Consider the following 142834-nt stretch of genomic DNA (forward strand, 5'->3'; position numbering starts at 1 on the left):
ACATACTGGGTTACCATCACAAGGGGCGCCGCCGCGAAGATCGTGTCGTTTGACCTCACCGACGACCGTGTCATCTCCGCCACCACACCCGTACCAGCCCGGCACGATCACTGCCGCCTGACGGAGGTGCACGAAAGGCTGGGCTACATCGTGTGGCCCGACGTGTGGGTCCTAGTGGAGGGGAAGCGATGGATCCACCAGTACAGCTTCGAGGAACGTATCCCACGGCAGCACTTTGTGTATGGCGAATACGTGTTGACATGCAATTCGTTGTCATCGTCGTTTTATGGGCACCGCCTAGTTGGATCCGACAATAACGACGTGGTACTTATCGGCCATGATAAGAAGACAATGGTCGCAAAGTGGGCATATGCGCCTCAAAGTTATTACTACGATAGCGGCAACTATGTGACATTCGCTTATGTCGAGACCATGGAGCATGGAGCCGCTCAGTGTTTACTCAAAAAATAAGTAAATTGATTTTTAGTAGTCCAAGAGGAGTTTTTTGTTTTGGTATTGTTGGATGCATCACAGCATCGCAGTAATCGCTCGGGTTACATTACAGTGCCGCAACCAAACATATCTCTGATCTTGCGCCTCAGTAGTTCGACCAAAATAGAAGATTTTTCTTTTATGAAAAGTAATCTTTTTCCCCAATAGCTGCTCGAAGATACAAAGAAATAATTTCATATTTAATGCCTTCTCAAAATCATGCTCCGTAAATAGATAGTGTCATCGGCATATTGCAAAATAGATAAACCCCTGTCCACTAGATGGGGCATTAAACCATTAACTTGGCCATCCTCTTTTGCCCTAGTAATGAGAATAGCTAGCATATCTGCCACGATATTAAAAAAGCAAAGGTGAAAGGGGCTCTCCCTGTCGAAGACCTTTTACTGTTTGAAAATTGTCTTCAATCGCATCATTAACACGAATTCCAACGCTGCCTTTACTAACAAATTCATGAACCCATTTACACCACTTAGGATAGAAACCTTTCATCCGTAAAGATTGTTGTAAAAATACCACGTAACACCCCGGTTTTCCGATAACCTTTTTTCCGATAAAAAACATATCTTTCGACTCTTAATACCCACATTTAATTGGTTCTCTGAATCAAAAATCCGACTCCATAGTTTTGTCGGCCTCGTCAAGATGGGCAGCTGCACCGAGCTGTGGAGGCCTCGGAGCCACTATCACCTTATCGCCTCCTGCAACGGGCTGCTCTGCATGTACGACAGAGGGGATATCATGGGCGGCGCCATCACCGTGGCCAACCCGTCCACCGGCGAGACCATGTCCCTCCCACCGATGCCGTGCGCCGCCAATTTCATCGGAAGGCATGGATGGGAGGACTGGCACGACGCATACAGCTTCGCATACCTCCCGACCACGGGGCAGTTCAAGGTCGTGCACGTCCCATGCAGCTATGAAAGGTTGTACGACTTCCATGCCGTCCTTGTGTTCACACTGGGGAACACCACTTGGCGGGAGGTGTCGGCTGGGCCTAGTGGTGCGATGTGCAAGCTCGAAGCCGGTGTCGTCAGCGTCCATGGCATGACATACTGGGTTACCATCACAAGGGGCGCCGCCGCGAAAATCGTGTCGTTCGACCTCACCGACGACCGTGTCATCTCCGCCACCAAACCCGTACCAGCCCAGCACGATCACTGCCGCCTGACGGAGGTGCACGAAAGGCTGGGCTATATCGTGTGGCCTGATGTGTGGGTTCTAGTGGAGGGAAAGCGATGGATCCACCGGTACAACTTCGAGGAAGGCATCCCACGGCAGCACTTTGTGTATGGCGAATACGTGTTGACATGCTATTCGTGTCATCGTCGTTTTATGGGCACCGCCTAGTTGGATCTGACAATAACGACGTGGTATTTATCGACCATGATAAGAAGACGTTGGTTGCAAAGTGGGCATATGCGCCTCAAAGTTATTACTATGATAGCGGCAACTATGTGACATTCGCTTATGTCGAGACCATGGAGCCGCTCAGTGTTTACTCAAAAAATAAGTAAATTAATTTTTAGTAGTCCAAGAGGAATTTTTTGTTTTGGTATTGTTGGATGCATCACAGCGTCGCAGTAATCGCTCGGGTTACATTACAGTGCCGCAACCAAACATATCTCTATACTTATCTTGCGCCTTAGTAGTTCTACCAAAATAGAAGATTTTTCTTTTATGAAAAGTAATCTTTTTCCCCAATAGCTGCTCGAAGATACAAAGAAATAATTTCATATTTAATGCCTTCTCAAAATCATGCTCCGTAAATAGATAGTGTCATCGGCATATTGCAAAATAGATAATCCCCTGTCCACTAGATGGGGCATTAAACCATTAACTTGGCCGTCCTCTTTTGCCGTAATGAGAATAGCTAGCATATCTGCCACGATGTTAAAAAAAGCAAAGGTGAAAGGGGCTCTCCCTGTCGAAGACCTTTTACTGTTTGAAAATTGTCTTCAATCGCATCATTAACACGAATTCCAACGCTGCCTTTACTAACAAATTCATGAACCCATTTACACCACTTAGGATAGAAACCTTTCATCCGTAAAGCTTGTTGTAAAAATACCAGTTCACATCGTAGGCTTTCTCAAAGTCTATTTTTAAGAGAACCCCATTAAAGTGGGCATTACCCTTCGGGTAACTGTTATTGCTCTATCCTGTGCGGCCCAATTGGAGGCCCATGAAGACGACCGGTGGCAAGGTGGGCCACTACGGCGGTGCCGAAAGGGATTCCTTGAACGACAAGACGAAGAGGAACCGAACATGGAAAGTTTAGATCTAGGGCTTTTGTAACCTAGTCGTACCTGGACAGATCTCTTGAGACCTGGCACCCTATATAAGGGCCAGGAGAGGGACTGCCGAGGGACAGAACGAATCTCAGCAACTTTAGCCATCGCAAGTCTAGAGCTAGGTCCATGTAGCACTTAGCCTCTCGACGAAACCATAGCCGAAACCTTCGGCACCCCATTGTAACCCGATATTTTCATAATCAAGACCAGACAGGCAGGACGTAAGGGTTTTACCTCATCGAGGGCCCCGAACCTGGGTAAATCGCTCTCTCTGCTTGTCTGTTAACCGATGTCTCGTGTCAGCCTACAGGATTCCATCAACCCTAAGCCCCAATCAGAGGGCATTGCCGAGGAGTACCCTCGACAATTGGCGCCGTCTGTGGGGACCCTGTTGGCACAAGATCCGTCATCGGCAGATCCAACTATGTCGTCGGCAGCTTCGTCGACGCCATCATCATCACCAGTTTTAGGAAGTCCGATCCGATTCGGCTCCTACGAGTTCACCCCGCACAGCAGCTCTTCCCGCTCGACTTTCTCAGATCTGCAAGGAAACATGGAGATGACGTTCGGGAGTGTCCACTACAACGTCAACACGGAAGGAATCTTACGCCTGATAGAACCGCTCGCCCCGAGATCAGCAAGGAATTCACTTCCATCGGCTACAGGGCCGATCATGTCATCATCAGTCGACCTTTCGGCAGGTTTGACGGACTCGACGAACTCTACCCCATCATCGACCCCTCGGTCGATGTCTTCAATGTCGGTTGGATCCGATAACCCCGCGCCATCAGAGATGACCTCGTACTACTGCCTAAACTTCGACACCAGGCACGGGTTGGGATCGAGTGACACACCATTCATCTAAAGTGCCCAGTATTCATCGGGAGAGGACAGTGTCGACAACGTCGTCAAGGAGGTAACCTGGAAAGCAGCGCACCACCAAGTTTATGCCGCCAATAACACAGGAAACACAAGGAATAGGGGAGATGGAGATCACACCCCTCGCTCCAGCAGGCAGCTAAGCTTCGAAAACAGTGCCAGTAACAACAACATCGATTACACCATCGCGGAGGAAGAATGGGCAGCAGCCAGAGCAGCCGTGCTTAATAACACATCGCTCCCTGCTGGAACTTCGGTTGGAACCCTCAATGCCTACCGCTCTATATTGGAGATAAATCGGGAGCGTCTATCAAAAGAGCAAGCCACCCTCGAGAAACGTCTATTCACTGCAGAAAAATCTAGCGAGCGACGAAGGGGCTCGCGAGGAAGCACCTCCCGAAGCAGTCAAGGCGTGGGGAAGCACCGATCGAGGTTATCCAGGCTTTCGGAAGATGATGCTAGGGAAATAACGCCGAACCTGTCCAAGTCCTTCATGACCATGGACACTGCGGGTATGCTACGGCCGAAAACCGTCGAGGGAGCAACTGCCAATCTCGCGGCGTACCTCATCAATCAACGACCCGAAGGTTCTATGCCTATTGGAATCGAGGAATTACGGCATTGCCAACAGAAGGAGAAGGAGTCGATGCGCGCATACATCGGAAGATTCACCAAACTCCTGAACGTTGCCGAAGACGTTTCCATCGACTGAGCAATCGATGCCTTCAGCGACGGCATCCGACGTGAAACCTACATAGAGGAATTTGGGCGCAAGAAGCCGAAAACTATAACCAAGTTAATGGAAATCGCCAACAGCTGGGCTGATGGGGAAGACAACATACGAAGACCACGACAATGTAGTGACGACGAAGACGACGATCAGCCAAAGCACGATTCGGGTGGACGAAGGGATCGCCGCAAGAAAAGAAAAGACCGCAGTTACGACGACAGTAACCTGGTAGCCGCGGGATATTCCGATCGGCAGGACGATCGGTACGACAACATGCGAGACGATCGACAGGATGGCAACCGGAACAACTCTGGGAACCGTGGCAACTACAAACCACGGCCGCAGAGGACCCCCGAGTTACCCTTTGCTGAACAGATAAACGCTCCCTGCTACCTGCACGCGTACATCGATTCTAAAGACAACAAGAAGAAGTCAAGTCACCTACTCAGAGATTGTCGACAGTTCATCGAAATGCAGAAGCTCATCCAGCAGCAGCAACAGCCAAAATCACCGCCACCTCCACCTCAGCACCAGTTCCAACAAGCTCAGCCTCATAACCCCAACGAGTCGTTTCCACCACCACGTGGGCAGATGAGCATGATCCATAGGACAGGTGTTTCAAGAAGGGAAATGAAGAAGCTCACCCAATAGATCAATCTGGCAGAGAGCATTATGACCAACATTCCCGAATATATCGAGTGGTCATCTCAGAGCATTATGTTCAGCAGAGCGGATCACCCGTTGACAATCCCAAAACCAGGGCATGCTGCCTTAGTAGTTGAGGCGCAAGTCGGAGGGTTCAAAATGAGCAAAGTTTTCATGGATGGTGGAAGCGGATTAAATCTGATATTCGTTGACACAATCAAAAGTATGGGGATCACTATGAGGATGCTAGAAGAGACAGACACCTGTTTCCATGGGATTCTCCCCACACTTCACCGGCGTACTCTCTTGGCAAAGTTTACCTGAACGTCGTCTTTGGCAAACTCGAAAACTTCAGGAAGGAAAAGATCGAGTTTGAAGTCGTAAACTGGGAATCGCAGTACCACGCTATACTCGGAAGGCCAGCTTATGCCAAGTTTATGGCTGTGCCGCATTACGCATACCTCAAGCTGAAAATTCCTGTGAACAACGGGACAAACATCACAGTCTATGGAAGTTTCTCACGCTCGGATAATTATGATCGCGAGTTTCAGAGGATCGCTGCAAAGTTTGGGGTAAAGAAGGAAGTTGTTGATCTTCCTTCAAAATCGTCGGCACACGATAATAAGGAAGATGAACGCGTCAGGAAGACGAAGAAGAAGCCAACCGATCTTGTTCTACAAGCTTCAACAGTGAAAACTTCGGGAGCGGATGGCACGGCAGTTATAGAAGAAAATAAAACCCTGGCAATCACCGACAGGACTCCCAGTGAAACTGGTGAAGCTTCCGAAACCGCTGACGCGATGGACAAGCTCGAAGATAAGAAAAACCCTCCTCTTGCTTAAAAGGACGGATAGCATCTAGTTTTATTTTTTCTCTTTTATTCGGCAGGGCTCCTTTTTCGCCCTTTAGTTTTTTGCTTACTTCATTAATGGAAACTTAAGTTTTGTTTCTTTGAAGCATTGCAATAATCCGGGACACCCGAACCACATCATCATAAACCTTGTTTGCATATTTCGGCGAACATTGGTGCGATGAAAAACACGCCAAGAGATTGCACTCTAAAAAAGCCTCTGAAATTACGAGTGCTACGGTGCAAGATCAACGGGGACCCTACTCTTTTCTTTGCTATAGATGCCTCAACGAGCGCCGCAAATAGCGAGGATCATGAAACACATTTATTAATGACCCACGTTCGGTACTTTATTTATAAAAGTACCAAAGAGCGATGGAGTCATTGGCAGAGCTAGTGCTACCGATATATTCGGGAGATGCTGTCAAGACATGCATCGGTGGAAAGCAAAGTTGCACATACAACGGGTTTAGCAAGACCCGCAATACGAGCTGATCACTCAAATAATTTGCTGACCAACAAACACACACACACGCTGAAACGAGTAATTAAGATTTGCTCCTGCAAAATCCACGAATGGCATTAACATGGTAAAAGTGTATATAGACGCACCAACCGACAAAAACAGTTTAAGCCTAATCATCCAAACACTCGGATGTAGTAAGTAATCAAGTCTTCTATTTACAATAGGGACACGACTTTGAATTATTCTTGCGGAGTTTCCTTTTCAGATGCCTTTGAGGTTTCTTCAAGCCTGTCGACAATAATGGCGGCAGGAAGGCCCACCTTCGGGTAAAGCGGCTCCAAATGGTCTGTTGCATTGGCAATCGCCAGCAGGTCCGCTGAAGGATAACGTGCAAGGACGAGTGCAAGTGTAGCTCTAGCTCCTGCAAGAAGCTGTGCTCGAACCAAACTTCGGATCTTCTTGGCGTTGCTGAATTCTGACATTAAAGTCAATAGCGTGGGAGGTACCGCGTTCAAAGGGAACATTGCCTTCCATATTACTCTCAGCCCCTTATAGCATTTGTCGAAGAAACGATGAACTTGCTGGACCCGATCTTGGAACTTCGCGACAGCAGAAGCCTTCGAGTGTTCTTTCCAGAAAACTTCATCTGATGATGATAGCTGGGTCAATGCGTTTACACGTTCGTGGATCCGCTTGTTCTCCTCAGCAGGGTTCAGAGCTATGACTAGGGAAAAATAAGCGAAGATAAGAAGATGCACTTCGTGGAAAAACAAGGAGCAAGAAGACAAAGGTGCTTACAGTTCAAACTTTCTGTAGCCTTGTGCAATTCAGTAAGAGCATATCGCTCCGTGTCAACCGCAAGCTCGCTCTTCCTTTTGATAATAGCAGCCAAGGCATAAGTATTGCGCATATCCTTCTCCATCTGCGCGATACGGTCCTTTAACGCTGGAGTCGATCACTCTCAGAGGAAGCACCCGAAGAATCATCGATAAATGCAGGCACAGGGAAAACCTGCAAAACATTGTTAAAGGGCATGATGGATTGTATGGATTCAGCACTGGAAGTTACTCCCATCGGGAGCGTGCAAGTAAAAATGTCATAACAAGAGTATACTGGCAACATTGCCAACATGGAATTCATTACAACCATACGAGTCTTATGGCGCGACATCGTCTTAATCAAGCTGAATTACAGGAATCATGGGGCCTAGGTCTGGTTTGACAAACAACCAACTGATGATTTCTTTGCTGAAACCAGCTCAAGGAGCTGACGAGTACACTTAAGAGCTGAGGTTTTAAAGGCACCCAAGTCGACAAATTGTCCATCTTGATCCTTCGGCAACTCTTTGGACATCTCTTCAATATCGGCTTTGAAGCCATGACCCATCATAAGTTGGAAGGCTAGGAGGGCGCCATAGGTACGCGAAGTACGTTTGAATACCTCGATGACTTCCTTGGTTTCGACGGCGAAAGCGTCGATCAGCTGCCCCAAAGTCTTGTCTTGATTGATCTTGGGGAAGATCATTGAGTGCATCCGTGCCATGCCCCCCTTGCCTTTCTGGAGGAGGTCTTGCGTGAGCTAGTGAGAAGCAAGAGTCATCGACAGAGTATTCGCTGGGAAATTGTTTGGAAGCTTGTCCAGAGCTTCGGTAGGGATATCAGCAGCCCATGTGAAGAACGAAATAAGAGGAGTTCATTACCAAAGGATTGAATTCGCAAAGCAATAATCAACAAGAGAGCAGAAAGGGAATTACTGAGCAAGGCTAAGGAAGATTGGCGAAGAATATCATCCTTCTCAATCGCCCGAGCTTCGGCGGCTAGCTTGGATGCCTCTTCGTCCCTCAGCCTCTTCTTCAACCCCTCGAGCTCCTCCTTTAGGGAGTCGACTTCCTGACGAGTTTCGGCAACTATTTTTATTGCGCCCTCCAACTTCGAGGAAGAAGACTTGACCTCCTTTTGCAGCTGGGCTTTGTCAGCTTCCAGGGAAGTGTATTGGGAGGTGAAAGTTTCTAAGGAAGATATGACAGCTCGCAAATCCTTAAGAAATAAGGAAAAATAGTTATCAGTTGAAGAGCTAGTAATTTAATCAGGGCCCCCATTCAGGAGATGTTGCATTAAAACGGAAAAGGACTTACAGGTTTCCCTGGAGAAGGAGCTGTCGCAGCGGCAGTCGAAGGAATATCCTTCCCCTAGAAAGGGAAGAAGCAGTCGATATCTGGGCTGTCGGGGCCGCGGCAGGGGCTGAAGCTTCGGAAGCTGCGGGATTCGGCAGAACAGTACAAGATTTGGCCCTCTTGGGCGGAGGCTCGAGGAAACCTTCGTCACTACGAAAGATTGGCGAAGTCAAACCATGATGCGGATGGAAAAGATAGGACGCAATTTTGAGAAAAAGAAGCAAGAACTTACAGATCGAAAAGATAATCTTCGTCGGCAAAGCCGCCGGATGGTCTCTTCAAAGGCAGCGCCTCGGGCTCCTCCGCAGCTGCATCAACAAAGACAGCGCGATCAGCGTCGTCGTCATGCATGGACCCTGCTGTGTCGCTAATGTCATCGGCTGAAGATTGAGGATTGATAAAGACAGCTTCAAGATTTATTGGGTCATCACGTTCATCTTTCGGGCCAACATTTTCTTCGATATGGGATCCCTCGAGGATTGAGGAATCCCTCCTCTCGGAAGAATCGTTTGGCAGACCTTGCAAATGCTCAGGAGCTATGGGGATCTGTCGAAGCAATCGAGTAAGGACAATGGCAGTCATATTGATCAAGAGAAACAGTACAATGAAACCATGAAGGAAATTTTTTACCTAGATTGGCTGATGATCAACATCAAAATGGCGGATGTGAAGATATCAGTGGGATTGAATCTTCTTGGCTGAAGAGAGTGAGGCACCGAACTTTATCAAGCAGTTCCTTTTCGGATAGTTCAGCGATATTTATCCTAGTCTCGTCCTTGGGACCCGAATACAACCACATCGGATGAGCCCTAACCATGATCGGCTGGACTCTACACTTTAAGAACACAGCGGCTACCTCCGTGCCTATCATGGTCTGATCATCGGCTTCTTTGATCCGAAGAAATCTGTCAAACAACTTATCGACTGTTGGTTTTTCATTGGGAGAAAGGATATTTTCCAAGATTTCTTAGGTTTGGCTTCGAGAACATCGGAGAAACGAGGGAGCTGGGATTCAATTATTGAAGTGTCCCTAATATAGAACCACTTCAGCCTCCACCCTTGCACAGACTCTCTCATCGGAAAATTGAAGTAATTAACTTCTTTGCGAGCGACAAATCCAACTCCGCCAATGACGAAGGAACCACCACTACTGCTGTACCTTTTCACGAAGAAAATTTTCTTCCACAATCCAAAGTGGGGCTCAATGCCGAAAAACGCTTTGCAGAGGGTGATAAAAATAGCAAGGTGGAGAATTGAATTAGGAGTCAGCTGCCACAATTGGATCTCGTACAATCGAAGTAGGTGATGAAGGAATTTGTGGGCAGGGAGTGAAAGACCTCGATATAAGTAAGATAAGAACATCACAGTAAAACCGGCGGGGGGATTGGGCCGTGAAATCACACCTGGCAGAATCACATTCCCCTCGTCAGAAGAGATTAATCCAAGGCTCTGAGCCCTCTTTTCGTCGCGCTTTGTGGTAGTAGACGCCGGCCAATCGTCGGGGATGGGTCCAGCCGTGGAGCTCGACGGCGCTGGCGGCGCCGGAGCTAGAGGAGGAACATCTGGAGCGCCTCTCCTCGACGATTTTGGAGAAGTCTTGGCGGCGGCACCACTGCTCGTAGCACTGGTGGCAAGAGTGGAGCTCTTCTTCTTCACCATTTTTAGATCTAAGGAGATCTAGAAACGGCCGCGACGGCGCAGTGGTTATGGATGAAGAAGATGAATGAAGAAGAAAGAGGATGCAACGATGGATTGTGGAAAGGGGGGAGTTTGCCCCGAAAGATTATAAAGTACGAAAAAACCTGAAGATTGAGCGGGCACGTGTCATTGTTTCCAATTTATTAAGAGGACCTCTTTTCATCATTGATCGCGGAAATCGAGGAAACACTTTGGTAAACGCACGCAAGTAGCGGTCACTTCTAAAAACAGAACCATGCAGAAGCAGGATGGGCCCATCAGGTCACGTCTTGTCAGTCAAACCGCAGCAGTGATGTTGTCATCAGTGATGTCATGAAAGGCGTCGACTCCGATTGAAGCGTCTGAGGAGAAACCAAAACCGTCGGGTGATCAACTTGAGTCTATGCACGGATTGCGTCGGGGGCTACTCCCATCGGGAACGCGCACCCGACAAATGTGAACTCGAAGATTCCCCTGCAAGGAAGGGCGTGAAGAAATATTTGAAGAAAAGGGACGGAATGACCAGACTCGGGGGGCTATTCTCATCAGGAGTGCTGGACGCGCACCCGATAAACTTTCTTGCACTCCAGGGTCATGCCCGAGGACGTGATTCTGTGTAGGGTAGCGTTGTTTTGCCTTCGGCAGTTAACCAGCAAAACTGGGCATGCTACTCAATATCCTTTACGCATTAAAAAGCACCCGAATTTGAAGACCCGATGTAAATGTATCGGATGACCTATGAAGAATTGCAGAAAGCTTCGGCAGAAGAAAAAGATCGAGTGGAACAACTTGAGTCTACGCACGGATTGCAAGCATCCGTACCTAGACTCGGGGGATACTCCCATCGGGAGCGCTGAGCGCGCACCCGATAGAAGAAGATGATGCTGTTACAAGATGGACAAGAACTATCAAGAGAGAAGACCATTTGATGGAGACATGCTTTAGTCTCTACCCGAAATATCTTCGGCTAGACACTCGGGAGCTACTGATGTGGGCATTACCCTTCGGGTAACTGTTATTGCCCTATCCTGTGCGGCCCAATTGGAGGCCCATGGAGACGTCCGGTGGCAAGGTGGGCCACTACGGCGGTGCCAAAGGGGATTCCTTGAACGACAAGACGAAGAGGAACCGAACAAGGAAAGTTTAGATCTAGGGCTTTTGTAACCTAGTCGTACCCGGACGGATCTCTTGAGACCTGGCACCCTATATAAGGGCCAGGAGAGGGGCTGCCGAGGGACAGAACGAATCTCAGCAACTTTAGCCATCGCAAGTCTAGAGCTAGGTCCACGTAGCACTTAGCCTCTCGACGAAACCACAGCCGAAACCTTCGGCACCCCATTGTAACTCGATATTTTCATAATCAAGACCAGACAGGCAGGACGTAAGGGTTTTTACCTCATCGAGGGCCCCGAACCTGGGTAAATCGCTCTCCCCGCTTGTCTGTTAACCGATGTCTCGTATCAGCCTACAGGATTCCATCAACCCTAAGTCCCAATCAGAGGGCATTGCCGAGGAGTACTCTCGACACCCATCTTGCTTTTTCTATGTAGCTCATGAATGATCTCATGAAGGATGACAACTCCTTCAAGAATGTGTCAGCCTGGTACAAATGCTATTTGAGTTGGCTGAATAACTTTATGTGCGAGACTAGTTGCACAATTTGTTCCCACTTTTGTGAATGTCTTAAAACTCACATTAAGAAAATGGGTCTACATTGTTGAATCTGGATATCATTCTCTTTTTTGGGGAGCAAAATGATGGTTCCAAAATTTAGATAAAATAAAGGAAGATCTCCACTATGGAACATATCAAACATGTTCATTAGGTCCTTCTTAATTACCGCCCAACATACTTGGTAGAACTGGAAACCTTCAAGACTTGGTGCTTCGTTCTTCTTTTCCATTTGCATAATAGTGTCATGACCTCATTCTCTATAAATGCGGTCGGCAAGATTGTATGTTCTTCTGCAGAAATCTGTCGTATATCATGTATGTGGATTTCTATGAGAGTGAAATCATTTCGAGCCGGTGCTCCAAATAATTTCTTATAGAAGTCAGTAATATAGTTTTTTGGATTCTCTTTCCCTATGATGGTTTCTTCATCTTGTTCAAGTTAGAAGATCGTTTTCCTCCTATGCTTTTCATTAGCAATGAGATGTGTTATTATCATCTTCTTGAACATGTTTTACATTCGCTTGTTGCGCCCATTTCACCTTTTCATCTCTACGGAGTTGCAAGACCTTCTCAGTTGCATCCCTCGTAGAATCTCTCTCTGAATCGCTAAGAAATATAGATGTATTCATATGCGTGATCTAGCCCAATTTGTTTTCGTTAACATTCATTTAGTAGTTCTGTAAAATCATATAAGCAAATGCAGCATTTGACACCAATAAGTCATAAATGATTGAAACGATCTCCTGACAAAAACAAATACTCTTTATACTTTATTCATGCAGAAAGTTAAGTTTCATAATAAACTACAAATACATTTCCAGGGTCCCCAACTCTTATCTTACACACAGTTCAGAAATAAACTCTTGTCTTACACAAGCATACAAGCGGAAGACTTTAAGATGTATCAGCGACAAAGTCTTCTATCACAGTCCGTACAGCAATAGGAATTCTCACCGAGTGCGCACTTTGGTCGGACCATGTCAAACTTCCAAATGTATACCCACCTTGCACTCTCTGCTTCACCGTAAACGTTATCTTAAATGCCACACTTTTGTTACCACCGGTAGTGAAACTGATAACCGATGGCTCCACGGAAACATCTACCCCTGCGGGAGCTTCAACATCTGCTTGGTAGGTTGCTTCAACTGGTCCCACATTCGTGATTGTGCGCCACACAGTGACCTGGTTCTTGAGGTTCGGCACGGCAACCGATGGGAGATTAAGAGCAGGTTGGTAGGACTCGCAGTCATCTAACGACGCCATGATGCAATTGAAGAGGTTGTTGTACTCCATTGCATCCATGTCGTAAACCAAGCCTGGGTCAACAGCCTTGTCCGGGTTCATGTGGCCACCGCCAAAGTCGAACGGATCAGCCAGTTTCCTCGGAACCCCATCTGCTTGGATCGGCATACCAAAACGATCGGTCACGGAGGCTGCAAATGTATTCCAAAATTATATTCTAAGTTAGTCATAGCTTACAATGACTTATTTGGCGGAAAACTTTTTCTACGTTCTTGGTGAGCATACCTGTGGTGACAATGGCAGACTTGATCATAGCAGGCGACCACTGAGGGTGAACCGACTTGAGCAGCGCAGTGACCGCTGAGACATGCGGGCATGCCATGGATGTTCCGGAGTCAAACGCGTAGGAGTCGCGCTGGGCTGCCAAGATGCTGACCCCGGGTGCAGTCACGTCGGGCTGTACAGACATATATATGCAGGTATTAGGGGTTACACAACGCCCCCAAGTAGACTGTTTGCGGATATTATGGTATGCTGTATATTTTCCCAATAAAGATACTGATATATACTTTGAGTATGCCGGGGAAGTGAGTGCTTGGCCCTCTCGACGAGAAAGAGGCGACCCTGGGTGACAACACCCCGTTTCCAACAACCGTTGCCGTAGGCGAGACCTTCATCCCCGGACTCCTGGCATGCCACGGGAAGAAATATATGAGAACTCAGGGAAAGAAAGGGAGAAAATTAAAACACTTTCTTTCTGTCCTGGCGCTCTTACCTTGCCACTTGGATATACGTTGAGATTCTCTGTGCAATCTCAAAATCCACCACTACGCAGGGCATAATGCCATCGCACCTAGCCAGGATTTCGAGGATGTTGATAGTGTACTGTGCGAAGATAAGACCATTCGCGCCAGCCTTGATGGCAAGGTTTATGGCCTCTGGAAGTGCTTCCCTGGGCGGCGTGTCTTTCGCATCCGCTGGTGCATAGCACAGGATAATTTTGCCGGTGATGTTGATCGACGCCACTGATTCTGCGTTGCAGCTACACAAAAGTTTTAAGTTGCATATAGTGTTGAGTCGTGATTAACTGCAAAAATAAACATGTGACCAGTGACTGCCTTATTTTGTTACCTCCCGCCATCTACAAGATCCTTAAAGTCGCTGCTGATCACAGATGCATTGTAGAGAAGAGATTGCCCCTTCATTTCCAAATCAAGCAGATAAGTGAAGGAGATAAGTGAAGGAGCGACTAATTAAAGGAACTGAGGAAAGCTTTAGGGACGAGCTATACATTCTTATCGTTAGTTTCAACGACCTCAGTCGAATAGGTTATATTTTTGTAAAGATTATATGATTGATTATCCCTATGCACTCATGATCAAAGTTGATTTTCCCTTTTCAACTATTGATCTCACATTAAAAAAATACTTGAAGATTGTTTGTACTTACCACGAGTTTTTCTTTGTTCCCGAGCGATATCAGGGTGGGGAAAGCCCGGTCAATCGTGCTAGCGGCAACTGTCGTGACCCATGGTACAGAGTTTGACAACGTCTGCGGCACAGGCCCATCGTTCCCAGCGGCGAACACAATAGAGATCCCTCTCTGCACAGCATGCAACGTAAAGTAGAACTCGTGACCGGCCCCTCCTATCGAGATTGATAGGATGTCCACGCCATCATGTATGGCATCGTCGATGGCCGCAAGGATCGCTGCGCCAGGGCAACTTGCACCCAACCAGCACACCTTGTAGATACCAAGCCGCGCATGCGGCGCCCCACCACGTGCCATGCCGGTGCCTAAGCCCCCATAGCTCACGCCTTGCACCTCCACGCCTGCGATCGTCGAGGCGACGTGTGTGCCATGTCCGCTTTGGTCCCTAGGTGATTTATAGTCGCTCTTGAGCACCTTGATGCCACGGCCATACCACCGCGCGCCGATGATCTTCCGGTTGCAACTTGTGGTGTTGAAATCCTGGCCGGTCTGGCATTTCCCTTTCCACCGTGCTGGCACGGGGCCATAACCGTTGTCGTCAAAGCTTCGTGATTCCGGCCATATGCCTGTTGTAACACGATCATATGATGTGCATGGGGTCAATTGTTGCCCAATCTTCAGGTTTTTTTTTTCATGTTATGGATTTAAGCTTAAGGTGGGATTGCAAACCTGAATCGATCACGCCGATGATTACATCTTCACCGTATTTTGCTTTTTGGAGGAGGCCTGGTTGCTGTGGTGGTTGATTATATTCAAGGCCAAGGAAGTCCCAGCTCCGAGTTGTGTGTAGTTTGTGAAAGGTATTAGGCTTCACACTGACAACATCAGGGAACTCTACATTCGGAGGTATAGGTTATATACGTGCATGTAATACATAAGTATGCCATCTGAAGATCGACACTACTTACTTGCTAGTGCCTCAGCTTGAGATTCAGTGAGCATTGCGGCGAACCCTGAAAACCCGTGCTTGTAGCTGTAAACTATCGACTTCAGGGCTTCATCCTTGCTGTTGCCAAATAAAACAAAAATGTTAGCAACCACTTGTGCTTCGTGGTAACAATATGTAACGTGAATTACTCGAGGCTAGTACCTCCCATGAAGAGAGGTTAGTAGGTCGTGGTGCGACGAGGTGACCACAGATGGATCATCATGTTTCTTGTCCCCCATATACACTATGTACAGCTGACATAGCGGTCGAGAAGAACTTAAAAGTATCAGAACAAGACGATTTAATGAAGAAACGATACAAAGTTAACCTATAAAAAAAGGGATCGAAAGTATATCTAACTTTGCTCGACCCATTAGCTGAAAGAGGCAGCAGCGTCACCAGTAGCACAGCACAGCAGAATCCTGTTCTCAAGCCCATGTCTGGTTTGGAGAAGAGGGCTGTGTTCTTGTGTTATGTCGTCTATGTGTACGGTATCTATATATAGTAGCCAGGAGCAACCATGTTGTGCAAGAGCAGTTGACACAATTGAGAAATAAAGACTAGATCAATGTCTTAGGGGAAGCAACACCATGCCTTTTCTTTCGAGGAAGAAGTAACTTGATTGGATCTGGTCGGCCTCAATTAAGAAACTAGTGCCAAAGCGGGTATAGAAATCTTTAGTATTCTGTTTTCTGATGTAATGTGATGGTCGACTTCCAGAGAAGGGTTCGATCTGTGCTCACCGGGCTTGGATGCCTTGCCATGACCTCCTTCATAATCATAGACTATCCTCGAAATAGGCTCTTCGCCCCGCTTTATAAATAAAGCCGCAACGGCCGAACCGATACAAGGTGGAGAGGAGAACCTCTTACAAAGCAGATCAAAGATAAAACAAAAGAAGAACACAGAAAACCTAAACTTGCCACTGGAGACAGATGCACGAAACCAAGTCGAGTCCGGACTCCACAACGACGCCCCCAAGAGGGTAACGACGCAACGCGCCGCCGCCGACGAGACCGCGAGGTCTAAGGTTTTCACCCGGAGCCAAACCACGGGGCGGATACCCACAACGACGCCCCCAAGAGGGTAACGACACCCGCAGGCATCGCCGCCGTTGGCGCCGAGGCGCTGAGTTTTCACCCGGAAGCATCCGCACACCGCACCCGAAACTAAGCCGCCCTAGTCCCCAAGCTAGGCTTCCGAAACATGATCTGGGAGTTGCCAAAGCCGAAGCGCCGCCAACACCAGGATCCCCCATCGTCTGCTCCTCGCCATCCCCATGACCGAAGGGAGAGACCACCACCACCGCCACGTTGCCCGCCGTAGAGCCACCCGCGCAGTCCACCTTCCGAGGCCGCCGCCCCGGCATCCCCACGAGCTCGAGCCCATGGCATGATCAGCACACCACAACACGAAACTGGCAGGGTATGACGACACCATAGCATGCAACCGTCAAAGCAAGTGGCATCCTAGGGGAGGGGATCCACCCACCGCCACCAGAGGAGCACGCCGTCCGGACGCAGTAGCATGGCCGAGGAGGCCTAGATTAGGCCCGGCCGCCTGCCAGGCCACGATCAAGCCCCTTAGCCAAGCCGCCGCGCTGCTGCGCCTAGGCTGCCGCCGCCATCCAGCTGCAGCTTCATGCCAGACCTACCCAAGCCACCACCGAGCCGCCATGTGCTAGCCAAATGCCATGGACGGCGCCGCCGCAACCTCACTCCTCGCAAGATAGCCCGGCCGAGACCGCGCACCACCGCAAAGGAGCACCCTCGCCACGACGCCCGGGGACATAGCCGCGCCGTTACTGACGCCACCACGCCGCCGGTCAAGCCGGTCAATTTGTCGGCATCCCCAAACTCACCACCGAACAGCAGCCAAAGCACCGCCTCCACCTTCTCGGACGTAGGAGGAACCTCGCGGTTCGCGCTGCCAAGGGCCGCCGGAACCAGGCCCACCTGGCCCAGATCCGGACCAGCAATGGAGCAGCATGGGGGGGCTCCGCCGGCGTTGGCCAAATCCAGACCCACCTGGTCCAGGACGAGGCCCGTCCGGCCCAGATCGGGGCCCGCCTGGCCCCAATCCGAGCGGCGCCGCCGCCAGCAACTTCCTCCGCCGCTGCCTTCCGTCGCTGTCCTCCGCCGCACGCCGCGTCCGCCCACACCTCCGCCACGAGCCGCCGTCGACCTGCCGGGCCGCCGCCGCTGGACCGAGCTCGGAGAGCCCCTAGGAGCACCGCCGCTGTCCGCTACTGCCCCGCGCAGAGCCGCACCGCGAGCGGGTAAGGGAGGTCCCGCCGCCGCCGGCACCGCGCGGGCTTTGCCCGGCGGCCCTCGCCGGCGGCGGCGGAGGAGGAGGGAGGAGAGGGAGTGGAGGCGAGGGGGGCTAGGGTTTCGCCCGGTCGTCGCCCACGGGGGACGACCCGAGCGAAGCGTTTTTTCGTAGTAGTAGAATCTCCATAATCATAGACTATCAAGTACCCTTCGGTAGGTAATATGTAACAAAGTTGACAAATGCCATCTGAATTTAAAAGATATGAGAGAGAGAAGTCTGCTGCAAAAGACTTGTCCAGGGAAGAGCGGCCCCTTTGAGTTGACTGCAGCCTCTGCACTATAATACTCCACTTGGGTAAATGGGCGACGCACGGTGGAAGGCTTCGGTTTCTGCACGGTCCAGCTCAACAATCCCAGACAACGACACAGCCATTGCACCGGAAGAGCTATCTCTAGTCACGTTTCTAAAACCTCCTCCAAAGGACTTTGGGGTGGCCGGAACTTAACCGCGTCCAGCCGCGTCCAAAGACCGTTCATGTCCGGTTTGGCCCAGTACGGCGTCTGGTGACTCGAGTCCGTTCGTGCTACACATGGGTTGTTGCGGTCACACAGGACCCAACCGAAGGCGCCGTGGCGAGTGTGGGCCAGCATTGTCATTGACTCAACGGCTGGTTCATATTCTCACAATTTTCATCTCCATTTCATTTCTCCCGCCCCAACTTCCACTTCTCCTGTCCAGTCCGGTGCCTCTCTTTCCCACCCAGACCTCGTTGTTGTCGCCGCCACACACTCGTCTCTCGCAGCGTTGGCGCCAAAAGATCCCAAGACGATGTTGAATAAGGTAGTTAGCAAGATTGCCAACAAGGCTTCTGTCAAGATGAGCGCAAAGGTGCCTTTCCACAAGCTACAGAAGGCGCCACCGCCGAGGGAGAAGCCGAAATTGTGGCCGCAAGAAGCTTGGGAAGCATATGTGGTATGTCGCAAGTACGAAACAGCGGCGCTGAAAGTTCGTCGTGTTGCCGCCGGCATGAAGGCCTCGACAGTCACCAATGCAGTGCACATGGCAGCGCTGACTACATGCGGCGATGGGGCTGAGGGTAGCCCATGGAGCGGCACAACGAGCAGCACCATGTAAGATCCTCTACGTCCATGCCGGGCTTCTTCAACGACAACGGAACCATGACACCAAGGTTCTCGCCGCATTACGTCGACGGCCTACCTAACATTCGCAGCTCGTACCGTAACATATTATTTATTTGTGTCGACAGCCTACCTAACATTCGCAGCTCGTACCGTAACATATTATTTATTTGTGTCTAACTCATTAGTCACATGCTTGCAAGCGATAAAGAACGGTGTGTTACCTAAGCAGGCCTTGAGTATATCTATTTATTACATGGATGGACAAATTCCAGTTTTGATACATATCACTCAATAAGTACTTTTTGAGATACCCAAAGACACATTTATGATCACCCAATTACGAATTGACGTTTGGTGTCCTCAAATTATTCTTACGGTACCAGGGAGTAGCATAATCTTATGGTCTAAGGATTGGTATATTTGAAAGCTACGACAATTTAAACATTGACATGATCTAATTGTTTCGCTTAGTTAGATCTTAGGTCTTGCTCATCATGTTATTCTCCTAATAACATAACCCTGTTGTTAATTGACAACACATGTCTATGGTTAGGAATATAATCAATCATAAAGAATGTGTAGTGTCCGGTGCCCCCACTCGAGCCGATATACACGTGAATGTGTTAGCGTGATGGACACCGTTTGTTGCCACCGGACAAAACAGATATTTAGGGCATGCCACTGGTAGGGGCTAGGGTTCTACCGGGTCTAGGGCGGAGGTTGTAAGGGTGGAAGTGAGGGCGGAGAGGCTGGAGGGCTCGGCGCCGGCGGCTGGGCGCCGTCGCGGAGGAAGGAGGCGGCGGCTAGGGTTGGGTGCGGCTGGGCGCAGGGGGTCTCCCGTCTCCCTTCAGGAGACGAGACAGTATGATACTGAATATTTGTCTGATTAATCACGAAGGGTACATGTGTTTATATAGGAGGACGACCTCCTCTAAACCCTAATTTACTTGGGCCAAGCCCCTAATTTACTTGGGCTAAGCCCACAACTAGCCACTAGTGGGCTTCTTGCGTGTATAGGTCAGACCGACCATAACATCTCTCCCCGCCTTCTCAAACAGCTCGTCCTCGAGCTGAACTTCTGGAAACTGCTGGCGGAGATCTTCAAGCTTCTCCCAAGTCGCCTCGTCCTCTGGCATGCCTGTCCAATGCACCAAGACGTGCCAAACACCACGTCGCTGCTGGGCCTTCATCACGCGAGCCACACTCGCCGGGGCAGGCTCGAGACGCCCGTCCGAAGTAGGTGGAAGAGCTGGTGGTGCAGACGGAGGGTCGCCATGGTAGGCCTTCAGGTGGCCGACGTTGAAGACGTCGTGGAGGCGCGAGCCTGCGGGCAGATCAAGACGGTAGGCGAGCGTGCTGATGCGCTCCAGCACACGGAAGGGACCGGCGTAACGAGGTCCCAACTTGCGCCTGGAGCGCGGGTCGAAGGACTGGGTCGTCCGGTGAAGAAGGCGTAGCCAGACCCAGTCGCCCACCGCAAACTCCGCCTCGCGATGGTGTGCATCATAGTACCTCCTGGCCAGCTGCTGAGCCTGAAGAAGTCGCTGGTGCGCCTCAGCCAGTATCTCGTCGCGGGTACGCAGCAGGTCATCCGCCGTCTCAGTACGTGCCGTGCCAGGCGCATAGGGAAGCATCGCCGGCGGTGGCCTCCCGTAGACCACCTCAAAGGGAGTGGCGTGCAGCGCGGAGTGGTAGGACGTGTTGTAGCAGTACTCGGCCCACGCCAGCCAGTCCACCCAAGCTCGTGGACGATCCCCGGTGATGCAGCGTAGGTACATGGCGATGATCTTGTTGACGACCTCGGACTGGCCGTCCGTCTGAGGATGAAACGCCGTGCTCATGCGGAGCTTCACGCCCGCCAACCCAAAGAGGTCCCTCCAGACGTGACCCGTGAACACAGGATCACGATCACTGACGATGGAGGACGGAAACCCGTGGAGGCGAACGATGCCGTCGAAGAAGGCGCGTGCCACAGACGCCGCCGTATAGGGATGACCGAGGGCGATGAAGTGCGCGTACTTGGAGAAGCGGTCGACCACCGTGAGGATGACGGACTTGCCGGCAACCTTCGGCAGCCCCTCGATGAAGTCCATGGAGATGTACGCCCACACCTGGGACGGCACGTCCAGCGGCTGCAGTAAGCCCGCCGGACGGAGCGTCTCCGTCTTGTTCCGCTGGCATGTGACACACGCCCGCACCCAGTCTCGCACCAGGACGCCATCCCCTGGAATGTAAAAATCAGTGCGGAGACGGTGCAGGGTCTTCGGGACGCCCTCGTGACCTGCAGAATGCGCCAAGGGCAAGGCCTGGTGGCGCGGGTCTCCATGATCCGGTACGAAGATGCGGCGCCCATGGAGGAGTAGTCCCTCGTCCAGGCGCCATGGCGCGGCCAGCTCGCCGTCGGCCAGGCGCTGGCGCAGCTGCTGCGCATCCGCGGCCTCGGCAGTAGCGCGGCGAACCTCGTCGATGAAGGCGAAAGATGGCCCGGAGTGGATGCAGAGGGCCGCACCGACCGTGGGCGCGTCCGCGGCATCGTCGATGTCGCGGCGGAACAGGGCGTCGGCAACTGTGTTGAGGCGGCCGGGGCGGTACTCGACGGTGAAGTCGAAGCCGAAGAGCTTGCTGATCCACTGATGCTGCGGCACTATGGAGAGGCGCTGATCCAGCAAGAACTTCAGGCTGTAGTGGTCCGCGCGTACACGGAACGTCCGGCCCCGAAGATACGCCCGCCAGTGGCGCACCGCCTGGACCAGCCCGATCAGCTCGCGCTCATATGCGGCGAGCTTGTGGTGGCGCGCGGCGAAGGGGCGGCTGAAGAAAGCGAGTGGCCCCTCGCCCTGGTGAAGGACGGCGCCGAAGCCGATGCCGGAGGCGTCATAGTCCACCACGAACGGCTCGTCGAAGTCCGGCATCTGAAGAACGGGGCCCGTCGTGAGTGCCCGCTGCAGGGCGGCGAAGGTCGTGGCCGCCTCCTCGTCCCAGGAGAAGGCGTCGCGGCGAAGCAGGCACGTGAGAGGCGCGGTTGAAAGTGCATGGAGCCCCCATGTGTGGTTTTGGTAATTAATGACAATCCCTATGGACTAATGTTTGCATTGAGTTATATTTGTAGGAGTTGTCCATAGGCAATTCTTGAACCATATGTTGGCTTCAAGGTTGCAATAAGAAGAAATTGATGAAGGATATCAAGTGTCAAGTATGTCTTGAAGATGAAGATGAAGTGAGCCCTCAAGCTACTTCAAGACATCAACATGATGAAGAATGAAGAAATGAAGTGCAAGTTCAAGATGAGCCATCTCGAAGAGATCCTTTGCTTGAGTCTTGCCATCCATATGGTGATCATGGATATGTGAAGATGCGCCGAAGAAGAAGCTCTCCCATGGTGGATTATGGGGGAGCAATCCACAAGACTTCGTCAAGCAAGCACAAGCAAGAAAGGCGTTCCATCTTGTTGAGGTCAAGATCGTCGTCATCGAGCTCAAGTGGAATGCGCAAGTATAAGGTTTGCTCTTGATAGGGTTTGTTTCTCACCGGTCTCATAGTGTAGTTGGAGACCGGTTTATAGTTTAGTTGCCGTACTATCAAGAGGGCTCTCGAGTGAGTAACTCGATCGTATCGTTCGGAGAGAGCTCAAACCTTTGCATCCTTGCATCATCTTTCTTGGTTGTTATTTGGACCTTATCCATGTGATGTTTTAGAGCTTGTGCTTATTCTCATGACAAGCTCTAGTTCATCGAAAACGGATTTCGCATAGATCACTTGTTGCGTTTTCGAGTTTGGTTCATCATCTTTCTTGGTTGTTATTTGGACCTTATCCATGTGATGTTTTAGAGCTTGTGCTTATTCTCATGACAAGCTCTAGTTCATCGAAAACGGATTTCGCATAGATCACTTGTTGCGTTTTCGAGTTTGGTTCATCATCTTTCTTGGTTTTATTTGGATCTTATCCATGTGATGTTTTAGAGCTTGTGCTTATTCTCATGACAAGCTCTAGTTCATTGAGAATGGTTTTTCCATGGGCAACTTGTTGCATTTTCAAGATTGGAGGTTTTACCGGTATGTCTTTTTGAGATAGGTCAAACCTTTCTTCATTTGTTTCTATCCTCCTTTGCTGGACTATGATGTTTCTATGCATATTGTTGTAGAGCTCGTTGTTGTGATTTCAACGAGCCCAAGATCATCGAAATCGGAGTCCGGATGCAAAAGTTATGCCCGTTTTAGTTTTGGTGTTTCTGCAGTTTTCTTAGGCCGGATATTTTGGAAATATCCGGGCCGGATTATCCGGGCCGGATATTTCGGAAATATCCGGCCCCCGAAATCGTCTAAGGACCGGAAGAAAAGCAGCTCTGGATAGGGGCCGGATTTTTGGCCGGATTTTGTCCAGGTTTTGTCCACGAGGCCGGATTATCCGGCCCCCGGATAATCCGGCCCCAACTTGGGCCGGAATATCCGGCCCTGTTTTTGCCCAAACGGCTCGATTTTCTTGGGGGGTATAAATACCCCCCTTCTTCCTCCTTGGGCTGGTGCTTCTCTCACTCTCTCTCCCCTCCATTGTTGAACTAGAGAAGCTTGCTCCATCTCTCAATCCCTCCATGATTCTTGCCCCCATTTGAGGGAAAAGAGAGGAGATCTAGATCTACATTTCTACCAATCAAATCCATCTCTTTGTGAGTGGAACTCTCTAGATCTTGATCTTGGTGTTCTTTGTGAATTCCTTTGTTCTTCCTCTCTTATTCCCCCAATAGCTTTTGTAGCTTTGTTGGAATTTGAGAGAGAAGGACTTGAGCATCTTTGTGGTGTTCTTGCCATTGCATTTGGTGCATCGGTTTGAGTTCTCCACGGTGATTCGTGGTGGTGAAAGCAAGAAGGTTGTTACTCTTGGGTTCTTGGAACCCTAGACGGACTCTAGGCCTTTGTGGCGGTTTGTTGGGAGCCTCCAATTAAGTTGTGGATGTGTGCCCCAATCTTTGTGTAAGGCCCGGTTTCCGCCTCGAAGGAAATCCCTTAGTGGAACCGTGACCTAGGCCTTTGTGGCGAGGGTCACCGGAGATTTAGGTGAGGCGCCTTCGTGGCGTTCGGTGTGTGGTGTGAGTACCGCATCTTGGGGTGAGGCCTTTGTGGCGTTGGTGTGCATCGAGCAACCACACCTCAAGGTGAGCCTCTTGTGGCGTTCGGGAGCACTAAGCAACCGCACCTCTCCACCGGAGATTAGCACTCGCAAGAGTGTGAACTCCGGGATAAATCATCGTCTCCCGCGTGCCTCGGTTATCTCTATACCCGAGCTCTTTACTTATGCACTTTACCTTGTGATAGCCATCGTGCTTGAAGTTATATATATCTTGCTATCACATACTTGCTTGTATTGCTTAGCATAAGTTGTTGGTGCACATAGGTGAACTCTTGCTTAGAATAAGTTGTTGGTGCACATAGGTGAACCATAGTATATAGGCTTTGGGCTTGACAAAGTAAACGCTAGTTTTATTCCGCATTTGTTAAGCCCATCTCGTAAAAGTTTTAAATCGCCTATTCACCCCCCCTCTAGGCGACATCCGTGTCCTTTCAATTGGTATCAGAGCAAGGTCTCTCATTCTTAGGCTTCACCGCCTTGAGAGTAAAGATGTCGGTTAGGGGATTAGATCACAATAACTTGTTTATATTTGATGGCACAAATTATGATCTATGGAAAATTTATGTGCTTAATATTTTGCGGGGTATTTCCCCGAACATGGAGCGATTTCTTGACATGGGTTTTTCTTCTCCTAAGGATCCCCAAAATTTATCTTATGAGGAGAAGAAAAACTCTTGTCTCGATGCTCTTGCTTCTCATGTGTTTTCCATTGTTGTGAGCAATGTAGTTACTTCTTCAATCATGCCTTTTGGGAGCGCTCATGAATTATGGACAAAGCTTCGAGATAAATATGATGTGTCCAATATCATTGAGGATGATTGTATTGCTTCCACTTCCGGCCGTGATGAGTTCTCATCTTCATCCACTTCACCAAAGTGTTTCAAGACACAAGGTAATGATATGGTGAGTGGTGATGGAAATTGCAATGTTGGTATTGAGCTTACTATTGATGATCCTTCATCTATATCTCATTGCAATGGTTCATCTTTGGACTTAAACACATCTAGCACTAGAAATGATTTACATGCTTGTGTTGATAGTCCTTGCATATCATGTGTAAGTTGCTTGAAAAAATCTAATGATGATATGCTTGCATTGTCTTGTGGCCATGATAAAAATGATTCTATTTCCTCTAGTTGTTGTGTGTCTAACAATGTAGAGGAAACCAAAGATTCTATTGGTCAAGACAAGATCTTGAAAGGAGCCTCAAGTAACTCCTCATCTTTATTTCACGGTCCTCATATATGCCTTATGGCCAAGGGTTCCACGGTACCTCCTACCATGGAACCTAATATGTCTCGTGGTGATAAGAATGAGGATGAATATGAAGAAGAGGATTGGGTTGTCTCTCTACGCGATAAAGGTGAGAGTGTATTCAAGGTTCTTTACAAAGATAAAATTGCTAGCTCTCACTTCTTTGAAATCTTGACTACCGCTATTGAGAGCCAAAAACTTATTTGGATGCATGAGAACACCATTGATAAAAAGGGTGCTCTTGAACGAGAGTATGCCGATGATGTAGCATCTTTAAAGAATGATCTTGAAGAAGAACAAGAGACCGTAGCCTCTCTTGAGGAGCAACTTCAAACCCTTGAGGTGTCTCAAAATGAAATATTTGCTAAACTCACTAAAGAAAGAGACCATGCTAAAGCTAAATTAAATTTGCTTAAAAATGAAAAGTTCAAAGTTGGTGTTGGCCATGATAAACTTGTTAAGGATCTAGATGATCTAGACAAGGCCCACAAGGCCTTGGAGAGCGAACACTCTATCCTCACCAAGTCATATGAGCAACTACAAGCTTCATATTTAAAAGAGCATGCTATGTTACCTTCTCTTCTTAATATGTCTTGTGATGATGCTTGTGCTACTAACTCTACTTCTTGTGAAGCATCTATCTTGAAGGAGAATGTTGAGCTAAGGGCTCAACTTGAATTGCTAACTAGCAATTATGGGAAATTGGAAGAAAATCATGGAAAGCTTTCTAGCTCCCATGAGGATCTTCTAGCCTCCCATGATAGGCTAAAGTTAGCTCATGAGACTATCATATCGAAGGCAACACCTTGTGAGCCTCATGTGGATACTAGCACTACTACCCAAAATGCTATATTGCCATGTGCTAGTCCTAGTAATTCATCCACTCATAGTATTGCTAAATCTTGTGATGAATTATCTTCCTTGCCTTGTTGCTCTAACAATGAAGGTTCTACTTCCTCTAGTACTTGTGTTGTTACTAACCATGTAGAGGAAATCAAAGAGCTCAAGGCCCAAGTCACTTCTTTGAAGACCGACTTGGTAAAGAGTCATGAAGGGAAATGCAAACTTGACACGATGTTAAGTGTGCAACAATCCCCCAATGACATGAGTGGACTTGGATTCAAATCCAACAACAAGAACAAGTCCAAGAACAACAACAACAAGAAGGGCCAAGTACAAGTCAAAGACCCGGCCAAGATTGTTTGCTTCAAGTGCAAAATTGAAGGGCACCATGTTAGATCTTGCCCTTTGAAGAAGAAGCAAAAAGGGAAGCGGCCTCAAGCTCAAACTCATATTCAACCTCAAGTTGAAGAAATTCCACTTCCCAAGAAGAATCAAGCCAATGCTCCCATTGTGGAGAAATCTAGTGAGAAGAAGGAGAGGAAAAGAACTTGCTACATATGCCGTGAGAAGGGCCACATCTCCTCTTTTTGCACTATTGGTACCTCATCCAACTCTATCTCCATTGATGATGTTTATTCTCTTCGTAAGGATGAGGGTGGCAATGTGTTTGCCAAATATGTTGGTGCTCAAAGTGGTGTCAAGAAAAGAACCATTTGGGTTGCCAAGCCTATTGTGACTAACCTCTTAGGACCCAACTTAGTTGGGGACCAACAATCCAAAACTTGATCAATAGGTGCTTGTTGGTGGGCATTGGAGACTTGGTTACATCATGAAGAATTAAGGGATCTTCATCACTTATCTTATCTCAAGCCAAGTCTTTTGGTTATCTTACTTCTATCATACACCCAATGTTCCTCCTTGCGGTAACATGTGCTCAACTCTTTTATATTGAAAGTTACTCGCCCCTTTGCATGTGTTAGTTTTGTTCCTAACATATGTTTGTATATGTTGTGCATCCTACTAGTTTTTCTTGAGAAATCAAGTCTATGTATGTTAGGTTGCACACCATGTATTTGTGTGTGTGTTGGAGCCTCTTTGCATCTTGTTGTATCCTATATGGCTCTTATGAGCGATTAATGGACAATCCCATTTTGGGGGAGTGACATTCCTTTGGGAATTTCATGATCCTAACAATGTGTGTACATGAGGAATACCACTTAGAATTGATATTGCAAGATTATCTAGTCTCTATGTGGTATGTCATCTTCATGAGAAATTCAAATTCTAATGTCCATTAATATCTCTACTTGGATCTTATTTGCCTCTTGTGAAAATAAATTCCTTATCACATTATGGGGGAGTAATAAGCTTTGTGCATATTACAAGCCTAGAAAATGTGAACATTTGAGGTTGTGTCACATAGAATTGATACCGTAATTTATCTCTCTCCTATGTGGCATGTTTGCTCAAACAAGCTCCAATTTGCTTAAATGGCTTCATTGCTAATATCTTTGTGGATCTTATTTGTGTAAGTTTTTCTTGGCATGGTTTTTCACAACGTGTCCCTCAATACATTTTTGGAAAACCATGTGCTTCAAGTCATACTATTAATTGCTTTGCATGTTGGTATGAATACTATTAATTGCTTTGCATGTTGGTATGAATACTATTAATTGCTTTGCATGTTGGTATGAATACTATTAATTGCCTTGCATGTTGGTATGACTAAATGAAGCTATCAAGAAACTTTCTTTGCATGATGGTTAACTCTTATCTTTTACCATATGCTTTGTTCGTTGTAAATATGATCTTATGTATACTTACAAACTACCACCGGAAATATTTCCTAATACCTCTTGTCCTAGGACAATTGGTAATCAATTATGAGGTAGATATTTATTGATCATATCTACATTGGCTCTTGTGTTTAAATTGCCTTATTTATTGCCATGAATTTGTTGTGCTTTGACTCCCATGTGTCTTCCTTGCATCTTATGGATCTTGTGTTTAAATTGCCTTATTTATTGCCATGAATTTGTTGTGCTTTGACTCCCATGTGTTCTTTTTTCTATTCAAACTTTCTTAGTTTTTTTTTTGTAGATATAGGTAGTGTGATGATCCTAGTTGTGTGCATTTTGTATCCATATTCTAAATCCTAGATAATGCACTAATCTTGGGGGAGCTCTCCTATATTTGTTATATAAACTTCTCTTGATCTTTATCAAAAATTTGGTTTTGGGAGTCATAAATTTTCTTTTTGGTACTGTGTGCCATCATAAAAAGTGTCGAGGGTTTGGTTTATTTGTTGGAACCTTGCTCTCTTGGGAGTTGGTTATCTCATTCCTTTGTGCTTAGGTTTAATTAGCTTCTTATAATGAGATAAGTCTTTGGAGTCAATCTTGTGTTGATTTGATTCTTTGATATAATTTGGACAACCATTGTCTCTTGGTTTATTTGGTGTTTTGTCCAAATTGTATCTTCCTTTGGTTCTTGAAAGTATTGTGCATGCATATTTAATATATGTATATCTTATGGCATGTGTCACTTTCTTTGATCCAATATATAGGGTAAACTCCATCAAATCCTAATTTGGCTAAGATGTGCATGAAATTCAATTTCATATCTATATGCACATAGAATTGTGGAGTTTGTCCTATATGTTGTAGTGTGTCTAACTACTTCGGACCCAATTAGTTTGGGGACCATTTTGTACTTACCTTTGTGTTAGGTACAATGGATATGCATTGAATGCTTGTCTCACTCTTGGAAAGAAGTGGTGACTCAATGGTAACGTGAGGCAAGCTAGGATGATCAACGAACACATATCTACTACATCCACACCAATGCTATCTTGGTAACAAGTATCTTCTCATGCATACTTTTCTTGTATCCAACCTTATGGTTGCATCTTGGCATGAATCTCTTGATTTGCAAATGTTGTGCTTCTTGCAAAAGTCTTAATGAAACCTCTTTATTGTGAATGTGAGTAATTTGAGATGAGTGCATTTGTTGGGAAGTATTTTAAATCATGCTCATGATTCATCCATCCCAACTATGCCTATCTAGCAATTTTGTTGCATATCAATTCCTCAAGGCTCTCACATGTGCAATATAGATGAAAGTGCAAATTTAGTTACTTCTTTTGGTATCCCGTTTGTGATACTTGTTGCCTTTCTCAAATGCATCCCAACTATCTTCTATCCCTTGTTGATATTTGTGATGTATTTTAGTTGTTTGTGGTTGAAGTTCATGAATGTACAATAAGATAATATTGAGCCTTTGGCCATGCTATTAAGCAAAAATCTTATTGGTATATTGCATGACTTCGTCTTGGATATCATGCTATTTTTCTTGTGTATCTATTTGGTGTGTGCATGTTTCTTTGTGGATAAATATCTTTGTGATATTGTCCACTTAGAGAAACTTATACACATAAGAGATGATACATCTCCATTTGATATCTTATTTATTTGTTGCATGTTGATTGGTCATGCTAAGAAATATAATTCATTGAAGACTATGATGATGCTTTTTGCTCATCCATATAATAGTCTTATAATATGCTTTATCATGCCTTTCACATATCCTCTTGGTTGAGCCTTTTATTATGGTGCCTCTTACTTATTGCTCAACTATTTGTTTGTTGCAAGTGTTAAGCTTATTTCTCTATCTATGATCTATTCCAAATGTTTGTGTTTTAAATGGTAATGAGGGAGTGAGGATTCCATGTTATGCATATTGTATTCAAAGACAACATTTTAATTTATGCATGTACCTTGGGAGCTTCCTCATTTGATTTAGAGCACTATCTTGTGGTGATCATTAGAGTTTGATTCACTTGGTATATTTTGTTTTTGAATGATATTATGGGAGTGATGATTCCATGTTTGTGCACTTTATACTCCAATACAAATTGTATAGTTTTGTGCACAAACCTTGGGGAGCTTCCTCATATTATTTAGAGCAATCTTCTTGATCTTATCATAATATCTATCTTTCTTTTGATATCTTCTTTGTGGTTCATTTGGTTGCTTGCTTCATTTGTTGAAGCGTCTTGACTTTGTTATCTTTTTGCAATTGTTGATCCTATCTATGGTGTGATTCCTTCCGAATATTCGTAATTGGATATGTGCATTTGATTCCACTCAAATTATGAGAAATGCACACGCTATGGAGGAACTCTCACTATATTAGCCTTCTAAATTTTTCACCCATTTCGGCAATTGGTGTCAATGGGGGAGAAGTTTGGAGGGTTTAAGGGAATTTGGTTATGTCTTTGCTTTGTGCTTAAGCATGTGCCTTCATTGCATTGCATCTTGTTGCTTTGCATAGTTGAATCTTTAGAGGAAACTCCACTAGGCTTTGAATGCCAATATATGCAATGAAAGTCAAGATCATTCACACATGCATATATTATGGGGGAGTTTGCTCTATAGATCCAACTTATTTGTTACTTAAATTCCTTATATAAACCCTCTCAAAGAGATTGTCATCAATTACCAAAATGGGGGAGATTGAAAGTGCATGGAGCCCCCATGTGTGGTTTTGGTAATTAATGACAATCCCTATGGACTAATGTTTGCATTGAGTTATATTTGTAGGAGTTGTCCATAGGCAATTCTTGAACCATATGTTGGCTTCAAGGTTGCAATAAGAAGAAATTGATGAAGGATATCAAGTGTCAAGTATGTCTTGAAGATGAAGATGAAGTGAGCCCTCAAGCTACTTCAAGACATCAACATGATGAAGAATGAAGAAATGAAGTGCAAGTTCAAGATGAGCCATCTCGAAGAGATCCTTTGCTTGAGTCTTGCCATCCATATGGTGATCATGGATATGTGAAGATGCGCCGAAGAAGAAGCTCTCCCATGGTGGATTATGGGGGAGCAATCCACAAGACTTCGTCAAGCAAGCACAAGCAAGAAAGGCGTTCCATCTTGTTGAGGTCAAGATCGTCGTCATCGAGCTCAAGTGGAATGCGCAAGTATAAGGTTTGCTCTTGATAGGGTTTGTTTCTCACCGGTCTCATAGTGTAGTTGGAGACCGGTTTATAGTTTAGTTGCCGTACTATCAAGAGGGCTCTCGAGTGAGTAACTCGATCGTATCGTTCGGAGAGAGCTCAAACCTTTGCATCCTTGCATCATCTTTCTTGGTTGTTATTTGGACCTTATCCATGTGATGTTTTAGAGCTTGTGCTTATTCTCATGACAAGCTCTAGTTCATCGAAAACGGATTTCGCATAGATCACTTGTTGCGTTTTCGAGTTTGGTTCATCATCTTTCTTGGTTGTTATTTGGACCTTATCCATGTGATGTTTTAGAGCTTGTGCTTATTCTCATGACAAGCTCTAGTTCATCGAAACGGATTTCGCATAGATCACTTGTTGCGTTTCGAGTTTGGTTCATCATCTTTCTTGGTTTTATTTGGATCTTATCCATGTGATGTTTTAGAGCTTGTGCTTATTCTCATGACAAGCTCTAGTTCATTGAGAATGGTTTTTCCATGGGCAACTTGTTGCATTTTCAAGATTGGAGGTTTTACCGGTATGTCTTTTTGAGATAGGTCAAACCTTTCTTCATTTGTTTCTATCCTCCTTTGCTGGACTATGATGTTTCTATGCATATTGTTGTAGAGCTCGTTGTTGTGATTTCAACGAGCCCAAGATCATCGAAATCGGAGTCCGGATGCAAAAGTTATGCCCGTTTTAGTTTTGGTGTTTCTGCAGTTTTCTTAGGCCGGATATTTTGGAAATATCCGGGCCGGATTATCCGGGCCGGATATTTCGGAAATATCCGGCCCCCGAAATCGTCTAAGGACCGGAAGAAAAGCAGCTCTGGATAGGGGCCGGATTTTTGGCCGGATTTTGTCCAGGTTTTGTCCACGAGGCCGGATTATCCGGCCCCGGATAATCCGGCCCCAACTTGGGCCGGAATATCCGCCTGTTTTTGCCCAAACGGCTCGATTTTCTTGGGGGTATAAATACCCCCTTCTTCCTCCTTGGGCTGGTGCTTCTCTCACTCTCTCTCCTCCATTGTTGAACTAGAGAAGCTTGCTCCATCTCTCAATCCCTCCATGATTCTTGCCCCCATTTGAGGGAAAAGAGAGAGGAGATCTAGATCTACATTTCTACCAATCAAATCCATCTCTTTGTGAGTGGAACTCTCTAGATCTTGATCTTGGTGTTCTTTGTGAATTCCTTTGTTCTTCCTCTCTTATTCCCCCAATAGCTTTTGTAGCTTTGTTGGAATTTGAGAGAGAAGGACTTGAGCATCTTTGTGGTGTTCTTGCCATTGCATTTGGTGCATCGGTTTGAGTTCTCCACGGTGATTCGTGGTGGTGAAAGCAAGAAGGTTGTTACTCTTGGGTTCTTGGAACCCTAGACGGACTCTAGGCCTTTGTGGCGGTTTGTTGGGAGCCTCCAATTAAGTTGTGGATGTGTGCCCCAATCTTTGTGTAAGGCCCGGTTTCCGCCTCGAAGGAAATCCCTTAGTGGAACCGTGACCTAGGCCTTTGTGGCGAGGGTCACCGGAGATTTAGGTGAGGCGCCTTCGTGGCGTTCGGTGTGTGGTGTGAGTACCGCATCTTGGGGTGAGACCTTTGTGGCGTTGGTGTGCATCGAGCAACCACACCTCAAGGTGAGCCTCTTGTGGCGTTCGGGAGCACTAAGCAACCGCACCTCTCCACCGGAGATTAGCACTCGCAAGAGTGTGAACTCCGGGATAAATCATCGTCTCCCGCGTGCCTCGGTTATCTCTATACCCGAGCTCTTTACTTATGCACTTTACCTTGTGATAGCCATCGTGCTTGAAGTTATATATATCTTGCTATCACATACTTGCTTGTATTGCTTAGCATAAGTTGTTGGTGCACATAGGTGAACTCTTGCTTAGAATAAGTTGTTGGTGCACATAGGTGAACCATAGTATATAGGCTTTGGGCTTGACAAAGTAAACGCTAGTTTTATTCCGCATTTGTTAAGCCCATCTCGTAAAAGTTTTAAATCGCCTATTCACCCCCCCCCCTCTAGGCGACATCCGTGTCCTTTCAGCGGTGATGAGGCCGAAGTCTTGGATGTACCGCCGGTAGTATCCCGCGAGGCCCAAAAATCCGCGAAGAGCTCGCGGCGACTGGGGCGTCGGCCAGGCGGCGACCTTGTCCGCGTCCATCACGACACCGTCGGCGGAGATGACGTGGCCCAAGTACGCGACGGAGGTCGTGCCAAACGAGCACTTCGAGCGCTGAGATGAAGACGATGCGCTCGAAGCACGTTGAAGATGATGGCCACGTGCTGCAGGTGCTCCGCCCAGGATGCGCTGTAGATCAAAATATCATCAAAGAAAACAAGCACAAAGCGGCGTAAGTAGGGGCTGAGCACTTCGTTCATCAGGGCCTGGAAGGTCGCCAGCACGTCGGAGAGGCCGAACGACATCACCAAAAACTCGTAGTGGCCATGGTGAGTGCGGAACGCCATCTTGGCGATGTCGTCCGGGTGCATGCGCACCTGATGATAGCCCGAGCGCAAGTCGAGCTTGGTGAAGAAGCGCGCGCCATGCAACTCGTCCAGGAGCTCATCCACGACGGGGATGGGGAACTTGTCCTTGGACGTGACGGTGTTGAGGGCGCGGAAGTCGATGCAGAAGCGCCACGTGTCGTCGGCCTTGCGCACAAGGAGCACGGGGGCGCAGAACGGCGACATCGAAATCCGAATGATGCCCTGTGCTAGCATGATCAGCACCTGGCACTCGAGCTCGTCCTTCTGCAGCTGGGGGTACCGGTACAGCCGCACAGCGACGGGCGCCGTGTTCGGCAGCAGGTGTATGCGGTGGTCACAGGGCCGCGAGGGAGGGAGGCCCTGCGGATCGTCGAAGAGGTCGCCGTGCTGCTGCAGTAAGTCGGCCAGGAGTGGATGCGCCTCGTCAAGCGCGGCGGCCATCAGGTAGAGCTGCGGGGATGTGCCAGTGCTACCCAAGCCCGTCCAGTGAACACGGCGGCCGCCCTCGCGCCAGAAGATGAGGAACAGCACGTCGAGGTCCCACAGGATGGGGCCTAAGGTGCTCAGGAAGTCGAGGCCGAGGATGAAGTCGTAGCAGCCCAAGTCGATGCCGACGCAGTCGATGGAGAATGGCTCGTCGCCTACGAGCACGGGAACCTGTCGCACCACGCCCTGGCACGTAAGACGGTCCCCGTTGGCCACGGTGACGCTGTAGTAGCTGTACTTCTCCTATCCCGCCGGCTGGAGAGCGAGGCGGCGCATGGCGGTGTTGGACAGGAAGTTGTGCGTCGAGCCCGTGTCCACCAGCGCAGTGAGACGCTCCCCATTGATCGTCACCGGGAGCAGCATCATCTTTGCCGTCTTGATGCCCGCCATAGCGTGAAGAGAGACGACGAAGGCGGACGCGTCGACCGGCGCGTAGGTCGTGACACCGGCCTCAGTGACGGTGGCGGCCGCGAGCTCGGCGGTGAGGGCCTCCACGTCGGCGTCGTCGACGGTCTCCAGGTAGAAGAGGCGGGCGCACGTGTGGCCCGGCGCGTACTGCTCATCGCAGTTGAAGGACAGCCCCTTGCGGCGCCTCTCGAGCTGCTCCGCAGCCGTCAGCCGCTTGAAGGGGCGAGTCGGCGCAGGAGGGTCCGCGGGCGCAGCGGCCGGCGCGGGGCGTGGCGGGGCGGTGGGCGTCGGGGCGGTTCGGAGCGCGGGCCGAGCGCTGCCACGTTGCGCGTAGACCTGCTGCATGGCGATGGCGCGCTGCTCGTAGGCCCGTGCATAGTACATGGCCTTCTACAGGTCCTTAGACTCGCGCATCTCGACGTCGACGCGGATGTAGCCGGGGAGGCCACCGACGAAGAGATCGGCACGCTGCCGCGCCGAAACGCCCGGGGCATGGCACGCGAGCGCCTGAAAGCGGTCGGCGAAGTCCTGGACCGTGGTGGTGAAGGCGAGGCGTCCCAACTCGGCGACGCGGCTTCCGCGTAGGGTCGGCCCAAACCGCTGGAGGCACAGGTCGCGGAAGCGCTCCCAGGACGGCATCCCGCCCTCGTCCTGCTCGAGGGCGTAGTACCAAGTCTGCGCGGCGCCCCGTAGGTGATAGGAGGCGATCCACCTGCGGTCAGCGCTGAGCGTCCGCTGCCCCCGAAAGAACTGCTCACACTGGTTCAGCCAGTTCAGGGGGTCGGTGGCGCCATCGTAGGTGGCGAACTCCAGCTTGGTGAAGCGGGGCGGCTGCTGCGCCAGAGGCGTGACCCCGTAGGCGCCCTCCTGGCGGCCCGGGGTGAAGCACGTGCTCTCGGCGAAGGGGGCAGCAAGCCCGCCAGGACCGCCAAAGGTGTGGGCGGGCTGCTGAACCGTCGTCCGCGCCGCGGTCTGAGTGTAGACGGGCGACGCGTCGGTCCATGTGGGGATTGGAGAGGGCGATGGCGGCCACCACGCGGGGCGGCCCTTGTTGGCGACGGAGGCGGGCGGTGTCGGGGTGGCGGACAGGGCCGGAACGGCGGCGGGCGGGGGCGGCGAGTGGGGGCGGCGGGTGCTGGCCGGCTTTGATCTCCGCGAGCTCGAAGCGGATGGCGCGGAGACTGTTGGCGAGGTCCGCCAGTGTAGCGAGCAGGAGGTCGAGGCCCGTGGGGCGGCGGCGGCCCCCTGGTCTCTGTCGGCGGCGGCGGCGGCCTCCGGCGGCGCGTGGGCGCCTGTCATGGCGGCGGAGGTGGCGGGGGTGGTGTTGGTGGCGGTGGCGAACGTGGCGGTGATGGGGTCGACGGGGAGGCTGTTGGAGCCCATTAGACCTAGGCAATCTGATACCAAAGTGGTAGGGGCTAGGATTCTACCGGATCAAGGGCGGAGGTTGTAAGGGTGGAAGTGAGGGCGGAGAGGCTGGAGAGCTCGGCGCCGGCGGCTTGGCGCCGGCGGGGAGGAAGGAGGCGGCAGCTAGGGTTGGGTGCGACTGGGCGCAGGGGGTCTCCCGTCTCCCTTCAGGAAACGAGACAGTATGATACTGAATATTTGTCTGATTAATCACGAAGGGTACATGTGTTTATATAGGAGGACGGCCTCCTCTAAACCCTAATTTACTTGGGCTAAGCCCCTAATTTACGTGGGCTAAGCCCACAACTAGCCACTAGTGGGCTTCTTGCGTGTATAGGTCAGACCAAGTGGTAGGGGCTAGGGTCCTACTGGGTCTAGGGCGGAGGTTGTAAGGGTGGAAGTGAGGGCGGAGAGGCTGGAGGGCTCGGCGTCGGCGGCTGGGCGCCGTCGCGGAGGAAGGAGGCGGCGGCTAGGGTTGGGTGCGGCTGGGCGCAGGGGGTCCCCTGTCTCCCTTCAGGAGACGAGACAGTATGATACTGAATATTTGTCTGATTAATCACGAAGGGTACATGTGTTTATATAGGAGGACGGCCTCCTCTAAACCCTAATTTACTTGGGATAAGCCCCTAATTTACTTGGGCTAAGCCCACAACTAGCCACTAGTGGGCTTCTTGCGTGTATAGGTCAGACCGACCATAACATCTCTCCCCGCCTTCTCAAACAGCTCGTCCTCGAGCTGAACTTCTGGAAACTGCTGGCGGAGATCTTCAAGCTTCTCCCAAGTCGCCTCGTCCTCTGGCATGCATGTGCAATGCACGACGTGCCAAACACCACGTCGCTGCTGGGCCATCATCACGCGAGCCACACTCGCCGGGGCAGGCTCGAGACGCCCGTCCGAAGTAGGTGGAAGAGCTGGTGGTGCAGACGGAGGGTCGCCGCGGTAGGCCTTCAGGAGGCCGATGTTGAAGACGTCGTGGAGGCGCGAGCCTGCGAGCAGCTCAAGACGGTAGGCGAGCGTGCCGATGCGCTCCAGCACACGGAAGGGACCGGCGTAACGAGGTCCCAACTTGCGCCTGGAGCGCGGGTCCAAGGACTGGGTCGTCCGGTGAAGAAGGCGTAGCCAGACCAAGTCGTCCACCGCAAACTCCGCCTCGCGATGGTGTGCATCATAGTACCTCCTGGCCAGCTGCTGAGCCTGAAGAAGTCGCTGGCGCGCCTCAGCTAGTATCTCGTCGTGGGTACGCAGCAGGTCATCCGCCGTCTCAGTACGTGTTGTGCCAGGCGCATAGGGAAGCATCGCCGGCGGTGGCCTCCCGTAGACCACCTCAAAGGGAGTGGCGTGCAGCGCGGAGTGGTAGGACGTGTTGTAGCAGTACTCGGCCCACGCCAGCCAGTCCACCCAAGCTCGTGGACGATCCCCGGTGATACAGCGCAGGTACATGGCGATGATCTTGTTGACGACCTCGCACTGGCCATCCGTATGAGGATGAAACGCCGTGCTCATGCAGAGCTTCACGCCCGCCAACCCAAAGAGGTCCCTCCAGACGTGACCCGTGAACACAGGATCACGATCACTGACGATGGAGGACGGAAACCCATGGAGGCGAACGATGCCATCGAAGAAGGCGCGTGCCACTAACGCCGCCGTATAGGGATGGCCGAGGGCGATGAAGTGCGCGTACTTGGAGAAGCGGTCGACCACCGTGAGGATGACGGACTTGCCGCCAACCTTTGGCAGCCCCTCGATGAAGTCCATGGAGATGTCCGCCCACACCTGGGACGGCACGTCCAGCGGCTGTAGTAAGCCCGCCGGACGGAGCGTCTCCGTCTTGTTCCGCTGGCATGTGACACACGCCCGCACCCAGTCTCGCACCAGGACGCCATCCCCTGGAATGTAAAAATCAGTGCGGAGACGGTGCAGGGTCTTCTGGATGCCCTCGTGACCTGCAGAATGCGCCAAGGACAAGGCCTGGTGGCGCAGGTCTCCATGATCCGGCACGAAGATACGGCGCCCATGGAGGAGTAGTCCCTCGTCCAGGCGCCATGGCGCGGCCAGCTCGCCGTCGGCCAGGCGCTGGCGTAGCTGCTGCGCATCCGCGGCCTCGGCAGTAGCGCGGCGAACCTCGTTGATGAAGGCGAAAGATGGCCCGGAGTGGATGCAGAGGGCTGCACCGACTGTGGGCGCGTCCGCGGCATCGTCGATGTCGCGGCGGAACAGGGCATCGGCGACTGTGTTGAGGCGGCCGGGGCGGTACTCGACGGTGAAATCGACGCCGAAGAGCTTGCTGATCCACTGATGCTGCGGCACTATGGAGAGGCGCTGATCCAGCAAGAACTTCAGGCTGTAGTGGTCCGTGCGCACACGGAATGTCCGGCCCCAAAGATACACCCGCCAGTGGCGCACCGCCTGGACCAGCCCGATCAGCTCGCGCTCATATGCTGCGAGCTTGTGGTGGTGCGCGACGAAAGGGCGGCTGAAGAAAGCGAGTGGCCCCTCGCCCTGGTGAAGGACGGCGCCGAAACCGATGCCGGAGGCGTCGCAGTCCACCACGAACGGCTCGTCGAAATCCGGCATCTGAAGAACGGGGCCCGTCGTGAGTGCCCGCTGCAGGGCGGTGAAGGTCGTGGCCACCTCCTCGTCCCAGGAGAAGGCGTCGCGGCGAAGCAGGTGCTTGAAAGGTGCGGCGATGAGGCCGAAGTCCTGGATGTACCGCCGGTAGTATCCCGCGAGGCCCAAAAATCCGCAAAAAGCTAGCGGCGACTGGGGCGTCGGTCATGCGGCGACGGCGGCGACCTTGTCTGCGTCCATCGCGACACCGTCGGCGGAGATGACGTGGCCCAAGTACGCGACGGAGGTCGTGCCAAACGAGCACTTCGAGCGCTTGAGATGAAGACGATGCGCTCGAAGCTCGTTGAAGATGATGGCCACGTGCTGCAGGTGCTCCGCCCAGGATGCGTTGTAGATCAAAATATCATCAAAGAAAACAAGCACAAAGCGGCTTAAGTAGGGGCTGAGCACGTCGTTCATCAGGGCCTGGAAGGTCGCCGGCGCGTTGGAGAGGCCGAACGGCATCACCAAAAACTCGTAGTGGCCATGGTGAGTGCGGAACGCCGTCTTGGAGATGTCGTCCGTGTGCATGCGCACCTGATGATAGCCCGAGCGCAAGTCGAGCTTGGTGAAGAAGCGCGCGCCATGCAACTCGTCCAGGAGCTCATCCACGACGGGGATGGGGAACTTGTCCTTGGACTTGACGGTGTTGAGGGCGCGGAAGTCGATGCAGAAGCGCCACGTGCCGTCGGCCTTGCGCACAAGGAGTACGGGGGCGCAGAACGGCGACGTCGAAATCCGAATGATGCCCTGTGCTAGCATGATCGCCACCTGGCGCTCGAGCTCGTCCTTCTGCTGCTGGGGGTACCGGTACGGCTGCACAGCGACGGGCGCCGTGTTCGGCAGCAGGTGTATGCGGTGGTCACAAGGCCGCGAGGGAGGGAGGCCCTGCGGCTCGTCGAAGAGGTCGCCGTGCTGTTGCAATAAGTCGGCTAGGAGCGGATGCGCCTCGTCAAGCGCGGCGGCCATCAGGTGGAGCTACGGGGATGCGCCAGTGCTGCCCAAGCCCGTCCAGTGAACACGGCGGCCGCCCTCGCGCCAGAAGATGAGGGACAGCACGTCGAGGTCCCACAGGATGGGGCCTAAGGTGCTCAGGAAGTCGAGGCCGAGGATGAAGTCGTAGCAGCCCAAGTCGATGCCGACGCAGTCGATGGAGAACGGCTTGTCGCCTACGTGCACGGGAACCTGTCGCGCCAAGCCCTGGCACGTAAGACGGTCCCCGTTGGCGACGGTGACGCTGTACTTCTCCGATCCCGCCGGCTGGAGAGCGAGGCGGCGCATGGCGGTGTTAGACAGGAAGTTGTGCGTCGAGCCCGTATCCACCAGCGCAGTGAGACGCTCCCCATTGATCGTCACCGGGAGCAGCATCGTCTTTGCCGTCTTGATGCCCGCCATAGCGTGAAGAGAGACGACGAAAGCGGACGCGTCGACCGGCGCGTAGGTCGTGACACCGGCCTCAGTGACGGTAGCGGCCGCGAGCTCGGCGGTGAGGGCCTCCACATCGGCGTCGTCGACGGTCTCCAGGTAGAAGAGGCGGGCGCACGTGTGGCCCGGCGCGTACTTCTCGTCGACGGTCTCCAGGTAGAAGAGGTGGGCGCACGTGTGGCCCGGCGCGTACTTCTCGTCGCAGTTGAAGCACAGCTCCTGGCGGCGTCGCTCGAGCTGCTCCGCAGCCGTCAGCCGCTTGAAGGGGCGAGTAGGCGCAGGAGGGCCCGCGGGCGCAGCGGCCGGCGCGGGGCGCGGCGGGGTGGTGGGCGTCGGGGCGGTTCGGAGCACGGGACGAGCCACATCCTCCTCCTCACTGGTGATGCTCTAACACAGTTAATTTGAGTTGTTGAAGTGTAGCAGGATTTGTCATAGCCAAGTGAATTAGATCCTGAGAACCTGCAGACGACCCCGCCTCCTGGTATTGGGTCACCCTAGGCGATTCCGGTGGCTTCCCGCTTCTGCTTCCTCACACCATGAACTGAGAGACTCCTAGGTAAAATGAGCCGAGATCTACTTGGTTGCTTGAGATTTAACAACATGTGGACTTCGAGGAGCGGTGGCGGGGGATATATCAGCAGCGTGGTGGAGTGGACGCGGTGCATCAGCATCAGGCATGGAGTGGAGGAGCTCTGGTGTTAGTGAATAGTTCATGCTTCCGAACTGGATAAGTTGCGAATCTTCTCACCCCCATGACCTTTTACATCGGCCATCGGTTGAATTGAAGATACGCATGCAGCTCGACCAAGCAGGGATTGCGGGTCAAGGAGCACGCGACAATGGAAACCGTCGACACGAGCAGAGGATGGATGGAGTACAGCTAACCTGAAGCTGCTTGTCAATGACTTTGATTCTCAAAGCTACTTGGTCAATGCAGCCTTTAATTTGTTTTGGTTTTTACCTTGTGCGTCCTGTAAGGGATGATCAGCACCCGCTCCTGGATTGCACGTTGTGCTTTAGTTCTGAATCTTGCCTCCGTGACTTCTGAAGAATGGAAATCGAATACCGCCTGCAAAGGTGCATATATTAGAGGTGAGCTGTACATCATGCTATTTCTCATGTATATGTTTTGAAAGTCTGATGCAATATAATGCACGCACAACCTGGTGCCCAAAATCTGCTCTTCAAACTAGAAGGCAACTAAAAATCTGCTCTTCAAACTTGGAGGAGTGAAAAATCTATTTTCCAAAGCATATGAGGTAAGAATAAATAGGAACAACAGGAGGGCAGACACATTGTTTTCACAGAAAGGCTTGGTTTCCACCATATAGTTTTCGTTGGTGCTTTAAGGTGTGCAATTATCAAACTACAACGAAGAGAGAAATGCATACAAATACCACAATTACCAAACAACATGTATGTATTCAGTTGGGGGGAAAACAGGCATTGCTTTGCTCACTATTTGAGAGGCACTCGTTCACATCTTCTCTAGAAAACTCAGGGGAACTTTGCCCCTCCTGTTACATTTTTGTTTATCTGATGTAAGTTGTGTCTTACCTTAAATTGGAGGTCCCCTTCCTTCACGAGCATCTGCAGGAAGAGCATTGCTTTGACTTTATAAAAATAATGATGTAAGCAGGTACCTCCTTTTCCTTTTCTTCTGTAACAACATTCCGCTTTTGCCTGTGGAATAGTCCCTGCGTTTGGATTGTTAAGTTGTTTTCAAAAGAAATGCAGAAAAAGTGTGTGAATTATTGGTTCAACCTCTGTTCCAATTGAATGAAATTTCTTCACGTGTGTGTGTCTGATCTGCACCGACAACATTGAGATGGACATGGATGAACATTTCAGTAAATAACTCACATGTACACAAGGTGCTACTTTCAACCGAGTCTAGCTCCAGTACTGTCATGAACAGAGAGATTTTCAACTTGGAGCTCATCAGAACTTCTACCATCAGTTTCACAGAGGAGCAAGTATTCTTCCAGCAGCTGACTTGGAGAAAACTGAAGAAGACTACTACTTTGCAGCAGACTCCTTAATCTTGCATCTCCCGGTTCAGGCCTCCAATTTTATCGATTTGAAGCTCAAAGAAGCTGCGGAGGAGGGTGATGGTCTAGGTAATAAGTGTTGAAGCAAGTAACATGCTCTCTTCTTGCTTGTCAGATGAATTAGGTTGTGATTATGATGCACAATGGCGGGACTACATTATATCACAATGGTGTGTGATTTATGATGCTTTGGTTCCTTCTCCTGTCACCCGAGGTGGTGCTAGTGCCTCGCAGACTGAAAGGAAAGCGTGCACCGGTGAATTCTTAGCCATACCTTTCCCTACATTAGGAGAAACAGGAAAGTAGTTCAATCTTGAATGAAGTGAGTTCTCAATAGTAGCAAGAAAAATTATTGGAAATACTTCTCTCTCCAGTATGCAACAAGCTCCATAAGTGCTATGACATGAACTCGATATACAAATGAACATCCCTTTTTTCAGGACCCGACTGCTCTGACATATACCAGAAATACATGAAACTAGTAAATCCACACTTGCATGCATAAAAGATCAGTGATAATGGCATCTGCTAAAATGCATTGATATGAAGGAAACGGGCTGTTTTAGAAACATTATAAATCTCTAGTGGCTAGAATAAACTATTTTAGAAAAGATTACACATTAGTATTCATTATCTCTAAAAATGTGACTACTTCTGCTAGACTAACTGGTCCACCTTTCAAACCAAACAAAGATGAAAAAATATAGATATGAATGACGGGGCGGTTTTCTACAAGCAAGAGGACCAGATAGTAAGCAACTAATCAGCTGTGCTTTCTGAGGATTTATACACACATACAATGTATCAACTACTCAACTGTGGTCGACTCCACTATAAAATTGATACCTTGCACGGAGCGATTTTACTTGGTCCCTATATTTGCCTTCCCGTGAATATAGAGACATCATTAACAAACTAGTCAAAGTACCAAGTGAGATGCTCTTTCCATCAACTTTTGACGGATACTTCTAGACTTTAAGATCTCACATTATTCCAACAACATTCTAATGATATCATCTAACAGAACAGAACTCAGGGCACAACCACTCTTCTCCATTGATGAAAACATATGATCAGCTTCTTCCATTTGCTATCATTAATCCGCAAGTAGAAGCATTAGGTAACAATCTGTTGGCAGATATTGCAGCAAAGAAATCATTAGCTTCTTCTAATTCTCCCACCCTTGTACAGTGCATAATCATGATATTGAATATTGTAATACTGAGCTCGGAGAGGGAGAGCCCAGCTCGGTCTTCGCCTTTAAAAAAAAACTAGCACGAGCTATTTGATTGTACTCCAACAGTTTGCTGCATTCAGCAATCAGCAGCTTGCGATTTTTCCTTTTCTCTTTTGAGAAACCACCTCGCGCTATTCCTAATTGAAATATTATGGTTAAACTAATTGGACCAGTTGCAGCTTTTGGTACTATGAAACATACATTTCACTGGAAAAAGTTCCTGATGATATGCTTACCTTGCATAAGCTCTTAATCCAGGTGGAGATACAAAAATACACAATGCAACTAGTATCCTTGATTGCTGATCACCACATGGTTCTTTGTCTTTTTTGCTTAGCAACTGGTGTTACTCGACCACATTTTACATGTGACACGGCTATATCGCGGTGATATATTTATTTACTAAATAAATAATGCACGTGGAGATGGCTTAATTTGTCCATGTTTACTGCTGAGAACACTCATGTTCACCCTTTTCAATACGCTCAAGCTGAGAACACTCATGTTCACTTGCAGCTTTCACCACCTTCAACTCGGTTGTGAACAGTCTAAATAGGATTATTGTTTGTGAGCATTTCTGTCTGGTGGCAGCATAACAGCAAAGCATATCAAACTTCTGAGAAATCTCTAGTACTTTTGGTAATCTGCACTCATGTCATTTTGAAATGAGATTGGCACTAAAGAAATCTTCAGGCATAATAGTCAGTGCTCTTGTATAAAGTAACTTCTAGGCATTAATGGCCAATTTTTCGATTGTGATACAGTATAAACTATTAAGCTTGAGTATGTGGTAACAGTGAGTACCTGAGCTTTTCCCCTATCTTTTCTGTCTGGTACTTCTTGTCGTACTTGCCCTTGCCACATTACTTCGATGAGCCATAGTTCTCGAACAAGTTCTTTTTTTTCTGTCTCATCATCTGAAGTCCTCTAAACTGTTGTTTCGAGGAAAAGTTGATATCCTGATTTCAGGCATCAGGACATGTCACAAGTAAATTCAATATGCTGATTGCATATGTATATATCAAAAGTTCAGAGTTCATATCCTGATTTCAGGCATCAGGAATAAAAATATATTTTACATAAATTCAGTGTTGAATGCTGATCGCATATGGATATATCAAAAGTTCAGAGCTCAGTGCAGGTCTTGTAACAGGCTATGAAAACAAAGGGACATGAGCTTGATTTCAGTGATGCTGAGTTTCTGACACATGTCAGTAAACGATTGAATTATCATATGACATGAAGATTCAAGATTGGCATATCACAGCAAAGATGGAGCAACATTTGGATTAGGCATCAAGTGATCATCATGAATTGCTGATTTGATCTTACACCAGGGTATGAGAGAGAAAATAACCTGAACTTGTATGCAGTGATGTGGAGAACCTGCTGAACAAAGGTAGACATGATGACGTGACATGAATTCGGGTTTTACACCGATGCGCATTCTGAACTGGAGCTAAAGCAAACAGGCTTGAATGAGCCAAGAAAATGCATGGCACTGAAGGCAAGATTCATCATTCCATACTAAGCTTGCAAAACATTCATGTTTACAGCCGCTGAAAAACTGCATCATAGAATCCGTGGTTTTCTTCTAGCCTGCTACTGCTAGTGTGGTTCTTCAGGTATCACAAGCTACTCTCTCTTAACTGCATAGTAAGATTTAACAAGAGCAGACACAGAAAAAATCCCTCCCTCCCACGGCAGAGTTGCCGCCCGAGTCAGTCTTGGTCGTCGTCGTCATCGTCGGCGACGGCGGCGTAGGGGTCGGCGAGCTGGGCGAAGCGGGCGGCGGAGGCGGTGGTGACGAGGAGGTACTTGCGGACGCAGGCGCGGACGCAGGCCCCCTCGCCCTTGCCGAGCGTCTTGCGGTAGAAGGTGGAGACGCAGTCGGAGAAGCACCGCTGCGAGAGCCAGGTGTACATCCGGAGCCTGCGCGCGCCCCCGAGCAAACGGCACCATTATTAGAGGGGTGGGGAGGGAGGGAGCGGTGGGAATTAGGAGGGAGAGGTGCGTACGCGTCTCTGGCCTGCAGCTTCTCGACCATGGCGGCCATGCGGGCCTGCTCTTCCTCGGCGCTGATGCCGCTGCCGGAGAAGGCGGCGGCGCCGGCGCCGGCGGCGGCTGCTGTGGCGCCGGTGGTGTCCATGATTCAACTTTTTCTTGTGGGAGAAGTGGGGGAAGAATGGGGCGGCCGAGCCGACAAGAAGGAGAAAGAAAAAGGTGGGTTGGGTTGGCCCATGGGCTGTGCCTGCAGGTATAAGGATCTGGAAAACACTATTGGGCCAAATACAGGCGGCCTACTACCGCTGGGCCCAATTCCCGAACCTCTCCGGCAGTCGTCCTCTCCGGCTGTCCGAATAACGGCAAAACCTATACACAGACCAGGTCGATGGCTACCGGCCACCGCACACCTCCTGGTCGGGTATGGGTCCGGCCCATTTATGGCTGTTTAGCTCGTTTTTTTTCTTTTTATCTTTTCTGGTTTCTTTTTTCTGTTTTCTTTTCTTTTTTCCGTTTTCGGTTTTGCTTATATTTTTTTAGATTCAAAAATTTTGATTTTTAAAAATTGTTCAAATTAAGAAATGTTTAAATTTAAAAATATTTAAATTTGAAAACCGTTCAAATTTGAAAACCGTTCAAATTCGAAAAAATCGTTCAAATTTGAAAATTTGAAAATTGTTAAAATATGAACATCGTTCAAATCGAAAAATCGTTCAAATTCTAAATTTGTTCATATTCAAAAAACTTTCAATTTTGAAAATTATTCGAATTAAAAATTTGTTCAAATTTTGAATTTTGAAAAATATTCAAATCCAAAAAATGTTCAAATCTAAAAACTGTTTTGGTTTCAAAAAACTGTTCAAATTTTATCTCGGAAAAAGTTTTTAAAAGTGTTAGATTTTAAAAACGAAAATATAAACAGAAAAGAAAAAAACAGAAAAGAAGGAAGAAAAAGGAAAAAAAAGCTCACCTGATGCAATGGGCCGCGGCCCACTAAATTACTGGATCGTGGGGGGAGGGTGTGCGCGATGCCTTCCACTCACTGACCAGGTCGGTGGCGAGGAGCTCCCCGAATAACGGGGGGTGCTGTATGCCGACCTGGTCGGCACAGACCAGGCGCCGCACACCCCCCGGTGGATGGTTTGGGACGGCCCAACATTTTGTTTCGCTTTTTTTTTTTGTTTTTTCTTTTCTTTTCTGGCTTTTCTTTTTATGTTTTTTCAAAAATTTAATAATTTTTATGTATGAACAATTTAAAATTTGAACATTTTTAAAACTTGAAATTTTTAAAAATTTCATACTTGAACAATTTTCGGGTTTGAACAATTTTTTATTTAAATAATATTTTTAAAAACTATATTTTTATTCTGAATATTTTTCAAAAATATCTATTTTTAAATTCTATTTCAATTCTTTTAATTTTAAGATGAACATTTTAATTTGAACAAATTTTAAATTAAACATTTTTTTTTATATGAACAAATTTTAAAATAAACATTTTTTTAATTTTGAATATATTTAAAAATATTCCTATCTTTCGAAATCTGAAAAACAAAAGAAACGAAAAGAAACAAAAAAAAGAACAAAAGAAAGAAAACAAAAAACAAAAACAGGAAAACCAAACATAAAAAAGAGAAACAAAAAATAAAAGAAAAAACGAAAAAAGAGGAAGCCCGCACCTAACTACGGTGTGCGGCTTGCGGTACGCGCCGACCTGGTCGGTGTATAGGAATAACCGCATCTCCAGTCCAGTCTCCAAAGCAGCCCCAAATCGCACTAGATCGAGTGTTTATTAGATATTATTACTTATTGTAGTGTTGTGTTTGGGGCACGCGCTCAGTCACGTTTCTTATTTAGAGGCCTCAAATCAATAAAGATGCAAAAAATAAAAGTTATCATTCTAATTTAAATATATTTTACTGCTCAGTGCGAGACGCGCCGCATCTCCGTACGGAATGTGACAAGAAGACGTCGTTGCTCATTCGCCAAGTCGTCACCTCCTCTCCGCAGCTACTCGTGCTGGAGGGAGAGTTCGACGCCATGGCGAACCGTCGCATCGTTGTCCTCCTCGCGGGCACGGGCGTCGTCTTGCAGCTTCTTTTGCGACTCGAACGACTCGACGATCGCCCGCTACTACGCCGCCAGCTCCTCCGGGTCTGGCCCATCTTCGTCGGAGTCGTCGTCGTCCTTACCCTCCTCCTCCACTTGCGTCACCGCCGCCAACGCCTCCGCCTCCTAGGCCGCCGCTTCCGCTGCCACCGCCTTCTCCTGCCGCTGCTGCTCCAGCTCCTCCCGCGACTGCTGTTGATGGAGCTCTCGCCGCTGCAGACGCTCCTGCAGCTCCTCAATGCATCGTCGCTCGTGCAGCTCGTCCGCACGCCGCAGCTGCTCTGCTCTTCTTCGCTCGCCCATCTCCTTCGCCCGGTGGAGGCACGTCTCTTCCGCCGTGGCGGCATCGAACACCGTTATGGTGGCCGCTTGTGCCGCCTCCTCCCACGCTTCGTTGTCCGCAGCCCTGGGTCAACGTCGAACTCTGGTGGTGGTGATGGAGGTGGAGGTGGATATGGTGGTGGAGGCAACTATCCGCCGCCGGCGCGGCTCATCATTGCGTAAGTGGTGAGCATGCGACGAGGCATGTGTTGCGACGTAGAAAGGGATGCCGACGGCTGTTTTGACATCCATTGAGCGGAGGACGACTTTTATAGGCGCCGACAACACAGGAAGAGGCGAGAATAAAGCGCAGGAAGACGCCAGAAGCCGCAGGAAGAAAGAGCGGGAACGTGTGGTGGCGCGCGAACGGCGGCAACGCGTGGAGGAGGCGTAGCGTCGACAGGACGTCTCGCCTGCCCCTTCGTCGCCATTAAGGCAAAGGTGTGACGCCTCGTTCATGTCTCAATGATGCGTCCGCCACTCCCCGCCTCGATTCGCGCTCGCACGGCCGAAGCGTCTCCTATGAAGCAGTCAGATCAGGGTGCTGAACAGCATATTTCGCCATGGCGATGAAAAGGGCCTTTGGAGTGCGCGAATGAGGCTGATAAATTGTCTGGCGCGCCCCAAAACATCTGACGGCTGCTTTAGGGGACCCTCTAGTGCCACCTTTATAAATAACCGTCAAGCTTTCTTCTAATTACTAGCGAAACCGTTATAAATAACCTTGACACATTTCTTCTCCACGCCCTCACATTAGCGAAATTGCCACACAAGCCCTTACCGCTGCCGCCGCGATGAAGTCCGGTCCAGGAACAGACCGCAACCAAGAACCGGTCCATGGGCGCGGGCAACGCCAGGACTCCAAGAACGGCGCTGAGGCAGCCCAAGGCGGCGCCGAGGCCTCCTCGCCGTCGCGTCTCGCCGCAGCGCCCGTCGGCCGACCCCAGGAACGCGCCCGTGAGCAGGCCGGAGCCGGAAGCCGCGGCGCCCATGGATCGAGCTCCGCCGCGGTGGGGGTCGACCAGAAGGGCAAGGGCCCCGCCGCTACTCCTCTTCCGGAACCTCCCGCTCCAAGCTCCGCGGGAAGCAGCCCGTCCCTCCTCGACAGCGCCTGGCCGTTCGGGGCCGGGACGGTGAGCTCCGCGGCCGTCGACTGCAAGGAAGTGTTCGACCGGCTGGTTCGAGCGCAGGCGGCTGTCAACGAGGCCGGCAGGGGATCGGCCGAGGAGGGGGACAAGAAGAAGAAGAAGCCGGAGGAGGCGGAACAGGTGATGCCGCGCGCGTATCTCCTTTCTGCGACGCATTGTTGTTTCTTGGTTGGAGTTCTTGAAGTGCGTTCTTGAGCGCGCGTTTCTTGGTTTCTCCTGAGTAGGTGGAATCGTCGCACCACAAGAAGGCGCTCTGGAGCAAGCTTAAGAACTACTAGCAAAAGTGCCCGTGCGTTGCACCGGGTGAAACAAACAAACATTCCTACAAACATCTATATGACACTTCTCCTCTGTGTGGTCACGGAGCGTTGCGACATGAATAATAAGAAAAAAAACACATATACAAAAAATATGCTCAACTAAGAAACACTTAATTTTCCTTTAAGTGGCTGGCAGTTATGTAAAAATATCACAAACAATCTCTAAAATATAACTCACACAACCACAAAATAAAATGAATCGCATATGCAATGCCCTTTCTTTTTTCCTTATTTTAATCAAGAAGCTTCTTATTCGCACAAAAATAATAAGGCAAACATAAGATCTTTTTTGGACCCAATCTCTGGTTTTCCTTGGTGAAACTATACCCGGTCACAACCTCCACCAGGGGAACTATTCTCAACCACACTACGTTTTCTCTGACAGAAGCAACACATTACATCTAGCATTAACACACCCACTTCTGTATTTGTAACTGACCTGCTTCTTCAATGGGATCCTGCACCATAGGGAGACAAAGAATACAGGATTCCATCACCTACGGCGCTACCACAGAAAACACGCCCAGTCGAGATCGGATTGCATGGTCAGAACAAAATTGTGCTTTGTTGGGAGGGTGCAGATTCCAGCCATGGAAAGCTAGGTGATTTCATCAGGGGAGACTTCCAAGTCCCTCATTGGTGTAAAATCTCTAGAAGTTGCACAATTCAAAGTTTTCCAGGTTTGTACCATGATTATATGCATCCATCCAACAGAACTGGGAAGAATATCAGAATCAACAGTTCACAATAGGTCTACAGAATTATCTCATTAGGCATTCGGATCTCCTCGTGCACCACATCGAGCAGGAAAACAACTACGCATCGCTTGCGTCTTCTTGCTCCTCCCTCCACCACCCTCCTCTCCTGAATGGACTTGAGGAGTCAAGGTGCGCAGCCTGCCGGACAACAGCCTCGTACACCGCTTCCTCCGTAGTTGTCCTAGCCGGCTCACACCGTCCGAGGCTCGCCCTCGCGACGAATCTCGTCTTCATGTTCCCAACAAGCAGGCGATGTAGATGCTGCAATTTCCGTGGTGAAGAGGTCCGAAGAACTTGCCGATCGACTGTCGACTTGGCTTTCGTCGGCCGTGTTGTGGCGTCCAATCGAATCTCTAGCTTGCAGCGGAATGTCTTCAGATTTGGTCCTAAAATGTACTACTCTTTCGTTTCTTGGCCAGTTTGACCCCAATTCCCAAAAACGTGTTTTCTTGAAGATTAGGCAACGTAGAGTAGCGTATAATTTGAACAGATGGAACAGGATACTAATGATATAACGTGTGAGGACTCAAGATAGGTGATTAAATCGGGATTCAATGGCGTGGGCGTCTGGCAATGTTCGATCTACCGATTTAATGCTCAAGATAGCTGACTTGTTTTCAATGCATTATACTCCGCAGAATGCCTGCACGAAGACAGTACAATCTAATAAATAAGAAATAAGTCTGACCTTCAGTACCAAAAGAACAGAAGAACCAGCAACATGAAACATATGTTCTCCCTCGTCTTGATTCGATGCAAATTCCTTCCTTGGGGCGCACCACGTCACAGTTCTTGAAGCCCAGATCGGCTTGTGCTGCACCCATGTTCTGACGTTGGCCTCATGCTCCTCCACTGGCTTGTTTTTCGGCCAACGTCGCTGCTCCCAGCCCGCCGCCCGTGCCTCTCCGGATGCCCCCAGGCCAGGGCCCAGATCGTGGTCTGTGCAGCTGGTTGCTTCTGGCTAGTACTTCGCGTTCGTTGACGGCCAGGAGTAAACTGTATTGGCCACCAGGCGCCGGCGCTACCGGAGGGTCTGACCGACTTTGTCCTGCCACTGCCCGCGCCGACGCGGAGCGGTGCAACAGTTTGCAATAAAAGTGACACTGCTTTGTTTCATCGTGCTCCTCCTTGACCGCCGGAGGGCTGGCCCTTACACCTTGCACCTTGCGTTCCGCATCGTGCCATCCACCTAGGTGATCGCCACATGGCTGAAGATTCCCTTGACCGAACCTATGAATACTTGCGCTGGCACCGGCCTGGAATCATGCCTCCATGGCCTTGTCGTCTATCACCTGGACGTCGGCGAGCTCGAGCTAGACGCGGCCACGGCCGGGAACTACCAGCGGGAGACCATGGTCGGCTTTACAAAAGCCATCTTTTTCTCATGCCGCGAAGGCCTTGTCGAGTTGTCGTCTGTCATACGTACGCCAGAAAGCTTGAGCCGGACGCGGTCATGGTGAGTACCGACAGGAGACCATCGTGGCCTCTACCGCCGCCGCCTAATTAATCGATCCTCTCTGGTGATCCGATCTGAAGAGCTCTTAAGGGACGGCCTATCCAATATATAGATACGTGATGCAGAGTTACAGGCAAAGCCGCTACTGTGTTGAAGTTCGGATCGAACTCTTGCTTGAGCGGACGTATGTATGTGCGGTAGTTCGGGTCGGACTCTTCTTGAGTGACGTGTGTACGTGCGGTGCTTTGCACGGACATCGGTAGATGACGGACGAAGAAAACTCTTGCACGGACGGACGAAACCAACGGACCAAACCACGGAAACTCTTCTTCCTTTATTATTAGGTATAGATTTCACCCGCGAGGTATAGCCTCGTTCTGTTCTATCTTGCTTCCTCGCTTGTGATTTATTGGCTCGTCTGCATTTCTGTGCCAATCTTGTTGTTCTGGATGTGAATCGTTGAAAAAAAAATTGGGGATGATTTCGAGTAAACAGAAGCGGAATCTCTGGGCCAACGAGATTTGTATTATTCTTAAAGAACTTTTTCAGTTATACAATCAAGACGTCCTCGACAAATCTATCGTCAGTTGCTATTGTCTATAAGTTATTTATTTATGTAATTACATGTCTAGCTCAACTCGTTCATTGCATGTAATTGTCCTCACTATATTTTTTATACGCTATTTATGTAGAATGAAGATTCAATAATGCAAAAGACGGAGAATCTATGACATTGGGTTCATTAACCCATATAGTAATCATTGGCTTACGGTACGAAACCACGCAATGGACACAGAGGAAAATTAGCTAAGGTTTTTAGTCAAACAAAATAAATGTTCGGAAATACAATTTCCTTACAACTTCTCGTGAGTGTTACTGCCTTGCACACATTTTATTTTTCTTACTCGATGTTTAGTATTGAAATTGATGAGTTATGCGTGCCTGCATATATAAATGTGCGCAACTTTTACTGGATTCTGCTAAGCATTCAAGTTGATGCTGCAAGAGTTGATATCATGGACTCATTAGACAAAAATCCTGAGTTGTATAAGAACTTACATGATGTGCTGCAGAGGTAAGTTCAATCATTATCGCACTATATCGGCCTCTTTCGTTCATTTCCTTATTTCGTTGGCATTATCATAGGGTTTGGAAACAATTCATCAAGAAGGTTCGCGGTGAATCGGAAAAGGAGCTGTGTTTTATATAAAGCAGAAAGTAACTAATACTAGATCTGTGCATCTTTTTAATTCTAGTTTCAATACTATTATATTGATGTTTGATTAAATTCTATTCTCGTAAAGTGGTTGAAGCAGACGAAGGGGACTAATTTATGTGTATTTTATGTTTGCGAGTACATCCGCATGAGTACCAGTGAGCGGTGCAGGGAAGATTTTCCTTGAAGTACGTTAACAATATTCATACATTTCTTTTATTACCATCAATTTTGTTAAGTTTCATTCATACTACTTATATATTCATATTGATCTCCTTCTTTTAAAGGCTGATAATCAGCGGGCCAGCTCCTACCGAAAGACCACGTACAAGCAATTCAAGAGAAATTAGCGGGATTTTTGCTTCACGAGGTCATACATCAAGCCAGAGAATTCCGTTGCCACTAATGGCTCCATATAATCTAATGATCTCCATGTAATTAGATAAAAACTATGCCAAATTGTATATATATGTATACTTGATCATAAGAGGCATTATATTATATGTGCATCAAAGTGTACAATATATATGTACTAACGTAGAATATGTATAAATGATAAAATTAAAAAATGGAAAACATAAAATACAGGGCTAGAACCGTAAACCCTGGCGCGAACACCGTTTGGTGTTACCAATCGGAACTAAAGGACCCCCAATCCGAGCGTTCTAGCTTGGCCAGGCCACGGTGTTGCATTTAATTCTGGTTTATAACACAACCGAGACTAAAAAGGAAGCTTTAGTCTCGATTTGACAGTTCTGATTGGACAACCGGGACTAAAACCCTCAAAATGCCCATTTTCTACTAGTGAAAGAAGATGAGTTGGTCACGAAACTGTCTCCAAGTCCATCTTTGTGTTGGGTTCCGATGTATTTTTCGTAGCTCTCTTTGCAATTCATGATCCGACAGCTGTCTTTGTGGTTTCTTCTAGGCTGCACAGGTGGAAGTGCAAGCAAGCGAGCGGTGGTGGCCGCCGCCCACTGCGGCCACCAGTCTTCTTCCGTCACCTACCTGCTGACGTACACATTTGCTTACTTTTATCTGCGCCATCTTGAGTTACATATGTTACGGACGAGCTGAGTAGTTGTGGGTGCGCGCAAGCGAGGATCGAGATGGTGGCGCACGTTCTGGTGTTCCCGTGCCCGGTGCAGGGCGACATCAACTGCATGCTCTACTTCGCCGCTGGGCTCCTCGACGCCGGCCTGCATGTCACCTTCCTCCACAGCGACCACAACCTCCGCAGGCTAGGCCTTGCCACCGCCACTAGTACTTCCCCGCGGCTGCGGTTCCTCTCCGTGCCCGACGGCCTCCCCGACGACCACCCCCGCTCGGCCGGCGACCTCGTCGAGTTCTTCAACTCCCTGCGGACCAACACCAGCGTCGCCTACCGCGCTCTGCTGGCGTCCTTGTGCGCGGGCGCACCCAGCAGCATCCACAAAGGCTTCCCTCCCGTGACATGCGTCGTCGCCGACGGGATGCTGCCGTTCGCGATCGACGTCGCCGAGGAGCTCGGCGTCCCGGCGCTCGCCTTCCGCACGGCCAGCGCGTGCAGCTTCCTCGCCTACCTGTCCGTGCCCAAGCTCGTGGAGCTCGGCGAGGTTCCCGTCCCCGCAGGCGCCGACCTCGACGCGCCGGTCCGCGGCGTCCCGGGGACGGAAGGCTTCCTGCGCCGGCGAGACCTCCCGAGCTTCTGCCGCGGCGGCCACGACCCCTTGCTGCAGATATTCGGCGAGGTCACCGCGCACAGCTGCAAGGCTCGGGCGCTCATATTCAACACCGCCGCGTCGCTGGAGCGGTCGGCGGTCGCGCACGTCGCGCCGCGCATGCGAGACGTGTTCGCCATCGGGCCCCTCCACGCCATGTTCCAGGCGCCGGCGGCCGGCGGCGCCCTGTGGCGCGAGGACGGCGGGTGCACGGCGTGGCTGGACGGGCACGCGGACCGGTCCGTGGTGTACGTGAGCCTGGGCAGCCTCGCCGTCATCTCGCTGGAGCAGTTCACCGAGTTCCTGTCCGGGCTCGTCGGCGCCGGCCACCCCTTCCTATGGGTGCTCCGGCCGGACATGGTCGGGGCGAGCCACAGCGCCGTCCTCCAGGAAGCGGTCGAGGCGGCGGGGAGGAGCAAGGCCCGCGTCGTGGACTGGGCGCCGCAGCGGGACGTGCTCCGGCACCGCGCCGTGGGCTGCTTCCTCACGCACGCCGGGTGGAACTCCACGCTGGAGTGCGTCACCGAGGGTGTGCCGACGGTGTGCTGGCCTTTCTTCGCCGACCAGCAGACCAACAGCCGCTTCATAGACGCCGTGTGGGGGACGGGGCTGGATATGAAGGACGTGTGCGAGAGGGCGGTCGTGCAGAGGATGGTGAGGCAGGCCATGGAGTCCGCTGAGCTAAGGAGGTCGGCTCAGGCGCTAGCGCGGCAAGTGAGGCATGACATCGCAGAGGGGGGCTCGTCTGCCACGGAGTTCAACAGGCTCATCAGCTTCATCAATCAACTCAGCTTGCACACGCCACCAAGTCCGGATAAAGAGTAGCAGAGGCCGAGGGCTACAGAAATTTAAACAGGAGGCGCAAGCAGAATACAGTATCTTCTCACTTATACAAAAAAAGGAACGAAACAGGGGAAAATAAATGATCGCAAAATATCCCCAAAAATAAAGAATTCCATGCTAGTACTACCTCCGTTTCAAAAAGTTAGTTTATAGCTTTCTGAAAAGGTTTACATGTTGAAACGAAGGTAATACTTATATTATATTAGGAAACATGCATGTGCCTTGCAACGGGTGAGAAAGTGTTGCGCTATGAGTGACATAAAAAAAATTAGGTTTAGCGCACCCACTGCAAGCTCCACAGTTAGGTGCTCCACCACTGCCTCATGTGTCTACCTGAAATACTAAAAACTCCTTGCAATATTCCTCCAACAGTCTTGGCCCAACAAAGAAATTCCCACATCCGTGCTGCTTAACTCTATCCACCCCATGGGTGTTTGCTTCTTCTCGTCTTCCTTTGCGGTGCGGACACTATTTCCATTCGCCAAACACCGCAGTGGGGAACCATGTCAATAGACGAACTGAAAACGCGAAATCAAACTTTCGCGGGAAATTTTAGGTGATAAACTTGCGAAATGTAAGAGTTCGATGCTCCGGTTGAGCTTACATATATACAAACTTAATTTACAAATAAACTAGAAATTTAACTATGATGTGAGTGGAACCACATGTTGAAACCTATGATGAATTGATAGCACCAGGCGCGCAAGGGGAGCCGGCGGCTTGTGTCGGCAAGTCAGGCGGGATATCGCAGAGGGGGGCTCGTCTGCCACGGAGTTCAACCGGCTCATCAGCTTCATCAATCAACTCAGCTTGCACGCCACCAAGTCCGGATAAAGAGTAGCAGAGGCCGAGGGCTACAGAAATTTAAACAGGAGGCGCAAGCAGAATACAGTATCTTCTCACTTATACAAAAAAGGAACGAAACAGGGGAAAATAAATGATCGCAAAATATCCCCAAAAATAAAGAAGTTCATGTTAATTAGTACTGCCTCCGTTTCAAAAAGTTAGTTTATAGCTTTCTAAAAAAACTTTACATTTTGGACCGAAGATAATACTTACATTATACTAGAAAATATGCCCGTGCGTTGTAGTAGGAGAGAAAGTGTTGCGGTACGAGACATAAAAAAACCATCAGCTTTAGCAAACCCACTGCAAGCTCCACTGTTAGGTGCTCCGCCACTGCCTCATGTCTACCTGAAATACTGGCCCAACAAAGAAATTCCCACATCCGTGCTGCTTAACTCTATCCACCCGTTTCATGGGTGTTTGCTCCTTCTCGTCTTCCTTTGCGGTGCAGACACTATTTCCATCCGCCAAACACCGCAGTGGGGAACCATGTCGCCTTCATCTCCAATCTCTTGGCTCTCGGTGGCACCACTGACACCCAACGTAGAGGCTCTCGGTCGCTCCATCTAAGAGCATGTGCAGTCGTGTTTCTCAAAGTGTTCCTCAAATCACGCCGGATCGAGCGTTTTGGGACGCTTTTTCTTCGTGCCGTGTTTGGGGGACATCGCTACCCAGTTGCTCCCCCAAAAGAGGCCCTAATTTTTTTGTTAGAGTATTCAAAAACACAACCATTTTATTAAACCTAGCATACAAATAAATATGTTTGCTAAATTATTTTCAAATTAAAATACAACAAACAATAAGAAACTAAACAAATATAATAAAGTGGGGCTAGATCAAGGCGCCGCCGCATTTGCTGATATCTTTTGACCCTCCACAGATGCTCAATGAGATCATGTTGAAGTTGCTCGTGAACATTGCTATCACGGATCTCTGTGTGCATGACGAGAAAATCAGCAAAATCTGCAGGCACGTCATGATCAACCTCCAAGAGGGCCCTGTCTCTCATAGAGACCAACATGTGTCCCGATCCGATTCTTGCGGTCATCCTCGATGATCATGTTGTGCATGATCACACAAGTCTACATCACCTCCCACATTTGTTCTTGAGAACAGCTTAGAGAAGGGTACCGAACAATAGCAAATTAAGCTTGAAGCACACCAAATGCTCGCTCGACATCCTTCCTGCAAGCCTACTGTCGCGAAGCAAAGTGATAATTCTTTTGACCAGATGGAGACGTGATTGTTTTGACAAAAGTCGCCCATTTTGACCAGCTTGAAGTAGGGGTCGAATTCTCGAATGCTACCGGCGCCGAAAATTGTAGGCATGTGTTGCTTCATCTGCGAAGTAATCATTGTGCAGCATGGTATGCCCCTCCATCCTCTGCCGAGGCTTCGACTTCTTTCTTCCCGCCTTTGAACCTCCATGGCGCGGCCTCTTACTCTTCTCCGCATCGGCGTCAAACATGTTTTGGAGGAACGCGATGATCGACAAATGCTACCGAATGTCGTCGTCGAAGGCTTGCTCTTCCTTCATCATTTGGATGATCATCTCGTCATCACTATCTATGTCCGAAGCAAAACAAATGGTTGAAATTCATCCGTGTCGCACCTCCACGACAAGACGCCAAACACCTTCTGTGCGTGAAGAAGGAACAGATTTGGCAGCGCGTTTTGGAACGAGTTGGCGAAGCGGCGAGAAAGCCAGCCGCCGCGACGGCATCCGATTCGAGAGAGATTGACCGTCGAGATTGCCCGACTCGTGGGCTTAACTCCACCACTGGGCCCAATTTCAGATCCTGTCCGCGACTCTTCATGCCACCTTTATAAATAACCGTCAAACTTTCTTCTAATTACTAGCCGCAACCTTCACACATTTCTTCTCCACGCCCTCACATTCGCGGAATTGCCACAGAAGCCCTTCCGGCTGTCTGCGCCAAGTTTCTGCCGCCGCGATGAGTCCAGTTCAGGAAACCAAGAACCGGTGAATGGGCACGGGCAACGCGAGGACTCCAAGAACGGCGCCTCCGATGGGGCCCCGAGCGCTGTGGCAGCCCAAGGCGGCGCCGATGCCTCCTCGCCGTCGCGTCTCCCTGCAGCGCCCGTCGACCGACCCCAGGAACGTGTCCGCCAGCAGGCCGGAGGCGGAAGCCGCGGCACCAATGGATCGAGCTCCGCCACGGTGGGGGTCGACCAGAAGGGCGAGTTGCCCGCCGCCATTCCTCCTCCGGAACCTCCCGCTCCAAGCTCCGCGGGAAGCAGCTCCCCCGACAGCGCCTGGCCGTTCGGAGCCGGGACGGTAAGCTCTGCAGCCGTCGACTGCAAGGAAGTGTTCGACCGGCTGGTACGAGCGCAGGCGGCTATCAACGAGGCCGGCAGGGGATCGGCCAAGGAGGGGGAGAAGAAGAAGAAGAAGCCGGAGGTGGAACAGGTGATGGCCCGTATCTCCTTTCTGCGACGCATTGTTGTTTCTTGGAGTTCTTGAAGTGCGTTCTTGAGCGTTTCTTGGTTTCCCCCGACTAGGTGGAATCGTCGCACCACAAGAAGGCGCTTTGGAGCAAGCTTAGGAACTATTTCACCCGCAAGGTATAGCCTGAATCTGCTCTCTCGCTTGTGCTTTATTGGCTCGTCTGTGCATTTGTATGCCATTCTTAATTGTTCTGGATGTGAATCGTTGAAACCTTGGGGGATGATTTAGAGCAACAGAAACCGAATCTTTGGGCCAAGAGTGTACCGAGCATTCCTGTGGCAACCTATTTTTGTGAATCGAATGTGGAATCAGGATTATGGGTTTCCTTCTTGATATCTGTTTCTTCATGATTAATTTCGGGGCTAATGCCTACAATCAAGGCAAGAAATCTTGGTTACAGAATGATGATGTGGCATCCTAGAGTAGAGGGGGAATCTTGGACTAATGTTAGGAGTAGCTTGGTCTTTTGATTTTGCCAAGAGCACAGACTTCCTTGTTGCTTGTCGGTCTTCCCGCATTGTGGTATGGTATTTGAAACAAATGGCTATCTTGTTGTAATTGCTTGAAGTCTGTAAATTGTGGGGAAATCATGAGGTATGTCCCAATTACTGCAAATTGTGGGGAAATCATGGGGTCATGTCCCAATTACTGCAATATTTTGGTACTAGAGCTTGAATAATCAAATATGAGCTTTTCTTTCTAACCAAATGTTGTTACCAGAAAATTTAATCTAGACAGTTAGGCATAACTTCTGTAAACCATTGTGCATTTACATACAAAATCGCTGACCGCCTACTCTGCCGTTTTCTGGCGAAGTTCAACATTTGGTTGATTGGTACCTGGAACTGGCTCAGAGGCCTCAAATTATTCATGTAAAAAGTTGGCAAAATCAAAGAAATTTTAGACGCACAATTTTTGTAGTATAGCTATTACATTGTTGTTTATCAATTACATTCATTTCTTGTTCCCTTGTTTCTTATTTTGAAATGTTTGATCTTCAGTTTAATTCTGTAAAACACTAAGTCTGGCATGATATCTGGATTTTAACCCGTTTTCTTGTTGAATAGATTGTTGTTAGAGAAGAATGGGAAATGTACAAGGAACATGTGGGTCACCAGGTTTGGCTTCATTTTTCCTTTTATAATGTTCAAAACAAAAGTGCATGAAATATCAGGATCAAAATCCTAGATCACATAACTGTGATTCACAAAAGTGGGTCACCCTGTACAATCAACTGTTCGGATGGATGATGTTCTCTTTTATGGAATACTATATTATGTTAACTGTTGATTGTGATAGTTCGGATAGAACCTGAACTGTCTTTTAGTGTTCTCAAGTTCATCCAACATTGATATATACTTTATTGTTCTGTTATTGAACAACATCCAATCAGTATCAATGATAGAATTATACATGTTAGTGGTCTCATACATTTTCAAAGCAAACGGAAACCTGAAAATTGAAATAAAAACAAAATGTCCATCACATTTGAAATATGATGTTTCCATGTTCTGCTCAGTGTAATTTGAATTCCTATATTTGTGTGTTTGTTGCAGACAAATCCTATCGCTGAAGTCTTTGATTATTATCGTGTTCCCAAAGATATGGCTATTTGTCTGAATCTTGATGCCTATTTGAGATTCAGACCGGTGTATGGAGATGGGGAGTGTTTCTACAGGAGCTTCATATTTTCCTACCTTGTAATTTGCCTCCTCTCTTTTCCTTGGCACATGATGTATCTGTAGTAATTTAATTGTATTTCTTTTGTGCGAATGTCCAACAGGAACAAGTTCTTGATAGGCAGGACACACATGAGGAACTCCGCCTCCTTGATACCATTAAAAGAGTGTCTACGTAGCATAAAAATCTTGGATGGACCTCCTCTGGGTTTCGCAGGAGCTACAAAGTAAGTTCTCTTCTCCTTTTTTTCTTTCAAATAAACAGGCTTGTAAGGGATGATTCTCTACAGGTTACAGTAACTTCAGGCTGGATCTGGCATCTCACTATCTTTGTTTTGTCATTTGCAGGAGATGCACAACTGCTTAACAGTAGTGGCATGCCATCACAGTTTTACACACTGTTGGCATAAACTCAAATTCGAAGTTTACTGTAAAGTTAACAAGCCAATTCTAACAACAATGAACCTTAAGATAAATCTACTTCCAGAGGAACAATGAGACAATATAACGGGGAGGAATAGAATTGCATGCTTGTTTCATTTGAAAACAAACGATGCGCACATGCTGCTGCTTCTTATGGTGCAGCCACCTCACTGTTCTGTTACCAAACATTTTCTGCCACAACTACTATGCTACATTATGTGCTTAATGACTGAAACTTTCAGACGTGTTTTTCTGTGTTCTTTCATACCCTGGTACAATTCAATATTCTGTAACTTAATGTTGTAACCTATGATATGTAATGATTATCAGATGTAAACTATTGAGTCGCTGATTCTTTCAGGCATTTAAGAAGCTGATAATGAAAGTAATGGGATGGAAGCGACAAGGCAGGTGGAACAGCATAGCATCACCTAACAGGTTTTTGATTCACTTGGTTTTCTGCTATTCCATCAAAGTATCATGGCCAAATGCATTTCATCTTACTGACATAACATGTGTGCTCTTTTTAGCTACCGTAAAGAGAAACTTCTTGCGTTCTTCAGCACCTACAGTAAAACGGAAAACAGTGAGAAAAAAACACCCTTGAACTTATCATTCCTTCAGCTCATCATAATTCATGTTCCTGAAATTTTTTGTTGGTTAGTTTTTGTTTTCCTCAGATTAGTAGTAGCTATCCAGATCTGCTCAAACGGGGAAGAGTATGAACATTACATTCTAAAAAATGTCAGTATAAGCATCTCTTCTTGGATATACATACGGTCACTCATTTTACCTGACCCATTGGTGTACAAACAGTGGTGCTTTTTGTGCGTCACCCCAGCTCGTGAGTTTACGGACCATATTATGATGGCGGCCTTGGCCAGAGCGCTTGAGGTACCCCTCAGACTGGAGCGGCTCCATGGAGTAGGATCTGATGAAGATAATATCTACACTGGGCCTGGAGATGTGAGTGTGACGTTGCTGTACACGGGTAATCACTACGACATCATCTACCCACGCCCTGTGCTCGTAGAACATCCTGCTGATTAGAGTTCAAGTCAACAGATTCTGCTGAGTTGAAGTTGAGTTTGGCTGCTGCCTACGAACGAGAGCGTTGCTGGGTTTGGTGGTAGAGAGTTAGACATGGACTGATGTAGTAGGAGTAGGCATGGCATAAACTTGTGCATTCTTCTTCTGTTTGCCCAAACTGCTGGTGCCGATTGATTGATCACAGGATGCTCCTTTGTCTGAAGAGGAGGAGTGTGTTGTATTTTGTTTGGATTTTGCCTAGTATATATACAGTGCATCTTCCGTTATCACACTCGAACTTCTTAATTGTGTCCATTTTTAAGTGTCTATAATCATACACGTTAGTAATATTTCAGCAGCGATAAACACATTTGTTTATCATCTTCAGTGGCATGGAATCAAGGCATGAATTGGTCTATCCGCCTGTTGTGGAAGAGAAAAATATTGCCTCTTCGTGTCTTGCCGGTTGATGAATGGTCTTCCTTTGGTATCCTATTTTTCGTGGAATCAAGGCATGATTGGAAGTTTGTTTTGTTGTCGAAACCACCAGCTTGCACATCCACGAATCTGATAGATGCCACTGCAGACATGAAACCCGACCAAAAATACTTTATCATACGCGTGGCGTCGCTCGATCTTTGATTACTGATCGACGACTATATATCTCGATTGATGGTTGATTGAGAAATCTCAAGGTGCGTCGATCATACGTTCTGTGCACGTGCATTTATACTAGGGGTGTGCTAGCCATCGGTCGCCCGACGCAAGCCAAAAAGATCGGTTGCTTTCCGCGACGTCCGATCAGCATTCTACGTCAGGAAATCCCCTCACATGGTCTGGTTATTTTTGGTCACGGATCGATGACTTGGAAGCCGGTCCTTAAATCTCTAATTGTGTGCATGCCGTCGTAGTAAATGTAGGCACCTCGAAAGGGGATGGATAGGGGACTATTTGGTTTCCTTTGAAAATTAATTACTTTCCTAGAACTCCGTGATTAGATTCCTTTGTTACGAGTAGTACTGCTTATCCCTGTAAATCTGTTGCTTGGCTACATCCACGCATGGCATGTCAATCACGAAGATTGTTTTTACCGCTACATCTTATCAACTTGTTTATTAAATTATTTAGGCATCAAGAGCGGATGGATTGGGGACTATTGGGTTTCCTTTGAAAATTAGTTACTTTCCTAAAACTCAGTGATTATATTCCTTAATTTGTCACTATATGTATCCCTAAAAATTTGTTGCTCAGCTCCCCTCCATGCATGACGCGTCAATCATGAAGATTGTTTTTACTGCTACATCTCATCAACTTGTTTATTAAACTATTTAGGCATGACATTCCCCTAGGTCAATCCTGTCGTTTTGGAGATACTCCCGCAGTAAGCAGCCGCTGCAGCTTTGCTGTTACCCCTACCGATGGCGGTGAACCGGAGCTGGCTCATCCGGGCAAACTGCATGCGATGCTGGCCGGAACGGTGCCGCGAAAGGCATGCATGCTATGCTGCTTCTCGTTTTCTTTATTGCATCATCCGGCCGATGCCATACGTGAGCGCGCGTCCTGTTTTAGGTGGATACTTGGGAGCACTTGCCTATGGTCGTCGCCTGAAACGCTGAACAAGTTTGGCGTTGCTCCGCGGAGTTGCCATCCTGAAGACATTTGCGCTCTCACTGCTGCCGACGCGCTGGTGTACACGGCCGAGCAGCGGCGGCAGCATTAAGAGTCTTACCGGTGCTCGACAACGACATCGAGTCCTTCTCGGTGTTAATTCTCGCATGTGTGTGCCGCTGCCGTTCTTCGCGCGTCCTGCCATCTCCGCCTCCGGTTAAAAACTTCTTAACCCAAACATAAATTTCTGTGAGCCTATTCTTAACCGAAAAGTCATTAAAACAGGTTTTCTAAAAATATCTACCTTAGCTTCAACGACAAAACCCGTTAGGAGCCATTCTTGTTGGCAAACATCACGCTGGCACGATCAAATCAACTCGCCAAAAATCTACCTTAGCTTCATCACCTATCTGGTCAAGCTAGTGCTATTAGCCAACGACAAAACCAACCAACCCACGCACAAGCTACACTGCTACTCGAGTGAAATCAATCGATTATTAGCTAACTGCAAACATAATCTAGTACTGCGTTGCTAGCCATTTGGCAGCATGACCCTACTGTTACAAATTTTTGACAACAAGCTTCCTGTTTTTCTGGACATTTTTATAACATGGCAAAAAAGTATATGATGATAAATGTGGAATTAAGTGCGAACAACACAACTCTCCATCAGCACATGACAATTCCATCAGCGAGCACATGTTATAGAATGACAATTACAAAATCTTTCAAAACGGTAAAGGTGTAAAAAAAGACATAATCTTTCAATCAGCCTTGAAGGGTTTTAACCACAACCTTAATATCAAAGATTAATATTTGAGTTTACATACTCATACTAGTACATATTATATGTACCAAGTAGCTAGTATTATGGATATAGATACATGAGAGCATGCAGCACTAGCTAGCCAAGCATGCATACATAGGCTTGCAGATCTAGCATCAAGTGCAGCCTTGAGCGTCTTGGAGAGGAGAGGCCCCACCTTGATGGCAAGTTCAAACCAAAAGTATAACCAGCTAGCCAAGCATGCATACATACCATTTTCATGGATGTTCACAGCACAAATTAATTACCAAGAATATAACCTAACCAAAATACGGAAAATGGACGATACAACTTTATATCGACTACCACTAAACATTAAAAGCAACTTCAACAATAAATCACACATGTGGCCAGCAGCGGCACCGCAGGAGCCAAGACGCCTTTCCACATGCATAGCTGGTAACAACCATCTAGTCCAGCACCATATCCTAGAAAAAAAAACATGATCGTCAGCGGACAAGTTTTAGCAACAATAAATTCAGAGGATGGTTTCAACATAATCCACACACCAGACTGCAGCAACAGGACATCTACAGGCCACCACACAATCAAAAAGAGCATGTATTTAGTCAAGGCATGTGCTAGATCCGATAACTCTTCTCGAGTGCAAGAATAAGCAACCATGAACCAACTAACATAGACATCATAGATAGCTACTAATGCGTTTCTGAAAGGTTCAAAGCAAGGATGCAATATCATCTTCCACAACATTAATTGTTTTGGAGATCTACCTCAGATCAGCTGCAACAAGCTAATGGAACACACCAGAGCATTTTCAAAAAATCAATCAGACATTCACTCTAAAGAAAATACTGAAGCAAAGCCATAACAGAACACATTTTTTGCTACTTCTTCCCATAGGAAATGAAAATATTCCAGGACATCAATTTTTCACATTCTGCATCATGACATGTTTGTGCAACTACAAGAATCTACATATATCGATCTCTTCAATGCTGCGCATGTTTGTGCAGATACAACGGAATGGTGAATCAGAATAATTAAATGCTATAATGCTTACCACTCAGCCTTTCCAGGCTCCATAGGAACTACAACCACAAAACCAGTAAGTGCACCCTCTAGGTCTGTCTCGTCCATAACTGCAGAAGAATACTTGTTCAACATGACACTGGGCAGCGGCATATCCATCAATCACTACATTTGTCAAATTTATAGCTTTTGAGAAAACAGAAAAGTATCACTTAAATCGCAGAGCTAGATTCTCTTCTTATTAGTCCAGCTAATTAAGCCTAATCAGATAAGGTCCTTATGATTCATCATAAAAAATGAAAAACAAGCAGACAAGGGTAACAACATTGCACAACAAAACACAATCATGATATCTTTCCAATCATAGGTCTCATTGTTATTTTTTTTTAGAAAATGCAACACAATCATGATACAAGCCTCCAAGGAGGGCTATAGATAAGCGTTACAGGGGATCAGTGGACATCCCAGTCTGTGGGCAAGATGGCATGAAGGCCAAGTGCCCCAGCTCAGGCCCAAAGCATCGCGTCAACCCTGATCTGCTCATTCACTAATTGGTGTATCATTAGTAATAGCAAATTGCTCCACCTTCCTCCATCGCATTAGATACTGACCAAGCTCGCGAATGCCGATGGCGCCGTGGATGCCACACGCCCAGCGATGGGCGTGCAGCCCATCCGTGATCGACGTTGCCTTCTGACGCCTCTTAGGAACGCAGGCGTGTAGCTCTGGGGCGATCTGGCTGACGGAGCATCCATAAACGGGGATGACGAGGCTATGTGACTATAGGCATGAAACATGTCTGGTAAAATAAATAGCGTCCATAGATTGAAGAGGCTATGTGACTAACAACCAGTTTGATCGAATACACACTGTAGCTGCACCTAAGGAAATAGTTTTCTGAGATGAAACTACATTAATGATCATTTAAACTTTCTTAACTAGGATAAACGAATATAAGATATGGGATTCCATTTGGAATTCTGACACTCCCAGCAACATAGTATGCCAATATTCCAGGATGGGTTCTCAAGTGTGAGAAGAATACTGACCAAGCTGTTTCAGATCCCATAACCTCTGAATTTCCTCTGTATCAAAAAATTCATTGGCCAACTGCATATCAGAGAAAGCAATTGTTATTGGAAAAAAAATGAAGAGTTTGAGCAATGAAAATCATCTAAACCTTCCATAACCCGGTACACAGAAATTTAGGGGAAAACAGACATTAGAGATGATCAGATACTGATGAAAACCCACACATCCAAATATCCACTTGCAAATAAGGGTCATATATTGAACTGTTGGGTCAATAAGCATTGCCTTTTTATTTTCAGAAAAGAAGCAGCAGGTGCAAATGTTCCACTTGAAACAGATGCAGAGTATTTGAACTCAAAATGGAATCCAGCTGGCCAATAGCGAGAGTAGTAAGAAATTCTATTAAATTTTACCAGTTTGTAACACTTAAAATGTAACCAATGCTACTGCCATGCATTGTGTACAAATGCTCTTTAGTCTTTACTGATTATACGAATTCATAAAACAGCAATACTAATTCGTATGCAAAAGTCATTATGCAAATTGCTATCCATGGTAGGAAGTAAAAGGGACCCGGTATAGCTTAAATATAAGTCAGTCGAGATAAATTCATCATCCAAGTTCGAATGGATGTTACTATATGCCATAGCAGCTGCTGCACCACAACAAGAGATAATGCAGTGTAGTACATTAAAATGCTGACGCCTCCAAGCCAAAAATAGCGATGAAGTGAAATGCCTGAAGTGTTTTACTCCCAACAATACCCTCCGCTATCTGGACTGATCCTACTGTATCCTATACTAGTAGTATAATATATGTTCAATTAACAAGTACTATAGGCTAGTACTTGGAAGCCGCATGTTAGAACACTAATCAATAAACAAGCCAACCAAGGCTTATTTATTACTCCCATAAGACAATAATACATGTCGCTCTAAAACTTAACCCGGCGCATAACATTCCGCTGTCGAATTTTAAAACATAATGACAAATGAGTAGCTAAATAAGCAGTTGATACGCCACGACAACGCAAACATACTCGAATCTGAAGAAGAATAAAAATGGCCCATGCATAGTTAGCTAGTAGTACCTACTAACACATTCAGAGCAAACAAACTGTGAGACAATAGTACTACTTTTTTTTATTGTTTTAGCAACCGCAACAAACGAACCAGCCTATTGTGGGTGAACAACTGCTCTGAAATCGGATGAAATCGCAGTATATGAACTACATCAGGATCAAACAAACATAGTTTGCATAATATAAATCAGCCATCCTCCAATTAACCAATTGCAAAACAATCATATATTGGACTGCTGGGTCAATAAGATGAGCCTTTTTATGTTCAGAAAAGAAGCAACAGGTGTACTGTTCCACTTGGATGCTGAGCATTTAGACTCAAAACGGAAACCAATTGAAATGTTACTGAAAATTGATCCAATGCTACTGCCATGATGTAGAAATGATCTGCATGCTTTACTGAGCACTTAAATTCAGGAAACTAACATACTTAACTAGTATGCAAAAGTCACTATGCAAGTTGATATCCATGGCTGAAGCAAATGAAACGCATCATTGTGTAATTATAGAGGCACGGAGAGGAAGTGTGGTGTTCACTTGGTCAGAACAAAGAGCATTTTCCTTATTTTTATTTATCCTAAGAAAACAACATTCCAAATTTATGCCTGGGAAGGCGACTAAAGAAGACAAGACAGGATTTGGTAGTAAAAATCTTCGCAATGAATCAGATAAATCTTCACAAACCAGGGAAACAGAGATAAGACAGATTTTGGTAGCAAAAATCTTTACACTGAACCCGAGAAAATCTTGCAAAGAATCCTCCACAACACGAAAATAAGAGGGAGAAGCTGTTTGCAAAACATACACCCACCCTTGTACAAGCCAGAGCAAAACATGTACCCAGGGGAAGCATTTTCCTTCTTTTTTTTAGTCAAGAAAAACATAGGTTCAAAGATTATGCCTGGTGAGTCGAGGAAAGAAGACAAGACATAATTTTGGTAGTAAGAATCTTCATGCAGAACCAGAGAAAATCCTACAAAGAATCCAATGAGAAGAAGAGTAACTAAGAAACGTAGCAGAGGCTCGCCATTATAAAAAACAGAGCAAAACATGTACCCGAATAAGGGGGCTTAACCCTCTATGCAAGACAACATGAACGAAGGTACAATAATAAGACGATCACATCACAAATAAACATGAAGGGGTACAGGTGGCAACACAAAGGCCACTAGTTGTCTACACAGCTGCGGCAAATTAGAGAAAACATGTGTAGAATCTGAGCGGCGGTCGGACGAGGATGGAGGGGCGGCGGCGGTCCTCCCGGGGACGATCCAGCTGCGGGCTGCGGCCTCCCCGCCTTCCATCGGCGGCATGCCGGCGGTGGTGGCTGGTGGTGGCGGGCAGCGCCTTTCCCTCCGCCTCTCGCCGGTGAGGGGCGATGATCTTGGGCTTCTCCCGCGGTACGAGGACGCCCAGGGCAGCAGCCTTGGGTTCAACGGTGGAGGTGACCCTCTTCTTCGCCGGAGAGGATCGGCCTGCGGTTGGTGGTGGTGGATCTTTTGATCTATCACCGCGTTCCGGCGGCGAGATGGAGGTGCTTGTAAGCCGGCGATGGTGTCGCCGGTGGAGGGTTGGAGTGGCCAGCCCAGGATGGTCGCCGACGTGGGGGTCCGACCTGAATAAAGGCGGCGGTCCTAGGGCCTCTCTTGCGTGAAGAGGAGGACCTACCGGAGGCTTGGACTCGTGATCTGGCCGGAGTGTTGAGTTCCGGAAGGCTCCGCCGGCGAATGTAACAGTGCTTTTGCCTGGAGTTTGCTGGATCGGAGGTATTCGGTCGTGCGCACCCATGTTTTTATTCCGACCGATTGGTTCTGGAGGGAGCAGCGCGAAGCTCTTTTTCTGTGTTGACATCAAGTGACTATGGATCCATGATGAAAGTCGGAAGAAGAGAATTTCATGAAGCCCGGAGGGGAGGACTAGCTAAGGGAGGTTCAAGTCTCTGCGCTGTTGAGGGACTTGCTTGGTGTTCCGGGCTTCACGGCAGCGGTATGAAAGTGGGGGCGACAACACAGATGAAGTGCAGAGTCCTATCTTTCAGGGTGAAAACCCAAGGTCTGGCCTTAATTGGTTGTGCCTGGCAATGATCTTGGTGGAGGCATTGTTTTGAGAGCGGGGACCATCTTCAGGGTGAAAACCTAAGATCTTTGATCGGGCGACGACGGTGTTTGAACACTGTTCCCTTCTTGGAGGCGTCGTTTTTGGAGAGTCTGTAATTCAGGTGTTGTCTTGGCGGTGGATGTATTGCTGTTGTTAGGCCCGAGATACTGTAGCGGGACTTTTGTTTCTTAGTTTTCTTTTTTTGTTTTTTGGCTGTGTGCATCCGTAGTGCCATTAGGGTGGTGCGTTGTTGCAGAGGCTGGGTGTAATTGGTATCTTCTTGATATTAATATATTCCCTTTATCAAAAAAAAAATGTGTAGAATCTGAACATTGTGCAAACATGTACATACATCCAGACTGGCCACAAAACACCAAATTTTCCTAGAAAAAATTCTTACGGAAATCCTGCTTTCTCATAGTCTATTCCTTGCATTTGGAAAGAGCACACAATAGATCACCATCTGCACCAACCATGAATATGAAACCAGAAGGGTTTAAGAGAGTGGGATTACCTCATAGCCATAGTTGATGCCAAGCAGCAGGACGTGAAGACGACGGTGTTCTCTCTGGCGACACCAGCAGCGCCCATCATCCGTTGCCAAGAGAGATCACCAGCGGTCTACATCGGCGCGACAGACAAGTACTGGAAGGATGGCTCCAGGGGTGCATCCACTTCTGATGTCGATGCTGGGCCAGAAACCGCAGGCACGGGTAGCTGCAATAAGTTATTAAGGAAACCTTAGTGAAGCCGGAAATGACTAGTAAGTAGTTGATTCAAACAAGAATGATAGTTCCATCACCGCCTACGAATGATAAGCAGAGAACTATGAAAGAAAAAAAGATCCGAGTTGTATACATGATAAGCCGACAAGTTTCTAATTGAGTGAAAACAGATTTTCCCGCTTCCACACATGGCATGCTTCTCTCTACCGCCTAGCCATTCATCCATGAACGGGAAATAAAAGTAAAAAAAATCAATCAAGGACGTATGTGCGCGACCAGGACATGCTTCAAAAATCTTGAGGTCAACCTTCCTCGGGAACCTAAGCAACTTCACACCACTTATGTGCTAATAGTAACAATCTGGAACATATAAACTAAAAGGCAGTAGCCAAGGCTTTCTTAATTTCTTCAAGCGGAAGTAAAGCGACATGGCCTACCGAGTGTTTTTTATTTCTTGCAGAAGATATGTGGGCTAACAATCCGAGTAATGTCACACATACATCGGGACCAAACCCTAACCATAGAACACCGTGGCAGAGAGGGACTCATGTGTGGTTTTTCCCACTGATGTTACACATTCATTTAACGTGATAGATAGGAACATGATTTGGAATGATAATCTTTCGCCAGCTCTGACACTTGCTCCATCAACAACCAATTCCAAACGTGAAGCAAGCAATGGTAGAAGATTGTCACCTTACGAGACAGACAGGGGTAAGGTCAGTCCCACTCCATGTACTGGAAATTCAGGCTTGGACGACAAGACGACAATGTTGTATGCTGGCCCTGCAAACCTCTCGCAGCCAACACCCCTCCAGTAATCCATTTCGCTCCCCATTCTCCTCCTGCATGTAAGTTCTGATCAACAAACCAGTGGTTGGTTCCGAATCAAATTCTGAAGTTTGCAGTAAGAAAACGTTCAGTACTAGAACCATTTGATTACCTGCAGATGGTGAGGCTGGTGGCTGTGTATAGCTGGATGGCGGAGAGGTAGGATGTGGCCGAGGAGGCGGACAAGCACGGCGAGGCCGTAGGCAGTACTCTCAGCAAAGTTCTCCCACAGGTCAGACAACACCAAGTAGTCCACGGCGACTTTTCTCCTCTCCGTGTCCGGCCGGTCCACGCGTTCCTGGTAACCAAAAACAAAAATTGAAAATTTCATAGTAGAGCAGAGCCATTGAATTTTCAGGAAAGAACAGAGGACTCGCTGCCCATGGTCAAAACGTTGCGGTTGCACAAGTAACCCATAGGACCATGAAAAAAAAAGGACACAGATCCTACTAGTACTATAAGCAAAACAGAGTGCGTGCAATTTTCACTTTAAAAAGGTTATTGGTTCTTCGCGGAGATCGCAAGGCTTAAACTCCGATGATAAGTTCAAATTTTAGACTTTAGTGCTTCTTTTCTTCTTAATGTTGGAGATGGCTGGTTAAAGTATCTGAACCTGTTATTCTAAATAAGGCCTTGCCCTTGCTTAACTAGCATGCATAAACCAATGGGTAACATACACGTGGAGTATGATACCTAACTTGATGAAGATACAAGATTACCGATGCGAAACTGTAGTTGTGAGGGACATATATAAATTCAGTAGAATATTCGGCACGTCAAAATGTACCTATCATTTCCGGTGAGCAGCATTTGCGCACTTAGCTTCATTAATATGAGCAGTCTGCTATGGCATCATACCAGGTAAAGAAGTAGCTAGATTGAGTAATGAGAAATAGTCACGTCCTGCAGAAAAAAATAGATGATCAACCCCCACTGTCTGGTAATCATATCCCACTCGATCTCCACTAATCATGTCCCACTACTGTCCAAGCAAACAATTATGCAGAAACTAGGTGCAGAACAATACGAATGTGAGGAGGTAAATCTGAATACATCCATGGACAGAGATTATTTCTAACGCGCAAAGAGTATTTCACTCTAACGTGATCAAGATAGCAACGAGATTTAATTGGAGGATGCTCACTTGGGAGGCAGCAGCGGCAGGGAGAGGTGGATGGCATCGGGAGCAGCAGGTCCAGGGATGTTGCCGGCGTGGGGAGAAGGTCGCCGGCTGCAGCGTCTTGGTCAGGCCACCACCAGGCCGGCCTTCCTCCGTCGATCCCCCTGCCGTTCCTGCCGGCGTCCAGCGGCGCCGAGAGTTGTCCCCGTTGCTCGGACGGCCACCAGCAGGAGCCCCGCGAGCATGGACGGCAGCCACAACCAGGAGCCCATCGAGCATGGCCACCAGGATCCCCGCGAGCCATCCTCTTCCGTTGGGTATTTGTCCAGGAGGCGGGTCAGCGCTGCGGTAAGGATTTAGGGGAGCGGTGGAGGGTGGCCGGCGAGGGAGGGACTGTGCCGGCGGCGAGATCGATCAGGGAGAGGAGGCGTCGGGTGGGCGGCTGCGTATCCAACAGATGTTAGGTTGGGTTCAGCAGCAACGCAATTAGTGTGAGTCGGGTTGGGGGCTCCTCGGGAGCTGAGCTGAGATGAGACTCTGGCCGTTAGATTCAGCCCAGATGGACGGCTCGAATCGAGTTTAACGGCGGATCCACGGGAACGCAATTAGTGTGATCTAATTGGCTCGAGGGATTCGGGAACTCAAAAATATATACATATCCTTCATTTGTGTTGCCCGCGTCCTAACATTATCGTTATGTCTGAATTTGAGCTCCTCAACCCACACAAGCTAATCTAGGATGTCTACCTCAAAAAAAAAAGCTAATCTAGGATGTCTGCGACGAGATGAAGCAAGGAAGACCTAGGTAGGCTAAAACGAGATGAAGCAAGGAAAAGAAAATAGCTAAACGCTCGATCATAACTAACAGGTGATGAATTGCAATGTGGCCATGTATTCGATCACCCGCGTCATTTATATTATGCATGTTGTTGGAGACAGCCTTCAACCTTAAAATATTGTTCTCGATAAGGTCGACTGGACAAATTCCGTCCAGAGGGTTGTCGGTGGCAGAGGACCTATACGGCGCAGTTGAGACCACGTCACATGCATCGGTTTGATGTGAATTTAGCCCGCCGATAGGCTATGCGGAGTCGAACGGAAGCTGAGAAGACGCCCATAGCTAGAGAAACTTACCAGCCGAAATGCTAAACTCCAGCTAGGTGCATGCTTTGTTTAGAAACTCGCTACACCGAGGGCAGGAATACCACCGGATGAACTCTGGGGGGTTATACATACACCAAACACAATAGCACTGAGTAGTGTCTATAGCACAGCCCAAAGGCATTTAGTCGGAAAGAGTGCGTAGCATCATTGTGCATTGTCGGTGAAGCCGAAAGACAACGCATGACCGAGACTATGAGGTACCGAGGTGTCTTCACCATGGTCGAAAAGAGCAGGCGCCAGCCCAATGCACATAGCCAACTTTGCATGGGATTACATAAACAACACCTAGTAGTAATGTAGGGTTTCCAGCAGTTTTCAACTTATAAAGGGTTTTCTCGAAGCGGAGGCCATGCTGAACCAGGGGGTGTATACATACACAGAAGGCATTTAGTAGTGTCTATAACACCATCCAAAGGCATTTAGTAGGCGAGAGTACATATGCGACATCATTGCGCATTGTTGGTGAAGCTGAATGATAACACATGACCGGTTCTATCAGCCACCGAGGTGTCGTCACCATGGTCGAAAGCGGGAGCCAACGAATACACCTAGCGAACTTTGCATGGGACTACATAAAAAAAAACACCTAGTGGTATTGTAGGGTTTTCAACTTGTAAAGAGTATTCTCGGAGATGTCTAGCGAATGAGAATTTCGTGGAGGCGTGATTAGTCTGGGGAAGACACGGAATGTAGTAAAGGCCTTGACACCTCGAGTCAAGAGACAGTGGGTTGATGGTGGCGGAGGACCTATATTGGAGCAGAGACCACGACACATGCATCGGTGTGATGTCCATGTGACCCCCCAAATAGGCTATATATATGAGAAGTCGGACGCAAACCGAGACGACACGAAGGAGAAAGCCGGAGCCAAAATGAAATGCTCTAGCTAGGTGCATGCTTTTGTGTATTATTACTGTATCGGTGAAGCCTAAAGACAACACATGATCGGTACCATGCGGCACCAAGGTGTCGCAGCCATTGTGAAAAGCCGACGCCACCCCAAAAAAGACGCGTAGCTAGCCAATTGTGTATGGCACAACGTTAAAAGAAAACACCCAAGTGGTAATCTCGGATTTTCAGCAGTTTTCGTCATGATGCCATGTGGCCCAAGTTCCCCGCGTTGTACTACTAGCTAGCTAGGTCCAAACAAAACATGCGACGCCTCGTCAAGAAGCATGCATATGCACTCAAACGTGCGCGATGAAAAATTAGTAATCCGTATCGATGAATTGAGGTGGCAGGCAGGGCGACGATCGAGATGGCTGGGTGGATGAATTAGTAATGGTTTTTACGTTTGAATGCCAATATATATCTGACCAATGAATGAGTTAAGTAGTACTAGTAGTAGTAATGAGAGAAGAAAGTTGATGCATCACGTTGTTGGTTGACAGTGACACTTCCGATGCACACGTTCTGGTGTTCCCGTGCCCGGTGCAGGGCGACATCAACTGCATGCTCTACTTCGCCGCTGGGCTCCTCGACGCCGGCCTGCATGTCACCTTCCTCCACAGCGACCACAACCTCCGCAGGCTAGGCCTTGCCACTGTGTTATCACCAGAATTTGACCGAATTAGAGGTGGGCCGCGATCAAGATGGGCTTGAAGAATATACATGGAAGAATATACGTGAATCGGCCTTATATGCAAAGTTTGGGCTAGTTTGCCCGTGTATCTATAATATAGTAGGATACGTGTCGGTTAGTTAGAGTTTGGTTCGTGCACGGTGGGGATTATTCCCACGTTAGAAAGTCTACGGACTATAAATATGTATCTAGGGTTTACGAAATAAACAACAATCACGTTCACCACAAACCAATCTAGACGCATCGCCAACTCCCTTGTCTCGAGGGTTTTCTTCCGGGTAAGCATCATGCTGCCTAGATCGCATCTTGCGATCTAGGCAGTACAAGTTTATTCGCTGTTCATGCGTTGCTCGTACTGAAGCCTTTTTGATGGCGAGCAACGTAGTTATCTTAGACGTGTTAGGGTTAGCATTGTTCATCGTATCATATGCTGTCGTAGTGCAACCCTGAGACGTCTAGCCGCCCTTACACCGATCTTAGGTGTAGGGGCGGCACCCCGCTTGATCATTATTTAGTAGATCCGATCCGTTATGGTTGTTCCTTGTTCTTCAAGGATTAGTTTAATATCTGCATAGTTAGGCCTTACAAAGGGTTGAAGGATCCAGCGGCGCGTAGGGTGTAGTTTGCTAGCCCTAGACAGGATGTTCCGGGGATCAACCTCGTGTTGGTTTTTAGGCCTTGTTTAGGATTGGCTTACGAACACCGTGCGCGGCCGCGAGGCTCAATCACGAGTAGGATGTTCCGATTATGCGGTGAAAACCCTAAATCGTAGTAGATTGCTTTAGCTTTATTTTGATCAAGCAGGACCACCATATATTCGTACACCTTGTGCGAATCATGGGTGGATCGGCTCTTTGAGCCGATTCACAGGACAACCTGAGAGCCGATCGAGGCTCGTATTTAATATTTACGTGTATGCCATGCAGGAAACTAAGCGAGGCATCTCCATCACCTTCCTGACCAGGTATAGGTCAGGTGGCACGCCCTTGCATCAGCATCGGACGTGCGTGCCGAAGTCTTTGCGGGCCGTCGCTCGGAGGGACCAGGGCCAGCCGCAGTCCTGGGAGCCTCCCGGCTCTCCTGTGTTGCCCGTCGCTGCTCGCCAGTGGGTTTCTGACCGCAACATATTCTGGCACACCCGGTGGGACAGTCTTCGACATCAACCACATCACCATCTACATCTGAGATGGCGGACGGCACTCCAGTCACGTACGAGGATCTGACCGAGGAGCTCAAGAAGAAGTATGACGAGGTCAAAGCGATCCTCGAAGCCGACCTCATCGGCTCTTTTCACAGAACCCGCTCACATGGCATCAGGTGGAAAGGGTTCTCACCTGAAGGCGCGCTCGATGGAGTGGACCTGTCCGCCCCGTCAGAAGAACGCACCAGCTCCCTGCGTCAGGAGATTAACTACATGGTGGCTCACTCGCTGCACCGCTATTCTGAGAGCCTGGTGAACACTTTGGAGCGTGTCGCTCTTCGGGTGATCCAGGAAATCATGAGGCATCAGTACTCTCCGTCAGGACCAGCTCTCGGGACTTACCAAGGAGAGATGCCACTCCAGTCCCGTCCACCGCTGCCATTCGCGTTGGCAGCACCAGAAGTGCCGAATTCACCGGCATACATCGTCTACAAGATCGGTGGTGACCCTAACGACTACCAGTTCTTGCATGAGGCGCCTAAGGAGATCCCTCACGGTTACACTGGGCACTCACAAACCAGACTGCAACAGCAGGGACTTCTGGAAAAGCAGGAGGAACTTCAGCGATAGATCTTGAGAAGCAGACGTGGCTAGCTAAGTATGCCACTCCGACAAACCTCCAGAGCTCAGCTCCTGCAGTTGGCTCAGAGATGGAAAAGCAAGCATGGCTGGCTAAGTATGCCACTCCGGCGAATCTTCAGAGTTCGACTCCTGCAGCCAGCACCGCGGATCAGATCAGTACCATCCTGAGAGATCAGTTCGGCATGGTGCCGAAAAGGAGGACAATCGGCTATTCCAAGCCGTACCCCAACGAGTACGAGTTGATCCCGCTACCACCCAAATATCGGCTCCCTGATTTCTCCAAGTTTACTGGATCAGATGGTTCCAGCTCCATCGAGCACGTGAGCCGATATTTGGCACAGCTAGGCACGATCTCAGCAGCAGATGAACTGCGTGTGAGGTTCGGCGCCCCATCCCTCACAGGATCGGCTTTCGGGTGGTACACATCGCTGCCACCAGACTCAATCCGGACGTGGAAGCAGTTGGAAGAGCAGTTCCACATGCAGTATCACTCAGAGGCTTCCGAGGCCGGCATTGCCGATCTAGCACAAGTACGTCAGAAGCGTGGGGAAACTGTGGCGGAATACGTCCAGCGTTTCAGACTTGTTAGGAACCGATGTTATTCGGCTCGTGTGACTGAAAAAGAAGCAGTCGAGTTGGCAGTGGTGGGCCTTGCATCACCAATCAAGGATATGGCCTCCCAAGCAGACTACCCTTCACTGGCGCACATGGTTCAGAAACTGTCGTTATATGAACAGCGCCACCCAGACTTGTACCAGGACAAATTCAAGCGTGCGGTAGTCCTGGTTGAGGCAGATGAAGACGAAGGCTCTGCGGGAGATCAAGAGGTAGCAGTGGCTGAATGGACTCGGGGGGCAACCCCCGTGTCCTGCAAATGGGTTAAGCCACCAGGTCCGCCCAGAGGGTTTGATTTCGACGTAACTAAAACTGAGCAAATTTTTGACCTCTTACTTAAGGAGAAGCAGTTGAAGTTACCCGAAGGCCTCAAAGTCCCCACGGTACAGGAGCTGAACGGAAAGCCATACTGCAAATGGCATAACTCGTTCTCCCATACCACCAACGACTGCAGGGTATGGCGTCAGCAGATCCAAATGGCGATAGAACAAGGACGTCTAATTTTCAACCAGTACGCCATGAAAGTCGACACTCACCCCTTTCCCGCCGTTAACATGGTGGAGTGCACTTACCCTGGAGGGTGCCAGCCAAGTTTCTCGTTCAACATCAACATGGTAGGACTTGGACACCACTCTGGTAAGGACGGAGACGAGGGCAGCTGCTCTCGTAGCAAGGACACAGAGGAAGCCGTTCCACGCGATCGGCTCCGTCACGATGGCAAGCGCTACATCACAGAGGGAGAAGTAAGGAGTGTGAGATATCAGCGACCTCTCTCTGATCATCTCCTCAACAAGTACGTGAGTCAATATAGCCAACGCCGACGATCCAGCGACGATGATGATAGAGATCGTCTGGCTAGGGACGCCAGGAGACATCGTCGGCATGATCGCAATGAGGAGGAATACGAGCGCCGTGCCAAGGGAAAGTCAAGGGAGCAAGACGACGAGGATAGGCACTGGGACTGTCCCTTCTTCAGGCACTGCTGGGATTCAGGAATGAGCCGATTGCCTACAATCGGCAACTGCCCAGAATGTAAACAGAAGAGGGAGGATGCAGCTAACGTGTCCGTGTTCAAACGTCTTGGGCCTCTCCCGCCTCGGAACAAGCACGCTGAGTCCCCTCGGGTGGAAGATCTCGAGGATTTGGAAGACGATGATGAAGAAGAAGAAGACAGGTACCACCGGCCAAGGTGGTGCCCTGATGGACTCAGCCGTTCCCAAAAACGTAGGGTTCAGCGACTGCGTGGCTTGGAGGAAGCCGAAAGGTTATACCTGCACACGCTAAGGAAGGCGCGGCCCGACCTGGCCACGAAAATTCAACGAACCCTGGATGAAGAGGGTCGACCACAAAAAATGGAGTGGCGCCCCAAGCAAAGGAAAGCCGATGATGAAACATCGGCTGGCACAAACATGGTGTTCATCCTTCCGACGGAGTTTAGTGCTCCAGGATTAGACGAGGCACCCGTGGCACAACTTGACTGCGGCCCACGGCCAGTTATCTTTGAGAAGCCACGAGAAAGAAGCTACAGACATCTGAAGGCCCTGTACTTGCGAGGTTACATCGATGGGAGGCCTGTCAACAAGATGCTGGTGGACACTGGAGCGGCAGTCAACATTATGCCATACTCTATGCTACGTCGGTTGGGACGCTCTACCTCGGATCTGATCAAGACCAACGTGACATTGAGCGATTTCAACGGCCAAGCGTCTGACGCACAAGGTGTTCTGAACGTGGATCTGACCGTAGGAAGGAAAACCATCCCTACGACGTTCTTTATCGTCGACAGCAAGAGCACCTATGCTGTCCTGCTGGGAAGAGATTGGATCCACGCCAACTGTTGCATTCCCTCCACGATGCACCAATGCGTAATACAGTGGGATGGAGATGAGGTAGAGGTCGTCCAGGCCGATGACTCAGCCGAGATTTCAACGGCTGGCATGAACGCTTGGGAAACAGCAGGCCAAGAGCCACTCTCAGGCATCAATTTGGACGACTGCGAGCGCATCGACGTGACAAAGGATGGGGTTAGGCTGGTCTTATCCACCGGCCTGACCGTGTAGCAAGAACAAACCTATGGACAAACGTGGCGAGGGCGATCCTTGGGATCGGCCCCAAAGATCTATGGAGGAACATTACAAAACCTTCATTGAGCGATTCAATCGACATGGAGGCCGATTCCAGCAATCGGCCAAAATTATCCTCACCACGCATTCTGCCTGTGTTCAACGTCGATCTAATGGGCAGCGGTTTTACGTCGGCTGATGAGCTGAAAAAAATCAACATTGGTCCTACCGGAGCCGACGTGCAAATACAGTGCCTTGGCTAACTACAGAGCCGATATCTGCAGTCACCTGACAGATTCGGCTCGGGGGGCACCTAATCAGATGAACATGTGCAGTGAAATATTGGGGGGCCGATAGAAAATCGGCCAGTAAAAAAAAATATTCTCATGGTATACAGCCGATGCACGGACATCGACTTTAGAGCTAAGAAACAAAGCCGATGTACAGCCATCGACTCTAGTACAATTACACAGGATCTACCTGCTGCGTGTTCAAGACGTGGATTTTCACCAAGTCCAGTTCATCTGTGAGGCCCTCTACTTCCTCGAGGGGGCAAACAATGAGAGCTTCCTCAGCTGCAATGAGCCGATTGTGGTGCCCGAATCTTCTCTTCAAGGACTTCCAACCCTTTGCGCCAGTTCAGCAGTACTATCAGAAGTCAGTTTTGGCGTGCAAGGCGGCCTTTTGCTCATTAAGCCGTTAGTGTTTTGTCTACAACATCGGCTTGCAGCGGAAGAGAAGGCGATCGATGGGGGCAAGTTCGGCTGGTTCGGCATGATGGCTGTCTCAGAATTACCTGAGTTCAAAGCCCTTTGTCTGATCTATGCATCTTCACCAATATTCTCGCCTCGACTGAGGCTCGGGGGGCAGCTGGTCTGGTAGATGCTCTGTTTTAGAAGCCGATTGGGGTGTCATCGGCTGATCCTTCGTCGCAACCTTCTTCAAAAATGGTGAATTCTTGCAGAAAAGGATCACTGGACCTGGTGGGAGGAATTTAAGGGCTCTCTTGAAGACTCCACATTATCCACCAGATCTCAAAGTCATCAGTTGAAGGATTGAAGGATGGATTGTAAAGGACCGATGCGTTGCTATCGGCTCATTAAGCATTGGCTAAGAGGACAAATCGGCAAAATCAGTATGAGGGGAAATCGGCTAAATTAGCTCAAGGGAAATCGGCAAAATCAAATTGGGGGAAGTTCTTCATTGATAAGCAGGATTTCTTACATAAAGAACTGATTGCTCTCAAAAGGAAGTACTAGGGGATACATTCCCCATCTACCACTACTGATCCTATGCTAAGGGTCCTATCTATGGGCCGTCGCTGCCCTCGTCGTCGCCGTCGTCGCCGCTGTCGGCGCTGCTCCCGGCGGGCTCGTCGTCGCTGCTCCAGCGGCCGCCGGCCGGGCCTTCGTTGTCCTCGTCCTCCTCGTCAGCGTCGTCGTCGTCGCTGTCGAAGTCGCTGAGGTTCCCCGGCTAGGGGCAGAAGCGCTTGGCCGGCAGTTCGTCGGAGGAGGTGTCATCCTCCTCCTCCTCCTTCTCCTCCACCTCCTCCTCGGGGGAGGTGAAGTCGTCGCAGGAGAAGCGATCGTCATCGCTCTCCTCCTCCGTTTCCCCATCGGCGAGGAAGCGGAGGTCACTTTCCCCGTCGGTCGAGGACTTGTCGTCCTCAGACCAGACGGAGAAGTCGTGACTAGACTCCTCCCCGGCTTCGATGGCGCGGCGGATGTTGGCCGCGTGAGCCTCCTCCGGGTTCCACTCCGGCGTCGGCTCGCGGGAAGAGGAGGACTGGGTGGAAAGATCCGATGAAGCAGAGGAGGAAGAAGACATGGTGGCACAGGAGGGCTTTTGGAGTGCTAATGCGAAGGGGATGCGGAAGCGAACTGTTTGGAGCGGTTAAATAAAAGGGGATATAGTGGAAATTCAATGCCACAGCAGTTACCGAGGAAGTGGTGCCTAAAAAAAAAAACTGCCAGGTCACGCGGAGAAGTTGAGAAGGCAAGGCATCATGATGAAGGATACTACGACGGTTCTGCCATGACATGACCCGACGAAGAAAAGCAGAGTGATTTTGGAATTGTCAATTCCAAAACCAGGGGGGCATGTGTTATCACCAGAATTTGACCGAATTAGAGGTGGGCCACGATCAAGATGGGCTTGAAGAATATACATGGAAGAATATACGTGAATCGGCCTTATATGCAAAGTTTGGGCTAGTTTGCCCGTGTATCTATAATATAGTAGGATACGGGTCGGTTAGTTAGAGTTTGGCTCGTGCACGGTGGGGATTATTCCCACGTTAGAAAGTCTACGGACTATAAATATGTATCTAGGGTTTATGAAATAAACAACAATCACGTTCACCACAAACCAATCTAGGCGCATCGCCAACTCCCTTGTCTCGAGGGTTTTCTTCCGGGTAAGCATCATGCTGCCTAGATCGCATCTTGCGATCTAGGCAGTACAAGTTTATTCGCTGTTCATGCGTTGCTCGTACTGAAGCCTTTTTGATGGCGAGCAACGTAGTTATCTTAGACGTGTTAGGGTTAGCATTGTTCATCGTATCATATGCTGTCGTAGTGCAACCCTGAGACGTCTAGCCGCCCTTACACCGATCTTAGGTGTAGGGGCGGCACCCCGCTTGATCATTATTTAGTAGATCCGATCCGTTATGGTTGTTCCTTGTTCTTCAAGGATTAGTTTAATATCTGCATAGTTAGGCCTTACAAAGGGTTGAAGGATCCAGCGGCGCGTAGGGTGTAGTTTGCTAGCCCTAGACAGGATGTTCCGGGGATCAACCTCGTGTTGGTTTTTATGCCTTGTTTAGGATTGGCTTACGAACACCGTGCGCGGCCGCGAGGCTCAATCACGAGTAGGATGTTCCGATTATGCGGTGAAAACCCTAAATCGTAGTAGATTGCTTTAGCTTTATTTTGATCAAGCAGGACCACCATATATCCGTACACCTTGTGCGAATCATGGGTGGATCGGCTCTTTGAGCCGATTCACAGGACAACCTGAGAGCCGATCGAGGCTCGTATTTAATGTTTACGTGTATGCCATGCAGGAAACTAAGCGAGGCATCTCCATCACCTTCCTGACCAGGTATAGGTCAGGTGGCACGCCCTTGCATCAGCATCCGACGTGCGTGCCGAAGTCTTTGCGGGCCGTCGCTCGGAGGGACCAGGGCCAGCCGCAGTCCTGGGAGCCTCCCGGCTCTCCTGTGTTGCCCGTCGCTGCTCGCCAGTGGGTTTCTGACCGCAACACACTGACACTGCCACTGCCACTAGTAGTTCCCCGCGCATGCGGTTCCTCTCCGTGCCCGACGGCCTCCCCGACGACCACCCCCGCTCGGCCGGCGACCTCGCCGAGTTCTTCAACTCCCTGCGGACCAACACCAGCGTCGCCTACCGCGCTCTGCTGGCGTCCTTGTGCGCGGGCAGCATCCACAAAGGCTTCCCTCCCGTGACATGCGTCGTCGCCGACGGGATGCTGCCGTTCGCGATCGACGTCGCCGAGGAGCTCGGCGTCCCGGCGCTCGCCTTCCGCACGGCCAGCGCGTGCAGCTTCCTCGCCTACCTGTCCGTGCCCAAGCTCGTGGAGCTCGGCGAGGTTCCCGTCCCCGCAGGCGTCGACCTCGACGCGCCGGTCCGCGGCGTCCCGGGGACGGAAGGCTTCCTGCGCCGGCGAGACCTCCCGAGCTTCTGCCGCGGCGGCCACGACCCCTTGCTGCAGATATTCGGCGAGGTCACCGCGCACAGCTGCAAGGCTCGGGCGCTCGTATTCAACACCGCCGCGTCGCTGGAGCGGTCGGCGCTCGCGCACGTCGCGCCGCGCATGCGCGACGTGTTCGCCATCGGGCCCCTCCACGCCATGTTCCAGCGCCGGCGGCCGGCGGCGCCCTGTGGCGCGAGGACGGCGGCTGCACGGCGTGGCTCGACGAGCACGCGGACCGGTCCGTCGTGTACGTCAGCCTGGGGAGCCTGGCTGTCATCTCGCTGGAGCAGTTCACCGAGTTCCTGTCTGGGCTCGTCGGCGCCGGCCACCCCTTCCTGTGGGTGCTCCGGCCGGACATGGTCGGGGCGAGCCACAACGCCGTCCTCCAGGAAGCGATCGAGGCGGCGGGGAGGAGCAAGGCCCGTGTCGTGGACTGGGCGCCGCAGCGGGACGTGCTCCGGCACCGCGCTGTGGGCTGCTTCCTCACGCACGCCGGGTGGAACTCCACGCTGGAGTGCGTCACCGAGGGTGTGCCGACGGTGTGCTGGCCTTTCTTCGCCGACCAGCAGACCAACAGCCGCTTCATAGACGTCGTGTGGGGGACGGGGCTGGACATGAAGGACGTGTGCGAGAGGGCGGTCGTGCAGAGGATGGTGAGGCAGGCCATGGAGTCCGGTGAGCTAAGGAGGTCGGCTCAGGCGCTGGCGCAGCAAGTCAGGCGGGATATCGCAGAGGGGGGCTCGTCTGCCACGGAGTTCAACAGGCTCATCAGCTTCATCAATCAACTCAGCTTGCACGCCACCAAGTCCGGATAAAGAGTAGCAGAGGCCCAGGGCTAGAAATTTAAACAGGAGGCGCAGGCAGAATACAGTATCTTGTCACTTATACAAAAAAGGAACGAAACAGGGGAAAATAAATGATCGCAAAATATCCCCAAAAATAAAGAATTCCATGCTAGTACTACCTCCGTTTCAAAAAGTTAGTTTATAGCTTTCTGAAAAGGTTTACATGTTGAAACGAAGGTAATACTTATATTATATTAGGAAACATGCATGTGCCTTGCAACGGGAGAGAAAGTGTTGCGCTATGAGTGACATAAAAAAAATTAGGTTTAGCGCACCCACTGCAAGCTCCACAGTTAGGTGCTCCGCCACTGCCTCATATGTCTACCTGAAATACTAAAAACTCCTTGCAATATTCCTCCAACAGTCTTGGCCCAACAAAGAAATTCCCACATCCGTGCTGCTTAACTCTATCCACCCCATGGGTGTTTGCTTCTTCTCGTCTTCCTTTGCGGTGCGGACACTATTTCCATCCGCCAAACACCGCAGTGGGGAACCATGTCAATAGACGAACTGAAAACGCGAAATCAAACTTTCGCGGGAAATTTTAGGTGATAAACTTGCGAAATGTAAGAGTTCGATGCTCCGGTTGAGCTTACATATATACAAACTTAATTTACAAATAAACTAGAAATTTAACTATGATGTGAGTGGAACCACATGTTGAAACCTATGATGAATTGATAGCACCAGGCGCGCAAGGGGAGCCGGCGGCTTGTGTCGGCAAGTCAGGCGGGATATCGCAGAGGGGGGCTCGTCTGCCACGGAGTTCAACCGGCTCATCAGCTTCATCAATCAACTCAGCTTGCACGCCACCAAGTCCGGATAAAGAGTAGCAGAGGCCGAGGGCTACAGAAATTTAAACAGGAGGCGCAAGCAGAATACAGTATCTTCTCACTTATACAAAAAAGGAACGAAACAGGGGAAAATAAATGATCGCAAAATATCCCCAAAAATAAAGAAGTTCATGTTAATTAGTACTGCCTCTGTTTCAAAAAGTTAGTTTATAGCTTTCTAAAAAAAACTTTACATTTTGGACCGAAGATAATACTTACATTATACTAGAAAATATGCCCGTGCGTTGTAGTAGGAGAGAAAGTGTTGCGCTACGAGACATAAAAAAACCATCAGCTTTAGCAAACCCACTGCAAGCTCCACTGTTAGGTGCTCCGCCACTGCCTCATGTCTACCTGAAATACTGGCCCAACAAAGAAATTCCCACATCCGTGCTGCTTAACTCTATCCACCCGTTTCATGGGTGTTTGCTCCTTCTCGTCTTCCTTTGCGGTGCAGACACTATTTCCATCCGCCAAACACCGCAGTGGGGAACCATGTCGCCTTCATCTCCAATCTCTTGGCTCTCGGTGGCACCACTGACACCCAACGTAGAGGCTCTCGGTCGCTCCATCTAAGAGCATGTGCAGTCGTGTTTCTCAAAGTGTTCCTCAAATCACGCCGGATCGAGCGTTTTGGGACGCTTTTTCTTCGTGCCGTGTTTGGGGGACATCGCTACCCAGTTGCTCCCCCAAAAGAGGCCCTAATTTTTTTGTTAGATTATTAAAAAACACAACCATTTTATTAAACCTAGCATACAAATAAATATGTTTGCTAAATTATTTTCAAATTAAAATACAACAAACAATAAGAAACTAAACAAATATAATAAAGTGGGGCTAGATCAAGGCGCCGCCGCATTTGCTGATATCTTTTGACCCTCCACAGATGCTCAATGAGATCATGTTGAAGTTGCTCGTGAACATTGCTATCACGGATCTCTGTGTGCATGGCGAGAAAATCAGCAAAATCTGCAGGCACGTCATGATCAACCTCCAAGAGGGCCCTGTCACTCATAGAGACCAACATGTGTCCCGACCCGATTCTTGCGGTCATCCTCGATGATCATGTTGTGCATGATCACACAAGTCTACATCACCTCCCACATTTTTTCTTGAGAACAGCTTAGAGAAGGGTACCGAACAATAGCAAATTAAGCTTGAAGCACACCAAATGCTCGCTCGACATCCTTCCTGCAAGCCTACTGTCGCGAAGCAAAGTGATAATTCTTTTGACCAGATGGAGACGTGATTGTTTTGACAAAAGTCGCTCATTTTGACCAGCTTGAAGTAGGGGTCGAATTCTCGAACGCCGTGGAGGGTATTCATGAACAAACCCTTGATCATCCTATACCGGCGCCGAAAATTGTAGGCATGTGTTGCTTCATCTGCGAAGTAATCATTGTGCAGCATGGTATGCCCCTCCATCCTCTGCCGAGGCTTCGACTTCTTTCTTCCCGCCTTTGAACCTCCACGGCGCGGCCTCTTCCTCTTCTCCGCATCGGCGTCAAACATGTTTTGGAGGGACGCGATGATCGACAAATCCTCCCGATTGTCGTCGTCGAAGGCTTGCTCTTCCTTGATCATTTGGATGATCATCTCGTCATCACTATCCATGTCTGAAGTAAAATAAATGGTTGAAATTCATCCGTGTCGCACCTCCACGACAAGACGACAAGACGCCAAACACCTTCTGTGCGTGGAGAAGGAACAGATTTGCCAGCGCGTTTTGGAATGAGTTGGCGAAGCGGCGAGAAAGCCAGCCGTCGCGACGGCATCCGATTCGAGAGAGATTGACCGTCGAGATTGCCCGACTCGTGGGCTTAAGAGCATCTCCACTCGTCTCCCCGCAGAGCCCCCCACGGCCACTTTTTTTCATCCGGACGGCGAAAAACGGCCCAGTAAGGCCCCCGGTTCCTCGTTTTGATCCGGATTTGAGCCTATTTTCGTCCGGACTCCCCATGCCATCCCCGGCCCCCCGGGGAGCGCTCGGGGACTCCGGATGAAGCTAAACCAACCGCCCACGCCCACGTGTCTCCTCTTTCGTCCGGATTCCCCGAGCCGTCCTCTTTTTCCCCGAGAAACGCCGCTTGGGGAGCACACGACTGGAAATATACTGCCCCCCACGCCAAATCTTCCTCCAATCCGGACAAAAATTTCGCCGGATTTGGGCGTGGGGAGCGCCAACGAGTGGGGATGCTCTAACTCCACCACTGGGCCCAATTTCAGATCCTGTCCCCGAGTCCTCATGCCACCTTTATAAATAACCATCAAACTTTCTTCTAAATTACTAGCCGCAACCTTCACATATTTCTTCTCCACGCCCTCACATTCGCGGAATTGCCACAGAAGCCCTTCCGGCTGTCTGCGCAAGTTTCTGCCGCCGCGATGAAGTCCGGTTCAGGAAACCAAGAACCGGTGAATGGGCACGGGCAACGCGAGGACTCCAAGAACGGCGCCTCCGATGGGGCCCCGAGCGCTGTGGCAGCCCAAGGCGGCGCCGATGCCTCCTCGCCATCGCGTCTCCCTGCAGCGCCCGTCGGAGGCGGAAGCCGCGGCACCAATGGATCGAGCTCCGCCACGGTGGGGGTCGACCAGAAGGGCGAGTTGCCCGCCGCCATTCCTCTTCCGGAACCTCCCGCTCCAAGCTCCGCGGGAAGCAGCTCCCCCGACAGCGCCTGGCCGTTCGGAGCCGGGACGGTAAGCTCTGCGGCCGTCGACTGCAAGGAAGTGTTCGACCGGCTGGTTCGAGCGCAGGCGGCTATCAACGAGGCCGGCAGGGGATCGGCCGAGGAGGGGGAGAAGAAGAAGAAGAAGAAGCCGGAGGTGGACCAGGTGATGGCCCGTATCTCCTTTCTGCGACGCATTGTTGTTTCTTGGAGTTCTTGAAGTGCGTTCTTGAGCGTTTCTTGGTTTCCCCCGACTAGGTGGAATCGTCGCACCACAAGAAGGCGCTTTGGAGCAAGCTTAGGAACTATTTCACCCGCAAGGTATAGCCTGAATCTGCTCTCTCGCTTGTGCTTTATTGGCTCGTCTGTGCATTTGTATGCCATTCTTAATTGTTCTGGATGTGAATCGTTGAACCTTGAGGGGTGATTTAGAGCAACAGAAACCGAATCTTTGGGCCAAGAGTGTACCGGGCATCCCTGTAGCAACCTATTTTTGTGAATCGAATGTGGAATCAGGATTATGGGTTTCCTTCTTGATATCTGTTTCTTCATGATTAATTTCGGGGCTAATGCCTACAATCAAGGCAAGAAATCTTGGTTACAGAATGATGATGTGGCATCCTAGAGTAGAGGGGGAATCTTGGACTAATGTTAGGAGTAGCTTGGTCTTTTGATTTTGCCAAGAGCACAGGCTTCCTTGTTGCTTGTCGGTCTTCCCGCAGTGTGGTATTTGAAACAAATGGCTATCTTGTTGTAATTTCTTCAAGTCTGTAGTAAGTTGTGGGGAAATCATGGGGTCATGTCCCAATTACTGCAATTTTTTGGTAACAGGGATTGAGTCAAATATGAGCTTTCTTTCTAAACAAATTTTGATATCAGAAAATTTAATCTAGACAGTTGCTCGGGATTGCATAACTGGACATAATTTCTGTAAACCACTTGGCATTTACATGCAAAATCGCTGACAGCCTACTATGCAGTTTTGTGGACAAATTCACCATTTGGTTGATTGGTACCTGGAACTTGCTCAGAAGCTTCAAATTATTCATGTAAAAAGTTGGCAAAATCAAAGAAAATTTTCTTGTTTATCAATTAAATTCATTTCTTGTTCCCTTGTTTCTTATTTTGAAATGTTTGATCCTCAGATTAATTCTGTAAAACAGTAAGTCTGGCACGATATCTGGATTTTAACCTGTTTTCTTGTCGAATAGGTTGTTGATAGAGAAAAATGGGAAATGTATGAGGAACATGTGGGTCACCAGGTTTGGCTCCATTTTGCCTTTTATAATGTTCAAAACAGTAGTGCATGAAATATTGGGATCAAAGTCCTAGATCACATGATACTGTGATTCATGGCCCTGTACAATCAACTGTTCATATGGATGATGTTCTCTTTTATGGAATACTATATTATGTTAACTGTTGATTGTGATAGTTCGGATAGAACCTGGACTGTCTTTTAGTGTTCTCAAGTTCATCCAACATTAATATATACTTTATTCTTCTCTTATTGAACAACATCCAATCAGTATCAATGATAGAATTATACATGTTAGTGGTCTCATACATTTTCAAAGCAAACGGGAACCTGAAAATTGAAATAAAAACAAAATGTCCATCACATTTGAAATATGCTGTTTCCATGTTCTACTCAGTGTAATTTGAATTCCTATATTTGTGTGTTTGTTGCAGACAAATCCTATCGCTGAAGTCTTTGATTATTATCGTGTTCCCGAAGATATGGCTGTTTGTGTGAATCTTGATGCCTATTTGAGATTCAGACCGGTGTATGGAGATGGGGAGTGTTTCTACAGGAGCTTCATATTTTCCTACCTTGTAATTTCCCTCCTCTCTTTTCCTTGGCGCATGATGCATCTTTAGTTATTTAATTGGATTTCTTTTGTGCGAATGTCCAACAGGAGCAAATTCTTGATAGGCAGGACACACATGAGGAACACCGTCTCCTTGATACCATTAAAAGAGTGTCTATGCAACATACAAATCTTGGATGGACCTCCTCTGGGTTTCGCAGGAGCTACAAAGTAAGTTCTCTTCTCCATTTTTTTTTTCTGAGATAAACAGGCTTGTAAGGGATGATTCTCTACAGGTTACAGTAACTTCAGGCTGGATCTGGCATCTCACTATCTTTGTTTTATCATTTGCAGGAGATACACAACTGCTTAACAGTAGTGGCATGCCATCACAGTTTTACACACTGTTGGCATAAACTCAAATTCGAAGTTTTCTGTAAAGTTAACAAGCCAATTCTAACAAAAATGAACCTTAAGAGAAATCTACTTGCAGAGGAGCAATGAGACAATATAATGGGGAGGAATAGAATTGTATGCTTGTTTCGTTTGAAAACAAACGATGTGCACATGCTGCTTCTTATGGTGCAGCCACCTCACTGTTCTGTTACCAAACATTTTCTGCCATAACTACTATGCTATATTATGTGCTTAATGACAGAAACTTTTCAGACGTGTTGTTCTGTGTTCTTTCATATCCTGGTATCAATTCAATTTTCTGTAACCTAATGTTGTTACCTATGATATGTAATGGTTATCAGATGTGAACTATTGAGTTGCTGATTCTTTCAGGCATTTAAGAAGCTGATAAATAAAGTAATGGGATGGAAGAGACAAGGCAGGTGGAACAGCATAGCATCACCTAACAGGTTTTTGATTCGCTTGGTTTTCTGCTATTCCATCAAAGTATCATGGCCAAATGCATCCATCTTACTGACATAACATGTGTGCTCTTTTTAGCTACCGTAAAGAGAAACTTCTTGCGTTCTTCAGCACCTACAATAAAACGGAAGACAGTGAGAAAAAAACACCCTTGAACTTATCATTCCTTCAGCTCATCATAATTCTTGTTTCTGACAAATTTTGTCGGTTAGTTTTTGTTTTCCTCAGATTAGTAGTAGCTATCCAGATCTGCTCGCACGGGGAAGAGTATGGACAGCTTATCACTGGGCTCAGCCAACATTACACTCTGAAAGATGTCAGTATCAGCATCTCTTCTTCTCTTTACATTCTTGGATATACATACGGTCACTCATTTTACCTGACCCATTTCTGTACAAACAGTGGTGCTTCTTGTGTGTCACCCCAGCTCGTGAGTTTACGGACCATATTATGATGACGGCCTTGGCCAGAGCGCTTGAGGTACCCCTCAGACTGGAGCGGCTCCATGGAGTAGGATCTGATGAAGATAATATCTACACCAGGCCTGGAGATGTGAGTGTGACCTTGCTGTACACGGGTAATCACTACGACATCATCTACCCACGCGATGCGTTGGTAGAAGATCCTGCTGATTAGAGTTCAAGTCAACAGCGTTGCTGGGTTTGGTGGTAGAGATTTAGACATAGACTGATGTACGAGTAGGCATGGCATAAACTTGTGCATTCTTCTGTTTGCCCAAACTGCTGGTGCCGATTGATTGATCACAGGCTGCTCCCTTGTCTGAAGAAGAGCGGTGTGTTGTATTTTGTTTGAATTTTTGGCTGGTATATATACAGTGAATCTTTGGTTATCACACTCGAACTTCTTAATTGTGTCCAGTTTTAAGTGTATAATCATACACGCTATTAACATTTCAGCAGCGATAAAGCAACATTTGCTTACGACAGATTGTGGTGTCATGGAATCAAGGCATGAATGTTTCTGTCCGCTTGTTGTGGAAGAAACAACAAGTATTGCCTCTTTCGTGGCTTCCCGGTTGGTGGTTGCTCTTCCTTTGGTAACCTGTTTTATATCTTCCTACCAGTACATGTTATTAGCCACTCAAACAAAGCTGGGTTAAGCTGAGTTGGGCTGGTGCTGATCACAATTTAAGCCAAGAGATCCCTCATGCAGAAATTCAACAGATGAGACTGGGTTAAGTTAGTTACTGTGAAGTGTTTTTATACTGTTTATCCATGAATTGTTTTGTGTTAGGACGTGAATGGCATTATTTAACTTTTTACTCACCCTTGGATGCAGAAGCTGGGGTGATTTTTCCCCCATTTCGAAAAAAAAAGTTATTAAACCTGATAACCTTTTGTTACAAGAGACTTCAAACGTGGTATCTATATAGTTGGAACTAGATACCACAAACAAGTGCGTACAGAAAAGGGCTTCACGATTACACTTTTCTTACTGCCGAACACTTCTGATTGTTGAATATTGTAAGATTATTTATTTAGATTATTAACCCGAACACCTTGCATGCATTTCACTGATTAACTGTTTGCAAAAAGCTCTAATGACTTGATTTCACTAATTAACAGCCTACCTAGCAGAGACAATGCTACACATGCTCCAATCTTTCTGTCATTTACTTTTTGCAAATGATCATATCATTCACCGCTGAATTTGTTGTTATAATGCTCCAATTCTGTTTCACAAGTTGTTGGTTTATGCAATTTTCTCATTTTAGGAGTATTGTATGGTTTGATGCCTTCACGCTACACATTTACTCTTTGGATTTTCTTTATTTATCCATTATATTTGTGCTTCAGTTCTGCGCAATCCGCTCTTCATTCTGTCGAATACATTGCTTGCATAGACAATTTTGATTGAAATAAATTCTAGTTGCAGGGCATTCACGCATTGGTGATGCCATTAGACAAGCCGACGCTACCAACATTTGTTCGGGAGGATGGGTACTTGACGATCCGCAACATAGACAGGTCAGATAGTAATTTAAGTTTTCCATCTCTGGAAGCTGTAGGAATTTCTTTGAACGGTGCACGTTGGTCGCCCATCCCACCATTTCTATTCGAATACAAACTACCAGAAACACAACTATTGAGGATACAAATCATTTAGGAGGCCGTACAAATATGAAGTAGAACGGCCATGACGTTACGAGGTAATGGTTGTACTTGACAAATTGCTTGCTTTTGTACAACATCCCCGTGACAGGGAAGAGTGGATTATCATGTCAAACCCCTACCTTGCACCTAGAACATATGTCGATGCTGTCGGCGTTCTTGGATATGGTCCAAGTGCACACATGCACCGTGCATACACGGTTACAGAACCGACATGAGATGTTCTGGTTTGGAAACCATATACATGGGGTGAGTCATGTTGTATGTCTTAATTTAGAGTTTAGTTTCTGCTTACTGCAATGTGGTTGATCTTTATGCATCGCAAGGATAGATGCAGACCCGCATCTCATTGTCGCCCCTATCATTGAAGATGAAGCAGTAGATGTGCCTGAAGGCGCTGCTGAAGGCGCTGGAGATGCTGCCGAAGACGCTAGAGATGTTGCTGCAGGCAATGGAGATGCTGATGCTGATGAAGACGATGGATTTGCTGATGAAGATGATGATAAAGATGCTGACCATCGCTCCTGGTTCCTAGCACAAATGAGAGAGACCATTTGTCAATGTGATCTCATGTGGATTCATATCAAGGGAGCACGACTCACCGCAGGGATGCACAATTACACATGGGCTCAAAGCTGTGTCTTATCCTTCGCTATGGTGCCACATTTTCTCGAGGAATGTATATGACCTCAATGACCCAGTTGATGAGGCAAGGTGGGACATATTCAACAATTAGCGTGGGCATTCTTTGTTTCTTTTTTCGATAAAGGGCGCTTTATTACTCGAAGTATCAAGCATTACACCAAGCCTCTGCATAGCTAAGATGCACACAGCCGTTTATGTAAGATCGAGATGTCGCCTAGAGGGGGGGGGGGGGGGGTGAATAGGCAATTAAAAACTCTTGCGGATTTGTCTTGTAAGAATGCGGAATTAAACTATCGTTTAGTTTACAAGCACAAACCCTAAATATGCTAAGCTCAACTAAGTGTAACAATAGCAACTAGAGCTAAGCAATATAGGCACAAGATATATGTAGCACAAGTGATAGCAAGATATATGTACTTCAAGCACGATGGCTATCACAAGGAAAGAGAGCTCGGGTATAGAAATAACCGAGGCACGCGGAGACGAGGATGTATTCCCGTGTTCCCTTCCTTTGCAAGAAGGTACGTCACGTTTGGAGGAGTGGAGGTCCACGAAGGATACCCCGCGCCACGAAGGCTCACCCTATTCTCCGAACCACACCCACGAAGGATAATGGCCCTTTCCTTATGGTTAGCTTTTCCTCCGCTCCGGAGATGGCAAGCTCCACAACCACTTCACAAGCTCCACGAAGGAGAAGCCCGGGCCCCTTCACAATCTTCCACGAAGAGATCACCGGGGCACCAACCAAGCCAACTAGGAGGTCTCCCTCCAAGAGTAACAAGCTCACGGTCTCTCACTCGAACTAATCGTGGTGGAGAGCTCAACACTATGCAATGATGCAAAGCAAGAACACTAGAGGTGTTCAAGTCCTTCACACTCAAATCCCACCCAAACAACAAATGCTAGGATGAGATTGGAGAGGAAGAACAATGGGGAAAGTCAACAAAAGACTCCAAGATCTAGATCCTAAGAGTTTCCCTCACTTAGAGGAGAAATGGATTGGTGGAAGTGTAGATCTAGATCACCTCTCTTAGATCGCTCAAGAATGAGCAAGAATCATGGGGGGAGACAAGAGAGAGAGCAAGTTCTTCAAATGCAACAATGGAGGAGAGAGAATGGGAAGAACTAAGTTGCTCAAGGTGGAAGAAGGGGTATTTATAGCTAGGGAGCAAATAAAACCGTTGGGGGAAAAAGACCTCGAGGAATCCGGTCAACCGGGCCTGGGACCGGGCGGTCCGGCGCAGGGCCCGGTCAGACCGGGCCTGTGACCGGAACGGCCGGTCCAAACCGGACCACAGACCGGACAGCAACCGGATGACGGGAAAAGGCCACTGGACAGTGCCCGGTTGACCCCGGTCCAGAGGCCGGTCGGCGCCGGGGAAGCCTGGTCCAAATCCCGGTTGGACCGGGCGCGTGACCGGACGAGGCCGGTGCCACGGCCGGTTGACCGGGCCAGTGACCGGCCAGCGTGAAAAACATGTTATACAAAAACTGTGATAACTTTTGTGTCCGGACCCCGATTGACATGAAACCAATTTTGTTGGAAAGATAACGACGAATAGACCCCAACAAAAACTGGAAATATGGAGACTCCTCACAGAATATTTTATATGATTTTAGAGAGGGAGTCTCCCACCGTCAAGAAACGGTGAAGACGTCCAAACTCGAAAACGCAATAGAAGATGCATGCGGATTCCGTTTTCGATGAACTTGGGCTTGTTGTAAAGATAGCAACAGGCTCAAGAACCTCACACAGAGAAACACCAAGAAACAATAGGGATATGCAAAGTATGCAAAGGATTGAGCTCCCTAAGACGATGTGATCAAGTTACCCAACCGAAAGCCCCTCTTGATAGTGCGGCTATCTATCCTATAATCCGGTCTCCCATCAACCACCTTGAGACCGGTAAAAGGAAAAACTAGCAAGGCCATACCTTTGCCTTGCGCATCCCTCTTGATCTTGACGATAGCTCTTCAAGCTCCACTCAAGCCGGAATGCCTCACTTCATCATTGATGCTTCGTGAAGACTCACAAATGCTCCCCCATACACCATGATGGGAAAGCTCCATTGATGCACATCTTCACATGTCCATTATCACCAAATGGACGGCAAGCTTCAAGCATATGATCCTCTTGAGATGCTCAACTTGAACTTGCCCAACTCAACCTTGATGACGATCACCACTTGATGTCATCCTCTTATGGGCTATATGAGATCTCCCTTTTGATGCATGCCCATGGAAAGATACCTAACCCACATGGACAACACAAGTGCACATATATGATGGGTTAGTTCATAAAGCATAATTGACAAGGCTTACCATACCACATGACTTTATGTGGCACATTCTTCATGCTTCATGTGTTGACCAAACTTGAATCTATTCTTCACTCTTTGTATTGGTCAACCTTGTATCTTCATGGCATCCATACTTGAATCCAACACATGGACTACAAGTAGTACCTATGAAATATTCCTTCATATAAACTCAATGAAAACATTAGTCCATAGGGGTTGTCATTAATTACCAAAACCACACATAGGGGCAATATACCCTTACAGTTTATGAATCCAATATCCAAGCAAAAACGAGTACATAAAGGAAAAAGGAAAAAAATCCAACTAGTCGACAGCTCCATTGGCTTCTATCCTACGGCTATGCAGCCACCCATGTTGGGTAATAAAGTCATTGGTCGTATTCTCCAATCGTGTAGACACCTCCATAAATAGGTCTCGGTCCTCGAACCGTTGAAGCGGAGACCATAAATGGAGCATAGCTGTACATCTGTAGATAAGCTGTACATTCTTTGTTTCTTGGAATCAACATCCCATTCTCCCTAGAGCCCCCTCCAAACTACGTACACCCTGCAGAACCAGTTCTCCAATTGTTCAGATATGATTGTGTCTTTGCTACACACAGTAGCATCCGAGAGTTATTCCCACGGCCAATTCCTACTTGGAGCAAAATGGACGTCAATGGAGATCCTGCCATAGGCTCAAGAGTGAAGTACAAGGAGACTTATGAAAATCATGCCGAAGTATCCATGTGGTTCGTCCCAACACTTACACTTGCTATTCGTAAAGAAATATTAGGGGACTACATACCTTTTTATAGGTTAAGTTCATGAACACTATGGTATGATTATGTGTAGGACCAACTTATGTTTCTTCATTTATGCATGGTGTGATCGACTACGAGATATTCCAATGTTAGTTACGTGTAAGACCAAATTATTTTCTTTAGCTAGACAATGTGATTGACTGTGAGATGTTGTCATGGCCAATTTTGATTTTTCATTTCTTTCATTACCTTTTTTTGGCAAAATGTCCTATATGTATTATAAAACTTTCACCTGCCTAGCAAATTCAGATGCAATTCACATATAATTCAGATATTGCAATGCTGGTATGGACTAATTTGGTGTAGTCTAAACTAGTATATGATTTTAATGACAAAAGATCAAATCCACTCAAACATTCACTCGCCCCATTCACTACCATCCAAAATTTCATATAAAAGGGAATCGGTACCATAGATAAAATTAAGCTACTACTTTCATACTCAACACTGCAACCATCCGGATGTGAATCGGCGTCAATAAAGGTTCGGCGACGATGGCAGGAACCTTGGCGGCGGGCTGGAGAGCCGGAGTGTGCTCGTGGCGCGTGGCACTGAGAGAACAATGAGGAGATGGGAGCCTAGGTGGCTACGAGGAGGGAGAGCGGACTTCGGTAGTGGCGGCGACGAGGGCATTTGCTGGTGGCAGATCTCGTGGAAGGTCTTCACGTCCCAGCAACATGGGCAACGACGACAAGATTCGATTTGGGAGCACGAGCTAGGGATTTGACGAGAAGATAAATGTGGAATGGACTGGCCTAGGCTGAGCTGAACAATGGAGAGATGGAGTAAAACAGACACATATGAAGGAGTCTACCTGGCAGTCACGTTGGCAACGGAATAACATGTAACCTAATATTTATGTTCAAATTATTTTCAAACAGTTTTTTTTGGTGCTGCACGAATTCTGCAGTTGCCCTACATACTTAATGTATCTTATTATTAAAGCAGTTACAATTACATTGAACAATGGGTTCTCTATAAGACTAATCACAATGCATAATATCATATACTAGAAGTATCATGCGTATGATACTACTACATGTTACTATATCCACAATGCATGGTATCGTATATTAGTATCATAGGCTCTTTATATTATTGTTTTGTAGAATCTCAATGCAAATATATGTACTACCTCCGTCTCAGATTAACAGGCGCGCACGTACTTTAAGAAATTGCTTTAACCATTGTTTTGGTCAATAAAATATGAAATATATGTCACAAAATTATATTATTGGAAAGCTTTTTTGCATACGAATCTAATGATATAAATTTTGTAGACATACAATTTATATTTTATTGACCACATCAATGGCTAAAATTTGTCTTAAACTACGTGCGGGCCTGTTAAATCGAGACGGGGGAGTACAAGATTTACTTGACATTAAATTTTCTAGTAATATGTACTATGATACAATATCTACCTATGATAATACTAGTATCCCCTCTCTTATCTTTAATTATACTGCAACCTCAGTATTTTACATGTATAAAATGTTCACGTATGATACTACCTATAATACTTTCATTGTGGCTAGCCTAAACCATGGGTAAACGCCGCGGGATCCGCAAAGCAAATAGCCCGCATGGGGGTGGGGTGGCGGCCGCCGTTGCAGTTCGTGTACTTTCATGGTGGCAAAGGGCTAGCTCTCTCTGCACCGTCCACCATTACCAGCACACACGGGAACAAATGCAACGAAATTCTTTTATCGCGTACCTAAATTGAAGTCGGCAGAAAGGTGACGTTTTGTTCTTGTCCGTGCCGTGCGATCAGTGACACGTGGCCGTGGCACGCATCCAGTGAGGAGGCTCCGTGCCTTCACAGCCACTGCTTCCTCTCTCTCACTGTACTCTATCTTCCTCCTCCTCGCAGTCCCTGTACCACCTTGCCATTCAGTCTCACACACACGGCAGCGCTACCTGCGAGAGATCGGCCGACAAGGTTGTGGGGGGAAGGATGCCTCGCGCGGGGTTCTCGGCCGGGTCGCCCAAGGTGGACTTCGCCATCGACATGGGGAACCCGCTCCTCAACCGCACCGTCGATGGCTTCCTCAAGATCGGCGCCGTAAGCACACTACTACAAACCCGTCTCCCAGTCTTCCTCCCTCCTCGTCAATCCAATGCTGGATCCTCGATGCATCTGTTAAAATGTGGCTGATTTAATCATTGATTGGACGACTCTGCAAGACTGCAACTGATGATGCCTTGCCTGCAGGTTGGCGCCTGCAAGGTGGCCGCCGAGGACGCCTTCGAGTGCCTCCACAAGGGTAACGCACTCATTTCTTGGAGTAATTTACCACAGGATTTGGATTGATTTGCTGCCTGTGAACTGGTCAACCGATAGACCCGTTCCCACACAAAAAAACCCAAGCCTTTTTCTTTTTCTGAATGAAGGTTCACATGACACGCAGAGTAGATTGGGTTCAGAACCAGCAAGATTTCAGTTAACTCCTGGCCCAGATACTAATGTGCATCAAGCATCAGATCTGCAACATAATTCTGCCAGAAAGAAATAGAGGAACAAGCATAAATGATAAAATCACACTGTTCAAAGAGAAATTGCACAAACGTATTTACATGGAACTGATTACATTGGGATGCTGGAACATATGGTTGCAACGAAATGGGAAAGTATTCAAAAATGAAACCTTGTTTCAGTTCAAGATTGGCAGAGACAACTCAAAGAAGACATGTCCATGGTTATCAATAGGACTAAGCATAAGAAAATACATACTCCGTACTATCAAAGATTGGATGCAAAATAATTCTTAATTAGGCTCCCTTTTCTCTTTTTTTTTGCACATATGTAGATATTTTACTACCTTGTAATATAAAATTCATACAGTAGGGCAGAATGCCTTACTGTTTCCCCTGTCAAAAAAAAAGCATCAGATCAGCAGCTAGTATTATCAGTTTCCGACTTTCCGTTGGTTTTGTGCATGTAAAGGTAACATTGAATGTTCTTTGCTTTGCAGGTAGTGTTTCGAAGAACAAGCTTGAGCAGACAGTAAGTACTAATTTCCACTTTGCACTGAGCTTTTCCACTATCTGAAATTCTGAATATCAATCTGCTTGATATGTCGCTAGTAGCAGAGTGGAATTTAGATGATTCATTCTACAAAGTACCTAATTGTTGTAAGACTTCAGAGTAGTAGTTCAATAAGGGGTGCCTTGAACATAGCATCCATCGATAATGCTTAAATGGAGAAAAGAAGTTGAACCCCAAATGTGGAGACTCTAGAACTCAAAGTCCAAGACCTTGCACCTCTTGGGTCCCATGATCGAAAAAAGACCCTGCACATCTAATTGAATAATATCTCTGCACCTGTCGATTAGTAAGATGTTCAGTGGCCTTCTTTCTACATGTGCGGTAAGGCTAGTTATCTATCATCTACGGTGCACTAATATGGTATTATGATTTTTAATGCAGCTGAAGAACATGTGCAAGGAGGGTGTATACTGGGGTAACATATAAAACTCTACTATACTCCTTTTGTCTCAATAACCACACTGACACCAGTAATTCATCCATTTTCATTAATCGATATTTTCTAACAGATTCAAATTCTTTTTCGATATAATCTGCAGGTGCTGTTGCTGGATTGTATGTAGGCGTGGAGTATGGAGTGGAAAAGATCCGTGGTCGCTATGACTGGGTAATAATTCTCTGTTTACGCATATTTCATGTTTTTTGATGATAATGTAACCTCTTATGAAGGAAAACTATTTGCACGATTATATTATCTGCCCACTTGAAAATGTGGATCCTTATATGAGTTGGGTAAGATTATTGGCTAATTAGTATAAGAGCTCGTTTGGCATCCATCATTTCTTTTTATTTGATGGAAATGAATTGATAATTCATTTGGCAAATCCACATAAATGACACGGTACCAAAAGAAATTATGGTTAGGCACGATATGAAAAACCATGGAACTCTCAAATGAATTCTGTAACCGATTCCGTGGCAGCCAAACATATTAATTCTTGGAATCACAAATGAATTCTTTGATTCCAGCCCCACATGATGGGAGCCAAACAAGCTAAATATTCAACCAAAAATTTCCCTCTCATAAACTTGATTCTCATTTTGAAACTTCTGTCTCCACACCCTTTGTTCTATGATTATGTACGCAATAAGTTTGATATTGTTCTATTTGCAGTTATAAATCTTGCCCATGAAATTATTGTTGCTTTTATAATCAGTATAATATGCTTGCATGTTTTCACTCTGCCTTAAGAATAATCTACTCAACATAAGTTTCTGGTACTGCTTAGCACTGCTGCTAATTTTCTCCTGCTTTCTTTTCTGGTACTCCTGTAGAAAAACGCTTTGATTGGAGGAGTTGTAAGTGGCGCAATCATCTCTGCTGCTAGCAACAGCAAGGCTGACAAGATCGCCAAGGATGCCATTACCGGAGGTGCCATCGCGACTGCTGTTGAGTTCATAAACTACCTCACCTAGCTATGTAACCGTATTCATGGCAGTGCTATCATCGGATCAGAACAAGAATAAGAACTTCTTGATTGAACCCATCATCCATAAATGGTTTAATAAATTCAGTTTTTTTTTCTATTTGGGCTTTTTTTGCTGCTGTTGTGTATGAGCAATCAGTTTCCTCTTATTTGGGGTTTGCATTGGCAATGGCAGCTGGGTTGGAGTTGGAGAAGCCATGTATGCATGCCATGATTGGTGATGATATTGGAATCTTCATGACAGGAAAGTGCCTGAACTTTTTCCCTGCGTTGTAGAAACTCACTAGGCTTTTTTTTTTACAACTCAAATATATATTCGGTCAGCAAGCCGCCTCATTAAAAACCTTTCAGTCCCCTTCGGTACCCTGGAAGGAAAAGAGTGCGTCTGGAACTTGCCGCCTCTCACATAGTAGTTATATTCTTCAAGACTATTACATCATTTAAAATCAAATTACGAATAAAATCTGGTGGATCACCATCCCAGCCAAAACTACTATTGCCCTCATATGCCAGATGTGCTATGTGGTGAGCTACCGTATTTGCCTCTCTTGGACAATGATCAAACGAGAGTGATTCGAAGGCTTGTGCGAGGACTCCACACTTCAGTTTCTGATCTACAAGCTTGAATAATTTCCGGTGAATCTGACTCCAGAACAACATTTTCCACTCCAAGTTTCTCCAAGAACACTAAACCTTTTTGCACCGCCTGGGCTTCTGCAGCAGATGCACTTATCACATTACTTATAGGGCACCCATAACCAGCCAAAGCTTCACCCCGATCATTTCTCAAAACCATCCCCACAGAACCCTCTCCATTGTCATGGTAAGAAGCATCAGTATTTAGTTTATAGAAGCCTAAGCCCGGCTTCTTCCATCTTATCTCTTTGACAATGGTTTTTGCTGAGGATGCCGCAGCAAAGTTTGCAGTCAACGCTGAAATAGCAAAACCAGTAGAGGTTGGGCTAGTAACTGATTTTCCCTTCACCAATTCTCTTCGTTGCCACCATAGGTACCAACACGTTACTGCAATAGACTCTACCATATTTAGCAAGCCCAGTACTTGAGTTTTATTCTGGTAATCTCGGATTAAATCTTCAAGTATAGAAGACCCAGATCTTTCCCCCAAAGATGTTTGTTTAATATAATCCAGAAGCCCCATTGCCTTCCAAACCTCCTCAGCTCGGTTACATGTGAAAAGCATATGTCCGATATCTTCTACTCCCGCCATACAAACTGGACATTGTGGCGAGACCTTAATATGACGATATGCTAGTATAGCTTTTCCAGGAACTACTCCATGCAAAGCGCGCCAAATATTTTTTTTAACCTTACTAGGAACTTGCATTTTCCATAGCTTCTCCCAAACCGGATTATCAAAAAACTGCCCCGGACCATCCAACCATCTAGTTCGGGAACCAAATTGATGCTCCCATTCAGAATAATAAGCCGATCGGACTGAGAAATTGAAAGATTTTGTTTTATGCCAAGCAATAAAATCATCACCTAAATTATCACTCAAAGGAATTCTCAAAATTCTCTCTGCATCCACTTCCCAAAAAACTTGTCTGATCAAATCTTCATCCCATGCTCCATTTACTGGATTTATTAACTCATCCACCTTTCTTAGAATGGTATGACCTCTTCTTGTATAGACCATTCTTGAAGGACTATTTGGTATCCAGTGATCCTCCCAAATATTGATATCAGTACCCGAACCCACTCGCCAAATGTGTCCTCGTTTAAATGCATGAATACCAACAACAATGCTTTGCCATGTATAAGATGAACCATGTTTTGGCCCAGCCTTTAGAATATTTCCACCAGGATAGTATTTCGCCCTCAGAACTTGAGCACACAGAGATTCCGGTTGTTGAATAAGTCTCCAGACTTATTTTGCTAGCATTGCTAAATTGAAGCAGTGAATATCCCGTTTCTTTGGAACACACATTCTCCACCAAGCAAACCAGTGGAGTTTTTTTCTCATCCTCTGAATCTCCCCACCAAAAATAAGCCATAGCATCATTAATTTCTTTGCATAAACTTTTTGGCAGCTTGAACACCCCCATAGCAAAAACCGGAATCGATTGAATGATTGCCTTAAGTAGGATCTCTTTACCTTCCATTGACAGAAACTTCTCTTTCCACCCTTTCAATCTCTGAATAATTCTCTCCAAAAGATAGACAAAGCTTTCACTTTTATCCAGACCAACCATACTGGGTTGGCCCAAATATTTTTCAGAGATTGCTTCAGTCATAATATTTAACTCATTGCAAACTTGAGCTTTGACCTCCACATTTACATTTGGACTAAAGAAGATGCTGCATTTTGCTTCACTCACCATTTGTCCAGAGCTGGCACAGTAGTTATCTAAGACTCTTCTCAATGAGGTTGCATAATTTAAATCTTCCTTCATAAGAATTAGAGAATCATCAGCAAAAAGTAAATGAGATACCGATGGTGCATTCCTGCACACTCTAATGCCTTCAATGCCACGAACCTCCTCTTCATGAGCTAGAGCACTAGAAAGACCTTCTGCACATAATAAGAACAAATAAGGGGACAACGGGTCGCCTTGACGAAGTCCCCTTGTAGGAATAAAACCTTCCGATTCTTGATCATTGAATCTCACCTTGTATGTAACTAAGCTTACACAAGCCATGAGTAGGTCAACAAAACCAATTTGGAAACCCAGCTGGATCATCATTGTCCTCAGGAAAAACCCACTCCACACGATCATACGCCTTATGCATATCAAGTTTGACAGCACAATATCCTGCTTTACCCTTCTTTTTATTCTTTATAGTATGCATGCTCTCATAAGCAATTAAAATATTATCCATAATTAATCTTCCGGGTACAAATGCACTCTGAACAGCTGAAATAATCTCATCAAGTATAATCTTCAATCTTGCCGCAATCATCTTTGAAATAATCTTATATAGCACGTTACAGAGACTAATTGGTCTATACTGGGTAATGAATTCAGGGGAGTCTACATTTAGGATTAGCACAATAACAGTATCATTCCACCCATCAGGGATGGCCTTATTATTAATTGCTCCAAGAACTTCACTTGTCAATGTATCTCCAATAATATGCCAACACTTTTTTTAAAAAATAGCATGCAAACCATCTGTACCTGGTGCTTTTGTATCTCCAATGGAAAATAGCGCCTTCTTTACATCCTTTGCCGTGTATTCTCTCAGTAGACTTTCATTCATTTCTCTAGTCACTCTTGGAGTAACTTTATTAATTAACTCAGGATCAGGATCGTCTACCTCTGTTGAAAACAGTCCAGCAAAATATCCCGAGATATGAGGGTTTAGATATGCAGAACCTTCCAGCCAATTACCATTGTCATCTTTCACCTTTTTAATTCGATTTTTCTCCCTCCTCATTAAAGAAAAATTATGGAAGTATGATGTATTTTATCCCCGTAGCCAGTTAATTCGGTTCCTCTGAGCCCAATGCATCTCTTCCATCTCCAGCAAGTTTTCTATTTCCTGAGATAACTCCTTCTGTCGAGCAATATTTTCAGCTGTTAAATCTTCTCTTACTATAGCTTCCAATTTCCTTTGTGTATGATGCAGAGTATTCTTATTTCTTCTCAGAACAGATTTGTCCCATTTATGTAAATTTTCGTGAATATGGGCAAGTCTGCCCGCTAAGGAAGAATTTTATCCTAATGGGCCAGTTGAAACCCATGCTCCTTCAACAATCTTTAGAAAATTCTTCTCTTTTAGCCATCTAGCCTCAAAACGCAATATGGCAGGCCCTTTTTCATCTGCTCTATTTTCCTCATCCATGCTCAAGGGAATTGGTCTCTGGTCAGACCTATAGTAATCAAGGTGTAGCAAACTGGCATCAGGAAATTTTGAACAACACGTCTCATTAGCTAAAGCTCTATCTAATCTTTTCCTAATTTGTCCTCTGCACTAAGTAAATTTGTCTCCAGTATACCCCACATCCATCAGATGACAATCCTCCAAACAGTCTCTGAAAGCTTTCATGCAACGATTTGGTCTTGGTCTGCCACCTTCTTTCTCAAACGGATACAGTATGTCATTAAGATCTCCCATTACCAGCCATGGTGAATCCCCAAATTGGTTTAATTCTCTTAACCGCTCCCAAGTGAGGTGCTTATTCTCCCACCTTGGTTCGCCATACATCCCTGTGAATCTCCATGCATTCTCTTGTCCAATTCCAATTATCACATCAATGAAATTCTTTGTTCTATCTCTTACCGTCAGAGTAACTGTTTGTTTCCAAAACAAAATTAAACCACCGCTTCTACCATCACTGCACACAACCTCCTTGAAATCCATCTTCAGTTGTCTTCTCAACATCTCTGCCGGGAAGAGATCTAAATGAGTCTCAAGAAGAAAAATAACATCTGGGATTCTACGACTAATCACGTCCAGTAGAGCCCTGATCGCCGTGGCCTTTTTGAGGCCACGACAGTTCCAACTTAGTATCTTCATTGCTCCCGGTCAACCTCCTCTCCGGAGGTCGCCGATATATCATGTTTGGCTGGGTCATTGTCCGTTTTAGTACGTTTCACAATTGGGACTTTGCAAGGAGTCCCACTTGTATTCTCCTTTCCATTGTCCACCTTTTCCGCGTCAAATAATCCTACCATATCAGATACTTTTGAGCCATCAGTAATTGCTAACATATTCCCTTCAGTTTGTCCGTCCCCAAAATTCAGCCTCTTCCGACCTGCACTTGATCTATTCTCTATATCCATGTCTTTCACAGCCGAACCATCCTTTGCACTATTATTCCAAACTTCATTATCCCATCCCATATTCCCTGGCACATTTCCAAAACGTCCACGGTCTCTTCCCATGCTAGGTACATGTCCTGGAGCTGAGCGACCACCACATCCAGGATCGCTACGCCCACCAGCACGACCTCGACCAACACCTCTTCCACAGTCTGCCAAAATAAAAATTTCCCCACTGTAGCTTGGATTCATCATATACTCCGTCCCCACACTCTTTGTGCTAGTGACCGATCATACCACAATTACCACAGAAAGTTGGAAGCTTCTCATACTTAACTTGATACCATTCCTTCTGCTTGCTCTTAGTCATCGATACAAAACGTTTCAGTTTTTTGTTCACGTCGATCTTAACTCTGACTCGAACAAATTCTCCAACAAAACCCCGCTGGCAACCTGATTTGAACTTCGACAATCTCCCCCATCTCTCTACACATACCGCGAATGATAGGCTCTTTTAAGAAATTATCAGGAAGTTTCAGAATTTGCGCCCAAACAGTAACTTTGTTTAGCACAATCGATCTAGGGTTTTGGAACCCGTCGTAATCTTCCATCATCACAGCTTGATTTCTAAAGAACCAGGGCCCTGTACCATTGCCTTGTTCCAATCGCCAAGACATTCAAACAGAACAGTGAACAGATTCTCCTCTACCCTCCTCCAGGAGACATCCTTCGCCGGGTTCCATGCCGATCTCATGTTGGCAAACAGAGCACTAGGGCTAAACCCACGGGTAGTGTGTACCTTTGCAATCGCCAACCACTTTGCAGCCGCATGTGGTTCCTTGATCTCATCTTCCCAAACAAATCCCGAATCCTCTTCCTCGTCTAGGTTGAGGCGGTTCAGTAGATAGCCAACATCATCGCCCTTCGACCCGCTCGGGTCTCCCTTCGCAGTCACCATGTCCCTCCGAGAGAGATGGAGTCCGATCAGCAAGAACAACTCCCGACGGCTTCGCCGTCGAAGGACAGAAAAACCCCAGGTTTGAGACCTAGGGGGAAACGCTTCTGGCTAGCTGAAGAAAAAACACTTTAGAAACTCACTAGACTGAATATACGTGTCCTGCAATTTATGGGTCATCGGGTAATTTGCCACACTCTGTTGAAGCAGTAATTATCATATCCCATCTGATCAACCTTGTTTGTTGTTGTATGTAACAGCAGAAATCTAATCAATCACAATCATGGTACCAACGGTAATTAATCAATTACAATCATAAATAAATGTCTCTTTTAACCTACTTTGCTTGTTACTAAATCAAATCAAATATTTTCTCTCTAATTTCGTTAGCGTGTCATCAAATGAGTATAACATTAGCACCAGACTACCAATAATACTCTAGACTACCAATAAAACTCTAAACGTCAATATCCATATCTAGCTTACCATAATAACTCCTTTTACATACACGCACACCGCACGCGCGTAGGTTCTCACACAGTTACTTACCTAAATGCAAATATCCAAATTCGATCATCAATCATAGTTGGATAGGTGCCGAAGATTTAAAGGGCTGAATATCCATACTCGAACTGAGTATTGGCTAAATATAGTAATTCATTTATTATTTATTGCAACCTTTCCGTAGCAAGGTACGCCAATTATTCGTGCACCACACTACCTCAGTAGTTTGGAACCAACGGCCGGGATTCACTCGACTCCACAGTTCCAAATATCTTCTTACTTGCGTGATGCTCCGGCAGCAATAATTGGTGGTGCCACTGTTCGTGTCAGTGTCTTTTCATGCACGGCTGCATTCGCCTCGTCATCCGTAGGTAGATGCGTGCGGATAGTTTCACGGAAATGGACGACATGGTGTCGGTAAAAACTGTTTGGAAGTGACATGACACGAATCGATGGGGTACTGTATTGATGTAGTGGTACACAGTTTAATTGGTGCCACTCAATTGATCGGGCAAAAGAATCGTGTCTGAATTAGTGCTGCTTTAGTGAGCCACTGGATGAGGTGGATGAGGTTAACTGTAGATCTCCAGTCCGTTGATCTGATCCCTGAGAAGCACATCTCCTTACCATGGAGGTTTAGGCGACGTAGACAGACTCGTAGGGTGATCATGCATGCTATGATATGAGTGCATGTGCGCGCTGTATACTTTCAATCATCACATAAAGCAAAGCAGTTGCGGATTGTAGTTTCCCGGCAGCAACGACCTCTTTGGACCAAAGGATTTAAATTTTTTTTTGGAGAAATCCCACCATAAGTTTTTTCCCTTAAAACCCCTTTAAAAACCAAAGGAATGACACCTCCAAAATTCGTATGCACCGCATTCCTACATATCAATCCCATAGGAATTTCAATATCCACTCTAACATCTTCTTTGCACTAATTCGCATAGGATCAAGATTCAAGACACATTTCCTATGCTTTTCTCGTGCTCCATCCAAATGACTATTTCAATAATTTTCTTTGTTTTCCAATCCAGTATTTCGTACCTGCAATATATACCAAATTCTTGTGATCCAAAGAAGCCCTGAACTTTCAGCTCTGAAATTGCATGCTCTAACCAGCTCAACCAAAAGACCGATTGGATGGAAGAGACTAGATAATTATATTCAACACCAACAAAATTCTTACTTCTTTATCATAGTTCCACTCCACATTTGGCAACTCCAATAAGAGGCCACTAGATAGGAAAAGGGAGAAGGAGAAGCTGGGAAGAGGAGCAAAGTGTGGATTCTACATGGAAGACCTTTAAAAGACAGTCTCGACAAAAAAGGAGTTCACAGCTGGCAGGAAGCAAGACAACGAGGTGGAATGATCTTAAGGAAATTGAGGGGGAGAGGATGAGGAAGATTGAGGAGTGTTCTTACTTTTGGTCTTGTAGTCTTCGTTAGGTGGTCCAAGAATTTATTTATATTTTTATTGTTCTTAGAGCTCTTTGTACTACTATTAATAATTATTAATAGATCATTGGTTGTTTCACAAAAAAAGGTAGAGACATAATTGAACAAAAAGAACCAAGAGGTGAGGCTCATGTTCATGGACACGGGTGTGAAGTGTGATGAATGAGAAGATTGTATCAACTTGGGACCTCACCCATGGGTAAATCTTATTTGAAGATGCCATGGCGGTCAGGCACTATGGTGGAGGTGGTGATAGTGAGGGTGTGTGATGCTCTCTATGTTTGAGCATTTTGGTTGATTTGTTTTTGTTTTGGTGATCTTAGCTTTAGGATGATTTTTTTTGGATGATCTCCTTTTTAAGGCAGGATGAACCATGTGGTATGATGATGACCTATTCGAGACGATATGAGGTGTATTTTTTTGAACTTTTTCACAATTTCGATTTGATTTCAAATTTCAAAATTATATAGTCAAAATGTCCTTGAATTGATTTATGCTAATTCTCGATCCACTGAGAATTACTTAAGTCACAGTTGACTCCTATATCGTTGAATTTCTCCATGATTAATGATGAGAGTAAATATGTAGTCCCCAGTTTGGGCATTTTGGACAATTTTTTTTTTGTTTCGGTGATCTTAGCTTTAGGATCATATTTTATTTTTGGATGATCCCCCTTTTATGACATCATGAACTATGTGGTCTGATGATGACCTATCCAGGATGACGTGAGACATATTTGGGTTTAACTCTTGCGCAATTTTAGTTTGATTTTTATTTTTGAAATGTTCTTGAATTGTGTATGGACCAAACATCAAAATTTGAAATACTATGACGGGATGGAGTTGAAATAGTGTTTCTATGGACAAGGACCAAGAAAATAACAAAAAAAATGTACATTGGGACTTAAGATTATTGAGGATCTGTCGAACCAAAGCCTGCCAGCACCATGAATTTTTCTAGGGAGACTCCAATAACTGACGTTTCGAGATCGGCTAGAGTTTGCTCTAAGCAAGATACTATTACGACCCTTCTTTGCCAGAGAGTTCAGAATCATGGCAACCTAGCTAGCCGCGAAAAAGCAGAGTGTAAACTGCAGACGTCTTTATCCTGGAGAGGGAAGAATCAAAGGTGGAAAGAGATGGACGATTCATCCCGATGCTGATGATTCCTCTTCCCGATTAAAGCTGGGCGGCGTGGCCCCTAGCGCGCTGCCCTCCATCCTTTGCCGCCCACTCCCCGCCTATTTATAGGCCCCTTGCCCGCCTTCTTCCTCCTCACCAAGCCACAGCAAGCATCCATCTCTGAGCTAGCTACCTCCTCACTTCTTCAGTAGCATCACCACCACTCTCGGAAGGAGAATGTCTTGCTGCAGCGGCAAGTGCGGGTGCGGCGCCGGCTGCCAGTGCGGCAGCGGCTGCGGCGGGTACGTAGTGCAGCACTGCCGCTTGAACAAACCGCATGCCTGAATTTGAACGTTTCATAGTAGTTTCTTTATCCGGGTAGACGCTGAGTAAATTGACTGTGGTGGAATTTGATTTTGCGTGTGTAGCTGCAAGATGTTCCCCGATGTTGAGGCTACCGCCGGCGCCGCCGTCATGGTCATGCCCACCGCCGCCCACAAGGCCACCTCCGGCGGGTTCGAGATGGCCGGGGAGGCCGGCGGCTGCGACTGCACCACCTGCAAGTGCGGCACCGCCTGCGGCTGCTCCTGCTGCAGCTGCAAGTGAAGATCGCCGCCCGGCCGGTCGGTCGGCGAGCATGAGGACAAGGAGGACAACGCCACCACCGCCACACCCAGCAGCGTGTCTCACTAGCTGCTGCTAAATAAAATAAGCACCGTGTTCCTTAATTCTGTACTACGTGAGTCTCGCGTCTGTCGCCATGATCGATCCATCCATGTCCTCCCTCATGACTCCAGGCTTAATATATGCGCCTCAACTTTGATCCATCGACTCCTCTCTGTTTGCGATCAGTACTGCCTTGGCAGCTTGGCTACCAAAAACTGCAGCCAAAAACTGCCACCATGCATCCGTGACTAAACCTGAGAAACTTTTCAGCACAGTACTATCAACGAACTCTGAATGTGACGACGACATAGACCAAAAAAAGGCAGATGAAAAACGCTGTAGACAAACAGGTTCTTGCTCTGAACTTGGGGTGAATGAATGATGATGATGTGTAGGAAGAGTACGTAGGTACGTACTACGCGTGTGGAGGAGTGTGCGTGCTACGAACTTGATCGACGTCGATCGACTCCTTTGTTTGTGTGATCTCGATGACTTCTCTTATAATAACACCTGCTGTCAAAGTACAGTCGATAACAGTATGCATCCGAGACTAACAAAACTGGAGAAAAAGGATAACACGATTAGCAGAAATGACTTCCTAGCATGCATGCTTGAGAGCGTGCATTGTCTTTGTTGCGTATATTTCTGAAACATAATTCGTTAAAACAGCTTCCATCGAGTCTCTGCACCTTACACCAACAGATCAACTCTGATACGTAGTGATACGCAGTGCAGAGAAGGAGCAAAAAGAAACACTGATCTCATCGATCGTTTGGGAGGAGCGCTCTTGTTTGCTAAAAGCCAGGGAAACTTTCAGCGCAATATCAAAAACTCCTTTGTTGTGAACAACAGTACCTGGAACACTGAATGTGACGAGAAAAAGGCGGATGAAGAGTAAACAGATTGCTGTCCTGAACTTTATTCCGATGAATGAATGATGATGAGTAGGCAGAGTACGTAGGCACTAGGCGTGTCGATGAGTGTGGGACAAATTAGCTGAGTCAGTGCCGATTCAGATATGGACATGACACGGACGGTGGTGACGGCGACGCCTCTAGCTTAGGCGGCGAGTGCACCTACCTAGCCGAGAGGTCACATGCTGTGTCGCTGTGTCGCACACCTACGGCATCTCCGGGCCGATCCAAATGGTTCTAGACTGTTCAAAACGGTCGGATAGCCGCGCACGCTTCAGCGAGACGAAGCAAATGGAACGACTGGACCTACCCATCCGCTTCCCAAATATGGGATGCCCATGTGTTGGGTCGGACAATTCGCACGTCCTTCCTTATCCTCCCTAGATTACCATGGCCCCTCCCACCAGTGGCGCACACATTTCCTCCAAAAACCCTCCCACAGAAATTCGGCCGACGGGAAAGGCAGCGGAAGCGATGGATTCCGCCGCTGCGCCTGCTATGGTCACCGCCACGCCTGCCACGTCCACCACCGGAAAGAAGCAGGCGAAGCCGAAGAAGGCCGCCAAGGATATGACGGAGGAGCGATGGACCGAGTCTACCAAGCACGCCGGCCGAAGAGAAGCCGCCAAGGCTCGAAAGGCCGCCGTCAAGCTGGAAGAAGAGTGGCTCAGGACGAACGACCGCATCATCACCCAGCGTCAGCACGCCAACAGCAAGCTGCTGGCTCACAAAGCCGCCCAGCAGGCCATCATGATGATGAAGCAGGAGGCGCTGAACGTGGCCTTTGGCCATGGAGCGGTGTGTTCGCCTAGTTTGATGTGATAGATCCGTGGGAAAATTCCAACAATTGGTATCAGAGCGAGGTCGAAGATTTGAAGCTACGCTTGTCCCAGGGAGGCGACCCGTACTAGCGCCATGGGGCGGGCGATCGTCGTTCGGCGGAACGACAAGGAGGAGACGGCGGAGAGTTGTCGTCGCAAGGTGGTGGAGCTACGGATGATCGTTGACGGGAGGGGTGGTGCCGAGGTGCGGTGCCGGGAGTCTCGTCAAGATCGTCTTCGGAGGAGTCTGATGAGTCAAAGAGTCAAGTGTGTGCACGTCTACACGTGCGGTCGTCGTCATGTCAGTGAGTCATCGTTGTGTCCAAGTGCTCGTCTTCGTGAAGATTTGTTACAATTGAAGCGTGTCAAGTGTGTGAGGTGTGCACGGTGTTCCGTGACTTATGTTCATGTCCTCGTGGAGCGTCCTGGTTGCGGCCAGCAGGGTTCGGTGCGATGCCGAAGGCAGACGGTGGTAGGGAAAGTTACCATAAAGTGAGGAGGTGTGTGTGCAGTAGGAGGAGAAGCTACTGTGCGCAAGTACAAGAGGAGTATGGTGCGAACCGAGTGTGAGGACCGCAATAGCGCTGGCACATATGTGCGAACCGAGTGCGGGAGGCCGATCAATGGCAGTGGCAAAGCATAGCAGAGCAGAGGTGCACTGCATGTTTCCTGCGTGGTCATACTGACTGTACGGACATGACAATGAAGACTATGAAGATGTGACGTGAAGGTGCGGGAGTCAAGATCGAAAGGAGTACGAGGAGACGACAAGTCAAGATTAGGGGGAGATTATTAGAAATTATCTTGCCCTAGTTCAGTTTGGTCAGTATTGTGTTTAGTTCGTTAAGTGTCTCCTGTTTCTTGCATGGCGGCAGGTCATGGCTTGGAAACTTAGAAAGTTTGAGTACGAGTTCTAGTAGTACTAGTACGTGTTAGCTTCTAGTGCTAATACGTGTTAGAGTTTGGAGTTAGCTAGCTGAGTTTGATTCGGTTAGGGATAGGCGTAACTATGTTTGAGTCGGTCAGGTTCTAAGCTAGGCCGTACTTCTTTAGATACAGGTCTAACGTGGTTTGTAAGTTGCACCGAGAAATTAGAAAAGCAATAAAGAGAAAAGTTCAGAGGGTGCGACATGCACCCTTGGCGATAAGATTTTTTTGTGCGTGTGTTCGTCTAGTTTGATGTTATAGATCTGTGGGAAAATTCCAACAATTGGTATCAGAGCGAGGTCGAAGATTTGAAGCTACGCTTGCCCCGGGGAGGCGACCCGTACTAGCGCCTCGGGGCGGCGATCGTCGTTCAGCGGAACGACAAGGAGGAGACGACGGAGAGTTGTCGTCGCAAGGTGGTGGAGCTGCGGATGATCGTTGACGGGAGAGGTGGTGCCGAGGTGCGGTGCCGGGAGTCTCGTCAAGATCGTCTTCGGAGGAGTCGGATGAGTCAAAGAGTCAAGTGTGTGCACGTCTACACGTGCGGTCGTCGTCGTGTCAGTGAGTCGTCGTTGTGTCCAAGTGCTCGTCTCCGTGAAGATTTGCTGCAATTGAAGCGCGTCAAGTGTGTGAGGTGTGCACGGTGTTCCGTGACTTATGTCCATGTCCTCGTGGAGCGTCCTGGTTGCGGCCAGCAGGGTTCGGTGCGATGCCGAAGACGGACGGTGGTAGGGAAAGCTACCGTAAAGCGATGAGGTGTGTGCAGTAGGTGGAGAAGCTACTGTGCGCAAGTACAAGAGGAGTATGGTGCGAACCGAGTGTGGGGACCGCAATAGCGCTGGCACATATGTGCGAACCGAGTGCGGGAGGCCGATCAATGGTGGTGGCAAAGCATAGCAGAGCAGAGGTGCACTACATGTTTCCTGCGTGGTCATATTGACTGTACGGACATGACAGTGAAGACCATGAAGATGTGACGTGAAGGTGCGGGAGTCGAGATCGGAAGGTGTACGAGGAGACGACAAGTCAAGATTAGGGGAAGATTGTTAGAAATAATCTTGCTCTAGTTCAGTTTGGTCAGTATTGTGTTTAGTTCGTTAAGTGTCTTTCCCGTTTCTTTGCATGGCGGCAGGTCATGGCTTGGAAACTTAGAAAGTTTGAGTACGAGTTCAAGTAGTAGTACTAGTACGTGTTAGCTTCTAGTGCTAATACGTGTTAGAGTTTGGAGTTAGCTAGCTGAGTTTGATTCGGTTAGGGATAGGCGTAAATATGTTTGAGTCGGTCAGGTTCTAAGCTAGACCTTAGTCCTTTAGATACAGGTCTAACGTGGTTTGTAAGTTGCACCGAGAAATTAGAAAAGCAATAAGGAGAAAAGTTTAGAGGGTGCGACACACACCCTTGGCGATAAGATTTCCTTGTGCGTGTGCTCGTCTAGTATGATGTGATAGATCCGTGGGAAAATTCCAACAGGCGCGTCGTGGACGAGCTCCGTCACTTCGACGCCAAGCGGCCGGCCTCCTCTTCAACCCAGGCCATCCTAGCAGGGCGGCGGCCACGGCAGGGCTAGATGCGCGTTGTCCCGGCTAGGTGATCCGCGCACGGCGTCGTCGGATAGGTCCGGCCAAGGAATCGGACTCAACCGCACTCCCACGGCGGGGCAATCATCGCCGGCAGGGCCGAAGAAGCAACGTCGAATCTCTGGCAGCCGACATGCCACCACCAGCCAACCTATTCGACGGAATGATAGGAGAGCTCCTGCCGGGGACCAAGATGGTAAAGCTCTTGCCCATCTCTTGTAATTGTTTCCCATTGCTACTTAGTCTTGTCGGCTTGTCACGGCCGCTATGTGTGAGGATACGAATGGTGAGGCCATCATGTAGGACATGATCTACGACGGCGCCGACGAGGAAGAAGGCGACTACACTGAGTACGTGACGACACTCAGTACGAAGATGTCCATGAGGGCTACTCCATTGACGAGCAGGCACTGTTTGCCAACGACGGCTATACACAAGGCATGGGCGACGGCGTCACACAAGACATGGCCGAGGAAATCACCTAGGCCACCGCGGCCACACTGGTCGCGTCACTTGCCGCCACGCTTGCTGATGGCAAGAAGGTAAGCCAAAGGACAACGAGCTACACCGTCGAAGAGGACAAGATGCTATGCTCCGTTTGGATTGAGATTTCCCAAGATCCACTTTGCGATGCCGAGCAAAAGGGCAATGCTTATTGGATCCGCGTGGGCAAGTACTTCCATGAGCATGAGTTGTTGGTGGAAAAACCCTTCTATAGCAAATGCAAAGATCTCTCCCTTGCAAAGAGGTGGAGCTTCATCCATGCCGAGTGTAGCCGGTCCCAAGGCTCATACGAGACAGTTACCGGGAGGCAAATAGGCGGTGTCTCGGCCGTTGACATGGTGAACCTCCTCCCCTCGTCTCAATGTTCCTAGCAGGGACAACAAGGGCTTCACAACGAGCCATTGTTGGATGTTGCTCAAGGACACCAAGAAGTGGGAAACAAGCTACGCCCTTTGGAAGAAACTTGAGATGGCGAAGAAGAAGGGTAATGAAAATTCATCAATGGACGGTACCATCAACCTTGAATACGATGGCCAAAGCCTAGGCGCCGACGCAACCGAAGAGGCAGGCGGTGGTGGCCGTGCCAAATGGCTGGCTCGCCACAAGGCAACCAAGACCAAGATGCACCGTTGATAGCTGTAAATAACAATGCTAAAAATAATCTTGATACGTTGGGACTCCAAGTGCAGAGTGTTGTATCAAGGGAGTATCTTCCCCACAAGGGTGACTCGAGGGTTTATATCGAACTCTCGGGGAACTGGATGGAAATGTATTTCTCTTCTCTCTTCTTCAAGCAATCCTGCAAGTAAGTAAATGCCTTGTGTCCCCAACTTCACTGTGTGGTTATCAAGCACAAAGTTTCACGTAAGTAAATAACACAAGTAGTAATAAAACAAGTAGTAAACTAAACTAGACAAAATAACGAAGTTAAAACTGTAAAGAGGTTGATTATTTTTGGTGTTTTGGATGCAAATAAGAAAAGTAAATATTTTTGTATTTTCGAAATAAAATAGTGCAGCAAATAGAAAACAATGTAAATGCAAGATAAAGGTGTTTCTTATGATAAAAAGTGGACCAGGGTTCATGGGTTCACTTGACTATTCTCTCGTAAAGTTGTGGTGAACAAAAAACAATTCATCAATGAGATATGAAGGTCAAAATCATATTATATGTAAGATCAGAATTAATATGTGCATCACGTCCTAACATACAGATGATGCAACACGCCTCTCTTATGCTCCACATGAATGAAACTTCATCAATCTTGTATTATGAATAACAGAGCATAGCAATAAGTACTTTGACATGAAGTTCGAACATCAAATATGCTACCTTGAACAAACAAGATCACCATTGATGTCACATGATGAATATTGCACATGCATTCACTTTATCCCTAGTGAGGTAGCAAAAGAAAGGCAAAACCATAATAGATCATGAACATATTGTCACTATCCAATCACTAAAACCTTGTTACTACATCTAACACACATATCACCCCACACAAGCTCTTGCATAGATGTTGGATCATAACATAAACTTAAGAACGGGGTACATAATATGCATCTATCAACACATCTCACAAATATAATACGATCAAATCTCATATAACAATATCATAGAACAAGGATCCACCACATAGGTATTACAAATATGACCATAATCATGATAGGCAGCTCATATGGCACTAAGTACTATGAAGAACATGAGAGAAATAGAACAAGCTACTGCCACAAACCCGTAGTCCAGAGGTGTACTACTCCCTCTTGGTCATGGTGATGATGATGAAGATGTTGGAGAAGGTGGAGATCCCTCCGGAGGTGATCCCGACGGAGTTTCCCCCTCCAATCTTCTCTGCAACAGCCTCCGTTTTGGTGTTTCTGTCTTTCTGCAGCACTCTCCTCCCGAGAACTCTTCGGGGCCATATAAATAGTTGTTTTTAGGGCAAAATATGTCGGTGGGAGAAAGAATCGGGGCAATCGGACGATCGAGATGCGAACGGAGGTGGGTGGTGCAGCCAAGAAGTTGGGTCGCGCCACCTGGCCTCGTTCGCCCCTCGGGCCTCTCCAGGTGTGCTCCAAAATTTCATTATCACTACTAGGAAAACCCTTATAGGTAGGAATGTATTCTGTGGCACACCTAAAAGTGTGCGCTCCACAAAAATATTTTTATGGCGCATATGTAAATATGCTCCACATAATTTTTCAAATTTTGTGGCGCATCAAACAGTGGTGCGCCACAGAATTATTGCTTTCTGTGGCGCATGTAGGCAGATGCGCCACATAAACTTTGTGGGACCCACGTGGAGTCCGGTACTGCACATGGGTGAAGGAAATTCGGTGGTGCATGTGCCAACATGCGCCACAGAAAGATTCTGCGGCGCATGTGCCAACATGCGCCACAGTGACAGTAGCAGGCCACATTTCTGTGGCGCATATGTTAATATGCGCCACAGAAGTTCATCTTTTTGTGACGCATTGATACGTCCAAAATTTGCCCTCTAATTTGTTTGTTTTGAATACAACTAACACGGACTAACGCTGTTTTCAGCATAATTGCTCTGGTGTCTCGTTTTTGTGCAGAAAGCCAACTTTTAGGAAAATTCCCGGAAAATATCGCAAAGTCCATATTTCACCCGAAGACTCACGGAGCCAGAAGACGAGACGGGGAAGGGCCACGAGGGGCCCACACCTTGCCTAGGCGCGAGCCAGCCCTAGCCGTGCCTAGGGGTGGTGTGGCCGCCTCGTCCACCCCCTCGACCTCTCCTTTGGACTATATTAAGCTTCTGACCCTAAAAATAGGTGGGGGTTCGACGTTTTTCCAGAAAGAGTTCCGCTGCTCCGCCGCCACCAGAAACCCCAATCCGTGAACTAGAAACTCCGTTCTGGCACCCTGCCGGGACGAGGAATTGGAGGAGATCATCGTCATCATCATCACCGATGCCTCTCCATCAACCATCCATGATTCCCCCATCCATGTGTGAGTAATTCCACCGATGTAGGCTGTAGGGGATGGTAGGGATTGGATGAGATCATTCATGTAATAGTTATAAGATTGTTAGGGGCATAGTGCCTAGTATCCGTTGCTAGTACTTTTGACATTGTTGCAACTTGTTGTGCTTAATGCTTGTCACTTTGGGCCCGAGTGCCATGATCTCAGATCTGAACATGTTATTGATTCATGAGGATAATTATTGTTTTTAATCTTACCTGCAAGTTGTGTACATATATCGTTGTCTGGAACCCGAGGCCCCAAAGTGACAGCAATTGGGATAACCGAAGGGGATGGTTGTGATGTGAGGATCACGTGTGTTCACGAAGTGTTAATGCTTTGCTCCGGTACTCTATTAAAAGGAGTACCTTAATTACCAGTAGATTCCTTTGAGGCCCCGCTACAAACGGGCTGGTAGGACAAAAGGTGTCGTGCAAGTTTCTCCTTGCGAGCATGTATGACTAAATAGGAACACACGCCTATGGTTACTTAGTACTTGGATGCTTTAATCATTGTTACCTGTAAATGTCCATGTCTTGCTTATTATATGAATTATCTTATCCATGCAGCGCCCGTTCATCCATCCCTGTGCCTACATTATTTTAATCCCGTTGTCTACTGCAATCATCGTTGCTGCTGTTTTTATTTTATTACTGTTGTTACTTCACTACTACCACTGCTATAAAACTGTTACTACTGATAAACTGTTGCGAGCAAGTCTATTTCCAGGTGCAGCTGAATTGACAACTCAACTGTTAAAGCTTATAAATATTCTTTGGCTCCCCTTATGTCGAATCAATAAATTTGGATGTTACTTCCCTCGAAGACTGTTGTGATCCCCTATACTTGTGGGTTATCAAGACTATTTTCTGGCGCCGTTGCCGGGGAGCATAGCTTTATTTATAAGCCCACTTGAAGGTGATTCTATTTGCTGCAATTTATTTATTATGGGGAAAGCTCGTGAAGGGAAATTCCCTATATTGCCATCCACTACAAGAAGAGGTGCAACTCTGAACACCTCTGTTGCTCTTGATTCGCCATCTGTTATGAGTAAGCTTCTTACTTCACCACATGCACATGCTACACATACTGCTACTTCTGCTGAATCTGAAAATGTTTCTGATGATTTTGATGATGCTTCTACTGTGCTTGATAAGAGTGGTTCATTAGGACCTTTTCTAGATACTACAATTGCTAGAGCTAAACAAATAAAAAATGCTGAAAATACTATTACACCTGTTAGTTCACTCGAGGCTAGAGGGGATCCTAGTGATGATCTTGATGAAACTTATATTGAACTTGATGATAACTTCACTGAAGAATGTCATGCTACTAGAGATGCAAGTGCTATTAAAAGTCTTCTTTCAAGACGAGCTGTTAGATATAAACTGTCTCCTGGTGCTAAGTTTGCCACATCTCCCATAAACATTAGAGATAAGGATTATGATTTCTCTCTAGATTTATCTTACATATCTATTATTGAGAAAGAACCTTTTTGTGGTACTGAAAATGAAAGTGCTATGAAACATATGAATGAACTCTCTACTTTGAGCAATTTATTCTCTGATGATATTAAGAAACGCACTTACTTTGTCACTAAATTTTTCCCTTTCTCTTTCAAAGGTGCAGCTAAAATTTGGTATGATAATTTATCTCCTGGATCTATTAATAGTCCTACTGGTTTGTTCAATGTTTTCTTTCAGAAATATTTCCCTGCTAGTGCTCAACATGCTGCTTTGCATAAAATCTTTGACTTTGTGCAGGTAGAAGGAGAGAAATTGCCTGAATCTTGGGCAAGATTTTGTTCTTTAATTAGAGCACTACATAGACATTCGTTAGCTAAAAATGAACTCCTTGATATATTCTATAATGGACCAACTGTTGAATCTAGGACATACCTGGATAGTTGTGCTGGTTGTGTTTTCAGGAAAAGAACTCCTGCTGAAGCTGAGGAATTATTGGCCAAAATAAGAAAAAATTATGATGATTGGACTACACCTGAGCCAACACCAACACCGAAGAAAAGAGGAATGATTTAATTAAATGATGACGTTATGAGGGAAGCCAAGAAATCTCTTAAGGAGAAGGGTATTAAATATGAAGATGTGAAGAATCTACCACCTATAGAAGAATTATGTAAGCCAATCCCTCGTTCTTCCACTGTTGCGGTACACTCTCTCCAACGTTTTGATAGTAGAGATATTCCCTACTCCAAACCTCCTGATAAATACTTAGATGAATTTGATAATTATATTGTTAAGCAATATAATTTTAACAAGAGAGTGGAAAATCATCTAATGGAAAATTCTAGAGCTATCAATAATTTGCATGATATTGTGGAAAGAACGTCCAATGATGTTAAAATTCTTGTTAAACATTTCCATATGGTTCAAACTCAAATTGATCACCTCACTAAAATGCAAAAAGATTTGCTAGTTAATGCTTCTAGGGAAAAACATGCTTATGAAATAAGTACTAGAAGTGGCGCATCTACTCAGGATCCTCTATATCCTGAGGGACATCCGAAAAGAATTGAATAAGATTCTCAACAAGCTAATCATGCTAGGAGTAAGTCTAAGAAAAAGAAGAAGAAGAAACGTAAAACTATTGTAGAATCCTCTGAACATGCTAAAGATCCTAATAGTATATCTATCTCCGATGCTGAAACTGAAAGTGGTAATGAAAAAAATGATGCTTCCGATAAAGAAGAAATTGAAGAGGAACCCAAAAAGCATATTAAGAATACAAAGTACAGTAAGGAAGATTTCATTGCTAATAAACATGGTAGTGAGAGAGAACCTTGGGTGCAAAAACCAATGCCTTTTCCTGATAAGAAACACAAATCAAAGGAAGAAGAACACTATAACAAGTTCTATGAATGGATGAAGCCTTTGTTTTTGCAAATTCCTGTGACTGATGCTATTAAATTGCCTCCTTATTCAAAGTATATGAAAGATATTGTCTCTAATAAAAGGAAGATTCCAAATGAGGAAATCTCCACTATGCGCGCTAATTATTCTTTTAATGGCAAGGTTCCAAAGAAGCTTGGAGATCCAGGTATACCCACTATTCCATGCTCCATCAAAAATAATTATGTTAGAACTGTTTTATGTGACTTGGGAGCAGGAGTTAGTGTTATGCTTTTTTCTCTCTATAAGAGACTTGATCTAGAAAAATTAATACCAACTGATATATCCTTGCAAATGGCTGATAAGTCCACTACTATTCATGTTGGTATATGTGAGGATGTTCTTGTTCAAGTTACTCATAATTGTATGATATTAACTGACTTTGTTGTGCTGGAAATGCCTAAAGATGATAATATGTCTATTATTCTTGGGAGACCTTTTCTGAACACTGCAGGGGCTGTTATTGATTGCAACCAAGGGAAAGTAACTTCTAATGTTGATGACAAAGAGCACACGGTTTATTTTCCCAAGAAGATTGATAGGAAATATGGTCTAAATTCAATTATTAACATTGAGACCATCCAGATTAGGAAATTCCATTTACCTATGTCAATGCCAAAGAAAGAGAATGATATTGTCATGATTGGGACTATGCCTATCAAGATTGAGGTAACATAATTATTTAGTGATCGAAATGCAAGTTTTGATTCATATAAAATTGTTTTGGTAACAAGACTTGATCAACCTTGTTAACAAAGTAATTTTGAATGAATGAACTATGTTTTCACCTATGTACCTTTGATTAATTTCATATTAGAATGTTTTAAAGCTTCTGTAGATTTGGTTTTGAGTTTGTTTTTCATCATTTCATAATTGTTTTCCTGTGTTAGAATCATTATTCAAATTCCGAAAAATTGCCCAAAAATAAAGTTTCTCGAAAAATTCCAGAAAACCTTTGCAAAACTTTTACGCATGAAAAGAGGCAGAGAGGCACCTTGGGCAACCCAGGGGGACCCACCAGCCGACCACACCATGTGGTGGCGTGGGGGGGCACCTGGCCGCGCCAAGGCCTTGTGTGGACCACCTGGCCCTCCACTTGCTCTCCCCTCTGCCATTCTACTCTCTCTCTCCCGAAAAAACACATCACCATTGCTCAAACCCGTGTTCTTGCTGTTCTTGCTCGCGATTTTCTATCTCCTTGCTCAGCCCATATTTCCTGCTGAAATTTGGAGAATTTGCTCTCCGCTATGTGAATCCTCCGATTATCCAAGTAGAATTTTGTTTGGTGGAGTATTTCTTGAGTATTTTGCTGTTGTAGGGGACATGTTAAGTGAGCTTGCATGCTTTTATTATGCTTAGATAAGTTGTTTTGATGCATGTTTAGTCCTCTTGCAAGTCTCTATTAGTGTTCCCCTTCATTTGTTTGTCTTAAAATCATTTTTATGAGGTTTGTTAAAAATTTCAGAGATGGAAGTCAATGCACACCAATTCATTCAACATGAATTGGAGGTGAATGAAGTCATGATGGTCCACCGGGAGGAAGGAGTTTTCCCTTCTCTTTATCCATGTTCGGAGTTCATGAGGGCTGCAGGGATTCTGTAGGATTTCCAGACTTTGATCTCCAATGCAGGGTTGGAACGTTTTGTTGATGGTGAACCTTACCAATATGCAAAACTAACTATGTCTGTGGTGCAGGATTTTAGATGTAGTTAGAATTTTCCTAACCCCATGGTTCAGTACAAAATTTACAATAAGGCTGTCAACTTGCCCTTTGATTATTTTTATGCAGCCATTAGAGTACCACAATGGGGATCGCGCGAAAGGATGAAGGAGCGACCCAAACTATTGCTGGACCTCTATAAAGAAATCTGCCAGGGGAGAAGCTTCTCAGATGAGAGTGGTAAAATCCGAAGTATTCAACTTCCATCTATTCGGTATTTTGCCTATTTCATTGCTAAGTGTGTTCTAGCTAGAAAGAATGCAAATAAATTATCTTCATATGATTTAGCTTTCATAGCTGCTTCCTTGAGACTAGATAGGACTTATAATTTGGGTGCTTTGATAGTTTCCCGTCTTACTACTAACAGTGAGAAAGGAGGAATTTGTGGAGGCCTCATTGCATCTCGTTTATTTGCCTTTCACGGTCTAGTTCCGCATGATTTAGACATTCAATTTCCATTAGAGAGGCTTGATCTTAACTCCATGATACAACAAAAATTTGTTTCTTTTCAATCCAACATGGACAACCTACCGTATGAAATAACCTTTTTCAAGAAATCAACATTGTCGTCGTGGTGGAATGGCAGATGCCATAGGATGCATTAAGTTGGGGCTGGATGTACGCTTGAGGATCCGGGTGAGGGTAAGGTTCAGAGAGAAAGAGAGACAGAACTCAAGATTGTATTGATCTCAAGAACTTGGCCGAAGGCCAGAGGTTGAAGAAGGTACGGACTACCAAACCAGAGTCTATTTCCTACAGAGTGCTATCTCTCTCTTCGCCTGTGTGTCGATGTCCCGCGCAGGGGTGCCCCTCCTCTCCTTATATAGGGGAGAGGTGGCTTACAAGGGAAGAAACCCTAATGGCATCTTTGATGACCTAAGCTACTTTACAAAGCTTCTTTGGCCCCAGTAATGATGCTTCTGACTTTAATCAGAGGCTGATGACCTCATCCGGTTTCTTTTACGTCATCCTCTGCTTTGGCGTCAGGGCTTCGATTAAAGCTGAAGTGCTTCACTCATCTTGTCCTTTAGTCCTTGAGGGAATCTTTGACCAGGGTGCCGACATGCTATAGTTGAGCCTATGCCGGATCTCCGGTATCTTTGCCTGTGAGTTCCGGCCTCTTTGCCTGTGTGTTCCGGCCTCTTTGCCTTCGTATCTCAATCTCCTCCGCTTCCCGTACTCCGGTATACCCCTCCTGGGATACCGGATTGTACCAGCTTAGCGTTATTAAGCTTAACTCTTAGAATCCAGATTAATCTTTAATCCGGTACACAAATGGTTAAACATGGCATATTTGCCATAGTCTTGGCCTACCGGGGGCCATCCCCCCGACATTAGTCCCCGAAGCTGGTGTGGTTCGACTGATTCATCCGATGGACCATGCCAGGTTCCTATTCCGAACGTGCCAGATTAATCATTCCGGTTTCCATGTACACTTAACCGATGTCATATCGGATTTATACCGATAAATTGGATTCTTCGAAACCCTTCCGGTTTCTTTCCGACGGTTTCTTCGTCATTAAGTTCTCCTCGGCGAAGTCGAGAATATCTCGATGACTGTGCTTGTCAGTGACATGCGCACTGTAACTGACACCAGAGTGTCTGGGTGTCAAATCCCTCGTCTCCCGCGCGTATTAAATGCGCCGCACCTGATCCATGTGGCCCTCGGTGTGGTGGCTTGATACGTCTCCGACGTATCGATAATTTCTTATGTTCCATGCCACATTATTGATGTTATCTACATGTTTTATGCACACTTTATGTCATATTCGTGCATTTTCTGGAACTAACCTATTAACAAGATGCCGAAGTGCCAGTTGTTGTTTTCTGCTGTTTTTGGTTTCAAAAATCCTAGTAAGGAAATATTCTCGGAATTGGACGAAATCAAAGCCCAGGGGCCTATTTTCTCACGAAGCTTCCAGAAGTCCGAAGGAGAGACGAAGAGGGGCCACGGAGGGGCCACACCATAGGGCGGCGCGGCCCCCCCCCTTGGCCGCGCCGGCCTGTGGTGTGGGGCCCCCGTGCCGCCTCTTGACCTGCCCTTCCGCCTATAAAAAGTCTCCGTGACGAAAACCCCAGTACCGAGAACCACGATACGGAAAACCTTCCAGAGACGCCGCCGCCGCCGATCCCATCTCGGGGGATCCAGGAGATCGCCTCCGGCACCCTGCCGGAGAGGGGAATCATCTCTCGGAGGACTCTACGCCGCCATGGTCGCCTCCGGTGTGATGTGTGAGTAGTCTACCCCTGGACTATGGGTCCATAGCAGTAGCTAGATGGTTGTCTTCTCCCCATTGTGCTATCATTGTCGGATCTTGTGAGCTGCCTAACATGATCAAGATCATCTATCTGTAATTCTATATGTTGCGTTTGTTGGGATCCGATGAATAGAGAATACTTGTTATGTTGATTATCAAAGTTATATCTATGTGTTGTTTATGATCTTGCATGCTCTCCGTTACTAGTAGATGCTCTGGCCAAGTAGATGCTTGTAACTCCAAGAGGGAGTACTTATGCTCGATAGTGGGTTCATGCCTGCATTGACACAGGACGATGTGAGAAAGTTCTAAGGTTGTGTTGTGCTGTTGCCACTAGGGATAAAACATTAGTGCTATGTTCAAGGATGTAGTCACTAGTTACATTACGCACCATACTTAATGCAATTGTCTGTTGCTTTGCAACTTAATACTGGAAGGGGTTCGGATGATAACCTGAAGGTGGACTTTTTAGGCATAGATGCAGTTGGATGGCGGTCTATGTACTTTGTCGTAATGCCCAATTAAATCTCACTATACTCATCATGATATGTATGTGCATGGTCATGCTCTCTTTATTTGTCAATTGCCCAACTGTAATTTGTTCACCCAACATGCTGTTCGTCTTATGGGAGAGACACCTCTAGTGAACTGTGGACCCCGGTCCAATTCTCTTTACTGAAATACAATCTACTGCAATACTTGTTCTACTGTTTTCTGCAAACAATCATCTTCCACACAATACGGTTAACTCTTTGTTACAGCAAGCCGGTGAGATTGACAACCTCACTGTTTTGTTGGGGCAAAGTACTTTGCTTGTGTTGTGCAGGTTCCACGTTGGCGCCGGAATCCCTGGTGTTGCGCCGCACTACATCCCGCCGCCATCAACCTTCAACGTGCTTCTTGGCTCCTCCTGGTTCGATAAACCTTGGTTTCTTTACGAGGAAAACTTGCTGCTGTGCGCATCATACCTTCCTCTTGGGGTTGCCCAACGAACGTGTGAAATACACGCCATCAAGCTCTTTTTTCTGGCGCCGTTGCCGGGGAGATCAAGACACGCTGCAAGGGGAGTCTCCACTTCTCAATCTCTTTACTTTGTTTTTGTCTTGCTTAGTTTTATTTACTACTTTGTTTGCTGCACTAAATCAAAATACAAAAAAATTAGTTGCTAGTTTTACTTTACTTGTTATCTTGTTTGCTATATCAAAAACATAAAAAAATTAGTTTACTTGCATTTACTTTATCTAGTTTGCTTTATTTACTGCTACTAAAATGAGTAATCCTGAAGTTGAAGTTCGCACGTTTAAGCAACGAGGGGGAGAATGTTTGAGAGATGCTTGGTATAGAATTAGCGATGCTCATAATAGGTGCACTAAGAAGCACTCCACCATTATTTTACTCAGGAATTTTTATGTTGGTATCTCTAGCTGGAATAGATATGTTCTTGATAGTCTCGCAAAAGGTGACTTCCTAAGTACTCCTGCATTAGAAGCTAGTTGCATTATTGAGAGCTTATTTGGAATACCCCCTGTTGATAAAGTTAAAACTGAAATCTCTCTTGAAGATGTTATGAAAAAATTGGAAACCATAGAGAAAAATTTTCCAAGCATTGAAGCTAAATTGGAAATATTACTTGATAAAACTGATGAACTTGATAAATCCTTAGGAGGAATTGATGAAAGAATTAGTGTCCTAGGAACTAATGCTGTCCATAATGATCAAATCAATAGGATTGACGAACTTGAAAAAGCTATGGGAACCTTGGGTTCAACATTTTCTTCTCTTAAATATAAGGAGAAAGCTTATGTGGGTAAGGAGCAAAAGTTTATGTATGTCTCTAAAGTGCCTAGACCAAAGAAGTATTATTATAGGCCTAAAATTGACAAAGCCCTTAGTACCACTATGGATGGGGGAGCTCATGATAACGATGCACCATCTCTTGATAATACTTGATACACACTTTCTGCGCCTAGCTGAAAGGCGTTAAAGAAAAGCGCTTATGGGAGACAACCCATGTTTTTACCTACAGTACTTTGTTTTTATTTTGTGTCTTGGAAGTTGTTTACTACTGTAGCAACCTCTCCTTATCTTAGTTTTGTGTTTTGTTGTGCCAAGTTAAGCCGTTGATAGAAAAGTAAGTACTAGATTTGGATTACTGCACAGTTCCAGATTTCTTTGCTGTCACGAATCTGGGTCCACCTCCCTGTAGGTAGCTCAGAAAATTAAGCCAATTTACGTGCATGATCCTCAGATATGTACGCAACTTTCATTCAATTTGAGCATTTTCATTTGAGCAAGTCTGGTGCCATTTTAAAATTCGTCAATACGAACTGTTCTGTTTTGACAGATTCTGCCTTTTATTTCGCATTGCCTCTTTCGCTATGTTGGATGAATTTCTTTGATCCACTAATGTCCAGTAGCATTATGCAATGTCCAGAAGTGTTAAGAATGATTGTGTCACCTCTGAATATGTCAATTTATATTGTGCACTGTAAGGGTACATTGCCCCTATGTGTGGTTTCGGTAATTAATGACAACCCCTATGGACTAATGTTTTCATTGAGTTTATATGAAGGAATATTCCATAGGTACTACTTGCTCTCCATGTGTTGGATTCAAGTATGGATGCCATGAAGATAAAGATATACCTTGGGTATTGGCATCATGATCATCGATATGAAGATATATATGTGATATGATCAAGAAGAAGAAATGAAGATGGAGTTCTTATGTGGAACTCAATATTATCCATGCTCTATCTTAAGTGAGTATGAGAAGATACAAGGTTGAGTTGGGCAAGTTCAAGATGAGCATCTTGTGTGGATCACATGCTTGAAGCTTGCCGTCCACTTGGTGATAGTGAAGATGTGCATCAATGAACCTTTCCCATCATAGTGTATGGGGGAGCATTTGTGAGTATACACGAAGCGACAATGATCAAGTGATGGGATGCGCAAGGCAAAGGTATGACCTTGATAGGTTTTCCTTTTACTGGTCTCGAGGTGGTTGATGGGAGACCGGATTATAGGATAGATAGCCGCACTATCAAGAGGGGCTTTCGGTTGGTTAACTTGATCACATCGTCTTAGGGAGCTCAATCCTTGCATGCGTTGCATATTCTTATTGCTTCTTGGTATTTCTAGGTGTGAGGTTCTTGAGCTTGTTGCTAGCTTTACAACAAGCCCAAGTTCATCGAAAACGGAGTTCACATGCATCTTCTATTGCGTTTTCAAGGTTGGGTGATTTTACCGGTTATTCATGATATAAGGTTCTACCTTTTATATTCATGATAAAATCCCCTCCTACAGATTCTTGGGTTTTCACTTTCCATAAAATAGCATTTGTTGTTATCTTCCAAACAAAATTGGTTTCATGCGATTCGGAGTTCGGGAGCAATAGTTATTAAAGAAAAGGGAAAAAGGAAAAAGTTTAAAAGGAAAAAGAAAAAGGAGGGGCCAGCCGACCGGCCGGTCTGACCGGACCGGCAACCGGCCCCACCGGTCCGGGACCGGACTTGGCACCGGTGCCATCCGGCCTGTGTCCGGTGGCCATTTGGCCCGTGACCGGTCGGTGGCCCGGTGGCCGACTGCCCGCCGGCGCCTCCTCCGGTCCGCCGGACCCTTAACCGGGCCGCCACCCCGTCCGGCCCACGCTCCGTCGCACGCCCCGCGCGCCCGGGCTCCGCGCCGCTCGGCGCTGATGGGCCGCCGTGGCCCACGCGGCCAGGCGTCTCTCCCCCGCGCGGCCTGTGGCTGTTTGCCGCCCAAGCGCACCACTGCCCTGCCCCGGTCGGTGGGCCGGTCCGACCGGGCAGGCCTCCGGCCGCTCCGGCCCAGGTTCCGGTCAACCGGCCTGCTGGCCGGCTGGGCTGCCTTTTTAGAGCGTTTTTCCACTCCTCCAAACGTGACGTACCTTGTTGCAAAGCAAGGGAACACGGGAATACATCCTCGTCTCCGCGTGCCTCGGTTATTTCTATACCCGAGCTCTCTTTCCTTGTGATAGCCATCGTGCTTGAAGTACATATATCTTGCTATCACTTGTGCTACATATATCTTGTGCCTATCTTGCTTAGCTCTAGTTGCTATTGTTACACTTAGTTGAGCTTAGCATATTTAGGGTTTGTGCTTGTAAACTAAACGATAGTTTAATTCCGCATTCATACAAGACAAATCCGCAAGAGTTTGTAATTGCCTATTCACCCCCCCTCTAGGCGACATCTCGATCTTTCATGCACTAACCCTCTAATGAGTTGTTTCGAGTTTGGTGTGGAGGAAGTTTTCAAGGATCAAGAGAGGAGTATGATGCAACATGATCAAGGAGAGTGAAAGCTCTAAGCTTGGGGATGCACCCGGTGGTTCACCCCTGCATATATCAAGAAGACTCAAGCGTCTAAGCTTGGGGATGCCCAAGGCATCCCCTTCTTCATCGACAACATTATCAGGTTCCTCCCCTGAAACTATATTTTTATTCCATCACATCTTATGTGCTTTTTCTTGGAGCGTCGGTTTGTTTTTGTTTTTTGTTTTGTTTGAATAAAATGGATCCTAGCATTCACTTTATGGGAGAGAGACACGCTCCGCTGTAGCATATGGACAAGTATGTCCTTGGTTTCTACTCATAGTATTCATGGCGAAGTTTCTCCTTCGTTAAATTGTTATATGGTTGGAATTGGAAAATGATACATGTAGTAATTGCTATAAATGTTTTGGGTAATGTGATACTTGGCAATTGTTGTGCTCATGATTAAGCTCTTGCATCATATGCTTTGCACCCATTAATGAAGAAATACATAGAGCATGCTAAAATTTGGTTTGCATATTTGGTTTCTCTAAGGTCTAGATAATTTCTAGTATTGAGTTTGAACAACAAGGAAGACGGTGTAGAGTCTTATAATGTTTTCAATATGTGTTTTATGTGAGTTTTGCTGCACCGGTTCATCCTTGTGTTTGTTTCAAATAAGCCTTGCTAGCCTAAACCTTGTATCGAGAGGGAATACTTCTCATGCATCCAAAATACTTGAGCCAACCACTATGCCATTTGTGTCCACCATACCTACCTATACTACATGGTATTTTCCGCCATTCCAAAGTAAATTGCTTGAGTGCTACCTTTAAAATTCCATCATTCACCTTTGCAATATATAGCTCATGGGACAAATAGCTTAAAAACTATTGTGGTATTGAATATGTAATTATGCACTTTATCTCTTATTAAGTTGCTTGTTGTGCGATAACCATGTTCACTGGGGACGCCATCAACTATTCGTTGTTGAATTTCATGTGAGTTGCTATGCATGTTCGTCTTGTCTGAAGTAAGGGCGATCTACACTGAGTTGAATGGTTTGAGCATGCATATTGTGAGAGAAGAACATTGGGCCGCTAACTAAAGCCATGATCCATGGTGGAAGTTTCAGTTTTGGACAAACATCCTCAAATCTCTAATGAGAAAAGAATTAATTGTTGTTGAATGCTTAAAGCATTAAAAGAGGAGTCCATTATCTGTTGTCTATGTTGTCCCGGTATGGATGTCTAAGTTGAGAATAATCAAAAGCGAGAAATCCAAATGCGAGCTTTCTCCTTAGACCTTTGTACAGGCGGCATAGAGGTACCCCTTTGTGATACTTGGTTAAAGCATATGTATTGCGGTGATAATCCAGGTAGTCCAAGCTAATTAGGACAAGGTGCGGGCACTATTGGTACACTATGCATGAGGCTTGCAACTTATAAGATATAATTTACATGATGCATATGCTTTATTACTACCGTTGACAAAATTGTTTCATGTTTTCAAAATCAAAGCTCTAGCACAAATATAGCAATCGATGCTTTTTCCTCTATGAGGACCATTCTTTTACTTTCAATGTTGAGTCAGTTCACCTATTTCTCTCCACCTCAAGAAGCAAACACTTGTGTGAACTGTGCATTGATTCCTACATACTTGCTTATTGCACTTATTATATTACTCTATGTTGACAATATCCATGAGATATACATGTTACAAGTTGAAAGCAACCGCTGAAACTTAATCTTCTTTTGTGTTGCTTCAATGCCTTTACTTTGAATTATTGCTTTATGAGTTAACTCTTATGCAAGACTTGTTGATGCTTGTCTTGAAGTGCTATTCATGAAAAGTCTTTGCCATATGATTCACTTGTTTACTCATGTCATATACATTGTTTTGATCGCTGCATTCACTACATATGCTTTACAAATAGTATGATCAAGATTATGATGGCATGTCACTCCAGAAATTATCTGTGTTATCGTTTTACCTGCTCGGGACGAGCAGAACTAAGCTTGGGGATGCTGATACGTCTCCGACGTATCGATAATTTCTTATGTTCCATGCCACATTATTGATGTTATCTACATGTTTTATGCACACTTTATGTCATATTCGTGCATTTTCTGGAACTAACCTATTAACAAGATGCCGAAGTGCCGATTCTTGTTTTCTGCTGTTTTTGGTTTCAGAAATCCTAGTAAGGAAATATTCTCGGAATTGGACGAAATCAAAGCCCAGGGGCCTATTTTCTCACGAAGCTTCCAGAAGTCCGAAGGAGAGACGAAGAGGGGCCACGGAGGGGCCACACCATAGGGCGGCGCGGCCCCCCCCTTGGCCACGCCGGCCTGTGGTGTGGGGCCCCCGTGCCGCCTCTTGACCTGCCCTTCCGCCTATAAAAAGTCTCCGTGACGAAAACCCCGATGCGAGAACCACGATACGGAAAACCTTCCCGGAGACGCCGCCGCCGCCGATCCCATCTCGGGGATCCAGGAGATCGCCTCCGGCACCCTGCCGGAGAGGGGAATCATCTCCCGGAGGACTCTACGCCGCCATGGTCGCCTCCGGTGTGATGTGTGAGTAGTCTACCCCTGGACTATGGGTCCATAGCAGTAGCTAGATGGTTGTCTTCTCCCCATTGTGCTATCATTGTCGGATCTTGTGAGCTGCCTAACATGATCAAGATCATCTATCTGTAATTCTATATGTTGCGTTTGTTGGGATCCGATGAATAGAGAATACTTGTTATGTTGATTATCAAAGTTATATCTATGTGTTGTTTATGATCTTGCATGCTCTCCGTTACTAGTAGATGCTCTGGCCAAGTAGATGCTTGTAACTCCAAGAGGGAGTACTTATGCTCGATAGTGGGTTCATGCCTGCATTGACACCTGGGACAGTGACAGAAAGTTCTAAGGTTGTGTTGTGCTGTTGCCACTAGGGATAAAACATTAGTGCTATGTTCAAGGATGTAGTCACTAGTTACATTACGCACCATACTTAATGCAATTGTCTGTTGCTTTGCAACTTAATACTGGAAGGGGTTCGGATGATAACCTGAAGGTGGACTTTTTAGGCATAGATGCAGTTGGATGGCGGTCTATGTACTTTGTCGTAATGCCCAATTAAATCTCACTATACTCATCATGATATGTATGTGCATGGTCATGCTCTCTTTATTTGTCAATTGCCCAACTGTAATTTGTTCACCCAACATGCTGTTCGTCTTATGGGAGAGACACCTCTAGTGAACTGTGGACCCCGGTCCAATTCTCTTTACTGAAATACACTCTCCTGCAATACTTGTTCTGCTATGTTCTGCAAACAATCATCTTCCACACAATACGGTTAACTCTTTGTTACAGCAAGCCGGTGAGATTGACAACCTCAGCATTTCGTTGGGCAAAGTACTTTGCTTGTGTTGTGCAGGTTCCACGTTGGCGCCGGAATCCCTGGTGTTGCGCCGCACTACATCCCGCCGCCATCAACCTTCAACGTGCTTCTTGGCTCCTCCTGGTTCGATAAACCTTGGTTTCTTTCTGAGGGAAAACTTGCTGCTGTGCGCATCATACCTTCCTCTTGGGGTTGCCCAACGAACGTGTGAAATACACGCCATCATGGCTCCAGAACTGCGTGTATCACGGCGCCACATGGCGGCCCATCTGCCGAAGGGACGTGGGCCGGACGGTTTCTGGCCCACGAAGCCTCTGCCTATTTAGGGGCGACGGTTCCTCGTCGTCCTCCCCACGCCCTCACTTTCGCCATTTCCAATCTCCCAGAGCTCTGCCTCCAAAACTTCCGTGCCGCCGCTCGCCGCCGGAGTCATTCCCTTCAGCGAACTTCGGCAGAGATTGCACCGCCCACTTCTCTGTTTCTCCATCTCTTATCCTCTCCATCTTTCCCTCCGATGAGCCCCCGACCTCGAGCTCCCGCGCCGCCACTCGTCGCTGAAGAAAACTCCCCCGGTGAACCTCTGCAGCGCGGTCGCTGGGAACGTCCTCCGCTCGTTTAAGGTCAGTGTGCCTAGATCCACCTCCTCTCTCTTCTTCTCTGTTCTTCGTGTTCTTCATAGGTGCGGTAGATGTATTTACCCTTTTCTCTTTCTTTTTCTCTTGTGTCTAGATCTTCGCAAATCGAATAGAGGTTGGGAACTTGTTGTTAGGTAGCTCCGGTACCTTCGCATAATGGCATCAGAAGGATCCGGGTTAGATCTTTCCGGTAGCTCACGGGTTAGCGAAGAGCCCGAGATCTCTTTGGGCGAAGAAGACACTGTGGATCAAGAATCCGCGGCGCTGGAAGAAGAAATTGACCAGATGCTGGAAGAAGCCGGCGGACCGGATCAAGATGCCGACCCAAATCTCGCGGATTACACGCGCGGCTCCTGGAGGGGCTCCGACATGAGCCAAGCGGAGATCGACTGGCTATACCGGTCCCGGAGGATACCAGAGGAGGTATTCTGCTAGATCCCCGGCAACGAGTGCGAGCCCGCGCCCCATCCGGGCGAAGTTGTGGTCTTTACCGCTCATTTTGAGCGCGGTTTAGGCCTTCCGGCGTCGGATTTCTTCCGGCGCTTCCTTGATTTCTACCGGCTTCAGCCCCATCATCTCCCCGCCAACGCTGTTTTCTATCTTTCTTCCTTCGTTTCTTTCATGGAAGGATTCATTGGCCTCTGGCCCACGACCGAAACCTTCACCCGTTTCTACAACCTCCGGATCAACTCGATCCAAGACCCCCAACTTCCTCTTCCAAAACCAGTAGTCCAGTGCGGGGCGTGCATTCTCACGCCCCGCCAGGGGAGCCCTTATTATAAGCTCTCCGGCTTAGAGTCCTACCGGAAATGGCAGCAAACCTTCTTTTATGTGCGAAACTCCGGGCCGGTAGATTTTATCAATCTTCCGGCATACGTCCCCGGCGCACCTGCCAGAACCAACTGGCAGTACAACCCCAAGGACAATCACGATGAAACCAACCGGATTGTCCAGTATATCAAGAAGCTGAAGAGGGGCACTGATCTCTCAGCTGACGATATAGTGCGCACTTTTATCGCACGCCGGGTTCTCCCGCTGCAGCGCCGCGCCCACAAAATCTGCCAGATGACCGAACGGTTTGATCCCACCCGGATCACTACCTTCTGGCTCTCTAAAGCCGACGTGGTTGCCAAGGCCAAGCAAATTTGTAAGACAAAGATGCCGGTTGACTGGAAATGGGGCCTGGAGCCTCACTGCCGCGTACGCCCGTCGCCGTCCAAAGTAAGATCTTGGGGACTCCGGAATAATTTTTCCGGAACAACGAATTTCATCATCTCACTTGTTTATATCTTGTCCTGCAGAACTTTCCCCGCATCAGCGCCGAGGAGCCGGAGTCCTTCACCCCCAGGCGCACTCACGAGGACGGCGAGGATCCGGATTCCTTCCGAACCGGATCAGTGCACGAGATGGGCTCCAGCTACACCAAGCGTACCGGTAAAACTTCTGTTTCTCGCCCTCAGGCCGATGCCTTCGGTAGTGAGGAAGATGATTGCGTAATAATTGAGGTATTTGTTCCGCTTCCCTTATCTTATGCTCTCTCTATAATGTCGGTTTCAGCTGACCGGGATCATCAGGTGCTGGAGCATGTTACTCCGCTCGAGGCCGAGGTCGGAGATCCTCCGGCCTCTCGAGTCCAGAAGGCCCCCGCCCCCGAAACCGGTTCAAGCAGCGCGCCAGCTTCCAAGCACCAAAAGACTTTAAGCTCCGGGCCTCTGAAGAGGAAGAAGAAAAACACCATTCCTACCTCCTCCGGGTAAATTTCCTTGACGCATCTTTTCGGTTTAAACCTCCACATTTCGCACCTCTTGTGGCTAACCCTTGCTTCCTTTAATTTTTCAGACCAGCTCTTGAGCTCACCAGGAGCGCATCTGGTATGAAGCCTGAAGCCCCCAAGGATACCGACTCGTGCCAAGAAACTCCTCGGAAAAGTCCGGCACATTCTGGTGCCGACAAAGCTCCTTCCTCCCCTCGGGGACGCTCAACAAGTGCGGGGAACACGGCCCCTGATATTGAAGATCACTGCGCCGAGGAGGATTTCACTTCCACCCCGGATTTTGAAGATCCCGGCTCCAGCAACACGGGCGCTAGTTCAGAACAAACCGGGCAGTCGGAACCTTTGGTTCCGCCCGTCCTCGAGAAAACCAGCAAAGCACCAACTGCTTCCACCTCCAAGACTTCTTCTTCCGCACCACCGAAAATGTCTTCCCCGGCCAAGGGCGCGGCTGCGCCGCCGCCGGCACCTTCCAGCAAGCCTCCTTCTGGCCCTTCCGGCAAGAAGTTCTCCCGGAAAATTGCCAACATTACCGCGGAGCAGCTCTCCGGCGCAGTCCATGCCGCGGTGGCTCTGCCCGCCAGCTCCCAGAGCCTCACTCTCCATGCCAGGCGAGCTGCAGTTGTTGTGAGTGAGAAGATCTCGGCCCAAACAGGCCGGATCATCGAGCTGAACCGCGGCACGGCCAACTTGGGCGCGCTTCAGAAATATGTCGATGAGTGGAACACCTCCGACATGACTGAGGCCACCCTTGGCGTGGGCAAGGATGGGAAGGTGGTGATGGACACCCGCGGCGCCCGCAGCACTGTGCAGCACCTGGCGCGGCTCAAGCGTAGCATGCGTGAGTTCGACAATGCCTGGCACGACGTTGACAAGAACGTCCTGGTAAGATCTTGTTCCAGATTCACACTTTACTTATTCCAAACTGTTTCAACTTATATCTTGTAGATATATCCTCCTAGTTCCCGAGTTTTGGGTTAAGCACGTAGTACTTAGCGTGAAACTGCTCGAAAAACCAGCATACTTAGTCCCCGAGTTTCGGGTTAAACGTGCAGTACTTAGCACAAAACTTGCCGAAAAACCAGCATCCCTTACGGTTTCTTTTAACCTCTTTCAGGGCACGCTGGACTCGCGCAAGAAACTTTTGAAAATCTGCTGTGGGAGCACCGCGACCTTACAGAGGCCTTTGCCGCCCTCCAGCTTACGCATAGCCAGTGCCAAGGTTTGTGTGAGCTAACCGGATTCTTTTGTACCGGGTTTGCCTCTGCAGAATTTCACTAAACTGTTTCTTTTGCGTAGCCGCGCTTCCGGAAGCTTCCCTTGATGAGCTCACTAGCCAAATTGATGCACTCAAAGGTAAGCCGCTTCCGTCGGTTTCTTTTTTCCCCTGTTGTTTCATTTCACTAACTCCATACATGCCGGATTTTAGCTGAAAAGGAAGAGCTGTCCCTCCAGCACCAGCAGGAGCTGCATGCCCAACGAGCGGAAACCTCCAAGATCAAGGAGCAGTTGTTCCAGGCCGGAGTGCAGCATGCTGGAGCGCTGAAGGACGCCATTGCTGCCGGCAAAGCGGAGGTGGAGGAGGCTAAGGAGCAGCTGTGCCAGGAGCTGAAGGAAGAGAAGAAGCTACGACAGCTCGAGAAGGATCGGAACAAGGAGCTTGCGGTGGTCCAGGACTCAATTGCCCAGTTCATCAAGGAGTTGGATGAGAAAGTCCGGAGTAAATGTTTTGCCTTTGCTTATAAGCTTTCTTTTCTTGCCGGTTTATTCTTACACCGGCTTCTTTTGATTTTTCTGCAGAAATCTTCCCAGACTCACAGGTACGTGTAGAAGCGGCCGTTGCCAAAGTCCGTGTCGAGGCCCCGGCTTCCGATGCCAGCTCCCCCTGGACGACAGAAGATTACTTGACCGCTCTCTCCTCCCGCGTTCTGCACATGAAAATCATTGACCGGCATCTCGCTCAGCTACCGGAGGCCACGCTCAAAATCTTCAAGTGCCTCTGGCCTGGAGAGCCCGTTCCAGACAACGTCAGCGCCCTCGCCGACCGGCTTCTGGATACCGGCAAGCGGCTGAGCGAATGGCGGCGTTCTGCTGCACCGGCTGGAGCTGACACCGCTCTGCGGTTCGTTTTCTCGTGGTACGAGTCCTTGGATCTGGATACCCTCACCACCATGCGTGGCGATGCTCCAACCGATACAGATCCAGCCAAGACTGCCACGCGCCGCGACCGGGCTTACCGCATCGCCAGCTATGCCTCCACCAGCACTTTTATTCCTCCTCCCGCTGCTGTCGAAGATGAGCTTTCTGAAGACGAAGAAGAAGCCGGAGATGGCGAAGAAGAAGAAGAAGAAGAGCTTGAGGGAGATGCCCCAGAAGAAACTGTTGCCACCAACATTGAAACCGTCACCACTGCTCCTGTTTCGGAGAGATCCTCTCCGGAATACGTGTGAAAAACTTTGGTCCTGTCTCGCCATAAACAATTCGTAAAATCCCCCGGTATGCCGGGTGGCAAGCTGTAATATTCACCTAAGTCCTTTTGGTTTGTTAAACTTCTTAATTTGCTATGTTTGAGATGTTTAAACCTCGTTATATTTGGTATGTTAAACCAGTATTTTTGGTTTGGCGGAAACCTTTCGGTTTGCTTTCTTTCCGATTTTCGTGGTGAAGACTCCGGATTCATTCCCGAGTTCAATCCAATGCATGCTTGGTTCTTTTACTTTGGCTCTGTCTACCTCTTTTGGGTGTTCGACGTATGAGGCCCAAAGTTCTTTTGCCAAGCAAACACTTTCTCGAACTTAGAGAAAAAACTTGAAATTTTTCACAAAAAACCGGTATAACCGGGGTTAGTTAAACTTTTTCCGGATTGTTTGTTTTCGATTTTTTTTCTCATTTTTCATGTGCTCAAATCCTTCCGGTTTATCTTGCTTGCCATGAAGCCGGGTTGCGGACAGCAGCTAAGTCAAAGATTCACCTTTAGGTTAAACACATTACTAAACCGGAAAGGAAAATCTCTAACAAACAAACCGGTATACGGAAAAAATAAACACATTGCATACGATTCCGGTAAAGGCAGTCCCCGAGATACATTCGAGGTGCCGGCATGTTATTGATAGCAAATAAGGTACAAAAAGAACCCCTTACATCACATCTTCAAGAATAAAAAGGGCGAAGTAGAGCTATGTTCCATGGGCGCTTGGTTTCCTCTCCTGACCTGTCCTTCTCTCCTTCCTTGGGATCCTGTGCGTCTATTAGGTAGCAGGCATCATTGTGCAGAGCCTTGCTCACAATGAAGGGTCCCTCCCATGGAGGTGAGAGTTTGCGCCGTCCTTCAGTGCGCTGCACTAGACGTAGCACTAGGTCTCCTTCTTGGAACACCCTTGGATTTACCTTCCGGCTATGATAGCATCTGAGGTTTTGCTGGTATATGGCTGATCTTGCCAATGCCAGCTCTCTTTGTTCTTCGAGCAAGTCGACATCATTTTCTCGGGCCTCTTTGACCTCTTCTTCGGTATAGAGTTGGACTCGTGGTGAGTCATGGATGATGTCGGTTGGTATGATTGCTTCTACTCCATATACCATGAAAAATGGTGTATAACCGGTTGATTGGTTTGGTGTGGTCCTTAGACTCCACAATACTGATGGTAATTCATCAAGCCAACATCCTGGCGTTTTTTCGAGTGGCTCGATAAGCCGCGGTTTTATACCGGACAGCACGAGCGCGTTTGTTCTTTCCACTTGCCCATTAGATTCCGGATGTGCCACAGAGGCTATATCCAACCGGATTTTGTTATCATCACAAAACCACTTGAACTCTCCTTGAGCAAAGTTTGTTCCGTTATCAGTGATTACACTATGCGGATAACCATACCGGAGGATAATGTCCTTCAGAAACTTCACGGCTGGGTGCCCATCACATTTCCGGATCGGTTTCACTTCCACCCACTTGGTGAATTTATCCACCATAACCAAGACGTGAGTCATGTTTCCCCTTGCCGTTTTGAATGGTCCAACCATGTCCAGGCACCAAACAACGAATGGCCAAGTTATCGGGATTGTTTTCAAACCGGATGCTGGGGTATGATTTTGCTTGCTGTACCTCTGGCACCCATTGCACTTCCGGACTAAGTCCTCAGCATCTTCCAAAGCCGTGGGCCAGTAAAACCCATGTCGGAATACTTTTGCCACCAGCGCCCTGGATGAGGCATGGTGCCCACATTCCCCTTGGTGGATTTTCCAGAGCATCTCTTTTCCTTCTTCCGGTTCCACACAGCGCTGCAGTACTCCTGTTACGCTTCTCTTGTACATCTCACCGTTGATGATGGTGTACGCTTTGGATATCCTTTGGATTCTTCTTGATTCGGTTTCATCAGCTGGCAAACCGCCATTGACTAGGAATTCCTTAATAGGCTTTACCCAGGTTGGTGCTTCTCGAACCACAAAGACTGGCACATCGATCTCCATGTAATCCACCATCATAGTTTCTTCCGGTTTCGAGCCTGAAGTCCCCGGGTTAGATGGAGCAGTCCCCGAGATAGAGGGTGCAGTCCCCGGGTTTACCTCGTCAATGTCCATTGGTATGACATGAGATTCCGGTACGAATATTGACTCAGATTCCGGACTTGGTTTGATCGACGATTTCCTCAGGTGAGCCAAGGCTATTCCGGAAGGAATTTCTTGCCTGGATGAGCCCAGCTTGGACAGTGTGTCTGCAGCTTCATTTTCCGCTCGTGGCACACGGTGAAATTCGCATCCCTCAAAAAATCCGGCAATCTTCTGCACATAGAACCGGTATGTGGCCATGTTGGCATCTTTCGCATCCCAATCTCCGGAACACTGCTGCACCACGAGATCTGAATCACCGTAACAAATGATCCGGTGCACTCCGATTTCTTTTGCGACCTTGAGTCCATGGACTAAAGCCTCGTACTCAGTGACATTGTTCAATGCCCTGAAGTGTATTTGCAGCACGTATCTCAAGTTATCTCCTTTTGGTGAGGTGAGAACCACTCCTGCACCGAGACATTCTTTGAGTTTTGATCCGTCAAAGTGCATCCTCCAATAATCCACATCCGGTTTGGGCGTATTGTATTGCATTTCAGCACAATCAACTAGGAAGTCTGCCAAAGCTTGCGATTTTATGGCGTCTCTCCTTGCGTAGGTGGGTACATAAGGCGATAGCTGAATTGCCCATTTGGCGATCCGGCCGCTGGCATCTTTATTGCCAATGATTTCTGAGATAGGTGCTTCGCATACCACCTTCATCGGATGCTCTTCGAATTAGTGCTTGAGCTTAGTGGCGGCTATGAACACACCATAGGTCATTTTCTGGAAGTGCGTGTAGTTCTGCTTTGAGAGGGAGAGCACCTCGCTCAGGTAGTATACCGGTCTCTGCACGGTTTTTTTCCTTCCTCTTCTCTTTCCACCACAACCACAACACTTACGACCCGGTTTGTTGCCGCTATGTAAAGCAACATGGGTTCCCTTTCCAAAGGTGAAGCCAATACCGGAGCTGTGGCTAACATTTTCTTCAACTCCTTGAACGCCGCGTCTGCCTGTGAGGTCCAGACAAAAGTATCCGATTTTTTCATTAGGGCGTACAACGACAAAGCTTTTTCTCCCAGCCTGCTTATAAACCAGCTTAAAGATGCCAATCATCCGGTAAACTTTTGCACATCTGTGAGGCATTGAGGCAGCTCCATCCTTTCGATGGCCCGAATTTTTACCGGATTAACCTCTATACCGCGGCTTGAGACCAGGAAACCTAGCAGTTTTCTGGCAGGAACACCGAAAGTGCATTTCGCCGGGTTAAGTTTCGTCTGGAACCTTCGCAAATTATCAAATGTTTGCCTCAGATCATCGATCAGAGTATCTTTTACTTTCATTTTTATCACGACGTCGTCGACATAGACTTGCACGTTTTTACCGATTTGATCGTGAAGGCATTTTTGCATACAGCACTGGTATGTTGCGCCAGCATTTCTCAAACCAAAAGGCATAGTGACATAGCAATAAGCCCCGTGCGGGGTAATGAACGCAGTCTTTATTTGATCTTCCTTTTTCAAGGGAATTTGGTGGAAACCGGAATAAGCATCCAGAAAAGACAACAGTTCACATCCAGCTGTAGAATCGATCACCTGATTAATTCGTGGTAATGGGAATGGATCTTTTGGGTACGCCTTGTTCAGGTGGGTGTAGTCAATACACATTCGCCATGCTTTTGGAGCCTTCGGGTCCTCTTCTTTCTTCTTCTCCGCCAGCACCGGATTGGCCAGCCACTCAGTATGTAGCACTTCCACAATGAAACCGGATACCAGTTGTTTGGTTACTTCCTCTCCAATGATCTTCCTCCTATCTTCAGCAAACCGGCGTAATGGTTGCTTCACCGGCTTAGCGTCCTTACGGACGTTCAGAGAGTGCTCAGCCAACTCCCTCGGCACACCCACCAAGTTATCAGTAGACCAGGCGAAGATGTTCCGATTCTCACGGAGGAAGTTGACGAGCGCGCTTTCCTATGCTTCACTCAGGCCGGTACCGATGCGGACGGTGCGCTCTGGGTAAGCCAGGTCTAGCACGATATCTTTTGTTTCCTTCGTCGGCTTGAAAGCCGGACCGCCAAGCTGGCCGCTCATTGCCGCTAAGTTCAGCTGGGATGACTGAGCAAGCACAACAGCAGTTTGCATCCTCCTTTTTTCTTCCGCTATAACCAGCGATTCGGCCAGATTTGATCCGGCAGAAGCAGTTTCCAGTGAGACTTTGTAATTGCCCACCACGGTTAAGGGACCGTTAGGTGCCGGCATGTTCATCTTCAGGTAAGCCGTATGAGTTGAGGCCATGAACTTAGCCAATGCCGGCCTCCCAAGCAGAGCATGGTAAGGGCTCTCCAGATCCACCACCTCGAACAGGATGTTCTTGACACGGCAATTATCTCGGCCGCCGAATAGCACATCAACCCGGACTTTGCCCATCGGGGAGCAGGACAATCCCGGAACTATGTTGTGGAATGTTGTGTGAGTTGGCTCCAGCATGTTTTGAGTTATGCCTAGCGTATGCATGGTATGCCGGTACGTGATGTTGTCCACCAGCACTTTGCTGAATCGGACTCGTGACGATGGCCCGTGCATGATCGGATCCACCACCAAAGCATATCTGCCCGGATTAGGCATCACCTTCGGATGATCTTTAAACGACCAAGTGATCTCTTGATCTGACCACAGCATATATTTCGGCACTGCCGGTATCACCGCGTTTACTTCCATGGAACGGCGATGCATGCTTTGTCGGTCTCTTGGCTCTGTTACGAATACCACGCAACATAAGTCCGGATCTTGGTAAACATTCCGGCCCAGCGGTGCCGGAGGCGGAGCATGATTATTGCCCTGCTCCACCTGATGAACTCCTTGCTGTTGCGGCCGGTTCTGCTGAGCGAAAACCGGTTGCGCATTTGCCCCGGTTAAGGGTGGCGGTGGCGGCAATGCTTCGAAACCTTGGTCTCTACCTTCCTTCATCGCACCTCTTTCCATCAACCTCTTGGTCCAGGAGCAATCTTTGGTCAAGTGATTTACCGGTTTAGCTGGGTTGGGCGTGTGCCAGCGGCACGGCTGATCCATAGCGGATTCCATGGTGTACTTTGGCTGATCTTGCCAAGGTTTTTTCTCAGCCCATTGTTTCTTTTGGCCAGCCCACGGCTGCATCCTGATTTTTTGCCTTTCGCTTGCGCCGGCTCCTGAGTTATCTTGTACTGCGGCCACTTGTTGCATTCTGTATCTCCTATCCGGAAAATCTTCCCTTCTTTTGTTATGGTGGTTGTTATGGTACTGATCTTGGCGTGGTGGGATTCTTGGTAACGGGTCACCCGCGATTGCCGGTTGCATTGGATCTCCCAACGCATAACTATCGGCTATCCGGATCATCTCGGCCAAGGTGGTCGGCATGTTTCTCTGTAGCCTTTGCCACAACGGTGAGCCTCTCCGGCAGCCATTGCAAAACCAAGCAATTGCTTGAGCTTCTATCACACCCTCGCAGGAGTTTCTTGTGGAACTCCACCGGGTCAGGTATTCCCGGTCTGTTTCATTCTCGCGCTGCTGGCACATGGCGAGCTGCTGCGGTCTGTTTGGCCTCCGGTATGTACTGCTGAAATTGCTCACGAATGCTTCTTCAAAGTCAAGCCACCCATTTATGATTCCCTTTGGCAAATTGTTTAGCCAAATGCGTGCCGGTCCTACCAGTACTGACAGTATGTATCTTACCGCCCAGCACCGATTTCCTCCGCCAGTTGCGGTTCCTCCTCCTCCAGCGACATATACCGCTGTAACGTAATCCGCAAGCCAATCTTCCGGCTTGGTACTGCCATCGTATGTTCTTGTGTCCTGAGGCAACTGAAAGTTACGCACCGGTGGCTCCTCCCTCATGATCCGGGGGCCGAAACATGGCGGACC

General features: G+C 47.4%; 8 protein-coding genes, 1 long non-coding RNA gene and 1 pseudogene across 10 annotated transcripts; 6 read left to right on the forward strand and 4 right to left on the reverse strand.

The window, feature by feature from the left end:
- Window positions 1–12719: 12719 nt before the first annotated feature.
- LOC127321171 (subtilisin-like protease SBT3.9) lies at window positions 12720–15996 on the reverse strand. The gene is made up of 10 exons (XM_071820617.1): window positions 15919–15996; window positions 15721–15854; window positions 15539–15636; window positions 15300–15464; window positions 14589–15196; window positions 14271–14338; window positions 13915–14181; window positions 13709–13826; window positions 13425–13596; window positions 12720–13330 (listed from the first exon to the last, which is right to left on the reverse strand). The coding sequence occupies exons 1-10, from the start codon at window positions 15994–15996 to the stop codon at window positions 12792–12794; spliced, it is 2247 nt and encodes a 748-aa protein (XP_071676718.1). The 3' UTR covers window positions 12720–12791.
- An 18973-nt stretch (window positions 15997–34969) lies between these two features.
- Window positions 34970–35962, reverse strand: LOC139831324 (uncharacterized). Its single transcript, XM_071820619.1, has one exon. It carries the CDS (start codon window positions 35960–35962, stop codon window positions 34970–34972), a length of 993 nt encoding a protein of 330 aa, XP_071676720.1.
- Window positions 35963–44809: 8847 nt separating this feature from the next.
- On the reverse strand, window positions 44810–45488 carry LOC127321786 (mitochondrial import inner membrane translocase subunit Tim9). Its single transcript, XM_051350756.2, has 2 exons — window positions 45326–45488; window positions 44810–45239 (listed from the first exon to the last, which is right to left on the reverse strand). The coding sequence occupies exons 1-2, from the start codon at window positions 45454–45456 to the stop codon at window positions 45029–45031; spliced, it is 342 nt and encodes a 113-aa protein (XP_051206716.1). The 5' UTR covers window positions 45457–45488; the 3' UTR covers window positions 44810–45028.
- Window positions 45489–53697: 8209 nt separating this feature from the next.
- LOC127321779 (myricetin 3-O-rhamnoside 1,2-glucosyltransferase UGT709G2-like) lies at window positions 53698–55542 on the forward strand. Its single transcript, XM_051350749.2, has one exon. The coding sequence runs from the start codon at window positions 53749–53751 to the stop codon at window positions 55162–55164; it is 1416 nt and encodes a 471-aa protein (XP_051206709.1). The 5' UTR covers window positions 53698–53748; the 3' UTR covers window positions 55165–55542.
- A 1717-nt stretch (window positions 55543–57259) lies between these two features.
- LOC127321783 (uncharacterized) lies at window positions 57260–61921 on the forward strand. Its single transcript, XM_051350752.2, has 11 exons — window positions 57260–57267; window positions 57889–58459; window positions 58552–58614; window positions 59566–59616; window positions 60055–60198; window positions 60282–60352; window positions 60443–60467; window positions 60837–60872; window positions 60962–61038; window positions 61131–61186; window positions 61265–61921. The coding sequence occupies exons 1-11, from the start codon at window positions 57260–57262 to the stop codon at window positions 61648–61650; spliced, it is 1488 nt and encodes a 495-aa protein (XP_051206712.1). The 3' UTR covers window positions 61651–61921.
- A 2090-nt stretch (window positions 61922–64011) lies between these two features.
- Window positions 64012–72400, reverse strand: LOC127321781 (uncharacterized). Of its 2 annotated transcripts, XR_007864337.2 has the most exons (8): window positions 71964–72400; window positions 71607–71722; window positions 70932–71117; window positions 70685–70833; window positions 69778–69980; window positions 66103–66163; window positions 65085–65218; window positions 64012–64491 (listed from the first exon to the last, which is right to left on the reverse strand). It is a non-coding gene; the product is annotated as an uncharacterized lncRNA (long non-coding RNA). The 2 variants fall into 2 exon arrangements; XR_007864338.2 differs by lacking the exon at window positions 64012–64491 and having other exon boundaries at window positions 64503–65163.
- A 10018-nt stretch (window positions 72401–82418) lies between these two features.
- Window positions 82419–83693, forward strand: LOC127321780 (7-deoxyloganetic acid glucosyltransferase-like; annotated as a pseudogene).
- A 3230-nt stretch (window positions 83694–86923) lies between these two features.
- LOC127321784 (uncharacterized) lies at window positions 86924–90028 on the forward strand. The gene is made up of 7 exons (XM_051350754.2): window positions 86924–87370; window positions 87463–87525; window positions 88416–88466; window positions 88897–89040; window positions 89124–89246; window positions 89370–89881; window positions 89973–90028. The coding sequence occupies exons 1-6, from the start codon at window positions 86924–86926 to the stop codon at window positions 89517–89519; spliced, it is 978 nt and encodes a 325-aa protein (XP_051206714.1). The 3' UTR covers window positions 89520–89881; window positions 89973–90028.
- Window positions 90029–97634: 7606 nt separating this feature from the next.
- Window positions 97635–100368, forward strand: LOC127321785 (outer envelope pore protein 16, chloroplastic). The gene is made up of 6 exons (XM_051350755.2): window positions 97635–97859; window positions 98010–98061; window positions 98770–98801; window positions 99225–99258; window positions 99383–99450; window positions 100119–100368. Exons 1-6 carry the CDS (start codon window positions 97752–97754, stop codon window positions 100257–100259), a joined length of 435 nt encoding a protein of 144 aa, XP_051206715.1. The 5' UTR covers window positions 97635–97751; the 3' UTR covers window positions 100260–100368.
- Window positions 100369–109169: 8801 nt separating this feature from the next.
- On the forward strand, window positions 109170–109862 carry LOC127321778 (metallothionein-like protein 2C). Its single transcript, XM_051350748.1, has 2 exons — window positions 109170–109337; window positions 109464–109862. The coding sequence occupies exons 1-2, from the start codon at window positions 109273–109275 to the stop codon at window positions 109639–109641; spliced, it is 243 nt and encodes an 80-aa protein (XP_051206708.1). The 5' UTR covers window positions 109170–109272; the 3' UTR covers window positions 109642–109862.
- Window positions 109863–142834: the final 32972 nt, after the last annotated feature.

Source organism: Lolium perenne, chromosome 1, assembly GCF_019359855.2.
Source record: "Lolium perenne isolate Kyuss_39 chromosome 1, Kyuss_2.0, whole genome shotgun sequence".
NCBI lineage: Eukaryota > Viridiplantae > Streptophyta > Magnoliopsida > Poales > Poaceae > Lolium > Lolium perenne.

Coding starts and splice junctions, on each gene's coding strand:
- LOC127321785 (XM_051350755.2), top strand. CDS start 97,752: ATGCCTCGCGCGGGGTTCTCGGCCGGGTCGCCCAAGGTGGACTTCGCC. Junction 97,860..98,009: donor GCTTCCTCAAGATCGGCGCC/GTAAGCACACTA, acceptor CCTTGCCTGCAG/GTTGGCGCCTGCAAGGTGGC. Junction 99,451..100,118: donor TCCGTGGTCGCTATGACTGG/GTAATAATTCTC, acceptor GTACTCCTGTAG/AAAAACGCTTTGATTGGAGG.
- LOC127321783 (XM_051350752.2), top strand. Junction 58,460..58,551: donor AGAAGCCGGAGGTGGAACAG/GTGATGGCCCGT, acceptor TCCCCCGACTAG/GTGGAATCGTCGCACCACAA. Junction 60,468..60,836: donor TAAGGGATGATTCTCTACAG/GTTACAGTAACT, acceptor AATGACTGAAAC/TTTCAGACGTGTTTTTCTGT.
- LOC127321779 (XM_051350749.2), top strand. CDS start 53,749: ATGGTGGCGCACGTTCTGGTGTTCCCGTGCCCGGTGCAGGGCGACATC.
- LOC127321786 (XM_051350756.2), bottom strand. CDS start 45,456: ATGGACACCACCGGCGCCACAGCAGCCGCCGCCGGCGCCGGCGCCGCC. Junction 45,240..45,325: donor AAGCTGCAGGCCAGAGACGC/GTACGCACCTCT, acceptor GGGCGCGCGCAG/GCTCCGGATGTACACCTGGC.
- LOC139831324 (XM_071820619.1), bottom strand. CDS start 35,962: ATGGGCTCCAACAGCCTCCCCGTCGACCCCATCACCGCCACGTTCGCC.
- LOC127321778 (XM_051350748.1), top strand. CDS start 109,273: ATGTCTTGCTGCAGCGGCAAGTGCGGGTGCGGCGCCGGCTGCCAGTGC. Junction 109,338..109,463: donor TGCGGCAGCGGCTGCGGCGG/GTACGTAGTGCA, acceptor TTGCGTGTGTAG/CTGCAAGATGTTCCCCGATG.
- LOC127321171 (XM_071820617.1), bottom strand. CDS start 15,996: ATGGGCTTGAGAACAGGATTCTGCTGTGCTGTGCTACTGGTGACGCTG. Junction 15,855..15,918: donor CAGCTAATGGGTCGAGCAAA/GTTAGATATACT, acceptor TCATTAAATCGT/CTTGTTCTGATACTTTTAAG. Junction 13,331..13,424: donor GTCTGCCATTGTCACCACAG/GTATGCTCACCA, acceptor ATACATTTGCAG/CCTCCGTGACCGATCGTTTT.
- LOC127321784 (XM_051350754.2), top strand. CDS start 86,924: ATGAAGTCCGGTTCAGGAAACCAAGAACCGGTGAATGGGCACGGGCAA. Junction 87,371..87,462: donor AGAAGCCGGAGGTGGACCAG/GTGATGGCCCGT, acceptor TCCCCCGACTAG/GTGGAATCGTCGCACCACAA. Junction 89,247..89,369: donor GGTTTCGCAGGAGCTACAAA/GTAAGTTCTCTT, acceptor TATCATTTGCAG/GAGATACACAACTGCTTAAC.